Raw genomic sequence first — 121,997 nt, forward strand, 5'->3', positions numbered from 1 at the left:
TTCAAGATGTCCGTAAGTATCGTATTGTCAGTGTTTGGGAAGCTCCTTTGAAAGTATATATGCAAGGTACTGATTACTTCACACTGGAAGAAGTTGAACTACAGCAAAGCTACCCATAGGGAGAAATCCAGTTTGGTTAACTATAGCTACTTATAAAAAGCAGTTTAAAAAAAATATATATATATCAAATTAGCAATATACAACATTATAACAAAATATAATATAATAAAGTCAAATGCCTGCAAGAAATGCCACTCAATTGAATTTATTTAAAAAAGATTGCCCACTTGTTCAAAGGTCATACATAAACCAAAAAAGAAATACACTATAAAAAATATATATTTAACTTATAATTAAAGATGGGGCTGGTCAAATGGAGTTCAATTACAGTAGAGTAGCCATGGTAAAATAAAATAAATAAACTGCTTGAATCACTATGCCAGCAAGCTACTACAAAATGTAATAACTAGTTTAATTACATGTAATCCACTACTCCCCAACGCTGCGTATTGTGGCCAAAGCACCTTGACAGCCACATTGGGATTTCTGCCTCATTGTTTTCTACAACTGTCAATATTATTTTTTAATTGTGGAAGTAAAAGTCTGACAGCTGTTTTATTCTATACTGTAATGTTTGCCTTCAAACTGGCAAAAGCAGCAGCGAGTCTGTCAGCGGATATTTCTCTGAGTCAGGTTAGAGACTGAAGATGCTATATAGTCTGTCTCTTTGTTGGGTAATTGTAAACCACAGTGACAAAGCCTATTTGTTGTGCCCATCGGAGCTGTCTCGTGGGCCAGTTTCCCTGACAAGTGTGGTTTGAGGGGCCATAAAGCGGCTCAGCCACCATTCCTCAGTCCTGTCTATTACATATGAACGAATGGCTAAACTGACAGGCTTATTTGCACCAGGACGCGTGCAGCCTCGATGATACCATTGCTCCGATGCCAACACCGCTGGTTCACAAACAAATCTCATTGAGAAACTACTCTAAGTGAAAGCCAACAGAGAGAGACTAAAGAGGGAATACCAATATAAATTCACTAGTCATTTAGTGTGGATACACTTCCTTTACGGATAAGTGGATGAGACCTTTTTTCCTCTTGCTGCTCAATTACCCAAGCACCCATAAAAACCTGAAGTTCTGTCTCCGGAGTGAGATATTGTCGCGCTGCTCATAGCAATAAGAGCGAGATTTAGGATGAGCCTTTCCTCTGTGACAGAGACTCGGCAGAGGGACCCTCTTTGTCACCAGATATTGCGGTCCCCAGCCGCTCATTAAAGATGGAGCCATTACTTTACGGCTCCGGCTCGCTTCTCTCTGCTCCTCCTTCATCTGCCTTCACAGCCCCCTGGAAGTAAATAGACACAAATGAGCTGAGGAATATACAGAAAGCACATGAGCCGAACCTGTGAAAGGTGGCCATACAGCAACACTTACCAACTGCGTGGCTCATTAAATTCCTAATGCCACTTACCATATTTCTCATAACATCTCTTAGTGGTCGGATTAAGTTTACTTCTGAAGAAACTCCCCTGTGAACTATGCAGCGTAATGTTTATTGATCATAATGTGTGTGTGTGTTCCCCATTTCTACTGTGTTGTTTGCTTCACCAGCAGGGGAAGGACGGTCACAGAATTCCTTTATTAATTTTCACATGACATTTATTCACCTGATGCTTTAATCTTTTACAATAAGTGCATTCAAACCATGAAGATACAACACAAACGCTGTGAGAATCATTTCTGCTCGTGGGAAAAGTACAAGTTGAAGTCTCTGTGGAAGATTGATTGAATGCTCTTTAATATTCTTGTATACATTGTGTGTTTAGTTTATCAGAATCAACAGCATAACTCAACTTTTCATGGAATATCTTAATAGTGAGTTGACCTAAAGAAATGCAATTGAAAACTGTATGGTGTGTGTAAATTCACAAGAAGGTCAAATGTGCTACATGAGTAACATTTCACCTTTTACATTTCTCTATAAACATTAAACAGTGAAACGGATGCATATTAGTGTGGCAATTACAAATGATGTCGTAAGGCTTTTACCTGATCCTTAAACCTCTGGCAAAATAACCATATAAATGTCACATTAAAATATAAATTAGTGCTATCTATTGTGGAAACCTTTTTTTTTTTTTAAGTCTCTTTTGTCACTTCTTTAGGCCAGAGGCAAAACAAACACCTCAGTATCTAAGTAGACTTTGTCTCCTTTCACCAAACAAGCAAATGAACACACCTCTGTTCTCCCATCTGTTGGAGCTGCGTTCGTTCCTCTTAATGGGTCACTGTAATTGGAAGAGTCAGGAAGCGGGCGCTGCTCCATGCCATGTGGTTTAGTTACTGGAGTCCTGAGAGTGATGGAGCCATTGGCAGCTGTGGGCTCGAGGATGCTGCTGCTGCTGCTCATTGCAGGCCTCTGTTCATCTCCACTCCACCCCACACAGCTCTGCTCCACAGGGACAATGCTACTGGGACAAATGGTCACCTGGGAGCCAAGCACTTAATGAAGCACACCTTTTTTATTTATTTTTTATTTTTACTCCTCTTCTCAATCAACCCCTTTTTGTAACGCCAACAATCTCACATCTGGCATGGCAGCACAACAGATCTGTTGGGGAACTTAGGGAGTGAGGGAATTGCCTTTTGCAAAGTGTGTGTCTCACATGACCAGAGCCACAAAGCCTACATGCATGCAAACTCATGCCTTTTTATTTGCCCTCCCTGACAGTATAGCTATTAGCTGCCTGGTGGCGGTTTTCACTTGTCAAGCATTATGAGATATCCTTCAGAACTCATGGCCAGTTTACAAATTTCTCTGCTTTAGCGAGATGGGGTTTGTGAGGAGAGTGCAGCGCTCCTAATGAGTTCCTTCCATCTAACTTTTATCCTTCCTGTCGCCTTGGATCCATTCATATTTGGCACTTATGCAACTGGCTCTCAGAGTTTCTCTCCTGCTGAACTGGGACGCCACGCAGGCGGACAATTGCTTGTTACCACAATGTGAGGAGAGCATTTAAGCGATTGTCTCTTTGCAGTGCTTTTGTGGATGATTGACTCTGGTCTTGAGATGATGGCCTGGCACAACCATTTACCTTCTCAACTCACATCTAGTCATGAACTCTCACTTCTTTCCTCTTTTGCTCTTTGTTTATAGGCATTTATACTGCTGCGAGCTGATAGCTGTTCTTATCATAATGATTATGATGATAAAGCTAATGATTAATGACCTCCACACCAATCATGACTTTCGGCACTTTCTCTAAATGTAACACCCTGAACCTTTCGCTTACCATTCCCACTATTCACTCAGGAAGCTGAGGCCACTCAAATTAGCTGCGGCCATTCGGTGAGAGCCCAACCGCTACAGGACATGTTGCAGGACCGAGGCATAAATCATTCCCCAGAGCAGGAGCTGTGGCAGGCCGAGACGCACATCCACCACCCGAGATTTACGCTGCACATCGAAGCACAGCCCGGCAATCTGGATCCTCTCCACCAGGTCATCTTCAAATTGGTTATTGATCTTCAAATCACAAAATGAATCATACGTTGCCAACACTGTTTAGGTACTACGTTTACAGTAGCGTAGCTTGTGTTGCTGCTGATATGCAGCCTGGGGATGGATTATTGTTCAGAAACCATGACAAAAAACAAGTACCTGCGCTGAACGGGGAGTAAATAGGAAAAGAAATTAGAAGCGGTCCTCGAGATGAATAGGTGCCATGTTGTCACCTAGCAGAGCCTCATTATAACATATCAAAACAGCTGAAGAAACTCTTGACAGTCGCTGAAGTGAAGAGCTTGAAGTTGGTTATTCTGCTGTGGTGATATGCAACAATGTGTGATTATGGCTGCAGTCTTTTTAATATTTCATAGAGAATAATTGCAGTGCCTGTGATATTATTATACTGCAGTTCTTCAGAAAGTATAAACAATTCATGCTGTAGGCTAATTTGGCTTTTATTTTGTCTTTTTTATGCGATAGGAAAAAACTCTTCACACACCATTTCTGACTCTATTTAATAAAAAGCCATAATGGAGGCCTCTCAATCACAACCCTGTATGACACTGAAATGCACAGGATTCTGTCATAGCAGTATCATTACTTGTATCTACATCTAACTTAAAAGGGACAGGGTCAATGGACATATTTCCTTTCAGCTCTTGTCATATTCTATATTGAGGCGTATTATTTAATGGAGTTTCACTTCTTGCCCAATTAGGCTCCAAGATGGTATGTAAATGTAGCTTCTCTGCTGAGTGCAGTTTCTTCATAAATGCCACAGCGGCCATTATCAGAATTCCTTTGTGAGTGAAAACAGACAGCTATAATGTAGACTTCTGCCTTAATTGAAAGATTGTAAGAATGGCAGCAGTACTATCTTTGAGTTTCCTTCTTAAATGTCAATATCTAAAACACGAGACAATGGGACTTTTATTTCATGTACCATTTTTGAACGGAAAATGTTAAGCTAAGTTAAATTTTCCAAGATTTTTTAGCATCAACTAATATATTAATAATGTTGTGGAACACATTTGGATGACAGGATAAGTGAAATTAAGTCAGATTGTAATCTTGTAGTGGTTATTTTTCATTCATGTTCATTTACAGAGGCTCATTACGACTACATGGTGATAAGTGATTACAGTACATGACATGATTTGTGAGCGCTGACACACTCATGTATTGTGAACTTAAAATAAAAACAGTTGTCATTGATTTATAGTTACAGATCTTTGCTGTGTCCATATTTCATTTAATAGCAGTTCTAAATAAATACATCAAATAATGTTCTTGAAGTTCAGTGTCTCATTGCACGTCGGTGGATCTCTTTGTGACTCACCTTCCCCAGGCGTCCTACCTATTGAGGAGGAAGTTTCTATGTATGATACATAGACACTTTCCCCTGCTTTAGTGTCGTTCTCAGTAGAGGTAGAAATCCAGCCTCAGTGGCTTCATTTTTCTTGGACTCTGGCCGGCCCCTAAGCAAGGAGAAGGGAATTTGGATGGACAGCTCTGCTCCTCTCTGCTCCCCTCTCCAGTCGATAGCAGTCAGCAGGTAAGGCTCTGTCTCCGTTTGCAGCGTGGCAGACACTTATTAGAGGTAATGTACTCCCATCATCCATCTCCAGGTGGGCTTCCGCCATTGATCTCAACGCCTTGTCAGTAGCTGCTCCTCACACAGGGAAAACACTGGTTGTCGCCAGCTCTGGCTTTAGATGACCCATCCTAATGTTCTGTCAATAGACTCGCTGCTGGACAGCCGGTATTAGAGCTGTGTGGGGACTTGCACAGCCGTGTGAGATGTTTTCCTCACGGTGCTCTTCAATACCTAAATTCAGCCTGGACAAACAAAGTGAGGCACAGAGATTTATGAACATTTTTATATTATTCTCCTATAGTTATTATTATATTCATATGCCATCCCTCAATAGTAGCATTTACATATATATATTCTTTTATTTAGCATGGACTCCTGTAATACACTCCGACTGGACTTCCTGGATCATATTTCATGTCTTACCGGTACCTAAATAATGCAACTGTTTTTGGTCTGAATCCCTGCTAAGATAAGATGTATAGATTACTTTATAAAGTAAACTGCAGTAGCAAAACTTCTGTAAGATCTTTGTAATATTGCCCAAGAGCTATGGTGAGTCTGCTGATGGTACGGTTAATAAGTAATATCTAACAATGTTCCTGTATTCTCACAAGAGGCCTCGTCCATGCTGATCTTGGAAGTGGAGGAGAACTGCTGACTGCAAAACGGGACCATAGCCGTGGTGGTCAAAGGAACATTTTAAGAAACTCCTGAACCCAACTAAAACTCCCTCTGTGGAGGAGGCAGAGGCCGAAGACTCATGGAGAGCCTTGCCTGTTTCTCTGGCAGAGGTCACTGAGCTGAAAAGCTTCTCATTGGCGAGGCATCATTTGTAACGTAGATGATATTCCCCCTGAGATGTTGAAGACACTGGGTATTGTTTACTTAAAAAAAACCTTTAACTTCTTTGAGTTGGGAGTGCTTCGCTGCCCCGATGAAGGACGTCAAGTATCTCGGGTACCTGATTGTTGTTGTGCAGAGATGTACCAGTCCACCTGTGCTCAGAGCCTCACCTGAGCTTTGCGCAGTGACTGAGACATTGAGATTGCAGAAGCAAGTGGCTGATATGAGTTGCAATACTTCCAATATAATGGAAGTAGATCGTTTTCTGCTTGTAACCACTAACACACTGAACAGTTTCTTCAATCCATATGAGTCTGCATGTTTTATTATCATCCCAATTTGTATTCCAAATTTAATTGGACTAGTTCATGGAAGCTTGACTAAATGTTTAATGTTTTTCGGGCACTTGATCGACCTGGTTCAGTGATTTAACCAATGGAGAATTAAATGTGGGTCTTTCCCCGAAGACCTTATCATGATGCCAGTGAAAACGAGGCCATCTGTTGGGAGTGTGTGAGAGAAGTGGCCATGCTGCAAACAGACAACACAATACAAATGAGTCCAGTTGTTTCTCCAGTTCCAGTTGTACTTGATTTACAGTAGTTGTTATCTAATGTATTATTCATTTCAAATTGTTTTGGTAAATGCCAGGTATTTGGATCACCATTTAAAACAGAGAAGAAAGTTTTAAAGAAAAAAATGACTGAGCCTTTGATATGTACCATTTTATTGAGATGTTAAAGTCAAGCGAGCAAAATGTGTAATTGGATCGTCCTCAGCATCTGAATGTTGATACAAGACTAATTGTTGACACAATGTACACTAAGTTTGGATATCTAGGAGTTAATGGTGTGACACATAAGACTTCTGGACTATCATTTTGCTGCAGATAACTTATTGTATATTGTACAAGCTGTTTGAAGCTGCATCCCAATTCCATACTGCGTTGCAATTCTAACCAAGTGTAGAGTGTGTAGTGCGGTCATACTGAAACAGTGGCACAATTAAATAGAATTTAAATAAGTCAATATTGATTATAATTTATAGCAACATACAAGAGTGATTTGTATTAATTGTGGCAATACTAAATAATGTGGAGTTCAGAACTGTAATTGTTTGCTGAAACCCTCCAAATTGAACAAATTAAATAAACACCCGGACAACAACACAATATTTAATTTGTACCGCAATTGCTACATTTTTCTACAGCATTTATATCATACTGCGTCATCAAACTACTTTATAATAATATATTAAGGAAATTAACTACTCGGGACATCCAATTAAACAGAACACACTGACACTATTAGACATAATAGCATGATGTTCATTTTATTTCTTGAATGGAGTATCACTTTTATCACAACTTAAATTAGCAATGTCTTCTATCAATCAAATGTTTGTAGCCTAAAAAAATAAGTTAGCATTTTATTTTATTTTTTTATAATGATAAACATATTTTTTCACTGAACATTCATTGAATTTAAAATTACTTAATGAAACACTATATTCTTCCTGTCAATGACGTTTTACACATTTATTCACAAAAACGGTTATCATGGTGTAACATTGATTTATCACGCTATTTAAACACTGTGCCGTGGTTCAATAGATATAACAGCTGGATTTACTCACAGGGATTATAAATGACTTTTTATGAATGAGATAAAGGGAAACCCACTGAATACCACGTGACAAATATTACATTCTGTTACACACACCACTCAGATTAGACGTTTAACACCGAGTAGAAACTGTTCAAATGAAAACATTAAACAGTTATAGAATATGTGGAAGGAAAACAGTTTGCATCACTTTATTTAAGGCATTTTTCTTACGTTTGTGTACCCTTTAAGAGTATTTTACTATATCATTAAGCTTTTCATGTGGACATATAAAAATACAGTTAGTATGTAAGAATAAACATGCAACATGTGTCGCTTAAAATCTTTTCTTGATATGATTTTTGAAATCATCTACATGGTTCACATTCACTTTGGCTGATGATTGGTAGATACAGTTCAGTAAAGTAAAGTGTCTTCTGGATATAGGACAACACATATCCTCACAATTTGCACAGATAAAGACCATTATTTTTGATTTGTTGTAACATGAATCACCACAGATTGAAACACAATATGCATTTGTAGAAGAATCCAAGTAACACTTTGAACACTTTGAATGGACCATTTTGACCAAAGCAGCATGCATGATGTAGAGTTCCATAATTCATTTTAATCTCACAGATAATATCCAATATTTCTGAATATCAAAAATAATTCATTTAATGTTACATAAGCTCCATGCAACTAATGAGTTGACTTGCTAAATTGCACATATACCCTCACTGCACTTGCTACTGTGTTATTGCACTACAGTATAACAATACACCCCTCATGCTACCTCTTAAGTGCAAATAAAAAGCACCTTTTATACACGTGAACACAGTGGTTTGCCTCTATTACCACTGTATTGTATTTTACTTATAAAGTAGCACTGTTCAATAAACTCAACACTTACTAAATATTGCTATGAACACAGACATAAAGTACATCTAAAAGACTTCAAATGTGCCACTAAATCCACATAATGTTTTCTTCTGCACACATTATTCACATATATTCACACCAGTTCTCTATGTTTACAGTTATTCATTCATATCTTTTTATCAGTGCCTCATCAGACAGACTTCACGTATACACAACTTCTTTGGCAACCTCACGGCGTCGTCAATAGAATAAAAGAAATGTACGTAACTTTAGCACATTAAAATAGATCTAGTATTATCTCAAGTATAACTGATCCTGTGTGTTACAATGGCACACACAAAGTGAAACAGGGTCACATTTACAGGATGTAATGATTGTTATAAGTCACTTAAATATACTGTTTTTCTTTTTTGTACAGAATACTTTCATATATATTATATTCCTACTCTATGTGTGAAAGATATATATTGGGATCACTCGACTGATTCTCTCTTATAGAGGAGTTTCCCCTCTCATCAGTGCTACATAACGGGCATGGCTTCAGTTTCCTAAAGGCAGCAGACCAGTTAATCTCAGTCTGCCGAGTCAAACAGGGTCATTGTTGGACCCAAAATCATTATGATGTTTACACACATCCAAAAAAAAAGTATTTTATAACATATAAGTATGTTTTCATTCACATTTTTTAATATTTACATACTATATATGAACTTTAAGGCTTTGCATTTTGTTGTTTAACGAACACTATTGCACAGACAACGAAGACACACAAAGGCATCTCAACTACTGAGAATAACTTTAAGTCTGCGGTCGAATAGTCAAAACAAATTACGTTCTATGTCCTTTCCTAACCACTTGTCCTTGACCTCGATGGAAATCGTCATGAGGTCGAGGAAAGAGAATTTATAAGGACGTAGGAAAAGACGTGTGAAGAGAATCCGACTTTACGAACACTAGGCTTCGTAATCATGCGACGTCGGATGTTATTGACGTGGGTCTGCCGTCGCTTTAAATGTTGCTGCTGCAAGGAATTGTGGGACGCTATTATCTACTTTCCAGTGTACCATATGCTAAAGGGATAAGAAAAGAAGCATTCAAGCACATTTCCTTAGAATTTAGAGAATTCCACCAGCTCTTACTGAATCATGGCTGCCACTTAGACACTTCACTCAGTTAGGAACCTTCCTAAGCAAAAAAAGGACTATTCGACCGCAGCCTAAGATTGTTGAGAGGAGCAGCCGAGTGGGCGTGCTCTCTCAGTATGGCTTACTTCCCTGATTTACGAGGCAGGCCGGCTCCCTGGCTGCTCTCAGCCAGTTTGGTAGCCGCGGCGCTGCTACTATTGCACAGGTCCCTGATTTCCAGCAGGCCCTCTTTCAACGCTTTGACAAAAACGGCCGAGCTCGTCCCCGTGTTCTCCCAGAAACTAGACACACAGAAGAGGATGTGGTCTGACTGCGGGTTGTAACAGGCGCCGTAGCCGTTGGGCACCACCGGGCCGTAGCAACAGAACATTTCCACTGTGGTAGGGACCTGAATACATGAGGACACAGACCGGGTTAGACCAGTTTATTTTGTCAAGAGAATGAGTTGCTCAGTATTTGAATTAATCCTTTAGTGTATAAATAAATGATAAAAATATGCTCATCACAAGTTCTCAGAGCCCAAGGTGACATATTCAAACAGCTTATTTTGTCAAACCAACAGTAAAAAACACACAAATATTGAGTTTGCAATAGATAAAGCAACAACTTTAGGCTACAGTAGAATTCAGTGACTCTTTTACTGGATACGGACCTGGACTGTGTTTTCTCACCTTGAATTACCTGATTACAGGTGGCTTCGGGTGAATATCTTTCTCGACAAGTACAATTACAACAGTTTAAAACTCAGTGTGGACTTTCAAGTGCAAATGGTTGATCTCCACCTTCTTGTAATTCATGGTCAAGTCATAAAAGAAGCAGAGATGTTCCTGGGCTCCAAGAACTATATCTCCTTTTGCAACAAGGATCTAGTATATATCTGTTTCTGTTGCAGTGACGGCTGTGTCCCCATCACTGCACCTCTGCTCACACGCGATGGAAGTTAGGATGCATTTACGCAAAACATTATCGGCACCGATATTTCCTCAACTGTATCTCTGTGTTCTATATCTTCATCCAGAAGCAATCATTTCAAAGGGAAAAAACCTTATTGGTTTAGAATTGGATCACATGTTACCTGACTGGTAGAAAGGATGAACTGGTTACTGGCCAAATACGTCTCATCACAGAAGATCTCTGGCTTCTCCATGTTGAGCTCCTTTGCGATTTTCATAAGCCCGAGGAGATGATTGTCTATCGCCATTCCTGTAATAGCCTGAAAAATATTGTTTTGCTTAGTTTTAATGAAGTATTTAACTAAGATCTCATCTGATCACAGATTCTTTACCTTTGTACAGAATCGTTCTAGCTGTTTCCCTCTGCTTACATTTTAAATATTTAAATATTTGATACTCGAAAGATATTTTTTAATTATGTCTGTCACATTATTAAATTGACAAAAACTGGTTTAAAATACTTACTGCAATTGTATAGTTTGTCTGGGCATTAATTGCATCCCTCAAACGTCTATTTTTTTCTGAATCCTGTTGAAGAAGTAAAAGATTATTTTGGAGAAAAAATAAAACACAGGGCATTACTCACGTTGTACAAAGAGAGAGCAGTAATTTTTCACAGAGCAGTTAAATCTGCAGAGGGATCATCTGTTTGGATGGGGAAGCTGAGCTTTGCATGCCAGAGGTGGCTGGTCGCACCTGTTTAATTTAAGCAGGCATGATGAACAGTATTGTGGGAGTTACTCAGTAATTGGGGTCAAAGTGAGAAAAATGACTCACTGTGAAAGTGGCCCTCTCATCTGTCATGGACATCACAAAGGCCAGGGCCTCAGGTGTGGCAGAGCGAATGTTATCAACCCGACCTTCTTGGAAACGCCGAATGGACGCGCTTTCATAAGTGGACACAAGCTTTCTGTTGCATCTATATGATGAGACACGATCACGGCAACATCAGCATATTGGAGAAGGCATATTAATGGCCACATTAATGGATAGAGATCATAACTGTACTTTACTTGTAAAATGCAAGTTGTAAGGCAACTTGTATGAACGCATCCGGACTCATCTTCTGTTTTTTGATGAATTCTTTCCCGTAAACGTTGAACTTGAAAACATCCATGTCGAGATTATTCACCAGCCTGAAGGAGAAAGCTCAGAAGATATGACACAGGATGTCTAGAAATAATCATTTGTATGGCTAAGTGTGAGTAAGTTTGTGTTGGTCTTGCCTCTGCAGTCTGTCTCCAGACGCTGCTATGAGTCCTTGGAAGTGCGGGTTACATTTCCAAAGCAGCCTTCTTGGAGGGGGAAGTTCTCTGATGCTGGATGCTCTCGCCATCTTCGAGGGACTCCCTGTTCTGTTCAGGACAACAACATCACTTATGTCTCCTTCACTGTCGGCTTCAGCAGCATTCATTAAGACAGTGATAGTCAGTGTATGGGCTGACTTACATGTATTTCATCAAGTATTCAGAGCACTGCACCATAACTATTCCCTCGAATGGCGAATGATCACACACGACTCCACATACTCCGTCCATCCCTACAACAAACTGAAAGAAGGTGCATGAGCTAACAACCCAAACTCTACATTCATGGAGGATTGAAGTGCCTTGAACGTAGCCCTACCTGCATTGACTTATCATACCAGCGGTTTGCCCCATTCTTCTCGCGTCCGCCACCGTGCAACATCAGCAGGGCCCTGGTGGTATCTCTAGGCTCCAGGCCACTGGGCTCATCCAGACACACCACACACATACTGCTCTCGATCAGAGCCAGACAGTCCCTGTTGCTTTGATCTTGATGGAGGAGAGAAGGAGATGAGATGTATCTGTTTATTTGTCTGAAAAGAGTTTACAGTTGTTTAAAGCTTCTTGAAGTGATATAGATTAGAGAGACTTTTGAGACCTTTCGTCAGTGCCTCTCTGGCTTGTGCCCACTCTGTTCTCCCGTCAGATGTCAGGATACCAAAAGGAGGAAGTCTCTCTTTGGCGTTTTCTGACATTTTCATGATTTTCTCCAGTTGGGATAAGATCTCCGTCTCATTGAGCTGCTTGCCGTTTGCGACTACGTCCAACACGAAAAACTAGTGAGAAAAACAGATCATGTGTTTCTTAACTATTCCATAATGTACTGCATCACGTGATGCGAGTACTTATCCTTGCCTGCTAATAGTCATTTACATCTGAGCTTACTGTTACTATGGTACAATCTTTGAACAGCTAACGTAAATAGGACACAAGTAATTATGGTAAGGACCGAAAATGGCCAATTGCTACTTAAAATATGGCTCCTCTACTGCAATCAGTTAAGCACACGACTCAAGGAAGCTCTGGCAGATTAAATCAACACTAATTAAGTTAACCGTCTGTATCTCCATAGGGACGGGCCCTTATGTGCCACTGATTGATAGTTCCCAGAACCATTTCCAGGTGAGAGCTCCGCTTGTTTCTGTGGTCATTTAAAGGCACAATCCATGAGCTGCATGAAATCAAAATAGTGGACCTAAGACCTGTTAGCTATGGGATTTTATGCATTTATGAGAATCTCAATAGAAGATTATTGGAGTGGGCGTGGTCTTAAAGATGGTGGTCCTAAATGTGTATACACTCGATTAAAAAACACAAATTGTCTTTTTTGAATCTATAACTAGGACCGTGTATGTGACACTTACTCGTCTATATGTGAATCATATACGCCTACTGTAAGACAGCGTTAGGCTTCCTACCATGCTATACATTTTTGGAAAATGTCTCTTTTGAATAGAACATCTTCCAGTTCAAATTCACAGGGCCTTGAAAGAAGACTGCATCTAAGTATCTGTTATAACATTTCCTGTTTACTACTTCCTGCTCAGTCAGCCCAAGATCAACGTGTCTGTGAATGGTTGCGCTCTTTAGATATACAGACATGCATGCATACATACATACACAGACGTGATACACAAATTATTTGATATTCTGGTCAATTTCAATATTCAAAAAGACACTTTAACATCCCTAGATAGCGTTACACTTTGCAATTTTATAAAGGCACATTGTTGTATCCCTTCAGAAATGTAAATTATAGATAAAATCAGTTGAATGATTACCTGTTAATAGACAGCCATATTGTTTGGCCTGCCCTGTACACACATGTTGTGTAAGATGGTGAGGAGTAGGTTTGGCATAGTAACAGTTTGTAGTTAAGGTAAGTCTGTTGTGCTGTACTTTTTCTCCCCTTTTTTGCAAACTATATTTCAACATTTTGTTTGTTGTGATTAATTGCTTATTTATTTAATGTAGGCAAGCTCATCTTCTTTAAATTCCTTTGAGACATGTTTGTAATTAAGCGTTTTATGAATTTAATGTAAACTTTCCTGTTGCTTGTTACTGGAAAACAGACGTTGTTTAGGTGCAACATTTTGACTTTTTCTGTTGAATGCAAATTGTCATGCCCATATATTGGTAACACATTATTTTATGTGTTAAATAGTCCTATCCTTTTAAAATCTGATGAAAGAATAGCTTATTTGTAACAGGTAACATTGCTGCATGTAGTGGTAAATCCACCACATCATGGTGTTGAGAAAAAGGGCATTTAAACCACATAAAGTAATTGCCTATGTCTGATGTGACGTTCTGACTCTTCTCACCTTTCAGTATCTATCAATAAACTCTGAATATAATATTAAAACATCCTTACATTAACGTATAATCTTTCTCAAATGGACAGGACACTGTCTTCATTTAGAAGTGCGATGGAGTGTGAAAGGTTTCCTCAGAGGCCAGTGTACTGACCTGGTTTTTGCACGCTATGATGATGTGCTCCGGCGCTGAGGAGGCTGCGTTCATCTGGACCTTCAGCGTGTCTGTCTTTAGCCCCGGGTAGCGGTAGGAGTTAAAGAGGCAGTAGTACTGCTCCATGCATAGAGGCGTCCCAGCTAGCTGGCCTCGAGCAAAATCCACTGGCAGCGCTCTCCTGAGAGACAGTGTTACACACATCAAATTACCTCTCACTTTATCACTTATTATCGTACCTCATTTTATTTTCATCTTAAATTCACTGTGGAGATAACATAGATGCAGGTGTAAGGCATGCAGGTGGACACTGAGGGTGCAGGGTGACAGCTAATCCATTACTGGTTAAACTTACGCATCAATGAGAGCCTTATAGTCCAACACTCCTCCGATGAGACGAGCCACAAATCTTAAAAGAGTGAGAAGTTAAACATTTGAAAACCACTGAACTGGCTGAATCACATTTTGGTAAAATTACTAGGATACAGTGGACAGGCTGTGTGCGTTTATCTGTTTGAGGGAGAGAGGGAGCGAGTCTCTACGTGTGAGTGGGCGGTGTGGGCAAATAGGGAAAACGCAGAGCCCTGTCAGCTCTTATGTTGTATGTCATTTGTCTTGGTGTTATTATGTTCAAAGCCAGATCAATACAAAGGAGGCGGCTGCAGTGCACCACACCCCTAAATGAGGCCTGACTAGCAGTCTCTGTGGAGAGCTTGGCCCTGTCACTCCCAATCTAATAAGTGTCTGTGTCAGTAGATTACCAGCTTGGGGTGCTCTGGAAATATTCAGTTAGTACAGCGTGAGCTGACAAAAGCTAATGTTGAGTTACAGGCCTGGGTGGACTGGTGTAATGTCTGGTGGAGCACAGCTCATTTAATAATGAGCAGAGATGTGGCCAAGAGATGATGCCCGTGATTTTTTTTTTTCCATGTCTGTATTTCAGATCTCAATCTGAGTCTATGCCTGCTGGGAAAAACATGAACCCTGTCAGTGGCTGCAGAACTGAGTGATATACTGTGTACTTTGTATCGTCAGTGATGGCATTGCGTTGTGGTTGTGTTGACAAGTATCTTAGAACGTGACCCATCGGATTCTCTCAAGCAAACTGCCACCAACGATCTGTGACGTTCTGGGAGTTATGATGTGATATGAAGTCCTGAGATTTACTTTTGTGGTCCACTTATGTACTTCTGCTTAAGTTTGAAATTCCCTGTACTTCACAAAATGACTGTAAAGTTAGAACAAAGAGGGTTTCCAACAGAGCTGGAATAATTAATCGATCCACGGAACATTTATCTGCAACTATTTAGATAATTAGCCGTTCATAAATAGTTTGTCTATTATTCATTATATTTAGGTTTTGGGCTGTTACTTGGACAAAACTATCAACATAAAGACGTCACATTGGACACGTTGTCTTCATTGCATTTGGTTCTATTAGCTGCTTTCAAGAGAAATATTCTTCTTAAAGTTTACATGATTTAAAACAAAATGCTCTGTTGCAGATACATATTTTTCATATTGTCTTACACATTGTCACCTTATACTAACATGTTTAGGATAAGGTTTTCTTTTTGTAATTGCTCTTCTTATTGCCCTACACAGTTAGCAGTTAGTAGAGTCTGGTCTGAAACCCCTTTCATCTGAGTTCTGGTTACTCACAGCCAACGAAGAAAGTTCGATAATGTTTAAAAACTCAGCACATGCAAATGTTCTACATTTCCAGCACATACCTGAGGGCGTCTTTATGGTCTCTGAATGTCTGCTTGGGAAACACCATGACAGGACTGGAGTTGACTGGGAGGGCCAATCTGTTGTTCAGGTACATGTCCTCCAGCCAGTAGTCATAGACCTAAATAAAAACACAGTGCCGCTTTATAAGAAATGTGACTTTGTTAAGTATGTTGGACTCATGGTATTACTTTCAGAGTTTAGACGTGTGGGCAATAGAGTAAAAAACCATTACAGTGTATCACTGCCAGATGAAAAGAGGAGTGGGAGAGAGTATGTGCGAGAGTGGGAGCGTGATAGATGTCACTGAGCTGGATGAGTTGTGGACTGACCGCTGGTGGAGAGATTGAAGCAACACATAAATCTTCATTGTCAGGTGTTTCACTTTCTTTAACTATTTATGAACAGGTTATATATTATGTTTGAAAACATATGAGGTATGTTTAGACTAAATAGAGCAGAAGCAGAGTTTGATACCTTATTATTACAAATAAAACACGTTTAAAGCTTATGCTGATTACACTTTCTGTATTGTTAATACATTGGATTAGAATGATAATGGATGATGCAAAAAGTGCTTTGACTAAAGAAAAAGGACATAATGATTTTTGCAATGAGTTTAGTTTTACAAATGAAAGTTTGATGAATTACAGGCAGAGGACGGAGTCTTTTTTCAATTTCACATACACCTACAGCAAAGAGCGGCAGTGTTATTGATCTTGCAGATCTGAGAGTTTACCCAGTTGGTAGTCTTGTCCCTCCTCTCTGAAAGCTTCTTCTGGAGAACCTCTCCAACGCCTCCAGGAGCTCCGAACTTCTCCACGATGGCCTTTGTTTTCTTGAACTGCTCCTCCTTCACCAGGTGTTGAACACACTTCAAGTATGTGTCGAGGGTTTGTTTCAGTGGAGGCACAGGGACCTTTGGCAACACCTGATGTAATAAAAACAACAGATTGGTGTAAATACTCATAACAAGTAATCAAAGGACTGCAGCTGTTCAGCATTTTTATGTATTTCCTCTGATTCACTGATGGTTCATTAGCCAAAGGGGTAATTCTCTCACATCTTCTCTTTATGCTTTTATTATTAGACACTGTGTTAATAATTTATCTTAAATGCTGTGAGGCCCTATTTAAGAACACATTCGACAGCCCTAAGGGACTTGAAACACTCTTGTTTTTATAAGGATGGAAAATTGATTATCTTTTCTGTCAGATGTTTGATCATTTGCATAATGATACTGTCAGTAGCCCAATATGTTAATATTGACCAGTACATTGGGTTTGTAAAATAAGTTGTATAACTGTGGATTCCTGGAAATGAGGACTGTGTAGATTTTGTATCTTTAAAAAAAAAAAGTTTAGTAAGTCACATAAAGTGTTTTCCTGGAAGAACAAACCAAAAAACAAACACATTCAGAGGTAATTACACCACAGTATGCAAACTGCATTATAAAATGATCTACCTATGACTCAATGTGGATCAAACGACAGGGCAAAATAATACATGATTTACTCCCCAGAAAGGTAAAAGTCCTGCTATCCTTTTCTCCCCTAGCGGTCAGTTAGCGTAAGTGACGCTGCTGCTTTCCGTGGTGCTGAAAGTCAGGCCCATTTCTTTGCCAACTTCAGCACCATGGACAGTGACAGTCCTCAGTATTAAAACGTTGTTTAAAGTGAAAATAGTGAATGAGTGCTGATGTTTTCATACTTGGCTGACTCGGTCTCTGGCCGTCTCTTTCTCCATGATTGGCATTTTTGCGTTCCAGTCCAGTCAAGGTGAAATATTGTGGAAAGCCTCTAGAGACGATCTGAGGTCAGTCTTCCCTGCACGAAGCATGATAAGACATTTGAGAAAGAAAGCAGACAAGTAAAAATAAACAAATACAGTAAATAAAATTAGGACTACTGAGCAATGGGGCTACACAGTGCCGGCTGAAAGTGAACCATCAGGTTTTCATTCTTCGTCATTTGGCAACCTAATGCAATTTGCTGCATGTCCTTGAATCCCAGCTGAGCCTCATTGCTCACCACTGCAAAGAGATACGCATCTTAAAAGCCCATTTCATCTCTATGTCAGTCTTAAACAAATGAAAATTCAGCCAATAAAAGGAGAAATGGTGTACATATTTTCAGTGATGTTACTTGTTAATGGCATTTTATTAAAATAGTGCAAACAAAAATATATAAACAATTGCAGATCATTGTTTGTCATTGGATACAAGGTGGTTTGATTGAAGACAAGTTGAATGATTAAGAATTGGAAAACTTTTCAAAATTCATTCTCACAGCAAAGTAGACTTTGAAGTTAAATGAGTTTTTAAGATGCATAGTCTTACTCACTGTGCGCCAAAGAAGCTCATCCAGTGCATGATAAGTTTCTAATGAACACATATTACTTGGAAGAGAAGAAAAGTTAACTTACCTGATCGGTGCACCACTCCAAATGTCAGAGAAATGTGTGGAAGTTAACATTGCCTCCCACGTCCACGTTGTGAAATCCCATATTAGTGTAAAGCTCCGTTCTGGACTTCTCCCCCGTCCCCTCGCTTCGCCATAAGGCTGTGACTCCACATTAGAGCACGCCTCGAAAAAGATGCTGAAGGTGTTCGAGTCTACCTTCCCCCTTGGGGCAAGAAACTCCTCCCATCGAAATCTATTCGTGGAACATATTATCTGACAGCTCACTCCCCCTCCCCTGCCCACATCCGATAATAAATGTAATATAGAAAAAGGGAGTGGGGGCCGTTTTTGGTTTGTCATTCAAAGGTCCTGTGATGGTCCTGCGGATCGAGAGAGTTGTGATGATTTTAAGGTTCAGTTCGCTTTTTGTTGAGTTTTAGACAATAAAACTTGTGCGGAAAATTTGCAGCTGCAGCAAGATTTTCTAAACTATTGCCCACTTGTACCTGTTGATTTATGTTTTTTTTGTGTTTAAATTGTGGCTAGTGTCTGTCTGTACTTCCTGTGTGTGCGTGTTGTGTACCGTGAGAGAGGTGTACAATCAAAAGTCTCAATTCAATTTGAGGCATTGTTTTTTTCATTACTCACAAGAAGTTTCATACTTCTTCATCTTTTATACATAATGATATAAACAGGTGACTTGTCTTTTTAAACACTGTTGTGTTTTAATACTTCTTTAAGTATTTTATCATCTAAATTCGTGATATTTCTAACGAAATAAGTTCCACACTTATTTTGTTTGGATTCGTTTGAAGCTTGAAATAAGAATGAAATCACCAGTGTCACACAGATCCAAACAGAGATTTATTAAAACGACAATTGATAAATGAATACATATTTGTTCATCTGAAGGAGACTGACTTCATTGGCTACGTCTTGACAAAATGGTTCATACATACACGCGCGCGCACACACACGAACGCACACATACTTTGTAGAGGTCCACGTATGTTTTAACCATTTACATTGTGCATGTATCCACATATGTACAAAATCCATTTAATATGATACATTTAATTTCAAACAACCAAAACATTGAATGAAAAATAAATAACAAACAGGCCCACTTGTTACAAAATAAAAATTTACGATTTTTTTTTTCAACAACCAAAAAAGGAAAATTAGGCCTTTGATGTGCAAGTAAAAAAAGTTTCTTCAGAGACTAAAAATATAGGCTATTTTTTTGTAAGGTGGGGGGAAATGTGCTGTTTATAGTTGGTCCCATATAATCTTGTACGCACATTTATCTATTTATATCTTTTTACAATACTCAGTGATACACACAAATTCAACATTAGCTGATAGATCTCTCACAAAACTCCAGTTATACGTCCATGACAAACGCTACATAGACTTGTTCGACACAATGAAATCACAGTCAAAAAAGAAACGATAAACTCTGGAAAGCGGGTCACACCATCATGATTTTGGTGATTGGGTGTTTATATTGCACATCGGTACTTACATAAAAGTTTAAATTACTTGACTATAACTTCTCCAAATCTCTCCGTGGGGAATGTTACGGTGGGGGCGGTGAGAGTGTGGCCGAGCTAAGTGAACTCCGGACCGGACGACTCTTCTGACAAGGACCGCTGTGCTCTGAACGGGTCAAACCCATTTTCATCTACTGACAAAGAATTCCCTGCCGAACTGTAGCCCTTCTTTTTAGCTCTCCTCTCCTCCATCTTGATAGTATCGTACAGCCCCTGCGGAGCCTCCTCTAACAGGTTATCTCTCTCTGAGTGAGACGGTTTCATTTGGCACACGTTGCGCAGCAGCAGCAGTGCTGGCGCGTAAAGCACATTGACGAGGCCCATACCCAAATTAAGTTGTACAAACCCGAGATTGTGCACTATCTGGCCGGCCACTATAGGACCCATAGCATATGCAACAGAATAGGAAATATCTGCTATAGCGTAAACACTACCGTACACTGAAACATGACGCACGTCAACTAAAAACGCAAGAGTCGGCAGCAGGGCAGTGTCTACGAGTGCAATGCCAAAACAAATGCCGCACAACGGGGCGATGAGCTGCCCAAACGTTTTGCATGCAGGGACTGTGCAGGAGCTCGCCCCTATGATAACCATACCTAAAGCTCCGTAGAACCACTGTAATTGTGGATGCTTTGATGCCAATTTAACTGTTATGTAAACACCGAGAACATGAGGGAAGAAGGCCGGGAGCCAGGCGAGCCCCATTTCCCACTGAGTCGAGTGCATGGTGGTCTCCATATAGTTGGCTATGGTGGGCTCTAGAAAGGCCAGGGGGATGTTACACACTGTCAGCGCCCCGGCCACCACAGCTATGTACGGGTCAACCATGAGTTTGTATATGGGGGTGCCGACTGGCATGTTCTCTCTAGTCCTGTTGGAGAAGGGCTTGATCACAATCAGCACCAGAAAGCCGTCCGCCAGGCATATGCAGGCGAGCACGATGAAGGGCACTTTCTTGCCAGCAAACTCGTACAGGATGCCCCCGAAGGGAGGCGCAACCAGACTCCCGAAAGAGATAAACGCCAGAGCGATGCCCAGCGCCGTGCTCCTCTCGGACTCCTCTGTGTATTTGTCAGCTATCATCGCGATTCCAGAGGTGTCCGCAAAAGCAGACCCAAGACCCTGCAAACTTCTGGCCACAAAGAGAGTCGCATAGTTCTCCCCGATTGCAAATATGCATGTGGACACGAACATAACAGACAGTCCGATAAAAAGTGGAATGTCATATCCAACCCGGTCTATGAAAGTTCCCGAGAGCGGGTTAACTAACAGCTGCAGGATGGCTTTAGATGCGAAAAGTACTCCTATCTGGATATCTAAATTGTTCTTGTTGACTTTGTATTGGCTTGTGCTGTTGGCTGTAGAGTTGGGGTGTATCACTACGTGGACGTGCTCTGACTGCTCACTCTCCAGCTCAGCAAGATAGTCTGGAATAATTGGCACGATTACCATGTAGAGCATATTGTCCAGCAGGAGAGCCACGCAAACAATCACTAATATGATCCGTCTTTGCTGGTGAGGATCCTTTATCGCGGTGCCTAACTGCTTGGTTCTTTCACCCATCTCGGACAGTTTTACTGCGGCTGATTTGACCAGCCCGGATGATCCTCCTTCTCCATCCATGATGTGCTTTTTAAAAAATGATTTTCGATTGCAAATTGTAGTTGTGCTTCTCCCGTCTGCTGCCGATCTCTCAACACCTCGGATGACTCATTGGAGTTTTCTCTACATTGATGTGATGCTCTCCGTCCTCACCTTGCCTGTGCGTAAAGGGAGAGGCGAAGGGAAACTTGGCTGCCTCATCGGTGAAGATGTCTTTCCTCAGCTTCCTCAACGTGTCCTCGCCTCAGACACATCCGATGTTGTTTCATGATCTCCCGAGAAGTGACGTGGTGAAATCGTAGAATTTCTGCACCGTGCAGAGGTTTCGGTCGCTAATCTTACATGGCAAAGTTTGTTTAGAGCGACTTTTGGTTACTTATGTGCAACACATAGGATGCTCAAACTCTCTCATCTCCGTGTCCATACCTCCTATCACCTGTGGCACTTTTTCGTTCAGCTCTGAGACCACGAGTGACTTCGTGGCCATTGGTGCACATTAACCCGCAGGTTCGGCGCTATTTTAGTCCCTTTTTTTGTCTCCTCTTTTCACCAAGAGCTGTGACGCATCACCAGCTTGCCCCCAAGTGGATCCCTTCGCCGCTTGCCTCCTTTATGTTAATTTCCAACCATGGCAGCAATCACTTCAACCAATAAGAGCCAGTGAGCACCACCTCCTCACGAGTCCTCTACAAGAGCCTCGAAGAGAAAGAATCTTTCTTATTCGTGATGTCCAGTTTGTGAGGCTCCTAAATACATTCATAGACATATACGCACACTCACAGCTAAGATATATGCATTAATACATCTTTATAAATGCAAGGCAAGTGTATTTGCATAGCCCTTTTAAAAAACAAGGCAATTAAAAATGCTTTACACAAACAAATTAAAACCGATTATCAAAGCAAAATGTATCTGACATTAATCTCAAGATAATATACAAACACATAGCCTACAGTATACAGCTGCACGAGTGCACACCAGTAATGGTCTATAGCCGTTATACAAATCTGAAGAAGTCTTTAAACACCACAAACATAAATAAAACAATTTTGAACTCGCTACGGAGTCTTTATAAATATAGATGTCTTTGGAAATTAAAATAATAAAACTTCGACTCAGTACATTCATTTGCTGTTTAAAAGGAAATGTTTGTAGTTTACTATATTAGCTTTCTTAAATGTGTACCATACATGAACTCATAAACGACCCACTGCAGCATGAGCTGTAGAGATTTCAGCACCACGAGCCTGCAGACAGCTCCCGTCACCACAAACAAACATCAACGGCAAGTGGAGGAGTTTTTCACTTTGTGTTTGCACATGAAACTGTTCACTTCGTTAACATTTAGCCAAGGAACCAAAATATGGCACTAACAACAATAAAAAAAAAAAAAAAAAAAAAAAAAAAAATATATATATATATATATATATATATATATATATATATATATATATATATATATACATATATATTCATATATATATTGCACGCAGTTTTTATATCCTGGGACAGAATAGTTCTGGCCACACAGTACGGGATGTGGGGGACCCTTTTAGATTCAACACGAGACACCGGCGACACCTTGTGGTAAAAATCTACAAGTACACACAACACCCTTTAAAATCATCCCATAACAGTTCCTCTTCAGGTCTATGAAGTTAAATGATAAATAGTTTACATCATTACAACCACTGTGACATAATGTTGTCCCCAGTTATCGGTTTAGTCGGTTTATCATTCTTTCTGTCTCCTGTAGTTACATTCCTATTTTAGATTATTTAATATTTATTATGGGGGAAAAACAAAAACAAAAACAATATCATTTTTTTCATGCTAAAATTAGAAAAGCCTTTTTTATTATGTATTTATTTATTTCATTACTCAACTACAACTATTATTATTTGCCAGCAGAGGGCAGTGAAGACTTGCAAATAACAACATTAGGTAAACTAACCTCAGTGATCCAATATTAGATTTAAACGTAAACAAATAATGCTTTCTGGTGCTACAAAATTATATAAAACGTTTATTTAAATCAGAAATAGTTGTGAAAACAGCAATTTAGGAAATGTTTAACCTGTATGTCTGTATTTAAACTTGAACATTTAAATTTAAAATTTGGATATATACTTGTAATGTATATACTATACTATTATTTATAATGTTTGTCCCCATATAAAACAATAACAAATAATGTTTGGCAATTTAAAGTTAAGATAGGTCCTATTATCCAGATTGATCTAATTTCACTACCACAACTACCACTTATAACTCTTATCAAGATAACAATAATAATCTGATTATGTCCCCATGCTAATGTTTTGTACTTTATGTTGCCTTACTCTGTGTGACGTATGCTTTTTACTACCGAATGTGACTTGTGTTGCAGTACTTTTATTACAGGTGTGTTATTGTATGTGTAGGAGAGTATCTTTGTCTTTGGAGTTTTTGATATCAACACTTATGATGATTACTGTTATAAAACAGCATATTGTGTGATGAGGGGTGTTTCCTGTGTGTTCTGTGGATTAGTTGATGCAGAAAAGGCAACATTAATACACCAACAGGAAATAACTGCTCAATTTCACTAATGAGAGAGGGAAGCTTGGCACAGCAGCAGCCGTTATATAAACGCGCTACAGTTTGTTAAATACACAGAGTGTATACAAGCGATGTGACTACATAGATAATCACGTACTCATTCTGGTATCTTGTCAGGGTCTGCAGGAGTTCAGAGTGTCAGCTGTGTTGTCTGGGTTAACATATGGGCAGTGACCTGGCCTCTAATGTGAAGACGATATGAGACAGGTTTAAGAGCCCAAGAAAGGCTGTCTATAAAGGCTAGTGACGCAACTATCTAATCCAGATTATACTCTGGAAAGCAATCGTTTGAGAGGTATTTCAAGAAAAATGCACAGATGTGTCACTCCTTTCACACAATTTGTTGTTGCGTTAAAACACCAGTTGGTAAATGAGAAATCATAATGGTTAATGAACAGACACATGCAGTGTTATGCAAGATCTTTGTTTTTGTCATGTGACATGTCTCCTTCCTCTGTATCATCTAATCTGACCCATAGATTGTAATGTGTAATGTTTAATATAGGATTTACTCTGACCTTTGCTTTTTTCTCAAAGTAGCTCTCAGCCAAATTATAATTGAACATCAACCATTGTGCTTATCAGGCCAATACAAAGTTGATCATTAACTTGGGAGTTAATGCAAACAGTGTTTCCCTCAATTGACCTCTGAGCCTCAACTTTTACACAGTGAAGTCTGTTATGCTCTGTTTATTTAATTCCTAAATTGTAACTCCGTGGCGGATCTTGTGCACTTAACCAGATCATCAGTTGACGTAAAATAAAGTGCTCTTTAACCATAATCCTCCTTTTAAAAATCCTTGTGCTTTTTTCATTTTTGTAGAAAATCCAGCCTCAGTTAATATAATTGATATTTTACATTACGAAATGTATAACTTTAAGAGTTTCAGAATGGTAGAGGTAAGCTGGACTGACAGCATTTGTTGACGTTTTTTTATACTGTTTTGGAAATTTAAATCTTTTAGTTCTTGAAGGATTGGCACATTCTCAATATTGTTTCTTTGAATTTGGGTGATTTTCTTCAGGCACATTCTATTTTTTAAATGTGACTTTTTAAGGCTTGTTGCCCCTAAAGAGTGCACTGTTTAGATACAACTACGTGATTGATGATGCTTCAAATGTCACTTCAGAAAGTGTTTCTTTAGTTGTATATGTATGTGTACTGTAACATTTGTGGGGTAAGAAGAGAGGAGACTAATTAAGAAAACTGGCATTGATTTCTTAGTTTGTTGAAGTTGCATCAGGGGTACACATGACTTCAGCATTTCTAAATTTCTGGCTATGGCCCAGTTTTTCTGGTGCTCTTAAGGTCAAAATCTGACTCTGATTAACTAAATCTCTCTGAACATGTCACATGTGTGCACTGTGTCTGATGGGGTTGCTGTTTGTGCTGTGAAAGGTTTTGTGACATATGTTTTTCTTCCTTTTTTTTTTACACCATCTGTCTGTGACTAGCATTATATTCACCTAACTAAGGGGTACTATTCAAGTACAGTCAGGAACACCTTCACCTCAGCTTTGGGTGGATGGTAATCTAAATCCTGCCTCTACTCAATGAAAAAGGTTGTCCTGTAGTCAGATTTAGTTACTCGCACAATAAGCTCAATCTGTCTGTGTCACGGTGTTCTCTTTTCTTCCTGTGAGCTTGTTGCTATTTCTGCTGCTTCTATCTACAGCTCTGACTAAATTAGATCACTAGTCCATAAACGCTTGTCTTACACTCAGTCAATGGGACGACTGTTTCCAAGAATTTGATGCTAATCTGTTGAATGCCTTAGTCTTCCCTGATCAGCCCAGGTGAATGAAGAGCAGTAGAGTTTATGAGGAAGTACATAATATAAATTACATTTAATACCTGCTTGTGAGAAGAGTTTGTACTGCAATTACACTAATGGGTTGTCTGCATTACAGCCCTCCTGAGTCAGCGTATGACTGGTGGAGCCCTTTTTCCTTTTCTTTTCATTTTACAAATGTAACTTTCAATTTCCACTTACTATTAGCTTCTGTTTGTTTGACACACACTTAAAAAAAACACATTAAACCATAATGGCTTGTTGTAATGTCACAAGACTTAGTCTTCGGCCATACTAACAGCTCTGTGAAGCTGTACTGTAGGTACAGAGGTAAATGCTAACGTCAACATGCTAACATGCTAAGCAGGTATAATGTTGGCTATGTTTTGTTTAGCCTTTTAGCATGCTAGTGTTGCTTCATTCATTTTGCAGGTCTTGGGGTCATAAACCAAAGTATTGCACACATTAACACTTTAATCTGATGATGACAGGTCAGGGGATCAACAACAAATAATTAAATTCATCCCTAATGTGTTTCAGATTTTCAGAGCAATCCTTTCAATATTCCGTGAAACATTTCACTCAAACCCACAAATAGGAAAAGTAAGGGGATCTCCATAGTCAGTCAGATTTACCTCTCGGGACAATGAATGCCTGCACATTTCATGGTAATCCATTCGATAGTTGTTGGAAATATGTGTCTGGAAAAGAGTGGTGGATCAACTGACATTAGTTGATAAAAACTGGCTTTACATTGAAAGAAGAGTTACTTTATAGTTTTGCAGTTACATTGATTTAAAATTAATGACTTTGAGTCGAACTAGCATTGAGTTTAAATATTGATTCAAGTTTTCTGTCACATTTTTGTTATTTCCAGAACACAAAGATCACACATTTCAAACTGTGAAGATGCAGCTGTTTTCTCTTCTGGCCATGTGATCCCTTTATTTATAGACTGATCATGTTAAGTCCTACCTTCATTATTAGACTATGTTTCATGGCTGCCACATGCTGCTAATGCTGCAATTCAAGAGTTGAATATGTGTGAAATAAATGTGTTGTTTTTCTAATATAAGGAAGACAGGACTGTCTTTGTATGGCTCTGAACCTGCTAGACTGTTGCTCATCAGGGACGAATCAGCTCCGCCTCCGTTAAGACAGGCTGTCCATTGGCGGTGAGAGGATTTCACCTGCTGACGACCGCCTGGCAATAACGTCAGTGGCGCCTGAGGTTATTGCGACAGAGGCTTATTTTTGGAGTGCATGTATGTAGCAGCTCAGAGATCAGAGTGCTGTAGTCTTTTCTTCTCTGTGCCCTCGCTGACACTCTGTTTAGAAAACTCAGAATGGCATGCATGTAATCTCAAAACATTGTACTGCTGGTATTATTAATGTGGCTGCCATATAGTAGTAATAGTAATAGTAGAGTAGTTAGCGTCAGCAGAGATTGAATTCCTCAAATTGCTCAGTATCAGTCCAGCTTTCATAACTTCTCATGTCATTCAACTGATTGACCTCAGTTTAAATCTGGTCCTTTCGGTAAACAATGGTTTTATGCACATTGCCTTCTTTATTAATTTACACGGCCAGAGTCTGCGATTTGTCTCATTAAAAGGGCAGTGCATTTGTTTTTTAATAACTCAGCACAAAGTGTTTTCCAAGTTCCATTAGGGCAATGTGAGTAGCTCCAAAATAGCTCCAAGATAAGTCAATACGAGATCTACAACACTAGAATCGGCTACCTCCAAATGAGCTTAAGTTTACTTTACCTCAGGTGTTGACTATAGTATAATTGCATCATAGTCTTAACACAGTGCCTGCTTTTCTTCCCATATATAGAGGTTACATCACCTCAAACTGTCTTCCTAACAAAAACACAATTAAGCTGTTTAGTAAATGCTCGAGACCATCGTAAGAGTGTCTCTGTACGCTGGTCAATTATAGAAATTAGGCCTCCTACTTATAGCAGCTCAGCTATTCAGGTAAAATAAACAAAACACTTTAAAGTAGATGGAGCTTACAGTAAAAGAGCAGCAACACAATGTGTTTATTGTAAGTGGTGGAGCAGGTTAAAGACACATTGCTGTAGAAAGAATGTAGTAATTTGAAAGTGAATAAATTACATGAAACACATTTTGTAGATTTGCACAAATCCAGCATGAGGTTAAAAATGTAGAGAGTTTCAGCTGATGTGAAAATATAACAACTGTACAGACATCTAAATGACTCATTGATGTTTACAACCAGAACCTTCCCATAAAAGCAAATGATGGTTTGGGATTTTTGCCAGAAAATATTGAGTTTCCTTTTATTTTGACTTCTTAATAACCGGATCAACAATCTTCTGTCCGGTGAGGAAGTTCCACACGCCGCCTCGGTAGAACTCATTTCCAAACGAGTAGAGGAGAGCGTTGAAGATGGGATTTGTCTTTGCAAGAACCGGAAGCACCTGCAAGCACAAACAAGGATATTCTTCATGTAAGTACTTAAAGGACAGTTTGAGTTTATTACAACTTGGATCTCCTTTTTGCAGTCGTGGCCATCATGAAAACAAAGTTATGGCTGAACTTGGTAACATCACTACAAACAATCCTAACAGAGGAAGAAGCGAGTGGTCAAATTATCAGACAGGTTGTAAACAAGTAGACAGTTTAGCCAGATTAAATAAACCTTCTTTAAACTAAGCCATCAATAAAACGACTAATTTCCTTAATTTTTCATCATTTTGACTGTATTTTCCCCCAAACTGTGAGATTAAAATAAACTAAATAAGTGCTCACCATTCTTAGCTTGGGCGATATGACCTTCACGTTCTCGAAGCAGGCGTAGATACACATGAGGACGTAGGGGCCCCAGCACATCAGCATTACCCTCAAGGGCACATTGGTGTTAAACTGGAAAACAAAGTTCATTGTGTTACTGTTACTGCACACATACAATGAAGTGGAAATATAACTTTGATGGTTTAGTATATAAATGGTTTTATTTGACATAAACAGCCAATGTACAGATGTTAAGTGTAATAAGCTAGCTAGCAAGACGAGGTCACTGTAGACGGCAAAGAAATAGTTCCAGTGCGTAACTCCTTGAACAACATGACTTTGTTTTCTTCTGTTTGCACAGATTAAATATATGAGATACAACATATAAACTAGCTTTATGTGTTGGTAGATGTGTTTCTCTACCTCTGGACAGAGCCATGCTAGCTGTTTCCAGTCTCTGTGCTAAGCTAAGCTTATTACCTACTGGCTGTAGACGTGAGAGCGGTATCAAGCTTGCAATAAAGAGAATAACTGCATTTAACAAAATATTATTGCTTTTACGCTCAAGCTGCTTTTTGCCACTGATCACTGTTTAGTCTTTTGCAGATGTGTCAGGTAAGCAAAACACAATGCTGAGACCAACACAAACGTTAGCATGCTAACGTTTCAGTTGTTGTCCTCCTTGTTATTGTTTACAACTAGAGCACACTCAACTCCAGTAGCTGCTGACATGTTGGAGGCATCGTTGTGTGTCTAAATGATGGACACTGTGTACTACAGGGACAGCTAAAACAAGTCAGTTGAGGTTAATAACTAGAAAAGTTTCTTCTAAATCTGATGAAACATCAAAACAAAACAAAAACAGGTGAGTGTTCCTTTAAAAAAAAGATTTTGCACATTTACCCTGTGGTGATGGACCTTTTTGAAATGCTTGTAGATGGCGTCGTAACATGACAGCATGGTGTAAGCTGGGAACATCAGGTAGAGCAACACTAGAGTCAGCATGTAGGTCATATAGTCCCTGTTAAAAAGACACAAATAAGAGAATAATATGGTAAATATTTGTCAAAAATGCTATGGATAGCTGCATTTCTTATACCTAGTGTAGGTGTCACTTTTTGCTGACTCGAGACATTGCAATATGAATTTATAGTGAAACAAACTACAGCAAACTGACTATTATGTCCACATCAACGTTCCAGTTTTGGTTTCATTGATATATTTTACAACTCTACCTGTCCCCTCTGGTGTAGTCCAGCGTGCAGCAAGTCCTCATAGGCTCAAAGTCATAGACGCCCCATCCCATGAGAGGAACAGCAGCCCAGAAGATGGAAAGAATCCAGATGATGCTGGTCATCGTCACCGTAGTGCTCCAGAAGAGCTTCTGTCCTACAGAATAAAAGGATTTACTTTTGTTAAGTTTTATACTACACCGGTGCATTCATGGTGATATGTTGTACTCACTGGTGCAGTACTGGTGATATCGGTCCCAAGCGAGGGCAGCCATGAAACTGATAGACGCCAGGACCGCTATCATGCCCTGAAAACCGTGATAGGCACATCCATTTTGACCGAATGGCCAATATCTAGAAAAGACAACAAACTTGGATCATTCTCCAGCATTTAGATGCTGCCTACACCCAATATTAGTACAGTGTTATTATACACCCACATCAGGCTGTAAAGGCATGTTGGTTATATTTTTGAAAACACAGCAGTCACAACTATTTCAGTTTTGTTATGCTTACATGGTTCATTTTACTGAACACATTTGAGTATAATTCCTATACAATACATAAGGAGGGTCAATATAAATAAGTTGGGGTCAATAGAGGCCCCTAGTGGGTTAATCCGGGCCTGCTGAAACCCAGGTTGGGAACCATTAAATAAAATAAGAGGTTCAAACAGGACTTTACTTTATTTAAATGTTGCTATATTTCAATTAAGATCCTGTTAGAAAACTTCCAAAAGATCTGTCAAAAAATGTCAACTTTACTCACTGAATGAAGTGGATTGTGGATTATGAAACCCAAAGGTTTATTTAGTTTGTGCTGCCCAATACTAAGCCTTTTTTATTGCCAAAAAAAATCCCCACCATGACACAAAAGGGTCTGTGTATAAATAACTAATCTTTGATACCTGAGGTAGCTCGCATATGCAGCCGTCAGTCCATTAATATTCAAAAGGATGTCAGCCACAGCAAGATTAAAGACAAAGAAGTTGCTGGGAGTCTGCATCTCCTTCACCCTGAGGAAAGACACGATGCTGATGGCATTGAGGAAGAATCCAAGCATTCCTGAAAGTATATAAAGGAAGAAAAGTGTCCCTTTCATTTCTGGTATCTGGTTATCAGTCAAAATTGATCAGCACAGTTGTATGAATTTATCAATAGTTATAAGTAAGATTGCAACTCATAAAACTGCTCAATTTCAATCATCACAATGAGAAGAGAAAAATGCATGGTTGGGATTTTCATAACTTTAGATGCTTTTATCATATAAGCAAATTCAGAGTGAACTGTCCCTTTAATTCTTGCAAAAACATGTCTTCCGCTGTGCTCGGTGGTCCTCTCACTTACCCCCAACAAGAAGCGCTGAGCCGAATGTAAACATATCAAACTCCGTGAATCCCTCCGGCAATGTGTACGCTGCCATGTTGAAATACACAAAGTAAACGTTTGCACAAAAAGACAAGTCCTTCTCGTGTGTAGCACACCACTGTCTCCAGCAAAACGACGCCTTTTAAAGGCTCTTTCACGTGAAAAAGCACAAAGAGACTAATCTTAGTAAACCCCTTCTGAAATCCCCCGAAGAATGTCCTAACGAGCAGACTTCCTTCAAACTTTCTGCAACTTTACGATCGCCAACGTTTGCGCGTTTACTGCGCAACTCTTTGATGTGCAGTTTGTTGATTCAGAGCTCAGCTGTGATTGTTGTCAATTTGAGTAAATGTATGGCTACAGCAGGAAAGAGAGACCCCACCTCAACGACTTGAGCTGACGGTGTTTCTGTTGCTGTGGGTGAAAAACAATGGAAACATGGGAAATGTTGTTTTTCACCTAAGTTTATTGATAGGCTGATTTTTAACCAGGAGCTCACTCGAAGCAGATAACAGTGTTAACTCTAACATAATACTACACACAGGGTAAAATCACCACTCAGTGCTTATTTAGTTTTATTTTGTATTTGCTAAAAGACATGTTTGTCCCATGTCTGACGCACATTTGTGATTTGTGGCTATATTGACTTAACTTAAAAAGACTGCCCATGTTTCGGACATCTTTCTACCCTTAACCTAAGGGAGTAGACCAGTTGAAAGGTCACAGGGGCCCATTGTTGATCTCATGCTTTCAAAATATGGCTCTGATAGTTTAAAACATTTACAAGAATGGTGTAATGAATGTGGTGTTCCTGGCAGTAGGGTCGTTAAGTACGGCACAGATAGGGAAACTAGGCATGATTTCCAATGTTATTTTATACTATTTTAATGCTGCTATTTTATCTGCTATTTTAATTCTGTTATTTTATACTATTTTAATTCTGCTATTTTTATAATGGTACTTCAGACTCATTACATCAACACTGTGATTATTGTTCTGTAAATGCTCTTATTCTGTCTAATCTTGTACTCATTGTTATGCTTTTGCTGTGAAGCACTTTGGGCTGACATTCTTGTATGAAAGGTGCTATACAAATAAAGCTTATTAATATTATTACCAAATCATATTTTTATTATTGGACTTTATCTACTTTATTCATGAAATATCGTCTGACGCTGCAAATCTGACTCTAAATAATGTTTTTTTTTCATAATGCCTCCACAGTAAAGTTTGAAAATCACTTTTAAGGGATCTGAATGTGTGGGTTAAACATCTTTAGTTAACTTTTAATGAGGAAATCATTTTTAATCTTTTGACAAACATTTATGAGTTGGTTGCATGGATTAAACTGAAAAAACTAAAAAAATCCCTTTTTTTATTTGGAATCGAAAACGGGTGGTTCTCGCTTACTAGCCACATTTTGTGTATTACATTCGTTCGTCTGTTGAACAAAATAGCCCTAAAAAACGAGAGAATGCAGGAACGTGACCTTTGTTCTTGCGGCATTTAAAAATGAAACATTTGGGCAGAGTCTGATTGCATCACTAATCTGCCCACAGATTACCACAAACTCATTAACTATGAAGTAATGATGTGTCCCAATAGACTTCTAATACCCTTTTCTCAAACCGCCCATATTGTCCTGACTGAAAGCCCAGAGTCCCATCCAGTTACAGACTTCTTCACATTCAGAAAAGCAAAGCTGTAGAGCTTGATGTTGTTGATGGTTATCACTGCATCTGCTGCTCTAACACATGTGACTCAGTTTGTAGTTTACAGATAAAATAAACAATCTGGAGCATCTGATTTGTATATCAGAATGTTTTCCTGATGCTCCAAATCCCAACCGGAGGCCTATAAAAGTGTCAAAGTGTGAAGCCAGGCAGGAACACTGCCAGCAAAGTGCCCATGTCACAATGCAAAAGTTTTCAATAAAAGAATCTGTTAATCTTCTGCAGCTGAGTGTGAGGAAATCAAAGCCGGTCTCCAACATCACTGACAACGTGACTGTAGTGGATTGATCAACCGGTTATTGTAAGTTTTCTTTAGGAGGCTTGTTTTGTGTTTTTATGTCAACATTTGCAAATTGAAGCACTGTGCAAAAAATGTCCATTCTGTGTGTTGTAGACGAAAAAGTTATATCCTTTACAAAAGTCAGCACCATAAAGCTTTAATTTACTGAGAGAAATCAGGATCTCCTTTAATTTCTTAATTAATATCATCTTAGCGGGCCACAAATACAAATGTGGGAATAAAACCCACGATGAACTGAATACCCCGTGAGCACCCTTGCAGTGGTTACACATTGATGCATTGGCTAACAGTTAATTACTCGGTCATAATCTTCTGGTTTTGCAATGAAACAAAGGTTCACTGTTGAAATTGCATTCATACCGACAGACTCTAAAGGTCAGGAGTGAGTTGGAAAACAAAAATAAATGTTTTGGTTTATTCCTGTAAAAGCATCACGTGATAACATCAGAAAAGTCACTAAGTAACTCACATTTTACATTTAGTATGATATAGCTAAATGCTGTGATGGAAAGTAACTGAGCACATTGACAAAAGTACAATTTTGAGATACTTTTACTAGTGTATTTGTTTTTCATTTAATGTAACTTTATACTTCTGCTTACATCTCTACATTTCAAATATTTCTTTTACCAAACATTTACAAAAGATGCTTTACTATTAAACTAACCAGTAGTGTATAAAGTACATACACGTGGCTACACATTGACAAATTACAATTTTGGAATAATATCTAATAATACAATGTATTATTAATAAGATAACTGAAAGGAGTGTTTCTGTATAACGAGAACTTTTACTTTACTTTATGTACTTAAGTATATTTTGCTGACAATACTTCTCTTCTTTTTCTTAAGAAATATTTTGAATGTGGGACTTTTTGGAGTATTTTGAAGCGGTCTCTTAATACTAGTACGTATACAACTGCAGGAATGAAAAAACAACCATGTTTAGTTTTTGTTGACATAATGTAAAGTGATCTACAGAACATTTCTTAGATTAAAAATACACATTATGGGAGTTTTTATTTATTTTGTATCTCCAGTTATTTAAAAAAATCAAAATATGGGGATTTTTAATCATTTTACACTGACAAGGAGAACAGTTATTATTATTTTTTCTAGCCTGGGACAACCCTCCAGAAAGAAAATAGAACAAAGATGTATTAATAAGAGACTGAGGGATGACTGGATTAAAGGATTTGAAATCCCGTGGGACAGCCATGTCTATAAACCTCTGCACCTGCAAAAACCTTCAGAGACTGTGACAACACGTCTGTCATCCTCAGTGTGTCACATGCAACATGTGCATATGTTCTGCAGGATACTACTGCTAATGATAACTACATAAAACACTATAATAAATCACTAATAATTGGAGATTACTCACACATGATTCTTTGACTTCTTTGAATTTTTAAAAATGATTTTTTTTAATTTAATATTGAAACCCAGTGATCTGCTGCATGTGGTTACACAGTGTTGTCATATATCTGATTTGAAGTTTGGGACTAATAATAAGAGTGTGAGTGGTACATTACCATAAGTACCTGTAGCAACTCTGCTCTGCCATCTAGTGGTCATGCGTTGCTAGTTTTCTGAATGATGATTCAACCTACAGTCAATGTGTTAGACATTATCAATAGACTGCGTCAAATAACAACCATCATTTTAGGGCGAACATAACAACAATACACGGTTATGAAATGTTATGAAACTGTAGCACGTTCCTGTGCTTTCATAGTAGAGTTGTAATCTGTTTTTGGTGACTAATGTGAGGTGGGAGGCCCATCACTCTTACCGTGATTACTCCAATATTTGGCATTATATAAAAAAACAGAGACGAATAAAAAAAAGCATTAAATCTACAAAAATACATGTATATTTTATATCTCTCAAGTTATTTTAAAATTGTTCTACGTGACAAAAGTTGAATGTTTAAATTATTCATGATGGTTAATCATGTAGGTAGAGATTTATGTCCACCTGCAGCCTTCACTTCATTTAGGTGTAGTACAGTCCTTTGTGTCCATAATTAACCATCCAATCAACTAATGGAAAGTATTTCCCTGAGAATAAAAGTAAAAACGGTGCAGCCTATCAGCTTGCAGGAAGCAATAGCCTTATCGTGTGAATGAAAATAACCCAAGTCCCTCACTAATCCCTGCCTATCCTTTTTATCTCAGGATTCAGACCAGTCGGAGCAGTATGGAGCTGTGAGCCTGTACACCACCACGATGCATCCCATGCCCCGTTAAACGCGAGCTGTAGCGCCTTTTTTTTAATAGTAGTTTAGCTGCATAGCGTTTAGTAGCTTGCAGTAGAAAAAATGAGTCGACATTTTACTGCTGCTTTTTGTCTGGCTTTAGTTTTTCTTCCTTTGCTGAGCAGTTCATGTCCTGCACAATGCAGCTGCTTCTTCCACAAATTAAGCGACGGATCAAAAGCAAGGTAAATATGTCAATATATTCAATTCAATGTTATTGTTTGAATTTCTTTTCTCAGTAGGCCCTACATGTGTTTTATGTTTGTGTGCGTGCCAAAGTGATTTTCACTAGAACTTTCTTCTGTTCTGTCACTCTGTATAGTGGAGGATTAACTAGGAGTTGCCCTGTAATCTCCTATACTTGTTACCGAACAATAGTTTACAACGTTTTTCTAAAATAAATGCTAAACTGTGTAATTTGTTTACCTAAAATTGAGGCAGAGAATATTATTATTTTTATTATTAAACCCAATCCTACAAACCCATACAATTTGAAAGTAGCTTTAATATTGTTCTTCTTTACTGTCATATTATAAATGATCCCTTTTTCTTCTTCTTGCAGGAGTGTACTTTGCAATGATCCAGAGATCACTGTGGTTCCTCCAAATTTTCCCATTGACACATCGAAGCTGCGCATTGAAAAGACTGCAATCACACAGATTTCAAGCGATAACTTCCACTACCTCAACAACCTGGAGTTTCTGTGGATGTCTTTCAATTCACTGAATTCACTGAATGTTGACAGTTTCCGGGGTCTTTACAACCTGGACGAGCTCCGGCTGGACGGCAACTCCCTCACCTCCTTCCCCTGGGAGTCTCTGACTGATATGCCAAACTTGAGGCTCCTCGACTTACACAACAACAAGATCTCCACCATCCCTGCCGATGCCACTGTGTACATAAAGAATCTCACATATCTGGACTTATCCAGCAACACTTTGACAACCGTTCCTGCTGAAGTTCTCACAATGTGGCTGAGTGTGAAGCCATCCCAGGACACAGATTCTTCCAAACTAATTCTCGGTGAGGATCAAGCTGTGACATATTAGGATACCGTATTCTTTTTAAGCTGCCTTACATGGCGACCACTTCTTTGACACCAGAAGCAGGGATTAGTCTAATGAAAGTTAACGTGTGCCGAATGTCCTGTTGTCACACTAATTCTATTTGTTTTCACTCACAGCCACACGTACATGGCCTTAAAATGACTTGTCGGTGTTGTGTATAGGAACATGTACTGGATGGTGCTGACAGTAGTTAGTAAGAGGATGCTGAGTTTTTTCTTTTCACTGATGGCACTTTGTCACACTTGATTTCCACTGCAGGTCTCCATGACAACCCGTGGATTTGCGACTGCCGGCTGTACGATCTGGTCCAGTTTCAGAAATCTCCATCATCATCCGTTGCTCTCATCGACACCAGGCTGAGATGCGCTGATCCAGAAAGCTTGTCAGGGGTTCTTTTCACTGAGGCGGAGTTGCAGAGGTGCCAGGGCCCTCGTGTGCACACGGCCGTAGCTCGTGTACGAAGCTCACTGGGCAACAACGTCCTGCTGCGCTGTGGCACTGTTGGAGTCCCCATCCCCGAGCTGTCCTGGAGCCGCGCTGATGGCAAGAAAATGAACGGCACCAGTGAGTTCTGCTGAACTAATTCCAGATGATTTAGATCTAGATTAGAACAGTACCTATTTCTGTCCAAATTAAAAATCAGTGAGATTAAAGTTATTCTTTCTGTGCTAATCTGTTTACCTAATCTGTGGGTGTCTGTTTTTGTATTTTACAGTTCAGGAAGAGATTTCAAAGGAGGGCATCATTTGGTCGATTCTGAGCGTACCTGCAGTCGCCTACCGAGATTCTGGGAAGTATGTGTGCAAAGCAAGCAACTTTGTGGGCACCGCAGACGCCATTATCTCTTTGGTGATCACAGATTCCATTCAGTCAGAGGAAGCGAGTGCTGGTGTCTCTAAGAGAACCAGAGGGAAGAAACCTGGTGGTATTGGAAGGGCGGCATACCAGGAGAAACTTATTGCCAGATATGTTCCTCCACCAACCGCCATGGCTGCCCAGCCCATCATCGAACCTCTCAATGGCAAAGGCGTGACTGGAAAGTATGAGATTGAGAGCTACAGCATCTCTGCCGGTGCTTCCGATGGACGAGGCAAGGCGTCAGACCCTAAGAAACCGGTGGAGGTGGATGCTCTGAGCAATTTAGCAGCCAATGCCTCATCCTTACAGCAGGCTCCGGAGAAAAGGGTTGTGCGTTCCGTGAAGGTGATTGGTGATACCGACCATACTGTCTCTTTGAACTGGAGAGCCCCTACAGCCACAAACACCACAGAATTCAGTGTCCTCTATGCTGTTTTTGGTGAGAGAGACATGCGCCGGGTCAACGTAGGTGCCGGAAAGAACCGCATCACCATCGACAGCCTTGTGCCAAAGACGAAGTATATTGCTTGTGTTTGCGTCAAAGGTCTGATCCCAAAAAAGGAGCAGTGTGTAATCTTCTCAACAGATGAAGCGGCCAGTGCTAGTGGCACTCAGAAGCTCATTAATGTGGTGGTGATAACAGTGGCCTGCGTGATCGCTGTCCCCCTTACTCTGATTGTGTGCTGCGGTGCGTTAAAGAAGCGCTGCAAAAAGCTGCTGGGGCGGCAGTCCAAGGAAGTACAGGACTCGTACGTCACGTTTGAGACCCTGGGCCCCGGGACCAAAGCTAAAGGGATGGAGGGCGAGTATCTGACTAGGATGAATCCTGACGAATCCAACAGGTTGCTCTCAGCGAGGTCCAGTGTTGACTCGGGGGCCACAGCCAGGACTGAGGGGCCACCTAACGAGTACTTCTGCTAAAACCAAACGAATGCCTCAACCTTCAGATGATGCACTTTGTTTTCTAACGGCCTCTGATGTGAATAGATAACTGCTGTGCTCAGAGACTCAACGGACTAAGGACAGAGGACACTGATAGATCTGTCAGCATTTGATATATGAAGTTGTTTTACAGCCTTGTGGAAATAAAAACAACCATTCATTTGGCGGACGGCAAAAAAGGGAAAATATACACAGTGACACAGTTTCAATATTTACATGGTGTACATTACATGTGTAAAAACAACTTTTTTTATTTGTCATGCACTTTTAAAGGTTATGTTTTGCAGAGGAAACTACTGCCCTACACTGTCTAAAACCCAATCATTTGAAGTTATTCCGAGATGTAACCTCTACATTGTGTTAAAATCAGTTTTTAAAACATAAAGTATTTAGAGAAATGATGAACCAACAGATATTAGTTTATTTTGTATGTCAGTATGATGTTAATGTGCCAGCTTTACTGTTGGTTCAAAAAACCTAATATACTGTACATTTTATAATGTGTAAATATTTGTGACCTGAAATATATGTGTTTGTTTGAATGTACTGTATAAAAATAAATATTTTTCATATTGATATATGCTCTCACGCTTTTTTCTTGCATCTCTTATGATTTTTAAATAGATCAACATTCATCTCAACTGAAGCAGAAATTAGCTTGTGATGTGTATTAAAAAGTAAACATGTATGCAGATCGCTAATTCACTGAAAAATGAATGCGCATAGGCTATAAGGAAACATACAGCTAAGGCAACTTAGCATTTAGAGCTAATGTTTTTTAAAACCTGCTTGAAGTACTAGATGTGTGAGCTAGATCAAGATAATTACATGATATTTATTTTCCCTTGAAATCATAATTGTAGTGTTTATGGCTAAGTAGCAAATGTTAGCATGATAAGAAGCTAAACTAAGAGGGTAAACATTATACCCGCTAAACATGCATGTTAGCATTTTTTACAGAGCAGCTAGCTTCTTTGTTTAGTCTTGTTAATGCATAAAGTGAAGCATCGATGACACCAACGTTCTCTGATAAAAATGTACGACTCAATTCAACACTAGAGTCTAGAATACAAAGATATGTGGACTAATTCATCCTAAAATATTTCAGTTAATAAAAACGCTGAATCAACTTCTGGGAAGTTTGTTTTGTCCTTTCAGGAAAAATATGTTTAGTATCTAGGTAGACGAAACTAGCTAGATTAAGTCAACGTCTATTTATACCCTTAATTTAAAACTTTTATGATTACTGGGAGATTGCCTGATTAATCTATTTGCCAACTTGGATATTAAAGGAAACTAAAGGGCTGTAGATGTTGTCTGTTTTCACACTTGCATTATATTTAGATTTAACAACCTGAGAGACAACCAGTGTTGAGATTATGGAGGTCAGATTACAGTGCTCTTCAGACATCTGTCTCTCTGTCTCTGTGCAGCCCTCCCTCTCTGTGCTGCTAAGCCTGACGGGCTTTATACAGATGGCCCTCCCGTCAATGCCTGTCAACGGTGGTGGACAAATAAAAAAAATCAGTTTATTGTCATACCTGAAAGAACAAGAGCAATGCCAACACTGAATCTTCAGTCAACATTTGTGGGGTGTGTTTTCCCGCATTTGAGTAAATCTGACATTGTTTTCTAGACAAGGTGTACTAAGAGCTATAAATACACCTTTCCTGTCTCATGTGTGCCTCCCATGTCACTTTGTGTCTTAATTGTTACGTCAAGGAAGATTAAGGTAATAGGCTTTCTTCCACGCAGCCCTTGTCCTGCTCTCACAGGCCTATTTCACATGCTCGTCCGGGAATATGGACGCCTTTTGTGTCGCATTACGTATCACTTTGGTATTTTATCTCATCACTCCTGGATCGTCAATGTGTTTGACCGGTTGCTCCTGCACAGATGACAACTTGGGAAGGTAAGTGACCGCTGAAACTTTACAAACTCTCAAAAGTAGGTGTTAACCCTGTTGTTTTAAATGTAACCTGCTAACCCAATTGTTCTAAAACCTAAAAACACTACTCATACATTTGCACAAATCCATGTACATGAGTAGCTACAAAGTTAAAATATACACTTTTCTTATCTAAAAATACCTCGTCTTACCATTCTAGGTCTTTACTATGTATGGAAACCTCCATGGGACGAATCCCAGAGGACATCCCACATGATTTCACTAAAATCCGAATTGAAAACTGCCGCCTGACCGAGTTACCTCGGGGATCTTTCTCTAAAGTTGGTGCCTTGGAGTTCCTCTGGCTGAATTTCAATGAGATCACCCTGATGAACATCAAAAGCTTGGACGGGCTGGCCAACCTGACTGAGCTCAGGCTGCAAGGGAACAAGCTGACCTCAGTAACATGGACGGCGTTTCAGGACACTCCGAAACTGAAGATTTTGGACCTGAAGCACAATCGACTGGACGTCCTTCCTGAACACGCTCTGAGACACTTACCTGCCCTGACCTACTTGGATTTATCCTTCAATCGGCTTAGTGTCATATCAAAAGATGTCTTCATTAATTGGCCTCTTTACCAAACAGCAGAGAAAGCTTGGGAGAAAGAAGGGTTGGTCTCAAATGTGGTTCTGGCGCTGCATGACAACCCCTGGTTGTGCGATTGCCGCCTCAAAGGCTTTGTTGAATTCATCAGGGCGGTCAACCCTCCCATCATTCTCATGAACTCTTATTTGATGTGCTCGGGCCCCGCCACCAAAGTGGACAAGTTTTTCCACGAGATCCAGTTAAAAACATGCACGAAGCCGGTGGCTTCTGCCCCAGAGACGAACATCACTTTACCTCTGGGAGCAAATGCAACACTCACATGCTTAGTAAAGGCCAGGCCAGGTCCAACCATTAAGTGGATGTACAGTCTGAAGATTATAAGAGGATTTGTTGGTAAGATTTTTTTTATTATTACTACCATCCATTAAACTGTTGTGAAACTGCACCGGGAGCACTTAATGTTGTCTTTGTTGAACCTTTAGGCTGCATCTGCTTAATGAAAAGATACTTGACCAATGCCGTTTTTAGAGTTACCTTACTATGTCTAAATCAGATGTAAACAAGCCTCTGACGCTCTGGTTTCTCCTTGCAGCTACAGAGACCAACATAGACGAGGACACCATCACCTCCCAGCTGGTGATCCCCTCTCTTCACCTGGCAGACCGAGGACTCTACACCTGCATGGCCAGCAATTTCATTGGCAACTCTTCTGTCGGCATCACGGTTATCATCAGCTACTCCAATTTTTCCACTCCTCTCCCGCCACCTGTCCACATGGTGTTGTCCGATGAGAATGCCTTCATTGACATCCGCATCGCCAAGCAGACAGTTTACGGTATCACTCTGGAGTGGCACACAGCAGCAGACAACCTATCAGAAACCTGGTTCACCATCCATTTTGGCAAATACGATTCACCCAAAAAGGAGATGATCTACATCGGCCCCGGCATCAACAGCTACAGCGTCAGCGATCTGCTTCCTGTCACCAAATATGAAGTGTGCGTGACCCTGAAGAACAATCCGCCGAGGGAAGGCAAGTGCATCGTGTTCGTGACGGGAAGTGACATCAGTGAGCTAGAGCAAAGAGAGCGGCTCATCCACATTATCGTAATTGTGTGCGCCATGGTGCTAGCAGTGCCGGTCGGCATGTTCGCCTGCACCACGGAGGCCAGGTTCAGCTGCGTGGATCGTTGCGTGAATCTGTGGAAGAAGCGCAGGCTGCACGGTGGAGACCTGCAGGGGACGGAGAGGCAGGGTACCTTTGACAGCCTGCAGGCGGCCAGCGATGAAGGACTGTGCAGGGACTCAGAGGAAAAGCCGAAAAAGAGGCGGAAGTCTGAGGACAGGTGTAAAGGTGGAAGTGCAGCTCATCTCTACTAGCATCAAAGTCAAGAAATGTATATACATGTAAATAATGTCAGTGTGCTTCTCATGTATTATTGAGACATTGGAGGCACAGGGCTAAGCGCTTTTCCGAAAAAAACAACTACCTGGGATCTTAAAATTTAGCATTTAACAAATAATACTATTGTTCTAAAGATATTTCCAGAGTCTCTTTCAACCATCTGGATGAATAAATATTATATCTGCAGCATGAGGAAAAACTGTTTTAACCTGTTTCTCAAATTGCTGTTTCCTATCCAATAAGCCAGGAATATTTTTCAATTTTCGTCCAGATGGTCAGAAGAGTTTTTGAGGATTCTGCAAATGTAATTATCTTTTAGACTTTTAAAAGATCGCCGGGTATTTATTTTGAGTATATACTCATCCTGTAAATATTCATGTATAACTCAAGCTATCAGCTCAAAGTGGCGATGCCTTTCTTCCTTATTATAAGGATTATTATCTTTGTACATGTACAGAGAGAAGTTTTGATACTGAAAAAATCCTAAATTTAAAAAATGTAAATACTGAATATTTTGCATATTTCTTTATTGTCTTCACCATACTAAATGTGTAAGAGTGTGTGTTGGTTCAGGACATTTCTATCAGCTTTATGTACAAAATAAATTAATATTTATTTTTTTCATTGTTTTTTTTTTACAGACCCCAGATTTGCCGTCTTGTAATGGAATGAAATGCTGTTTGATGTGGATTAAAGGGAAGTCAGAGACGAATGCTGAGACATGCTCTGATTTTTTAGCACAATCACTCAGAGGATTTGTTACATAAGCAGTGTTTTCCCGTGCATTTATACATATACTCGTAAACAGATTAAAGTGATTTAATATCTGAATCCTAGTCAGCATGACATGATATTTCCATTTAATGACAGCTCCAAGCTCACTGTGCGGCTCAGCTGTAGGCAAATAGAGGCTATTACTACATTTTTTATTAGTTTTTGTTCAGTCTATATTTTAAAAATCATTTTTTATCTTGTAACATTTTTTCTTTTTATATTTAAACCAATATAAATAAATATGTTTTGTCACTTCACATCCATAATGGAATCACTGCATCTATTATGCATTTTTTATTTTTAACAAATACATTAAAAGTTGTTAATTATTGCATATACATATAAAATATGTAAGTATAATAAAAATGAAGTAATATTTTGAGCTGTGTTGGAAAAGTGCCAATACCACAATCTAAAAATAATTCAATACAAGTAAAAGTCCTGAATTTACTACTTATTAAGTATTATAATTATATAATTAATTATATAATTATAATACTACGTATTATCTGCAAAATGTGCTTTTTTTGTGAAACGTTGAATCATTTTAATTCTTTGGGCCTTGTATGAAACAGTCTGCCTCAACTACACTGCTACATTTTAACCTGTACAAAGCTAAACATTTGGGGAACCAATGGTTTCATATTTAAAAACTAATTCTATTTTAGAATTGTATTTTAATGTTTTTATGTAAACAATGAGTAAAGCTCCCGCTTCTCGCGTACTGGTGAAATATATCGATGTAGGTATTGATACCTGATGAGGGTCGGACATGACCGAAATGTTGTTCATAAATATCTAGCAGGATCTTATGTTTTATGTAAAATCTTAATCTACAAGGTGAAAGAATTACAAAATTTCCCCCTGAAATGTAGTGGAGTAAAAGAACAAAGTAACAAACTACATATACTCAAGTAGAGCACAGCTACCTCAAAATGAGTACAGTGCTTGAGTAAATGTACTTAGTTACTTTCCACCACATAGCACAGCACATTCATTAATATATATTTTACATATATTAATATTTATTAATAAATGGTGGATTTGTTTTACCATGTTGTTGCAAACATTGCACACCTTTACATGTCACCCATGTTTGAGATCCTTTTTTCCTGAAACTTTACATTAATAAAACAAACTAAAATACACTAAACTAAACTAACTTAAGGTGATATAGCCCCTGGACAAAATGAAACACAGACCAAAATATTTTCAAATATTTATTCAAAATCAAGACAGTACAAAGACAGTACAAATATGTTACTTTGAAGGACCAGGCAAGTTTTATTTGTAGTTATATAGATATTTACTGTAGTTTAACTCAACTTATTTAAGATAGTTATAAGTTAAGATACAGTCAGATACAAGGTATGGGTTACAGCTATTAAATGACTCTAATTGTATTTGCCTACATTTGAAGGCATGATGAGAAACATAGAAAGTAACACCTAAATGTTCAACACAGACTCTAACTTTCTATATCTATATATACAAAGAAAATGTCCAAGCAGCTTATATACATCGGGATCTCTGCTTAAAACTCTTAAGTGGAGTTAGATGGTTTCATTTGTACCGTATGTTATTTACTGCTGCAAGATAAAACAGGGGAAATGTTCATATCTTGTCACATATGCATATATACATTTGAAATGTTATTTATATAAAAGCATTTTTTCTAGAATGACACACTCAAATGAATAAAAGCAGCTCTGTAAGCTGGTTACTGTGAAAACCTACAGTGGCACATTGTAATCATACAAAAGAGCGACCTCTGATGTAACACAGTAAAAATAATAACACACAGGTCCTTTAGCACTTTATAAGAAGCAGTGTCGTTTTTCATGGCCGTGTCATTCAGCTGCACGCTCCGATGAGCAAGAAGACATTTTTTTGGGTGAAATCCTACATCTGTGTCAAAGACATTAAATTACACTTTTCAGGAAAGTTATGCAACTTATGTATACACAGTAAGTCTTAGTAATCCTCTCCCTGGTTCTTCTTACTGCTAAAATGATGTAATCTTCCTCAAGACGGCAGTGTGGTGAATTATCTCCCACTGCACCAGAGACAGATAGAGGTCCTCTCTTTACCAAAGCCAGGACAACTGAGGTTGTCCACCTGTTAAATACCTCGTCTTAAGACGTACATATCTGTAAATCTTCACATTACACCCCCTTTTACCATTTACTCATGAATAATCTACATGTAGGTTTAACCTACCGGATCATCTCATGCAGGTGAAAACTCTCGGACTGTAGTCGTCACAAAGAACCTTAGAGAAGAAGTTTGTACGACAGAGTTAATAGTAACCTTGGTTGTTCTCAATGATTTTCTGCTCAAGTCTCATTTTAAGCTCTGACACAAAAGCAGAGCTGACATTTCCCTCTTTGCGGCGATTAGATTTAGCTTTTTTGGAGCCTTTGGAGGCCAGCACGCCGGATATTGTCGGGACCACCCGAGGCCTCTCATTGGGCCGTGTGTTACATGGGGGCGGAGGAGCGTTGGGGGGTGGAGGCTTCGGTCGCATACAGCTGGTGGTTCTCTCTTGATCAACAATGAGGAACTTATCGGCAGGGTTGTTGAATTTGACAACGGGCATGTTGAAGCTCCAGGGCTGCTGGTCCTTGGGTCGCCTCTTAATGATGCGGCGTGTCGGCATGATCCTATTTGACTTTAAGTTGCGCATATACATAGCCGTAGAGATCAAGACAGTCAGCCCTACCAATAAGCTAATGATAACAATGACCATGCCTAGAGCTCTCATAGGATTGTCCCTACTTTTCATTAAAAAGGCCGCCATAGGCCCCTTGAGAGGAGTCTGTGGAAGAGCAAAATAAAAAATAGTAAATAAATCAAGTCCAAAATGACTGAATCTAAGCGGTAACTCAGCATTTGTCCAAAGCATGCAAACATGAGATGGATGCGCAAAGCACTGACAGAGGAGGCCCAAACAACATGTCTACCAACAATGTGACGCTCCCACACACACATTCAGTCATCCATCTTCCTCCTGATCTACAGTACAGGACTACTGGTGCAGAGCTAACAACTATACACAGCACTAGTTGTTGGGAATGCATCTGGCAGTGCAGTGCGTCAGGATTTCTCTTTGTCATGTGACTGATGAGGGCTTAACAAGAGCGATGACAGTTAATGAGATCAGAACGAAATGATGTTTGTGTGAGAAAAATGGAGATAAAGTGAAAAAATCCAGGTTTAAATCCAAAGGAAAAGGTTCAATCTTTGTCACTTTGACAGCCTCATAGTCTGAGTCACGCTCTAGAAAAAGTGTTTTAAATCATCAAAAAAGATTCAGTAGTGTAAATATTATATTTTCAAATTTTAATTCCATTTTAGAATATTTTCCAATAAAAAAATTAACTAATAAAAAAGTAAAATAGATAAAAAACTTTCACTATTTTTATTTGTTTCCTTTAAATGTGCTCCAGTACTCCTTTACAGACACAAGCTAACCGGTAAAAAAAAATAGATATCTTTTCAAGGGCGATGAATGAAGTACAGCTGTCAAATATCTCTCACTTGATTCTGCGCACCACTTTGATATAGTTACTTTCAGGGTTGATTCTGGACTTTTTCACTGACTCACAGTACAGGATTGTGGATATGCAGGTTGTTAGTACAATGAGGGACGTGACAATGCTGATAAAAATTCCAAAAACAGTCAGTGGACGCTTGCTGAGGCCCATGAAGTATGAAATAATTCGACCTTTGATCTGAAAAGCATGATACACAACACAGAAACAACACCAAAGACACCGAGTCATCTCAACATGTAGAGTGAAGGAACGAAAACATGGTGAAAACATACAGTAACATATGGGTTAACGTAAATGAATGAAAAAATGTAAAGGATAACGCTGATGTTATTTTAGATTTTGTATTTGTATCCTCAAATTTACTGAAGAAAACAAAAAAACTGTTTGAATTTATACAAAAATGTGAAAAATCCCTAAAAGTAGTTGTACAGTTTGACCTCTTTCTTGGACCAAAATCTAATTTATTAACACGTACAACTGCAGACTTCATAGATTAAAAAAACCTTATTAATGATGTATTAACATTTATAGCTGCAAACTACATAATTATTAGAAAGTGCTACTTCATTACAACTGTGTGTCAAGGGAACGTGTGGCCCATTGTAACAAACCCAGAGAATTAGCACCAACTCTGCAGCTCTATGGAGCTCTTTAGCCTCTTTTAGCTCATTGTTTTGGTTTTATGCAGCATGCAGCTGTTTTTATGTAAAAAGCTCTGATAAACCAAATGTACCAACAGACAGATACAGTTAGGAACTGGCTAGTGAAGGAAGAGGAAGAATATCTTTCACGTTAGTGGGATAAATTCATCGTTGGTTTTGGGACGTGTTCATGATTAAAGCCTAAAAATGACCGGCATTATCCTTTAAAGAATATGACATCAATGAAGTGTGACTGGCTTAAACAAGGATGCTGAATTAGCAGCTGCACAGCATGACAACAATGCATATTATCATATGTTAAACTGCTTGAATCTACAGCTCGTGTTGCCTAAAGCTTGGGATAGAAAGCGCTGCGCTGCGAGCATGCTGCGAGCTGCGAGTCAGGACTAAGCCTTACCGCCTCTGTGATGTCGATGTTGACCACAGCTGTTGTGCTGAAGGATGGAGAGCCTCTGTCCCTGGCTTGGACCACCAGAGACCACTTGCAGTCCTTCTGCTTGGTGATGTTCTGCACAATCTCCATGGACTTGATGTACGGCTTCAGCTTGATCTCCCCAGTCTTTGCGTTGATATCAAACGCGTTGTCGGGATCGGCCGTCATGATGGAGTACTCGATGACGTTGTTCGGAGACTCTGCATCTTCATCCACTGCCTGTAAAAAGTAGAAGAATATTATAATACGGTTGCATATTTTTGATCCTTTTTAATAAGCTGCACACTGGACTGCCACGTTTAAATCAATGTATTCAAATAAAAGCCTAATATGTGTTTTGGAAATCACAAAACAAGTCCACAAGAGTCATGGAGATTATGTATAGTGAAACGGATCAGGGTATATGCACCTTTTTTAAGACCCTTTCTGTACATTTTAAAACTTTAACTTACTTTGATGTGTAACTCCATGGACCACTGTGTCAAAGAGTCATGAAAAACAATCATAGTGCCATAAAAATATCATAAATAAATCATAGTATAGTATTCCATGAAAAAGAAAAATCAGGATCTTTGCTGATATCTGATATGCAGATATTTCTGAACTCATTTTGGTCGGTTGTCACTGCAGATACTGAAATACGCACATATTCTTTTCCACCAGAACGTAAAGTCTGTATTGGATAGCAAACTATAATTCAGATAAATACAAAAAAAGCCCAAAGAAAGCACCAGCAGACAAACACACCTGCAACCACATTACTGTTTTACTGAATTCTGGGGAAAAACAATGCCCAGGTTTGATTACTGTCAGCAGACATAACAACCATTGCCACATGCATATTTTCAAATTAAGTAATTTCCTAAAACAGCTGGTTTCCTAACAGAAGTTACTCAAACACAAAGGAATAAGCCACATTAGGCTTTAGATACGCTGGCAGCACTCGTCATACAGTCATTGTTGGTTTTGATCTTTTCGTGGGATTTGATGTTAATAAGATACAAATAGAATATCACGAGCTTCATCCTCTAGTTTTGGTTGTAATGATTCATTTTCAAACATTAGATTTTCTGAGAAATGCCAATTGAAATTTGGGATTTTGTCATTTCAATATTTGCTCACAATGTTTTCTAAATGTCAGTGTGATCACAAACAACTCGTGTTCGATCGTCAGTACACGGGAGAAATGCTTTGACATCATGTACCTCTACTCTGACAGGTGTACCAATTATCATGGTCTTCTCCAGGAGTGTCTCATCAAACGCCGGAGAGTGGTCGTTCATGTCGAGGACGGTGACAAAGACTTCAGACAGGCTGTACTTGCCCTCTGAATCTTCCGCCTTGACGTAGAAGTTGTACTTAGACCTGACCTCCGCGTCCAGGCTGGTCCAGGGCTGCGTGGAGATGAGGCCGGATGAAGGCTGGATGGAAAACCTGCAGGTTCAGAGAAGTGTAGCACGAGAGCGGTGTTAACTAAAGCAGCACATCGCATCCTGTGAACCTCGACATGACTCACATCAACAGTACGTTATAAAAAGCAGATTTCCATCCTTTATCGCAGGGAACGAATGTGCAACTTTTAATCTGTGACTTCATCAAGTCTTAGTTATAAATATAATGTGTCCCCGCCACTTATGTTGTGTTTTTCTGTCCAGAATATTTGTTTATTTGTTTGCCTGATCATTCTGATGTAATTCTATGCAATGTTATTTTTGTTTTTCTTAATGCATTTATATATATTTTTACTCTTGCATTTCATTTCATTATATTTTACTTGTCTTTTTATATTAATTATTTGTCTTTTTGGAGCCTCGTAACAAAACTATTTCACAAGATTGTACTTATATAAGCGGAGTGACAATAAACTTCATGAAACTTGAATCAACCTTTTTGAATTTAGGTTACTTTGTACATACTGTTGTGTGTTTATCTTTGCAGTATTTGTCTTTATCTAATAACTCAATTACTACTTCAGTGAAATTTGATACAAAGTTGGGATTTGGATCAAGTAGCACCAACATGTTGCCAATTGTAAAGCACTTTATATTTTAATTCACAACTCCTGAGATGTGAAATGTAGAGACAGTTTTTACATCTCCAGATTTGTTACAGAAAATATTTGGATTAGTCTGACAATTGTTTTTTTTAACATATATCAAATTTGAGATACACTTTCATAACTCTCTTCGATATACTGTCAATGATTCATGTCTATCATACCGACCTGGATCCACAACATTTCAAAAAAATGTATTTCAAAGATTTTTTGTGTAGAATTTGAGATTTTCTGACTTTCCCAGTGATTGTATTAAAAACAAGTTGCCACCAGAATAATGTTACATTTGTTATAACCACACATAATCGTCACATCAAGTATCTTACACATAACAAATTAATCTACATCACTAGGTTTGTGTTTTCCGTCCAGGCTTACTGCCATTTCTTTCAGCTGCCTTTTCTGTCTTGTTTTTCCACTGTGAAATCTCACAAGTTTCCTCGAAGCTGATAACTTTCACACAAATAACTCATGGCGCCTCCTGAAGATGAGCATAAATTCTCACTTTTCCTTCAATGCGTGCTGCCTTACTTCCCAAAAGCTGCCGTTTATTTAGCTCCAGCTGTCACATTACATGTTAATTGGCTCTCGCTATGTGAGACGGACCAGGCTGTCTATTTTTAACTCTCCAATCCAATTAGGAGATTAGCCAGCATCATGCAGCCATTTTAGAACGAGCTGTTTGTGCAGCAGAGGCGCCAATCAAACTGGTTTCCTGCTTACCTCTTCCATCAAAGCAACAAAGATGAATCAAGACCTGCTGGCTGAGTTCACCAAACACCCTGAGCCTCTGAGCAGTCTTGAGTCATATACAGTACATCGAAAAAATTACTTTTTTAGTCTATGAAATGTGCTTTTGTGGAAGTGCAAGAGTTAAATATCTGATCAGAGCAAAACCTAAACTGGCAGGAGTGAAAGGTTTTTACTTACAAATCTGATCCTGATCCATAAATCGTGTATTTGACTTCACCCCAGGGCCCTGAATCTGGATCATTCGCCTAGAGGACGGGACAGGACAGAGATTAAAAGACCAATATTCATAGCACATGTAGAATATAGAATGAAACATGTACTCTTTATAAACAAGAGTGTTTACCAATCTGATACAAATGTATTCAATATAGTTACACTGGGGGCAAAAAACTCAACCAAGGTGACTGAAGGTTGTCCCTTTAGATGTTATTTTAATGCCGCTGGCTGAGGATAACCAGCCAGGGTCTTAAACTCATGTGGGTGGGGCGGGTTATAAATCTCTCCCTGTGGTGAGCGGGGATCAAGGTACAGGTCAGCATGATTAACCTTGAGGCAAAATTAAGCTTTTTACTCTACTCTGCTGCGTAGCTTGCAAATATTGCCTGTTTGCAGGATATGTACAGTATAATGGAAATGTGCTAATATGTCTCACAATGAATCGCCTGCCTGAGATATAACATAAAGTGCCAGAGTGTCACATGGACACTTGAAGTTCATATCTAGGACCAACAAAAACAAAGACGGGGAGCAGCAAGCTTTTTTTTTTGTGTGCAGCGGCAACCTGCTTTCATCTAATGAACTGCACTGAGTAATATGCATTTATTGGAGGAGTGATGGATTATATAATCCCTTTGGTCAGGTTAAAGCAGAGTTTAATGGTGATTGACTCACTGTTACAGACACAACGCTGGAGCCTCCGGGAGAGTTCTCAGGGACTCGGGCGATGTAATACTCAGACGTGAATTTGGGGACGTTGTCGTTGGTGTCCATCAGGTTGATCACTATGTCAGCTGTCGCACTGAACCTCTCAGGAGTGTCGATCTCCACCGCCAGCAGCTGCGGAGCGACACATGTAAAGTGTGATTAAATCAGCGCTGAAATGTTTTTAATCAATAACTTTATCGACAAACAACACTCACAGCTCTTTGAGGATGTAGTGCTTATTGTAAACCAGGGGTGGGGAACCTCCGCCTCCAGGCCGTATATATATATATATATATATATATATATATATATATATATATATATATAGATACGGCCCGCGAGACCATTTGATCCGGCCCTCGAGGTAATTCATAAACACACGCAAAAAAATCCACTAGAAAAAAACCCAAAAAACTCTAGACAGCAATAGTATAAAACAGGCGACTGACTGTTTTCCCTGGCCAAAGGTCAGGGTCCTTGAACACAACACGAGCGGAACGTGTCATCACGTGGTCACGTCATGTCAAACTTCAATATTAAACAAGACGGTCATTGACATCAGTGAGCGCAGCGTGGCGAGTGTAAAACAGAGAAAGCTGGATGCGGAATGTCTTATTTTCCAGGAGAAATGGACGAACGATTATTTCTTTGTGGAAGTAAAAGGCCAGTGTGTCTAGTTTGTGCTGACGTACATGCGGTGATGAAAAATAATCTCGAGCGTCATTACACCACGAAACATGGCGAACTGCACGAGTTGAAAGGACGAGTGCGTTTGGATAAAGTTAACGCTCTTCGGTGGAGTTTGGCCCAACAAGCAGCTCTCTGCAGAGCAGAACATACAAACATGGACAGATAGAGAGGTAGACCACCACACCAAGAACAGACTATTCCACCACTGCTGTGCAATTATCACTGCCATTTACAACACTCACTTTATTTTCTATCAACCACTTGGTACTTATATTATTTTTTATTCTATTTAATTATTGTTTATTGCCTTTTTACTTCATATGTTCTTTGACAAGATACATTTCTCCATTGTGGGACTAATAAAGGATTGTTGATTTCTGATAAAACAGAAAGAAACATGGATCAAAAAGTTGCTTTTTTACACTTTAGCATTAAAGAAAGGTGAAATGAATGGGCTGCGTCTTAAAAACATTTGCAGAAGTTATGAGTTCAATAATTAGTACGGCCCTCAAAGGATGTTGTAAAAGATAAAATGGCCCTTGATAGGAAAAAGGTTCCCCCCCCTGGTGTAAACCTTAATTGATACCTGAGGGTGATGTCAAAATAATAGCTTGTTTAATGTTTAGAAATGTTATATGCTGTCATTCAAGTTATTGCAAGATGAATTATTATTGTTTGTGTGTTATGATAAAATTAATACATACATTTTTTTAATTAATTTTAGTGGGTTAACATTTGCTAACATGCAAAGCAGCACAGCTGAGGCGAATGTCATTAGTTTAAACTTATATATATAGTTTAAAGTATATAAAGTAATAAATCGTTTTGAGCTGATGAAGGCGCTGAATGGAAAATTAAGAGATCCCCAAAGTTCACAAAGACCAAGCAGAATTTCATGACGATCCATCCAATAACATATTATATATATATTTCAAAACCAAAAGTAGTGGACAGACAGATCTCCTGTGAGCCATGCCGATAGTGTTGCTAAAGATTAATGGCCAATAAAAGCAGAAAGAAAAGGCAAATATTTGCTAGTTCCAGCATATCAAATGTGAGAATTTGGTACCTATAAAACTGTAAACTATAAAATCATCAACTAATAATTTAATAATGAGTTGCAGCCCCAGATTAAATACTGGAGTCATTTCAATAATAATAATAATAATAACACTTCTCTAATAATAAAGTGATATATGAAGTCAAACCTTGAAAGAAAGGGTTGGTCCCTTTTCATAGTCGATGCCAGATGTGTCTTCCACAATAATGGTCACCTGAGCTTCATTGAGAACCGTCTGGGGAACCACTCGCAGCACACGACTCGGCCCGACGAGTCTCAGCTTAAATTTAGCGTTTGCTCCCTGCAAAGAAAATCAGCGTTTACCTCTCTCAATCCCAATATGCCTGGAGAAAAGTACGCGTAGGGTACATTTGGGAATAAATGTACCTGGTCGGAGTCATTGACGGTGATCTTAAAGCCTCGGAGGATCTCCCCTGCAGGAGGATGCTCGTACATGGTGACCTCAAACTTGATCTGTGGTCCGTTCTCTCCGTAAAAGGTCGGAGGATGGTTGTTGAGATCCACCACCCGGACCGTCACCGTGGTAACTTCGGAGTCCAGCAGCTGATCGTTTGGTCCTACCTCAGACGCCTGGGTTCAAAAACCATCAATGTATTCAGTAGAAATAATAATACATGACATGTATAATAACTGCGAGGAGACAACGACATTACCTTGACTATAATTTCATATAATTCATTTGTCAGCAGAATTGGATAAGTTGTCAGGGTGATGCATCCACTGGTGCTGTTTATGTCAAAGACACCGCCACTACCTGGAAGATGAGAACAGACGTGCAGTTAGATGTGTCTGATAAAAAAAAGGTAAACACCTGTTTTCTTGATGTGTTGTTCTTACCGTTCATAATGGAATAATGTATTGAGTTAGGGTTGCCTTGATCTCCATCTTTAGCGTACACAGTGAATATTTCAGAACCCTGGAAGAAGAAATATATCATTATTATAGTTGCGCATGTTTACTGCACTAAATCACCTTCACTGGTGCATGAAGAATGAGAGGAGGACTTACGGGAAGTGAGACTTCATAGACGTAGCCAAAGTAAGGGGTTCCTATGAAGGACGGAGGCATGTCCTGGGCATCCAGTACATTGATGGTCATGGTGGCTGTGGAGGACAGAACCTGGTGCTTCCCTTTGTTCTTTCCACCTCCATCCTGAGAAGACAAACAGGGAGGCAGCACATTGTACAATGTTTGTAGTAGACTGTGGATTAACGATGGACAATGATGATAAAACAGTCTTAAAATAAAATGTAAAGTCTTGGTACAGGGGCTTTTATTTTACATTTTGTAGTTATTGGACACACTCAATGTAAGATTCAAGGTTTGTGTAATCTGTGTACAGGCTGCCCCCCCCTTCATCAAGTAATATCTGCAGTATTGATGTATTTTTGAAATCATTACATAAAGAGATTTTATTTGACTATAAGTGCATTCCAACTAAAATGATAAGATTAGAGGCCTCCCATTGGCCGCAAGTAACTAGATGTCCAGCTTGAAATGATTGAATGAGTTTCTGTTAACTACAAAATGAAATAAAATACGAGCGCTACATAATTGCAAAATGCACCTTATTTGTTAGATGTCTGTTTAAAACTGGTTTAAACTATTTATCCAGACTTTGCATGTCACATTCAATACAACTGTGGACAGTGGAGTATGTCATTTCATTAGGATGGCTACGTTAATTATATTATGTTTCAGAGATCAGCCAAAGATGCAGAGACATGTAAACAAAATGCCACAGTTTAGTATTAGTCTAATTAAGTTAAACTGATTATATTAATGAAACTGGTTGCATCACAGATCTTATACATTCATATATTCCATCATATAGTCTCAGTATCTGATTTGTTATTTACCAAACGTCATTAAAAAAGAAGCAGTGTGTTATTGACACACAGAGAAGCTTCGGCTGGAAAAACAAGCATCATATTGTTACTGACGGAAGGATTACACTTCAGGTTACTCACGCTGGAAGCAACACTTTAAACACTTCACCAGGCTGAGAATGTGGAAATTCAGCAAAGTGTTTGGTGTTCAGAAAGTTACAACGTGACTGCAACTCTCACAACTTTTTCTTGCTTTGATTTGATTATTGCTGATGTCGAAAACTGCAAGACCACAACATCGATGAATCTGAAAACACTTGGTGTCGTCGGAGAAACCTGCAAACCAAGCTGCTGCTCACGATGAGAATATGTGTTAAGGGGCACCTAGGAAGACAAACGTAAAGGGCGTCATGTGCGACGTCTCACCTTTGCAACCACCGTCACAAAGTGAGTGGGCGTGTTTTCGTAGTCCAAAGTCTCACCAGGTTTGACTCGGATGATCCCGCTGTGCCCATCGATGGCAAACTTGGCGAACGGTGAGGTCTGATGAAGTATAACGCCACACAGTTAGCAGCGGACACACATGTTATTTTTTACTTATAGAAATTTCAAACATGTTAACTCTTGACCTACCGTGACATTTTTCGACACACTTGTCTCAAAGGTGACACATGAAGTCTAACAGCTACTGTGCTTTCAGCTGTTGGCACCGACCAAACCTAAGCCCCTATTAAGCCCTCAGTGCCTTGCTCAAATGTAATTGAAATTTAATCCACTAGTAAAACCATTTCCAGACTGCTCTCTGGTATGAGATTAATCTTTCCCTCCACACACACACACAACACACCGCTCCATCACTCCAATGCCCTTTTCCTCACTCCACATGGCAGCACAGCTCTCATGATGTCAGCTTGTGATACTAAAATGTTTTTTTTATGGATTACAAATTGGAAAGGGAATTACACAATAGAAAAGCATGAATAAATCAAATATAGTCAAATAAAATAAGTATGTGTGTAAGAAATTGTAAACAGAAATGCTTGCTCTTGCTTTCAAATAAGGATTTGGGAACTGAGAGGATAAACTTGTTGGCAGACTTCAGGGTGATGATGGCTGGAGGCCATTGGTCACTTTTCAAACAATGTGTTACTGTAAACAAAAAGTAACAAAAAGTTCCGCCTTATAAAAAGATAGATGTAATAGTCTCAACAAAATAAAAGCATGAATTACATTTTAGGAAATATTTGGATGAATTTCTCTTCACCTGAGTCAAAATAACGATCTAGTGCTTCAATGTCAACACTAGGCCTCCAGTGTGTTCCTGGAAATGTAGACTTTAGCAAACAAAGCAGCCTTGTTTTAATTCATTTGTAAAATTTTCAAATCCAGCACTTAATTTTAGCAAGGAACCCGGGTCACAACTGTGCATCTCTGACATAACAACAAATTACCTGGAGATAATATGAGACGCTGCCTCCTGAGCCCATATCTCTGTCCACTGCTTGGACTTTGTAGACGCTACTTCCCGGAGCAGTATCCTGGTGAGACATTTTATAAAACACACTTTATTCTCAATTATATGTTTGACTCAATTGGCAGATTTAGATAATATGTATGTATGTAATACAGGGGTGTCAAACATGCGGCCCGCGGGCCAAAACCGGCCCGCCAGAGGGTCCAATCAGGCCGGCGGGATGACTTTGCAAAGTGTAAAAATTTGTTGTTTTGATCATAAAGTAAAATACTGTTCCTAAATTTCCCTCGGAATCTATCGATCTAGATACCTGTGACAAAATGTTTTGTGCCTTTGTAGACACATTGCGATCTGTAAGTTGTAATGCACATGTGTAAATGATAAACTGAAGAATAATATTGTTAAAATTGCACTTTCGGGTTGTTCATAATGTTTTGTAAAAAGATAGTTAATTAAATTTGAACATTTTCAGAATGTACTTTTCTGCACTAAAACGAAGGGAACAATTTTGAGTTGTGGTTATTTATAAATTATTATGCTGTTATGTTACTGGTCCGGCCCACTTGAGATCAAATTGGCCTCTATGCGGCCCTGAACTAAATGAGTTTGACACCCCTGATGTAATATGTATGTATTCGATATATACTGTACCTCTGGGATTGCAATAATGAAAGGCAGGTTTTGAAATTCCGGTGGTTCATCATTGGCATCAGTGACAAAAACTCTAACTGTCTCAACAACCTGAGAAGTAATAAGGAAACAAATAATCACAAATAAAAACAACTACACTAATTGGTGTTTAGTATTTTTTTGCAAGGCTGTAACATTTTTCAGAGATAAATAATGAATCTAAAGTGAAAAAGATCATTATTTTCTAAAACACAGACTGTAAGCATGTTAAGTTTCCTTGTGTTTGCATTCACAACAGCACATTGTATGATCATGTAGCTTTTTCACAGATCTATCTATCTCTTTTTCTTTCTTTCTTTCTCTCACATACAGAGTGTGTGTTGTAATCTCAATGGTGTGATTAATGGTAGTGAATTGATGACAATTATATTATATCACAAAAACAGTAAAAACTTACTTTATTGCGACCGTCTGTTATGCTCACGAGCACTGAGATCTCATCTTGTTTCTACAAAGAAAAGGTGAACAACACTTTGAGCCACAGTGGTGACAGATTTACATCAGGTTCCTTCAAAACAAGAGTCTCGTCGACGGGCTCACCTCTCTGTCCAGCTCCTGAATCAGAGTCACGTTTCCTGACTTGGACTCCACCCTAAAATATTCTTTGGAGCCCTTTTCAAAAGTCAGACCAAAGCGCACCGGATCCCCCTCCAGATCTGTACCATTAAGAATGTATATCTGTGTCCCTATGTGGTGAACATGACAAAGAAACAATAATAATAATATATAATAAAACACGGCATTTCTACGTTCATTAAAATCATGCAAACCCTTTGTTTCAATTCTTGTTTCTTATTCAGTGTAAATAACAAGTGTAATAATCAGGCCACTAATATTTCTTGTTTGCTTCTGTAAGTCTTGTTGTACGTCACAATCCAAAAGGTATTACGGTGATTATCTGGCACCTCAATAGCAATGTGATAATTTCATCTTTACACCTACGCATAGCATAAAAATAAATGAAGCAGATCTGTGATAGTTAAAATGAGACTTACCAACTGGTGTATCCTCAGAGATGCTGAACAAGGCCATGTTCCCATGTGTACTGCTGGGCCCATTATCATAAAAATATGGAGCATAGTCTGATTGCCCTTTAAAAAAAAAAAAAAAAAAAGCATGTTATTTGAGCCAAAGTGACTCCATATACTGTATAGAGCTGAAGGAAATGTATGTAAACCATATAGATTTGTCTATATTGTGTTCTATTTCTAATGGAAATGCTTATGTAATTAAGTGATAACTGTTGCACTCACTTGCTACAAAGGGCAGGAACCGAAAGCAGGGAGGATGAGGAGGATGGAGATGATTTATAAAATATATTTGGATTCTAAATTACCATTATCACAACACGAACATACTATCACACATTTAGATGAGACTTACAGGCAGCATGAGCAGTCTACACTAAGATGGACATGCCCTCTTTGCGTTAGAGGATTAACCAGATAAGAGCACGGCAAGAAGTCTTAACCGCACACAAAGAACACACACAAAAAAAAGAGCCTTACCCAAGGTGAAGTGAAGCAGGAGGAGAAGCAGTAAAGCATGCATTTTCTTTTCTTTCTTCATCCTGGTGGGGAGGCAAGGCTTGGCTGGCTCATGTGGAAGGCTTGGTTGGAGGGAAAGCGAGCAGCGAGCGAGCAGTCGTGCCCTTTCTGGAGGCGTCTCAGCAGCTCAGGAGGAAAAGGCTGGGGCAGATTCTCAGGCACTAATCCAGTGACGCATCCTTCCCTCCGCAGACATCTTCCACCACAGTGCTCTCGCTCAGATTTCACCTGAACAACTACACATCGGGGGGAGAGAGATCAGGCTTCACACAATATGGTGCGATTGTCACACCTCTGCATGGTGTGACAATGTACACAAGGCACTGCATCTCTTCTTACTGTTAAATCAAGGACTTTATGATAGAACATACTAAGACTTCTGCTGTGTTTGAATTATGTTAAGTTTACTCAAGCTTACACACTGGGAACCTCAAACAGACATCCTTTCTGTCATGTGCTGCACATTTGATTCTTGTTTGTTGATCAGTACGGACACATGACACATTTGGCTCCTCTGCCTGTTGTTTAAAAGGGTTTCAACAAACTTAGTCCCGCTGGCCTGAGGTTCCCCGTGGTTGTTCTCCTTGGCAGCTTGATGACAAACACAAGCCTCAGCTGCACTTCTGGATCTGTGATGCACTTATAGCCCAAGAGGCTTTCTTTGGCCTTTTGCAGTCCTCTTTCCCTGAGAAGCCCAGTGGCCTGGCCTTAAGACACAAAGCAAGGCTTTTACAAATAGTCAATGTTGTCAGTCAGAATTGTTTTTAGTCCCGCTTAATATAAGTATGTCATGTTACAGAAGATGTTTACCACTGTCTAAAATGGTCAGAAATCCTCCTGGTATGAATCACTTGCAGCTTAAGAAGGTCCAAACCTAAAGGTGTTCTCAAACGGAGACATACAGCCCAAATAAAATAAACAGCTCATCGGATAACAAAAAAGGGCTAAATTAAAAAAACAGTGAGGTTTTAATGTTACAATCGTATCTGATGACATTCCAGAGCTCCACACGTCACATTTATTTTACAACACCCTGGGAGATTTTTGCACCATATATAAATATAATCAGACCTTGACACTTCAGCCAGGTGTGTTAACTGTAGTGACTTACTCACATAGAGGTGCAGACTGGAGCACGTTCTACTTTCACAGGTTTAAATTAGTGTCTGACGTTCAACGGTACACGCTGCATCTTACAGCCAATGACAACTCTGTTCACTAAAATGAACAAAGAACAGTTCACACACAATAATTAATGCTGCTGAATATTAAAGATTTTAGGAAGATCTATGCAGACATAAAATGTCCTAATTTCAAGTAGAAGTTGCATTTAAAATATTATTTAAGTAAACGTAAAGAAGTATTTTCAGCAAACTGTACTAATGTATTAATATTACGAGTACACTTTAAGCCGGATGTCTCCTTTAAGATTGTGATAATATATATTCTATAATTAGAATATTATTACTACTTTTATACTGTTGGGTGCTTTTGTTTATAACAATAAATCATATTTTATAAGATGATATTTACACAGAAAATCAGAATCTGCAAAATAACTATAAACTGTAGCTGGCGGATGAATGTAATAGAATAAAAAGTACAAATTCCTCCTGAAATGTAATTGAGTAGTTTATTAAAAAATATATATATTTAGTAGCATTAGGAAAGGACACTTAAAAATGTGCTTAAAAACTTTAATAATGTACTTATATACAGTATATATATATTGTATATATCCTGTTTAAAGCAGGTATAAGGTTAACCACGTGCACCATCTTAGTTTAGTTCGTGAGAACTGTGGGTCTGTAGGTATTTAGTGGTTAAAGAGAAGAAACAGGATGGAGATGCAAAACTTCCTTAAGCAGCTTTGGCAGATTTATTACAACTGTTTTAAATTTGCTGCTGAAAATATTGAAATATTTGTAAGTATGTCAATAACTGTGAAAACAACTACAATTCATAGCATCTCTTCTTAGCCGTGACTGTGTGTGTGTACAAAGTACACCTGAGGCTAATGGGAATGTTATTAGTTTACAAATATTTAGTCATAAATTTAAGATTTGGACAGATCTGACGATGGTGCTCGAGGCACGATCAGCGGATCACTAAAGTCTGTAGGATTAATCCTCTGGGGACCATGAATGTTCTACAAAATGTTGGTCCAATCCATCTAAGTAGACGAGATATTTCACAGTGAAGACGTTCACCATGAATGTCATAACTAAAACTGGTATCTAATATCAACTGAACTTGTTTATCCCTCTCTCTCTCTCACACATACACCCAACATCAAGCAAGCAGTAAAAAAACAAAACATGGACCCTAACCAAATATTGATCATCAATCTAAAATGACTGCCATAGAGCAACTTTCATCCCCAGTAATGCCAGACCTCCACATGCTGAAAAGCTTTCCCCAATCTCATCCATTATTGCCCTCTTTATCCCTCCATCTGCAGGGTTTTTTCAATACTCAGTTTACATGAATCATACGTGTTCTAAACGTGAATATGATCTAAGAGATTTAAACAGCCCGTGGCAGATGTGTGCTCCACGTGTACAGTATGTGCTTTAATAAAGCACCTGCTTATTTACAGATGTTAGCATCTGTTGCAAGTGCCCTGGTTTGGAGATTTAATTTTAGAGGAGCAGCCAGATGGTTGACAAGAGGATTACTGCGCTAAGCTTTTGTCATCTGCTGCTACAGACTTACTGTTTATAGGCAAATACAAGGTGGACCTCCACCGGCCCCTCGTTGTGTGGTCAAAGCTGCGGAGAGTGTGGATAACAAATGATAAAATACTTTTTATGGCATACTATACCAATGCCCGTTTTTATGATGTCTGTCTCTATCACACTATGCTATGACACTTTTAATTTACGTTTTTATGACATACTATGCTATGACATTTTTTGACATATTATACCGTGACTTTTTTATTATGTTTGTTATGATTTCTTTATGGCATATTTTACTATAAACTAGTTTGATTGCTTTTATGACACACTATACTAAGACATTTTTATGTATACTTTCATACACTTTTTGTGACTTTTTTATGGCGTACTGACAGTTTTGATTGCTTTTATGACATTCTATACTTTACCGTTTTTGTGGCATGTGTAATGTTAATGAAAGGTTTAGCCAAAACATTTCTTATAATATGCACCTAAAACTCTAAAATAAAATTAGACATTTTTCAACAAATCGAGAGGATTTAGCAAAGCATTACAAATAACAAAGTAGATAATGTGTTCGACCAAGATGCATGCAAATATCTGGCATTATTCTATTATAATTATGTTTATCATGTGGCTTTATCGATTTAACTTATTAGACAGGCCATAATATGATTTATTACTATGTATTTGAATGACAGTGAATCAAGTCAGCTATCATGTCATAGTTATCAACATCCGGCAAACAAACAATCACTTTTGACTTATTTATTGAATGATTCCAGTCGAAATACTGTACATCTTATATATGACCTAGTGCCAACCTCTTTAACCAATCACAGAAGTGCAATATCAGTGTGTACTGGAGCAAGTTCATACAGCAAAGTCATTTATTGTACTGTGAGTCGGGACCCGTCTATCTGTCACATTTCTGTTGCATATACCAGACATTCTCAAACTTTCATTCTTATTAGAAACAGAAACACCATCAAGTTAAAATAAATACAAAACATACACAATACAAAAGGACATCTGAGGCAGGCGAAATGATGCTGACAGACAGATTTAACCCATTTGTAACCCCCAGGATAAACCCCATACTTCCACAATCAAGGTAAGAGCTCTCAGTGTGTTATCAACGTACAACGATTTATCTTCTTTGCACCAGAGTACAATCCTCTTCTTCACACTCTTGCAAAGCATGGCTGTATATTTACCAGTTAGATAAGACGTGTCACTAAGAGATAACACCCGGTGTATGCTGCTAGAAATAAAATATGATTTTGTTGGGCGATAAAACGGAAGCTAAAGTCAGAATGCTGGTGTTTACTTCTTACGGCCACCGTTAGACAGAATCATCACCAGCCTCATGAAGATGTTCAGTGTGTCCATGTAGATCCCCATACACCTGTAAGAGTAAAAATAATATGACATCGATGCTTTATTGCGAGTACATATCTAACATTATTTTTCTGAAAACTGCTTTTAAAGTGTACTTGAATGGTTTCTGTAAGGACTTACGCATTAATGGGGTCAAATCTCTGCACGCCATAAAGCGGGTGTGTCTCCGCCCTCTTGATGACCTTCTGAGTGTCATAGAGGAGGAACATGCTGAACAGGACGAGGCCTCCATAGATGGCAATTGAGTACAGGCCTGCTCCGAACGCTGAGGTGGGCGGCAGGAACATGGATCCTGAAGAAGACAAGGAGAGATTCATTGTGAGACAGTTCAGATGCAAGGTGATGGTACACAGACATAAATTATTAATTAGCCGATTATATAATCAGAATATGTTTGTATGTAGCTGATCGATTTGCACCTTTCCTACAGTTTCTATAAAAACTAATGACATGTTTAGTTGCCTGGCATCACACTTAATTAAACTAAATTATTAACACACATGTATATATGCATATGAACATGAGAACTACAAATTGTTTTTATTTATCTGACAGCATCATAATTGGTAGATGTCCGACACCGACTGTGTTCAGAAATTTAGCCATCATAGAAATGGTACTCGGCCAGATGTCTGTCCACAGCTGCAGCTTTTACATTTATAAAAAGGAGAAGATTGTCCCTACGCTGAATTTTGCCAGCTCCCGTTTTTTGTCCTGCACTTGTACCCAACTGGGGAGGAGATGTTTCCTATTACATTGACGTTACTAGAAGTCAAGCCTGTATAATAGTATGCGCCATGATCATAATAATATTAAGCTTTTTACCCGCCCCCCCCCCCCCCCCCCATCTTTTTTTGTTGCACTATTCTTGTAGTTCATGCAAATTAAATCATAAATACCAAATATATTCATCAACAAAATTGCTTTCCACAAATAAAGTGGATTGTTTAAAAACTAACACTTTAGGTGTGATTTAATTATCAGATTTGTAAATAATGAAGTTTCTCATGTGGCACTTCAGGAACAGAATCATGGTAAAAACATGTAATACCTTGAGTTTAATACTTGGATATAGTCTTTAATCAAGTGTTCAATGGAATACCACATTATGCTATTTCACAAAGATACTAACCATTCTATAACTTTACTTTCAACTTAATGCCCCTTTTAGTCAGAAAGCCCCAAAACTAGCATTCAGTACAGTCTGTAGTGCACCCGAGGCAGGGTTTATGAGGAGAAACTGTATTATACTAACCAATTGAAGAAGCGAACACCACTCCAAAGCCAATAGCCAATGGCCCGCCCATGTTGAGGAACTTCTCACTTGGGGCACACATGGCCACAGTGGACAGACCTCCCACGATTCCTGCAGTGTACCAGGCGGCCCTCATCATCAGAGGTCCTCCCAGGAGAGTCATGGGCGCGATGACAGCACCCATCACACCTTATCAATAAAGACAAATGAATACCACGTTCAAAACAAACGACAAAGCAGATCAGTGCCAGCTGTCTCCTGTAAATGTTTTAAATAACATGACTGCCCTCTAGAGTTTAACTGAGGCAACTACATAATAGAAATAACAGCTGAGAGGGACAGAACACAGAATAATACACTTCCATTAGACATCGTCTTACAAACCTGCATGTAACATCCAAGCGAGGTGTTTGGGCATCGGGCTGTGCTCATATGAAATGGACCTGACCAGCATGCCGGCACCAATCATAGCCGCAAAGGTTGCTCCAATAGCCTGGGTTAGAACAAACATGGCATAGGCATTCATATTAATAACCTGTAAATAGGGCTGGACCGGAGAGTCGGAAGCTTCATTCATAAAAATCGACATTTTTTTCTGCATGTTTCTGCTGCATTTTATTAAAGGATGAAGTTGCCAAGCAGGAAAAAAACAAACATTTGTTTTGTTTATTTTTTTCAAAGGTGCTCCCAGGTCCACAATCGTGCAGCATATGTTTAAAAAATACTTTATTTTAAAAAAAATGCATTTTTATCGAACAGTATAAATCTTTGATCCATATTCGTTGGCATTTGGCCTTTAAAAAACATGATTTTCACTGTGGTCAACAAAATGTTTTGCTCTCTCAAAAAGGGAGGCACGGGGCGAGGTCTAGCAGCAATCTAACGAAACTGCCGAGTTATATTTATTAAAGAAATGTTATTTAATAAAAGCTTTTGAAGCTTCATTCAAAAACCTCAATAGACATTCAGTACACCCCACTCTCTAAATACACCTAAAATGCTAAAAACTAGGTCAATATAGGAAAGCACAGACATTACTAAATCAACTCCATGTGTGTTAGCCTTCAACTGTCAAGATAAATGTTGCAATGCAGTGAGGACGTATGTTGGATCTACTTCAGTTATAAAGCTTACCAGCCAGGATCCTCTCATCATCAGGCCCATAAGAGCCGGGGTCCTGCTCACTGCTACAGCTGACAAAGCAGTCAGTCCAATACTGCCTGCAAAATACATGTAGGTGGAGTGGATCCTGTCCTTCACATACTGAGGCCAGATCCTGCACAGAGAGTGGAGAGCCAGTTGAAAATGGAGACGGTAACAAACACTTTCTAATAATCTGTGTTTAAAAAAAAAAAGAAAAGTAGTAAGAATGTCCCGTACAAAAAGCTGTTACTCACACTGCTTTCTCTATGGCACCGATTTCATTGGACATGCCAAGTCCATAGTAACACAGAGCTCCAAGGCCAACTGCTGCACCTCCAGCCAGGATCATTCTTCCCATGCTGTCAACTGTGGACACAAAAAATAATTATTTCAGACCACCTTAAAAAGGTGTGACATTGTACTATGTAATTAACCTAAATACTCAAAACATTAAACAGATAAACACGGGGATTGGCACAGGAAAAAGGTTTGATTTGTGCTTCAGGAGTACATTTTGGCATTATAGACATTTTGATAGCCATCAAAGAAGGCTCCAAACCTATGTGCATGTTATAATAAAGAGAGCAGATAGTAAATAATTCCGGTTATGTAATACGTAATAGTATATTTAACTAGTATATGTAATATTGCTTACTTTTAATCGCGGTATCTGTTGCTGGTTCAAAAGCTGCATCTTTGAGCTGGCCTCTGGTTGTCTTCCCACTTCGGAAACCAAATCTGGCCTTAGAGGAAAAACCCTGGTGAAAGAAAAACAAACTTTACACAAAACGACCGTTGTTGATTTAGTGGACTAGGATTTACCACCCAGTCAAAACCAAAACCAATCACAGAGTAGTGTGGACACACCATTTTACACCAAATATGTTTAAATCCAATTAAAAGGGGAACTGATAGGACAAGACGGCTGCTGCATGTTACTCTACTGCTTATCACTTTGCCTCTACCCCACGACCCTGTTAGAAGCAATCAGTCAAATCTGAGACAAAATACTTGTTTCAAATAAAAGCAAAGATACCAAACCAACTGTTTTATCTCGTCAGTGTTCCAATATCTGATATTGTCACCCACTGCAACATAACAGTTTCTTCTAACCTAGTCTAATCTGAGTAGGAGCGGTACAAAGTATTAGTAGTTGTATGTGTGTGGTGATCACGGAAAGTTAAAGAAGCAATCAGAAAGCTTAGCGAAGTGTTAGTGAGCCATGGATGTCATCCTGTTGGTGTTAGCTTGGCAGTACCTGCTGGGGTCTGAGCAGAGGTGGACAGGCCTTCAGAGTGGGTGTTCTCAGGGCTGGGGAGCCCTGTGACAGTACAGGACGGAGCCCGAATAGAGGAAGACTCCTCAGGCACGTCAGCCTCGCCACCAACATGGTTACAATGTTTTATGCTGCATCAGCCCGAGAGATAAACAGAGCATCATGTAAGTTACAGTAACTGAGAGACAGTAGGGTGACATAATGTTTGAACACATTGTTTTACACAGTTAGTAAACTCAGTTAGGCAACACAGTTAAAGTACTGTAGCAATAACACTGACCAGTCAGTGAAGAATATAAAACTTTGATATCATAACATTTCACTTTAGTTGGGTAAGCTAGCTAACGCTAGCTGACATGCTAGCTGCGTAACGTGACCAATTTCACTACATTTAGCGTCCCTGTCTTTAGGAACTTCCGGTATTGCTGTGTATAGGCTGGCCAAATAGATAAACTGTTACCACAAATAAATAATGTTCTGATATATGATGGTTAATAAGCAGAAATATAGATGTTACATACCGAGAGAGCAACCTACGTAGTTCACCTTTCCAGAAACAAGTGCGCAACCTTCTGACGCAATTGATTTGCAACCTTTCGCGAAACTGCTCCGTTGGCGCGTCATAATCAAGCGACAGGTTTGTTGGGAATTGTAGTTCGTCGTGCAGCATGTTATAAAACTATAATAATGTACTCAATGGTTAAATAAGTATTCAGATCCGAGCAAATAGCAGCATCATAATGTAAACATACTCCTTTATAAACAAGTTCTGTATTTAATATATTACTTAACTGATCTTGTGTTATATGCAAAATCTTAATCTGCAAAGTAACAAGTTACGGCTGTCAAATAAATATAGAGTAGTAAGAAGTATATTTCTTCTTGAAATGTAAATGTCAAAATGTAAATTACAATTAATCACGTTATAGACAGCAGCTGCAAGTACATACAGGTCAATGTATAGGTCAAAACGCACATTGTAGTTTTTCCACTAGGTGGAGTGCTTGCCTCTTTGTTTTAAGCGACTACAAGCAAAACTACTAAAAACATAAAATAGGCCACAATAACATCAAAATATAACAGAATCAGGCCCCTAGCATTGTTTATCATGTGTTTTATATGCATAAAGTGTGTTTGGTATATTATCACAGACTATAAACAGGAGGTCTGTGAGGGGTGGTGGTGCGCCTCCTGTCTGAAGCTCCGCTCCTTTGGACTAAACTTTCCCCATGTGATTTAGTGAGTCGCAACTGTTGCAAATACTTGTCATTCAGTTCACCGGGCAGCCTGACCTGCAGCCTCCTCAAACATGAGTCTATCTAATCAAAAGGTTTCACTTACTAAAACTATTCGAGCTACTTATTCTTTTGCATTGGATTGTTTTTTGTCACACAAGTAAAGTATTGCTGGGAAGTAATGGAATTAATTTATATCCGGAGTCGCTCGTTGAGGAAAGGCTGATCCACTTCACGCATGAACCGACGCGGGACGCCTTCAGACACCGCAGCTCATCATGATGGTGGGTATGGACAGCGGAAAAACGGTATACCTTTGGAATAAGGCTACTTTATTAATAACTAAAAGCTATAAACTAATACTATCACATGGGAAGTACTGATAAGCTGTAATGACAAACCGGGGGGGGAATTAAAAACAACATAAAACAGACATGAAATCACCATAACACTGTTGTTGATCTCTGACATAAAAGTTGAAGGAAAGTGCCTTATCTATAACGGTCTTCTTATTTAGAAAGCATGACTTCAGTTTTACCGATTTGTCCTTTTGACCTTTGAATGCAGCGCATGCTCCCCAGAGACCCTAATGCTGTTGCATTAAAGAAGTCCGATTGTTTCCCCCATTCAAGGTTTCTGTTCAACCTGTTTATAAATGAACAGCGAAGTTGCTCGCTAAATCACTGCTCTGGATTTACAGTAATATCATGCATGCATACTTGTTTTGGCTTGTTCTGCATGGCTATTCTCTCCAAGGGCGAAATCACAACATTGTCGCAAACATATTCTATCGAGCATGAATCTATATACTATAATTTATGATCATCTCTAACAGAGATTTGACCACAACCTCTTTTTGATGTTACCAGATAGCCTAATAAGTCTCACTGAAACTGACCAAGAACAAACGTTCAAAACAAGTTGATCATGGTTGAACACAGCCCACCTTGTTATTCTTTGGTAAGTAGTTATGGTGCACATATCATACACTCAATATTAAATATTAAATAATGCACTCTATCACAGTAGTTATATGTCATTTTGTATCGTGATATTGATGTATCTACCGTATATCATGATTGTAAATTGCACATTTTCTGGAAAGTAAATTAGGAAATATATGTTTGAGATAAAAAAAAGAAGAAATACCTAAAGTAACAATGCAACTTAATTTTAATATGTTTATGTGTTTTGTATTTATTATTTGTTTTGTATGTACAATCTTAATTTGCAAAGTCACTAAAGCTATGAAATGAATGCAATGGAGAACAATGTGTCCTTCATGGCCCACAATCAGAAATATTACAAAAGATACCAAGGTAAAGAAACATGACTGTTCTAATATCTGATGATGATATACAGTATATGTGGCATATTGCATATCAAGACACCATCCTGTAATTATCACGCCTACATACTATATTTCAGAGAGGATCTAAAAACAAATCCCCTTACCTATTGTAATGGGATATTCCGTGTTTGGCTGGGTGGTGTTTAATTTGTCTTCACATGAGATTTACATTAAATAAGAGGCAGCTATTAAAAGCATTTGTAGCAAGATGATAAATGGTGCAGTGGCGGTTTAGTTATGAGTAGATGATCAAAAGTGTCATATGCCTCAGTGGTTTGTGAATATTCAACAATGTCAGCTCATGTGTTTTCTTTTTTTTTTTTTACTTTACACAGCAGATGCAGTAAGCTGAGATAATTGGTGTATATCTAATTTATCAAATAAATGACAAAACCTCAAACCACTTATGCTCTTGATGAATTGTTGGTGTGGCTTTCTTCAGTTCATTTAAAAGCATATATGGAGATAACTACAACTGCTTAAATACGTACTGTACATTTATGTCAAATCAACTTTTGAAAGAACAGTTCACTCATGTCTTATTCATCAAGCCAAATCCTTTTAAGTGTTTGTCTTAATTTGTCCAGTTTATTGCTTCACACACACTATGACTGTATGTGTGCAAAGTTAAATGACCACTGAAGACTTAAGGACTTAATTTGCTGTGGTGCAGCTGACTAACTGACATGTACCACATAACTTGTGGTACATCAGGGGGTTAGTCACTGACCCTGTGACGTGTGAGTGACCTGGGCGTTTATGTTCTGCCATCTCAGCCCGAAGGAGGTTTAGAGTCACTCCTGTGTAAAGAGACCTTTGTGGTTGTGGCATGCGGCAGGGTGGTGCAAGACAGAGCTGATTTTTCCTCCCGGTGAAAACGTGTCTCAGTACACAAGCTGTTCACCTTTTCATTACACGCTGTTCTACGTCAACAGTGCTCTATTGGAGCTGTAAACGTTTCATTCCCTCTCTGAGAATTTCGCAGGCGGTGTCCAACCATTCCCTGTGTTTAGACTGCACTCATTTGCACTGAGCTCAAAACTGTGCCCGGGACTGAGGTCGCAACGGGATGTGAGAACTGGACCCCCAGATGTGTTGAACAGAAACTCAAAAGAGGCTCATCAGAAAAATGATGCTGCTGTATCGGGCTTCTTACACAGTTCTGCTTGTTTCGTGTCAAACACAACTACCTTGCTGCAGTGAGGGAAAAGGCTGGTCTGTTGGCTTATGGCTCTGCTGATTAATAGCAGCAGTTTCACTAATGTGTCGGCCCCGAGGCTAGACCGGCAATCGTTTTACAGTGATCCATAAGAAATCCCAGACACACCCGGGAGTCTGTGCATAGCACCTGAAGGATCCAATAAACAAATGTTTTCACAAACCCAGACGTCTGATTCGGGATTTAAAAAGACTGACTGTACACCCTCTGTGTGCTTACTTATATGCTTCTAAATTTCGAACCTTGACATTTTTGTGGGCACACATCAAACTGACACATTGCCAATTTCCTCAGGGTGGAGACTGTCTCATTTACCCTCGCCGTGTTATTGACCCTTTCACTGGCAGACGAGGTAAAGCAGGATTATGCTAAAATCCGAAGATTAGTCAGGGATCCGAGCCAAGTTTCCATCATCTCAAAATATCAATCTTTCAGGAATGTGCAAGACATTCTCAAATACACATAGGCATCATTAAATCCACTCTTATCTTCATTTGACGACCCACTGCCGGTACTACAGAGTAACACAAGTACTGAACAGCCTGCAGGCTCAGAGCACTACCACTAAATTATGGCGCCACAACAAGCAGGTTTTCCCCTACAATTTAAAGCACTGTGCAGTTATACCTCTGAGTGTTGGGACATGTGTGCCCCCACAGTGTCAGTCAGTGTTTTAGAAGCACAAAGGCATATTATGGGGAAGCAGCAAGTCATTAGCCCACCACCAGATGTTCTACTGTACCGGTTGCCCACGTCACTGAGGGCCTCTATTGAAAATATCTCCTCCCAGTGTTGACATGGAGCAGCAGCTGGTAGTTTGGGCCACAGGCTGCTCTGCTACCTATCAGTGAGAGGTAGGATTATCACTCTAACCCAGACAACTCTTGAATTTTTAAGCAAGCAGCTTTGCAGTTGGGGAATAACAGTTTAATTACACAATTGAGCTTGATTGCGGTCTCTCACTCATATTTCATTTGTGCCTTCACGGTTGTTTTCTCCCATTTTCTTCAACAAAACTTCTACGAAGACTCATAAATACAGCTTCTCTGTGCACCAGCCTTCAGTCTTGCAGGGTGGGTGGGCATGTCCACGATATGCACTGGTGCACTTAAAGATAACAAGGACTTCCTCGTGGTAAGAACTGGCTTAGATTCCAGTCTAACACACTCAGCTATTTTCTATTCTTACCTTCTCAAGATATGATATTTTTGTCTCTGAGTAAATGCCTCTGTTGTTGGTTTTGCTGAACATAGTAGGCTGCGCTTCAATAAAAGACAGCGGAAGAAACAAAGCATGGGAAGGAGAAGCACTCTGTACAACCACAACTCCGACTCAGCATCACAGTGCAGTATTACAAACGCAACAAGAGGACGTCAACTTCCTCATTTCCTCCGCCCAAAAAAAACTAAAACCTTGATGTGTTTCGACAGAAAGAATTGAGACTAAAGTACTTACTCACCGCTGTGTTCAAATGTGCAAAATGTGTAACTGACAGGTTGATGTTCATTTCATTTACAGGATGAAACATAGCTTACAACGGGGAATACAAATAACTGGAAGGCTCTTTAAGAAGGCGACTGGAGACTTGCAAGATTGGCAGAACCCATTAAGAAGCAGTCTGTAAAAGCATATCCAGGCACAGCTACATCCAAGAATGAGGATCAAATACACAATATCCCTCGTCTTTTTTGTGGCACTTGTTATCATTGAGAAGGAAAACAACATTATCTCAAGGTAAGCCCATTTCAGTGATAAATGGAGTGCTTTAGTGATTCCCAGCAGGTTCGTGTGTGTTTATCTCGTTCAAGCCTTAAACAGATATTTTACACAAACACCTTCAGAGTGAACAATTCATTGAAATTTCATCAAAATCGTCTGCTGCAATTTTAAATTTGTAGCAGGCGCAACATCTGTGAAAATGTTTGTCGAAATATCATTCTGAATGAGGTATTTTGTTGCTGCAAAGATGTAAATTGAATTCTACTAATCTAAGAAATGTTTGTTTGGTACAGATCCCACCATAATCATTCTTTTTATGTGTTTCAATGAAAACAGGAATAATGATGTAGAAATGATCATCCCTTCTATTATTCCAATTGCAACATCAGTCACACCAAAGTGCTGCAAATGTCAAGTTAAATAACCACGGCTACGACTTCTTCCTGTGAAAGATAACGTAACTCTGTGATTCCTCTCGCACTTTCAGGGTGTCAGATAAACTCGCCTTAAAGCAGACACCCCAGACCCCTCTACAGCCCAGTGGTCTCTCCCACATACTGCTGAAGCACAATGCTTCCTTTACAACACTCAGCAAGATGGACTCTGCCTTCACGCTGATGAAGCGGCGCCTGGAGAACTACAGCCAGCACCAGGAAGTGATGACGAAGGGCAGGAAGCACATCCTCCTGTTAGCCACCACCAGGACGGGCTCCTCGTTTGTGGGCGAGTTTTTCAACCAGCAGGGCGACAACATGTTCTACCTGTTTGAGCCGTTGTGGCACGTGGAGAAGATGTTGACGCTGGATACTGGCGGCACCAACGCCACAGCGTCAGCCAAGGCGTACCGCAACGTGCTCCAGCAGCTCTTCCTGTGTGACTTCTCCCTGCTGGAGAGCTTCATCGACCCCCTCCCCGTGGACCACATCACCACCGACCTCTTCCGCAGGGAGTCCAGCAGCTCTCTGTGTGAGAAGTCGGTCTGCAGCGCCGCCATCAAAGGGGTCTTTGAGCGTTATCGCTGCAGGAGCAGACGCTGTGGGCCCCTGAACCTGACCATGGCGTCCGAGTCCTGCCTCCAAAAGGAGCACAGGGCCATCAAGTCAGTGAGGGTGCGCCAGCTGGAGAACCTGCGTCCTCTGGCGGAGGACCCACGCCTTGACATGAGGTTCATTCAGTTGGTTCGGGACCCTCGGGCCGTACTAGCCTCCCGCATGGTGGCCTTTGCAGCCAAATACAAGAACTGGAAGCAGTGGGCTATAGATGGGGATGTGCCGATTGATGATGATGAAGTCAGAAAGCTGAAAGGGAACTGCGATAACATCAGGATGTCGGCGGAGATCGGCCTCAGACAGCCACCCTGGCTGCGTAGGCGTTACATGCTGGTGCGGTACGAGGACATCGCTCGGTTTCCCATGAAGAAGGCGACGGAGATGTACAGGTTTACTGGAATCCCGTTCACTCCTCAAGTGAAATCCTGGATCTTGAAAAACACCCAGGCCTCCAAGGAGACCAGCGGTGTTTACTCCACACAGAAAAACTCTTCGGAACAAGTGGAGAAGTGGAGGTTCAGTTTACCGTTCAAACTAGCCCAGGTGGTACAGAAGGTTTGTGGCCCAACGCTGAAGCTTTTTGGGTATAAATTTGTAAGCAGTGAAGAAATGCTAACAGACAAGTCTATCAGTTTGATTGAGGACAAAGTGTTCAACTTTTTATAGACTTTGACGGACATGACCTCTGAACCCTGATGCAGGAAAGAACGGCTCTGGAACGGCTGATATTTATCAGGGTAGTGTATCCTGATACAGAGAGCTTTATATTTTCTGATAGCGTGCTATTTAAAGTTTTTTTTTACTATTTAAAATAGTTTGATGAAGAAAATGTATTGTTGGGCAGAAAATGCATATAAAGCTTTTAACTATTGAAGCAAGGGTATATATTGATACTTCACATATGGGCATAGCATGTTGAAAATAGGAACGCCATCTTTGTTTTTGCACTCCGGACTATTTTCTCTGTCCAAACTGTATCGTTGGCTTGTCCAGCAAGTCTGTCCACATTTAACCCTTTCAGATATAGGAAAGTCCTGAGGGAGATAGCTGTGGGTTTGTGAATAAGAACAAACTGTTTTAAAGACTTCCAGGAACCTCTGTTAGTTATTTTTGTTCAGCAACTTCTGAGTTAACAACACACAGTAGGCTGCTTTTACACCAAAGAAACTTGAAATGAAATGTTTATGCAACGCCAAAAATAAATTGCTTTGTATAGCAATGCTCATGGCAGGAAGAGGAAATACCAAAGTTTTTGCCAGGTCATTTCTACGCATGCGATTTAGAAGTAATGTCCCATGCTATTTTATTTATTTCTTCTCTTTGCTTTAAGTCATAATGACTCCAGCTCTGAATGTGCTCCACAGGTTCTCTTCCCCTCTGCAGGGGTACTTTTCTTGCACACGAATACTGTAGTTTATGTACATGCATGTTTGTAATTGGCCAAAAGGTTGTTTGAAGTTGTCCTCGGCATTGAAAGTACGTATTCTTTTAAAAACAGATGTTTACACTTCTACTGTATGCAAACATGCCAACTGCAGCTGGTTTGCAGGATTGTGTGAGGTTTGTCGGCAGGTTTGTCTGTTGACACAAGTCTCTTTGGCTGGTGATAGAAAAAAGAAAAAGAAAAGGCCATGATACTCCGGCCTGCCAGACTGTTTGCTGATGTTCCAGTCTGTTCTTTTTGCATTTTGTTTGTTGCAATAAACCTTCTTTTACAATAACTGTAAAACATCTCACTTTTGACATGAAAATACTGCATCCATAACTGTTGCAAAACCGTTCTTTTAGTTAACGCGTCTTGAGTTTCACTTTCAACTGACATGAGCAAACCTTCCCCATTTTGCCATCTTTGTCCGTTATTTTTTTTTAATCATCAAAGTGGTTAAGCAAAGACAGCATGCACGGGAGCAGAAGTGGCAGATCAATGCATAAAGATACTCGTGTGGGGTAAAATAAAAGGGACACTTGACAATACACAAGTAAAGAGCTCAACTGCAATAAATACTACCTTCTAATGGAGTATCCACTTCAATCAGTGCGGTTCTGCAGTAGACTCACAAACACTGAAAGACCCTTCACACAATATTTGTTTAACAACACTACAAACTCAGGACTCATGAAAGTCTGCAGCCACGCTAGCATCTCTGTGAGGCTGTACTTAGGCACAGTGGTGCTTTGAGCTAAAAGCTGTAGGTGGGTGATTTCAACATTTGACCTGGAGAAGCATACATTGCTAAGAACATAAAACCCTTTCAAAAGGTCTCATTAATGTGTCTTCCCTAACATGCTCACACTTTTGACCTAATGTACTACTATTTCATGGCAAACATGTCCCTCAAAACCAGAAATGTCAACCTTGAAAATGCAGGGGATAACCAAAGTCTGTAGGATTCATCCTCAAGGGATCATGAATAGCTTTACCAAATGTCATGGCAATTCCAATAGTCGTGCAGACTTTATAGACTGGACAGCAAACATTACACAATTCACAAAGGTAGCTTTTGTTGCAGGGTCGTTTTCTTGCATTGCTTTGGACTCTAAGGAAGGGTATAAATAACGACCACATTGGAAATCAAAAGCTGTGCCACCAAATCCAAAGTGAAAGGTAAGGGTATAGGGTTTCTGAAGATCAGAGTGATAAACAGTATAAAGGCACCGTAAGCTCTTCCTGTTAATTGGTCAGTAAGACTTCCCGTTGCAGGCTTCACACTTATTTGAATGCATTTAAGAGTTTTTTTGAGCCGTTTTCATTTTTATAGTTTTAGTTGTAAAACACAGCTGATTCCAAAGCCTCTTTTGTTTCTGTTTGAGTGGTTCATTTATGTGTCTCTGACTTTCTTTTGGTTCTATTTAAACCAAATATTTAAGCTTTCTGAACATCGTCTAGTTTGTCTCCGCGGAGGCATGAAGGAAGGGTAGTGGAGGCAGCTGCGTTGACTTCCAGTGTGTTTACCGCTGTGGGCCCGGCTATTTAAATCTCCAAACCTAGTAATTACCAACTTTACATATAATGTGGTCCAAGTCATTTTCGTCCACCTGACCCCACCCACTTACAGAAATGCAACAAGGCAGCCTCTCTGCCTCAGTCACTCTTTGTCACACAAAGAAAAGTGATATATATAAATAATATTAATTCACTCATCTGCGCTCTTACACATTGCTAAGCAAAGCCACATCAGAGCACTTGAAGAACAGTCACTCAAACCAACAGATCATTATCTGGTTAGTTCGGGCTGGTTGTTCTATTTTAATAAAAAGTGTTGCCAGGTCTGCAGCTTCTAAAGAGTATAAAGCTAATGAGAAGATGGTTGAACATTCATAAACTCTTATATTGGAGTGGCTTTATGTGGGACGTGTGGAGGGTGGAGTAACTGTATGGTTGGAGCAAAAATAGAATAACCACTTTCCACCGAGTTGAAGCCTTCTCACCCCCCCTCTGCAGTGAAATGAGGGCATTTAGGTAACCCCACCCTCCTGCTCTGTAATAGTGTGCCCTGCCACATCAACCGCGAGGGGTTTAAAATATGCAAATCAGCCCGAGCAGAGGATCTAAATGATACCTTGCTGTAAGATCTGCGATAAACAGACACAACATTGACGTGTCTCAGAACTACGCATGAAACTGGTGCTGTTGCAGGCGATAATGATGGTTGAGGAGACAACATTAATCTTAATACACAGTAAATGATCTCACACTGAGGAATGCAATTCATAAAACTCAGGTTGTTGCATGTGATAATGAGTGACTGTGGCAGGGGTGGCCATGCATGCAAACTCACTGCATACAACTGATGAGTGATGAGGAGACACATTTGAAGTTTTCATCTGTCATATAAAACTGGTGTATTGGAAATGTCACTTTTCTCTCGTCTTTTGACTTTTCCCAACTATACATAGAATCCATACGGGCAGTTTTCCAGTGCATCAGCATAAGTTGCCTAAAGCTTTGTGGCAAACTTTGCATAGGAAGCACTTCTTGTCCAATATCATGCTGCTTCATGTAAAAAGCTGGCAATAAAAGCTGTTTTGTTTCGCAGGCATTTATTGACACCGGATCAAATGTCACAGACAGTTTTCTAATTTTGAGCTTGAACAGGAAATGGTAACCTGGAGATTTATGAGTGCTATAATTTTTTTTATTCACATACAACCCACTGACAGACATCAAAGATCTGATGTGGTTTGGTTTCTCTGCCACAGCTGCCCTCATGTTTCCTGTATACACACTTTATAACAGCAGTGTAGAAATGAGTATGAGCATTAGTTTCTCTTACAACCTACATCCTCTGCCATCTTTTTTTTTTTTTTATCTTTATCTATGACTTTTGAAATCACAATATGGAAACTGTGCCCTGAACATATGAATGCATTCATATCATGACTCACTCACTGGACTATGGAGTGACATTTTTGTATTTCTCTGTGACATGACATATACCGTTCTTCATTGTGGCTGACCACAACAAAATAAAGCTTTTGCCAGAATGGAAATGGATGCCCACTTTACTCTGGATTTAGATTCAGCAAAACATGTGAAAAGAGCCGTCGAGATGCGGACAAAGGCTCGAACCATTCCAGCCACTAAAATGTATAACAGACACAACATAACAATAATTGTGATGACTGGTAGCTTGTCTCTTACGAAGAAAGTGACAACTTAATTTGCATTTATGTTTCAAATACTTTGGATACTTTGGGATAGTTTGAAGGTCACTCTGTCCCTAGTACTAGAGGACATGTGACGTGATACACACCAGGGACCTTCTACCCAAATACAGTGTAATCATTCACTTCCCTACTTGGGTTTCTCTTGCTTTGCATGTTTTCACTGTAACACCCTTTATCATTTTCATTATGAGCTCAGTGTTTATGTACAGTACTGCCAACTCCTCTACCCAGTCCCACAGGAAAACATTAAGCATTACTCCCACTCTAAATTTAGATATCTATTCAAGTTTGAAATAACACGGACGTTTCACGGTTTTAGAAATCTAGCATGACATTTAGTTTCGTGTGAGCCGAACAACGGCTTTGTGGGTGAGGGGAGAGCTTAAGTAAATACTCGGGGTGAGGTCAGCAGGTGGTGCAGAGAACCAAGACGACAAAGTGCCGCTCCGATCCTCAGTGAATAGGTGTCGTTCCCATATTTACTTTACGGTTCTTTTTCTTCAATGTGGAAGTACAGTCAACAGGTTTCAAACCCAGAGTGACATTCTTTCCTGAGACAATTCAAAAAACACATAATTAACCTCCGCCATGCCAGAAAACAGATTTACGATGTTTTCTTTTTACATTCTTGTGATTTTCGCTTCTTCTCTTCGTTTCTTTTCTTGAACATCACAACACGGCTGTGTAGGGAAACGTACATTACAGTGTGAACGGCTCACAACCAGAAATGGGATGAAAAATTTAGTTTTGTATTTGTCAGCCTTCAAAATCTTCCTAAATATCAACATCACTTAGAAACAGCATAATTTCTTTAATGTTGTGTTACTAAAGTACTGCATAGCTCACTTAAAATAGGCTTAGGAGTACACGATGTGCCACCGTTTGCATTTTGAATTGAGGATTGTGAAAGGGCTGTTCCTTCAGCCAGTTCTGGTGGGCATAACACAAGGCTTCAGTCTTTCCTCACATCAATACCTCCTTTTGTGTCAGCACCAAGCCAGAGCTAAGAGGTCTTTTAAATTTTTTTTAGAACTACTGAATGGGGTTGCTCCATTTGTCCCACTCTGCTGGCTTTGCTCCAAATACAGAGTAAGTGCCTTTCTAGTGCCACTATTATTCACAATAAAACAGGCATTACAGTTTAGGGCTAAACAGAGTCAGAAGGAGCAGGGGTGGCTAATGGGAAACATTAAGCATCAATAGAGAACGTTTTCATTTCCCATAAGATGTGGTGCTGATGCATTCATCAATTATAGATTAATCTGCAGCCTCAACATCGTAATGGAAGGCCTTCTCCTTTTTGACGCAACAGATGCCATGTGAGCATCAACCATGTGATGCTTCTGCATGGTTGCCGCAAAGGATCCAACAAAGATTCAGGAATATGTTTTGTACAGCAGACCAGGGTGACCACCGGAAGCAGACAGCGACAATCCATTTTTACATGGAGGAAATGATGAGGGGGGGGGGGGGGGAAACTGAACCGCAGACGTTCAAACAAATACAAATTGTGGGCTTTCATTCCCACCTTTCTGTTTTCTTCTTAAAGGAGAAGCTGCAGAAACAAAGAATCATTTGTGTTACTCAAAGAGCATCAGGCACCACTGACCGAGGAACGCTGTCCGTTTATTTTGAGTATGAGTTGAAGAATAATTACAGACTGTGGCGTCCTGCTGTGGGATTTAGAATTTGGAGTTGTCATAGCAAACATTAAATATATTTTTTTCTATTTATTATACTATGATCATTTTAATATGGGTCAGTGACAAAAATAGTATTAATGATACACTTATGTCTACATTTAACCCTAACCCCATAAACCACACTTCTAAAGTAACGCACCCCAGTCCAGTGTGCCACACCACAGCAGGCCAGAATGTAACTCATGAATAAACAAAATGAGAATCATATGGTTATTTATCAAGTTTAATGTCACTAACATTCACTTAAAATGCCATTTAAATAGTGGTAATGACAAATAGAGATGTACAACAGACGGACAGTGGTTTCCTTTTGTCCTATTCTATCTCTGCCTCCTCTAAATATACACTGTACATAACTGTGTCACAGTGACCGCTCACTCTCTTTGATTGGGGCAGGAGGGAGGAGACATTTTCATATCTTTGCCCCGGCCGTTTCTCGAACACAAAGCTGTTCTATTTCTGGCGCACGGGGCTGTGGTCTTATATGGTTATTGGGTGCTGATAAATGACTGGTAAAATTCCCCTTGGAGAAAAACATATTATATAAAAAGGCCAATGCGTCTAACAAGATCAAATGTAATCGTTTCTTATCTAAAAAAAATGAGGTCCACTCTCAAAAGGGCACCTATAATACGTACCCACATTGTTCCCCTCCCAAGAAGCAGTTCTGTCGTTCAAGCTGGTGCACAGTATAAATACAGAATTCTTTACATATAAAACACACATATTAAACATATATAATAGCACTCAGAGAGCGTGGACGCCAAGGCCATGCCCTATCTTGCACTGTTAACGAATGTGAAAAGTAATTTGTGTATCCGCCCCTTGATTTGGATCCGCTCCAAAATTGAGTTTCATTAAATTGGGCAGGTAGTTTTTCCTTATTCCTGCTGACAAACAGTGAAACAAACCAACAAACAAACAAACAGAGCGGAAAACCTCCTTGTCGGAGTAAAGAGACAAAGATGCATCCTCAGAATCCTTCAGAGAAGCCACAGATGCCATGTTGTATCTTTCTATGTCCATACTGCTCTACAAAGGCAAAGTAAAAAGCAGTTTTTTTTGTTGCCGTGCACCTGGGCGTCTTGGAAAGGACGGATTCAGGTGTGCATACTTTTAAACAAAGAACAGAGAACACTTACTGTATATTATCATTAGCGGCAGGGTAAACAGCACATACCACACAGGACAACAACCGCTGGCCTCAGAGCGACGTCTCCTGCAGCGACAGAAACATCTGTGTGGCACTAGAATATGCAGAACAGGTGGTAAGGCCAAGACCCTTCATTAATGCCAGATGACAGACGAGCACCAGTTGATTGGACTGAAAGTGCTTCTCTCCTTATGACTCACGATGAAGGTTTTTGTATGTGCTATAAACAGTTAAGGACATATACATTTTGGATTCAAGAGCTGCCAGGTTATTGGTTCATTTGGGGTTCGACAAAAAAGAGAATAATTCAAATTCTGTTAAATGACATCTACCTGTTATCATCGTATGTATTTATTTCTACATGTTGCATTACAATCATTTAGCTTTTATCTTAAGAGAATTACAACTCCCCCCCCACGTATACACACTAATCCAGAGCAATTTGTGGTTTCGTTTCTTGTTCAAGGACACATGCGGACAGATGAAGCAAGGCATCAAAGCAAAATGTCGCTCTACCACCTGAGCCACAGCTGCCTCTACTCTCCTTTCTCCTCTTTCAACCACCTTGATACTTTGTTAGTTTGTGCAGGAAGGAGGCCCCTCCGAGGGGGGAGGAAGCCCCTCTCTTTACTTTTCCAAGGGCAGGAGTTGAACACTTACAGTAGTGTCTTGTGTTTAGGATTCGGGAACTTTGGTACAGTTGATCTGTAGACGTACAAACACTGACTTAAGAGTCACCTTCATCTGGGTTTTACGTAAACAAGGTTACTTTGAAATGTCAAATAATAATCTTCAAAAAAGATTTGCTGTGACATTTATAGATGCAATTGATTTGGAAAATTGTTGTTAAACAGCATGATGCAAAATCCCCCAAAAAAAGGGCCAGTCAGTAGCCACAGGCAACGTGGGCCACATGCCTCGTAAATGAACGGTTGCTCACACGCAGATAAGTCCGTTCCCATGCTCGCCCTTGACTTTTCTCTTTCACAGTTGCTGCTAAATCAAATCTCCGGCCGACGCGACATGTAGCCCAGCGGCCGATAATCCGATGGCAGCAGCTTGAAGTGGAGGGAGCAGTGACTGTGGCTCCGGGGCCCCTCCATCTGGGTCACATAGCTGATGTTTGACTAAAAGGAAGATAACATAACACATGATCGCAGTGATTGAAGCAATGTTTGATTTCCATGCATAAACACAAGTCAATTATTTACTGACCTAAAACCTTTACTGTTGTTGTGGTTTCACATCTGCACTGTGCTGATCCAACAGGGTGTAAATATACTGTATCAAGGCACATTCACAATCAGTACATCTAGGTGTACGCTGAGAGCAAGCGGGATGATATTACAGTACCGACCATTTTTATTCCTGAATTAATTGCACAGATTTTGTGGGGTTGAAACTCTCCATCAGAAATGACATTTACACAACAGAATCATCACTTTAGTGTGGATTCATCGCGTCTAGCTTTCTCAATCATCAAGTTAAACATGCTCTCTCACAGCCTCACGGTCTGTTTTATATTTGCTGTGCTGCTGAAATAATTATTTCCATTTGAATTTGACTTCAAATGTAATTTACTTTCATACAAATACGAGCCATAATTAAGAAAAACAAAAACAAAGTAGTATGTAATGAACATAATATCCCATATACGGTGCATATATATATATATACATACAGTATAGGTACATATACATACTCATACCTAGATTTAATATAATATAATGTAGTGGTAAGTATGGACAAAGAACACTTGTGCTGGTTTATGTATGAAAACAAGTTACCAATAAAAAACAGTTAATAACAATTTGAATATATTCTGCTGTATAAACATTTACGTGTTGTTTTGTAAAGGGTTATCTTGGCTACATCTCTTTTCTAAGTTACTTTATAAGCGTTAAGATTTCGTTTTCGGGAAGCACACCGCTGAATAACCACCAGAAGATACAAAGACTGATGCGATATTGATCTACATTAACACATTAAGACGGCATGAGAAAACAAACATATTGTGTGCGAAGTGACTCCCTTCACACGCTCCTTACTGGGAGAAACCAAAGCGAAGTCTTTAAAGGCAGAATTGCACCTTATAAAAGAGATAATTCACATGTTTGTGTTTTTGACGTCAAACTTACTGGAGTAAACACCCACCGTGAGAGCCACAGCACAACTACAGCTCTTAAAACTCTCAGTTTACGTGCAAACTTTCAATCCAAGCGATATCTCCAACCTTTAATTTAGCTTTGCAAGTAAAAAAAAAAACCAAGTGGCCTCTGGTTTTTACAAAGTCAGTGATTTAAAATACAGAAACAGCTCTGTAAGAGTGAACAAACCCCCGGTGCTATATACAACACTGTACGGTTGGCCGGGACAACATGCTAACAATTTACCAGAGACCACCGGAGAGAAACGTGTAAACCCTGCTGCTGTACGGTCCACACTTTTTAAAAGGTGTTTTAACTCGGGAATCACGCTGAGGAATTATGTCAAATTAAAACATAATACACAGACGACTTTCCCTTTTTGTTTTGTTAATGTCAGCCAAAATCTCTCAAAGGAGATATTAGTCTAGAAACCTTTTGTCCCTGTAGAGGTCAGTGTGCTCCAACATACAGCACTAATAACTTCCCCTTTTTCTTTTTACAGCCGCAGTACAATGATGCCCAGTCATCACTGTCACTAACGTATATTGTTAACTTCTCAGAGCCTCTCTATGTGACATGTTGATGATCTCCCCTCCAACAACTTTTATAGTCTCACAGCCTTGCACATGCTCGGATATATAGTGTTGACAGATATATGGGAAACTGTGAAACGACTGCGCTGGGTTACAAAAGCTTGTAAACACTGTTTACAATAAAAACAAAACTAAAAAAACAAACATTTACTCTCACTGTTACTCTCCCCCCCCCCCCCCCCCCCGTACAGTTTTAAGCATGATTGCGTGAGAGATCGCAATCTGATGTCCTGTTGAATTTTCTGAAGTTTTCACAATGGCAGCGGCTGCTCCAAGTCTTAATTGTGACTGGAGAAAAAAAATGGTCACGGGCTTCTCTGTCTGGACCATCTGCATAGTTTCTTCTATGATTGCTTCCTGATTTTCTATAGCAAGGAAGTGTGAGGAATTACCTCTTCAAAGGGATGTGTGCCCCACCAGCACTAATCCCCAGTTAATGGCCAGTAGAAGCAACAGACCCCAACAGCCTCACATCCTGCGGAGGTTTCATGTACATAATTCCTTAGCCATTAAAAAAAGTGATTCCTGAATTGGGAAAAATACATCAGCAATCATCATTGTAGGAAGGAAACGAAGGGTCCGAATCTGTCTCCTCTCCTCCATGAGGACATTTCTCAGATGATTGTTACAAAATAGCTCTTTTACTGTGCCTATACGTCAACAAAGCCACTAAAAAAGTGTCGTAGTAATTAGTGATAACTTTCCCTCATGGCAGTGCTGAGGCTGTTGGACTGGTTTGTTCCATTGACTCTGAGAAACAAGCACAGCTCTCCCTGGTGGCCTCGAGCTGAACCAGCAGAGCGTAATTGGACTCACAACCCTCCAATTTACAGAATTAGGGAGAGTCACCAGTCTGTCTTATTCTGCTGATTTGTGCTCAGGACAAACACTACTTAGAAAGAAGACTACAACACCGGCGAAAAAGTACAAATGATATTCTGAAATGTAGGATGCAAGTTCAAAATCATTGATATTAAATGAGAAGTATTTCCCATTCATTGACTCACATTTTGCTGTGGAATATTAACGCAAAGGGACCCCTAATTAACGCTTTAGCGCTTCAAAGTCAAATATTTACTCTAATACAAGCACAATTAATTGGTGAAACATGCATGTTGCTGCTGCACACACGTAGAACAGATGCCACTGAGCCTTGGGGAAGCGCAAACACTTCACTTTCACGTCGCTGATCTCTCTCTGGCTGCTTTGCGATGATTTAGCATTTGTTCTAATTATTCAGACATCACAGTTTGTGCCATGTGACCTGTCAGCGCTCGTTACGGAGCGGGTAAGGCTGAAGGAGTGTGACACGCCGAGGCGACCGTTTGCGTTTGGATGGTTTGAAACTGGTTTTTGTGCAAATTCAAGGTGAAACTATTTCATGTCAAATAATTTAAAATCCCCATGATTCAATGCTTTCCAATGGGTTATTTATTTATTAATGTATATAGATGAAGATTGCGCTGTTGATTTTATTCATCCTACAGACAGTCATTTATCTCTGGGGTGCAAACACCTTGATTATTTGTACTCCTCTTCCAATATTTATGCCCTCCGTAATGGATATCAAGACATATTTCAGCTAATGGTTGAAGATATCTCCACCCGAGCTAAACGAGGAGACCGTCTATTGGTCGAACCGTAAAATGTTGAATCCTTAATCGCCTCACCTTTTGGCTAATTCATAATTTAGTGAACTGAGGGTGAAGCGTTTAGCTTTTCCTGGCTATGGCCCGCTAAGTGAAATGGTGTGGAAAGTGCGAGGTCATTAACCTGCTACAGGTATGTTCTCTCCTAATATTGGGGATAATGTATTCCACCCGAGTGTGACAAGAAGGAGGGAGAACTCGTTCGCTGGTATTCGTTTTTTTTTTTTTTTTGAAAACTTCATTTGAGAACATTAGGTTATGAAAAGTTAATATGGTTTTTGATCAGGAGAGATATCCCTTCATATGTGGGGGAGACTGATAGAGGAAGAGCACACGATAATTTCCCATCATCCTCCTGTTGCAGATGTCCATTTATAGCACTGCATTCTTAACCTAACCACTATGTATTTGCCATTGTCACTTAAAGTTTCAGCTAAAGATTAAGATTGCAAGATTTGTATTCACGTTTCGTCTTTGCCTATTAATGAAAATTCCTTTTGATACTAATGTGTACAGTGCATGGTTTAGTTTGTTATGGGTGATTATTTAATATTATCGTTTCTTGACTTGTTTTGTGATGATATGATGGAAGGTGTTGAAGTTCTCTTAGATTTGTCAGAAGCAGTGGAACTGGATTACATGTTAGTTTGATTATTTTATATTGATAGTGGAAAAATCTTCATATTTATATTAATTTTAAACATATTGCCCTTCAGTTGTAATTGAAGCATCTCTAATTTCTAAGAGTTTTTTTAGAATTTTCTTTTTTTAAGATCTATCATCATATTTTACAGAAATATTAATTTCCCCTTTATTACCTGAGCAGTGATTCTGTTAATATTTCAGCCTCATGTTTCAACTTTCAAATACAGTAACGGAAACGCAACATATTGTATATTCAATGCAACTTGGCGTTAAGTCCTTTTTTACTCCACTACTCAGTTTGTTATTCATTTGACTTTCGTTAGTGTTTATTATTTGGCTTTTTAAATGTATTTTGGGTTTTACCGGCAAAACGTTTATTTATTTAGTAGCTTATGTGACCTGGCTGCTGTAACACCACAGTTGTCTTTTTGTATTAATAAATAACTATCTATATATCAATTATAGTTTGATATTTGGCAGACAATGCAGATATGTTTGCATTATATCATATTCTTTTGCTTCTAATCTTTGACTTAACTCCAGCATACATTTCAATACACTTAATGTTTCCTGACGCTCTGTTTGACTCGCTGCAGACGACGCCATAACTCCTTGATGTTTTTATCGATCCTTCAGCCTCTGTTGAATTTATTTCTACAAGTCTATACAAATCTGTTTCTGTGCAGCCTATTGTACCAGAGGGGTTAATGTATTATACAAAGTGTTCAGATCAGGGATTAGATTTTCCCCCAATTCCATCAGTCAATTCTCGGTGCTCTCCAGGGCATTCATCATTTTGACAGTTGCAGATAAGGCAATTATTTTCCTCGAGCAACTACAAAATGTAGACAAGTGCTTCTGTGACAGTGTGTCTGTTTGAGGGGGGAACACAAATATTATTCCACCAGTCACTGATGGCACATATTGCTTGCTACAAAGCGATATCCTCTGTAACACAAAGGAAACAGATGTTATGAGCATTTGTGTGTCCTAATGCACCTTAGCGTTTCATCTTTACACAGTGAGGCTTCACACTGCGATTCAATAAGACGTCTTTACACATGGTTTGCTGTTCAGGCCTTGTTTTCTGCAGCTGGAGAACATATTTACTCAGTAATATATGCCATGATTGTTTTTTATGGAGCTACACGGATGTTCTAATTGTCATTTAAATACCAATGTGATTTATTTTCCTGACTGAGGAGCCCCAAGAAAACACAATCAATGTTTAAATGATTGCATTATGTGCATTATTGTTCCTTGTAACATCAGAAATAGAATAAGATATTTTAAAATGTAAACAGAACATCTGAATACTAACTGTGCATACCTCAGGCTACTGAATTAATATATTTTCACAGATATTAAAAGAAACAAATATGTAGTAGCAGTTAGTTTTACATTGTTTTGAGCATGACATTCACATAAAGCGCACAATGCACACCCTACCGTCCTGAGACGTGTTCCCTCAGCATGAGCGCACATACGTTTAAGCTGTATCTCACAAACGAGAGAGCTGCTGTCTGCAGGACTGCCTGTGATCTCCTCTACTAAACCCCTGGGGGGCAGCAGAAGACCTCCATTTCTACACCGGTGCAGCTGCTTACGGCTGACTTACACCACTGTCACCTACTGCTGACGCTCAAGCCAGCACACGATTCCGGCTGCTGATAAATCCTTAAAAAAGCAAACAATAAAGTTTGCTTTGACTAACAAAACGAGATTTTATGAAACTTCTCTCTTTCTTATTCTGCCAGTTGGTCTTTGTCAGATGTCAAGAAACATAAGCAAAGTCAGACTAATGGAAAAAGATTCTTTAGTGAAAATATTCAGAACTTTATCTTTATTATAAACTAAATCAATTTAATAAATCAGTTTAATTTATAAATGACAACCTGATAATAAGAGCATACGAAGAGATCACCGTGAGGCTGCCAAAAAGATCTGTTGGCATTCATTGTGCAGACAGACATTAATGAGTGTGATTGTTAGATGTCAAATACTAAATAAAAGCATCTTAATGTATAATGACACGATTACTATTAAGAGGTATAGAGGAAAAACACATCACGTTTTTTCTATTTTGCTAAACTGTTCCCAAAACAAATTTGTATGTGAAGCAAAATAAAGCAGCACAGTTCTTAAGTGCACTCTGGGTGGATTATGCTCCTTATACGCCATAATACCTTTCATATGAGTATTATAAGTGGCAGATTTTGAGTGGAAGGCGTTGTTGTCTGAACCTGAGAGTTAATAAATGTGAGAGAGCGGAGGCAGCACAGGAGGATGACGTGAGGCTGAGCTCATGTCTGTCATCGGATCAAAGTGGGAACTTGCTCTCCCATCGCTGTCAGCACATTTTAATGATTGTTGAGCCGGGCCAAGTTGTACCTCCCTAAAACTTTCCCATACCAAGTGTCTGATAGATTCATGGCTTAATCATTAACTTGCACATAATTCGTCTGGTGCAACATTAAACTCAAATTACAAGGGGATTTTGGCAAAGGTGGGTTTTATATAGCAGCTGACAGGAATACATTATAAACAAAACTCACTGCGTAATCACAGAAAATAAATAATTGCAAAGAAAATGGATTTTGTTTTAACATTTATATTGATAGATTGAATAAATTAGCCCATGTTAACCGAATGTGCGACCGTACAAACTTATTTTACTGTAATGAAACATAACAAACCCTAAAAAGTACAAAGAGCAGATGTTGAAGACTAAAGGAGGATGTGCCTACGTAAAATAAGATTGGAAGCAAAGTGAATCACACCCTTTGAATGTCAGCCATCTACAATAATTAGATAATTGTTAAAAATATATATATATATTAGAGTCCATGTCTTCAACATTATGGGCTATATTATATCCAGCAGTATGTCAGACTAACAGTTTTATCTTGTACACTGAACGCAATGTACAGACCTCCTTCAGCATGACAACTCACTTTGTGATCTGAATAATCGTAAAATACAGAAAAGCAAAGCTACCATTAATGCACTTTTCTTGATTACATCGCCTCAAACGACAGTACTTTCCTTAGTTAGGTAAAAAGATAAATATATATAGCGGTATATAGAAGTAGAAACGGTGCAGAAATATATAGAGAAACAGTTAAAGGATGGCAAAAATGATTAAAATAACAAAAACAGTGTCATTTGTGGACTGACAAAGGTTTCATAAGTCCGTCGGAGCTGAGCTGCTGTGACAATAAATCAAACACAGAAAGAAGGCCGAGGCCTTTATGGGGTGTGCCACCCATATATTGACTGCACATCATAGCAGCCCTCCTGTTGTAGGCTGGATTATAAATCCCATTTCGAGAAGATATATGGGACTTCTGATGCGTCAGACCGGCCTTTTCTTCAGTCTAACCACATGTTTGATTTTTTTCCGCCCACATTTAAACTCCCATAATTCCCAAAACTGTTTCAAAGTCGACTTTAAAGTCACTGAAAAGTGCTTTACGTGTACGGTAATTAGACATTAGATCCAATTGTTCAACACAAAGCCAATAACATTGCTATTTCCTATTTGGATAAGTGTAGTGTTAGTAATACAGCGAGTAGACCAATACAATATGTGCACTTTAAATTAGCTTACCCCGTTTTGTGTGAAAGCGTCCTGCCGGCCTATACGTCTGACTGGACGCATGGTGCATGTAATGAGTGAGATGGCCGGCCTCTATAGGGCTGAAAAGTTGTTTCAAGAGAGAGAGAGAGAGAGAGAGAAGAAAAAAAGATCAGCCAACAGATGAGGAGAGGAGAATCCAAGCTGAACCGGGGATCAGCCCCTTCAAACTGTCCCAAAAGCGACCTCTGTCCCAGCAGAAACTCTCATCGCTCGGCCCCGCCAGAGACGTAGATCTACCACGTTAACCTTTATTTTAAGTACAGACCAAATGCACCTATAGCACCGCGTAGCAATAACTGGAGACAGAAACTTTCAAGTGTGGAAAGTTGGTGTTGAATGCTCTGTCAGATTCGTAGTTTGGCGTACTGATTCTTTGCCTGACTTGAATTTGAATTTAGCTCATTTTATTTAGAAACCGTGTGCAGCCTCTACAACACAAAATAATCCAGAACTCACTGTGCTAAAAGAAAAAAAAGTGTTTTGTTTAAAAGATGTGCTTATATTCTTGCTTATAAGTATGTGTGGCATTAATCATGTCATACGATCCTAGCCCCGACGACACAGCATCACGTTTTAGTCCTTTGGTATTTTTTCCTGGAAATTCACGATGGTTTACATTTTACAATTACAACTTTTTTGTCTATTGAGCTCTGACTGTTGACTATATCTGGACTGTGAGCAAAATATAAAGTCAAATGTGCCCACCACAAGTTCACTCCTTGCAGATGGCTCTTTATAAACAGCACTTCAAAAGATGCTCAGCGTAAAGAATAAACTAAATATTAAATCAATCAATCAAATGTGAAACAAGTGTAATTTAATATTCTGGTTCTGGGGGCCTGTTGTGTTAGAAGATCTCCACATTTAGAAAAAACGTGCATCCTGCAATTCCTTCTACAGCTTCTCACCACTAAACTCTTGGGCAGCGGTACACATTTATTCTTTCAGACAGGAATACCGTGTGACACTTAATGCCTCGACATTGTCTCTGCATAAAGAAAAATATTTACATTTCCATGCATGGATTTTGCTGAAACTATTACTGTGTCTAGAGTGACTTATGGTAAGTTTGCGCTTTAGAGCACAAACAGATATACACACATATACACAGAGCTAAACACAAACACATGCACGCGTGCACATGGCCGTGCACACACAAACGGACCCACACGCCATCCTTCAGAGCCATTGATTCTGTTTTGAATAGTGTGTTTTCTCCTCAGTCTAGATAGTCTTGCCACTGCCCATGCTGTTAGTGCGCCAGGCATTTTCAAACTCTTTACATCCATTACATTCCACTAGGTAAATACCTAATGCTGGAAACATTTGTCAATGTGTGCGCCTGGCTGAACAGAATAGATTATTGGGGGCTGAGTAAAATACACCGCATTTCCAAACAGCACTATGCCTGTGACATATTAAAAAACTTCACACAAGACCCTGTGCAGTCTCCGCCTGCACCGAGGATATGTAATATTTCAAGGAAATAAAGCTTGCAAACAATAGTAAACATTCTTGGCAAAGAAAGGGAATGTCAGTATTTCTAATAACAGGAGCAGCCAGGCCATTTCTGCCCCTTCAGCAACAATATAGAGAATACAGCGCTCTTACAACTCTCTTTATGTTCACTGTTAACGAAAGGGATAATTAACAATACCCAATTTATTTAAATGGCGAGCACTGTTTACCGCGAGATCATCACCTGGATGTAATTTGCAACCATTTATCCCATACAGTGTAATGCGAGTGCCTGGCTTACTTACGATAATGCTCAAGACTTTTCTGTTTGCCACTGCATCTTATTAAATTACATTTGGTACTTTTCATTCAAATCACTGCGCAGAAATGCTTGTTCTCCTGTTTAATCGCTTTTAGCTTTTCTTTTTTTCTCTATTTAATTTGACTCTTTTTAAACCTATTAATGTGTCTTTTTATATTGCTGTGTGTTTCATTGATGTATTGTATTAACGCCTTTTATGTCCTATGTAAAGCACTTTGAAATGCTTTGTTGTTGAAAGGTGATTTATAAAATAAACTTGCCTTTCCTTATTAATGTCTCCAAACAGTCACTGACTGTCAAGTGTTTGTTGTTTACACGTTGGGGGGAAATGACCTAAAACTCTAGATTGCAGCAGGAGGTGATTTATTCCATTAAAAGCAGGTCAGAGCAGAAATAAACCATTTTGTAGAGATAAACATCGCATCCCCATCGTCTATTTAAATGGAACCTGTTGCAGAAACAGTTCAAGCTCATTCCTTCAATTAGCAGGAGATTCAAAGAGGGAAAACTGACTCATCGTGGAGCCTGAACGCACCTAAATAGTAATGGGAAAGGACCTAGTTTGAGTCTCATTAATTGGATTAACATCTCTCCAAAATGGCTGGTAATGATATGCATGGAGCTGTGGGAAGTCTGTGAAATGTGAGTTACAGAAAACAGCGTTGACTTTTTTTTAACTCAAGTAATTACAATCAGTTATTCTGTCACACCTAAATATAGAAAAGTGTTCATTAAAGTGAGAAAGTAAAGTTGTGTCTCTCGTTGGGTGGAAACACACCTTATACTATCCACTAAAGAGACTGTGTTTGTGCCTCTCCTCTTAGTTACTGGGATATCTCAAATACTTTGTGACAGATAACGGCGTACGGTTAGGCAATGGTCCAAGGAACCAGTCATTTGTTTTTGGTGCATGTCAGGACAGTTTATAAAGTATTTTTAAGATTGTGAGATGCAACATTTTGGCTATTTTGTAATGTGAAATCTTGCAGATGTAGTCTATTGTTGTGTTTTATTTTTAATCAATATGTGTACTTTGATACGGACAAGATGCAGAGTAAAAACCTTTTATACTGCTGTAAAAATAACACATTTAGAGGATAGTGCAGCCTTGGGGATAGCCTCTAAACATAGCACTACAGTTCTAGTTCTTATTTGTGTGTGACTAAACATATAATCATAAGAAAATAAGTCTCGGATGGTATAAAAACTCAATAACACATTTCTTTACGTCAGCATGCCTCTTCTCTATGCCTCTTTGATCTTCAGTAATTGATAGAGAATGGGACTCCTGTGGCAGACCCTCTTCAACAAAGATAAACAATAAAGAGCAGGGACTAAGAGTGGACAGGGGTGATGCCGGGTCTCTTATTTGGGTGCGTTTCCATTCATTCCTTCAATATTCCATTCCTGGTTCTGCTTCATAGGTTTGTCTATTGTGGAGCGCTGAATGGGAGAGCGCAGGAGCGTCTCTGCTTCCGTTAATTAGAGCTTTTTGCAGCATCCGCTCCTTGAGGAGTCAAAGTTTAAGCGGCGGAGAGAAAAAAAAAGAGCGCCTCTGTGCTGCTCCAACCTCAGTCCTCCATTGTGGCTTCAAAGACATGAAAAGGTATAGTTTACCACTGGTTGGGCTGTAGAGGAGGAGTCTAGGATAAAACAGTGAAAAGTGAGATTTTTCACCCCAGAGGGTATTATGATATACTTCAGAGCTATGTGTTGGTAGTGTTAGAAGCATTATTGCCATTTAAGTAGCTAGTTGGGTGCCACAGCTTGAGTTTAGAGTATTTCTTAGAGAGCTGTGGAGATGGTGAAGAGCTGCACATCTGATTGTGAGGTTCATACGGAGTTAAAAGCGATACATTCCAAGGACTATTATATGCATACTGATTGTGCAGGAACCCTCACTTGTCTTTACACATGAAATGACCAATTGTTCGTGCAGGCTTAAGTGATGCACGAGGAAAAAGAGAAAAAAAAAAAAAGGTCCTGGGGTCTGTAATGACATGTGGCTATGGGTGTCCTTTTATACCTTGAGAATCCCTTTGCCTCATTAGTTAACACACTTTCTTAGTTTTGAACAATACCTTAGCTTGAGTTCTCCCAGCAGAAATCCCCCCGCTCAGTCGATATTTCCAGGGCCTGCAGCAGAGTTTCAGAGAGAGGGCCCTTTCCCCCCCTGTCCTAACAGCTTTAATACTTGTAATTATCTCTTGCTGGGGGAGGCTGGAAATTGGATTAGGGTGGTGAGTCTCAGCTGAATGAATTACCTCCATCTCCCCACTTGGTGGGCCACACACTGATAAAGTGCGGAAAAACGGATTTGGATTCAGCCTTAGCATTCAAGGCTTCCTTGTGGAAAAATGAAATTTTCCAACAGAAGGGGCCGGTGTGCCAGCAGTATCTGTCCACAGCATGTTTCATCTGCTCCTGCTCTTCTGGAAATGCAATTACCTGCGTTATCGGGGCCTAAATGGTGACAGTTTGGCAGGGGAGCAGTTCCACCTGCCAAAGGCATCATTCGACAGTGTTTTTGCCGCATTCAGTATTCTTTCAGATATAAATTATTCCTCTTTATTTCCACCTGTCAAGAGTGAAACAATCTGCTGATTTGCTTACAGGTAGGATGATATTGTTGGGGAGAGACAGTAAAACATTTTTGATGTAAAACCCTCAACTTTAGTATTTGAATGATGTTTATACGGCCAATTCCGTTCATGTTATTCATCCCTCACTCACAGACATGACATTCTAATACATAGAAAAACTCTGGTGTCGTCAAATATTTAGGACAGCTGCACTATTACCTAAAGAGCAACGATTTAAAGCGGAGAGTCGTAGCAGAAGTACAGAACAACGAAGCAGAGAAAAGAAACTAATTGAACAGCCAATAACGATGTTTAATTTCTGTACTGTACCTCAGCCTTGACTTGAATGACTGCACATACAGTACGGGGTTGGTACTAAATAATTCAACAACACCAATTCAGCTGATGTTCTACATGTGTTGTTTCTCTCACAGGAGAAAAAGCGAAGCTCCTTCAGAAGGTCTATTAAATCAATATGTGGGAAGGCTTGCCACTGTGGATAACTCAGCTCCGATGCATCACACAAAAAGTGACGAGAGTAATTAAACTGCTGGATTTTACACTTCAAACCGCCAAAAGTCAGCGCAGAATTCATGTCCTGTGCACTGTTTCCAGATATATTTGCAAGATAAATGGTTTGAAATTGGGATTTCATTACAAATCATCCAACACTTTCCTAAATGTTGTGTCTAAATGAAGCGAAATTTACCTTAGACAAAGCTGAACTAAAGAGATAATGCTCCGAGGAGAAGTTAGACTTTCACTTAATTTGGAATGGAGCGAACTTTGTTTCCCCGTCGTTCATTAAGTAGTGGTTTTAATTCGGTTTCATATTTAATTTCCCGCTGTGTCATTGTAAGGAATCAGATCAAACAGAGGACAAACTAGCCCTACATACCCAGCGCTCGCTATCAGACGCCCCCCTCGTCTTTTCCACTTCCCATTCTTTTAACCCCCCACTGAGGACAATCCTTGAAGGTAGATAAAAAGAACAACAAAAGATAATTAAATCTAAAAAAGGAGGGAAAAATCTCTGCTTTCTCCCTCTAACAGTTGGGGATAGATTTCAGCACAGTAAGGGTTTGGCTAATTTATACAAAGGCCTGATGGGAGTCCTTCAACATTTACACTCTGCCTGGGACATGGATGGGTAAAGAGAAATTATATTTGCCTCTAATTGTTATATTCCTATTTTTACTGTCTAACCTTATCACACATCCCAGCACAAATAAAGCACTCTTTATTTGCATTTGTCCGATTGCAAGACCACCAAAAGCCAAATTCAAAATAATTTATGATGAGATTATCAATTTACAGCTGTGCCGTTATCAGAGGAGCAAAGATTGCTTTGACGTGCCTTGTTGTTCCAACTCAAACCTGCATCCCATCGGTGACAAATCTAAAATTATAATACAGTAATGCTTCACATAGACCCAGCTATTTAGGCGTGAATTTAATATTCATTGCTTTTGCAGCTTGGTTGGTTTTAAGGTGCTATCACCCTTATCCACCCTCCTCCCAACCCCACCCACTCCCCAACATCGCTGCCACCAATACTCCTATATCCACCAAACAGGGGCAAATGGCAGTCACTGGGACAGACGCGCACACACACACACACACACACACACACACACACACATCCAGCCGTCTCTTTGTCCCTCCCTCCTTCACTCATTTCCCCCCATTCTCTTTCTCCGGCTGCCTCTCTCTGTCCCCCATCACTCTCCCTGTCCTTGTTTTTGATCTTCAAACGCTGGTAGGGATAATGACTACAAATCAGGGATGAAGGTGAGTGATCACAATGTGGCCCACCCATCCCAGCTGGCCTTTTTACTCCCCTCATATGATGCATCTTCCTGACTCTTTCTGAGAACCCGCTGAACTGCACCGTGAGGGTTTCATATGGAGTTCACAGGGGGCTGAATACAGTTGGATGGACTCCGTGTTTTAAGCTTCCAAAGCAGTTTGATTCACCATAGCATGCATAGCAGCATGGAAACAATTTACTACGTGTGTGAAAATAAGACATAACATATGGTTAGTGTAAAAACACAAGGTACAATTCTTGGTCAATTGTTTTATTTCTACTTATCGACCTTTTCACGGGAAACAGTACAGCACTACTGCACCTTTAGTAAGGGGTTGACATGAGGTAACCACAAAAGCAGAAAGGTTTTTCAACAAGTCCTGAATTTAATTATATCGTCTTAACAATTTGTTTACATTTAGCTTTTACTTTGAAACATTATTGACCAAACTGTGCAGACCTAATTGAGTTTTCAGCTCAATTTCGTTATCGTACTTGTGTTTTTGTACAAATGTGCCAAACTTCATGTACCGTCACCTTGGTTTTCACTCTCAAATTCATTCAGATATGGACATGTTTATAATATTCCTTTGTGCTTGTGTGGCTGCCCTGTGCGATTAGTTGTAGAGTTGCGTCTTTAAGTGACTTTCAATCCACCTGTTCTTATGCACATTTTCAATTTGAGCATAAAAAAAACAACAAGTTTGAAAATGATGAAAGATTGTAAAAAGGTTTTTACGCTTGGCTGAGATGGAAAAGCAACAAAAACCGACTTAGCGAATAAAGCCTGACGTACATGAAGCCTGTGACTTAAACGTCCACTGCAGAGACTAAAAATAGATGCAGACAAAATGATCAGATCTGTCTGGAGTGACTGTAACGTTCCTCAAATGAATACATGAAACAAACATGAATGCCATATTTCCTTCATGTTTTCTACTGTTTGAGGTTTGACTGAATTGTGGAGTTCGACCGTTAAACAGTTTTTCATAATTTCTGTGTTCAGGATGTTTTGGGCGTGCCTGAAATGATGGCTCAATGACGCACTGGAGCCATCCTTAACATCAGCCCTCCCCTAACACTATATAAAGACAAGAACGAGGAGTATCATTGGTTCTCTTGCTTGCGAGTTACAACACTTACTTCCCACAGTCGGTGGTGTACTGACCATGTGGCAAAGCGGGACAAATCCCGGAGGGCCGCCTCATCGGTGGTGCCGGCGAACCGTCCAAAAGTCCATAAAGTTTTTATCGGTCGTCCGTCCCTGTCTGTTTCTTTACCGACTGTGTGCATGTACTTGTGCTTACATCATAGGCTCTGCCGTAGCCTGCTCTGTCGCTACAGGCGCTACCATTGCGGCTATAAAGCGGTGGATACATTGTTTTGAGCGTCACAACCCCCTCAAAATGACTCGTTTTCTTATCCGAATGTGGTCCGACAACATTCCCCATTCAAGTTAGCATAGGGCTAAACCGGAAGTAGCCGGCTCGGCCGGGGGAAGTTTCCGGTGCGCACTCATGCTGACATTCTGCAAGCAGCACGCATCAGTGAGAGGCCTTAAGATGAGACGCCCCCAGCGTTTCAGAGCAAAGAATAATAATAATCATTCAAATTTGGCAGGGTGATTAATAACACATCTTTCTGTGGTGTGACACACATATTTATTTTTTCTTTACCCGGACTTTAAACAAAAATGCAGCAACTTCAAGATCTCCGTTTTGTTTGGACGTCAAATTAAAAAGTGTCCTATTACCAGGAGTCCTATCCTTTCACATCATAAGTTTCTAATGGGCAGTATAGATGATTCATGCCAATCAAACATCTGTTCAGCATTCCCCTTGTCAAGAAGAGCACCTGTTGACCTCTACCTGACCTCCGCCGGTAAGCAATGTGATGGGAGAGAGGGACTACGGTTTCCTGTTTCAGGCAGGAGGACAGAGAGGACCAGGAAGAGTTAGTTTTATGACCACTGTTTACCTTGGTGGAGGCCTGCCTCTTTCCCCCTTTTTTTTATTTCCTAATGTGCCCGGCAAAAAAATGTTTCACTAGGGAGCAGGAGGTGAAATTTTTCTCATCCAAATGGATGGCAATTTCCCACCATTTAGCACCTGAAGGTAATTAGCTTGAAGAGATTGCGGAGTGAGAAACACGTTCATGGAACATTAACTCTCGTACATTCTCCAGTTGCAGGGAATTAATAGGAAAGATTAAAGTTTAAAGAGAGCAAATGCCATTACCACACAAACCACCTCTCTGTGGCACCATCTTGGGCTAACTTTTCCCCCTCTTTATAATAAGTCTGTATTTCACGATGGCATCGAGGTCTGGATTACAATAGCAGGTAATAAGTGGTGCAAATGACACAGTTCCGCAGGTTTGCGACGCGGTTGTAGATGAGACAGTGAAGAGCCTCGATAGCCTGCAGCTTCATTTTTCTCCATAACAGCTTCCTGCCTGCTTTCTCTTCCCTCTCATGCGATATGCTAATGACCAACTCTGCATCCTCTCTCAACAGCATGTTAAGCAAATGTAAATGCAAACCTCAATTTGATTGAGATCGTAATAATTAATAATTAATAATTACCTCAACTAGCATATATTGCTAATTAACCAGCTTTTTAAAGTGTAGCTCTGTAAGAAGAACAATGTCTGAAAACAAGCTTTTATGTGTTCAGGCTGTAACACACACACTTGTGTTTATTCTTCCTGGAAATAGCGAAGTCGGCTACAGTGAACGGTGTATTTTAAAGATGATCGAAACCACACGATAAATCACACCTTCAGATTTAAGAGCTGAGAGAAATTAAATTGAGACATGGTGGAATTTATTGCCCAGAAAATCCCATTCTACTATCTGATTTGAAAAGTCCAGTCCTCCAAGCTCTCGAAAATCTATTTTCCACATTTTAATACCCTGCATAACAGTCCTCATAATTCATTCGAGTGTGTTAAGCACAGTTTTATTAGATCTGAAACAAATTTTGGTGGGGGATCCTATAGGCCATTAACCATGGAGTAATTTTATCCTTGTTTCCTTAATGATGCCATAATGGCGAGTGAATTTCTTAACTAAAGACCAAAGAACATTTTGAAGGTCAGCTTCATCTGCAGACTCCTTCATGCGCTTCTCTGAGAGATTGGAAAAGTCGGAGATCTTTGAAGAGTCATTAATAACGCTAAAGCTGAAGGCCTATTTGCGTTCTCGCCTTCTACCTTTTAATGTTACATTTCTTCCTGCTCTTTCTCTCCTTTTCCTTGCTTCCCTCTGTTTTGCAGTTTCTCTCATGCATAAAGAATGGAGTGCTGAATGAGAGGGTAAAAATGGCAGCGCAGTGACATACAGATCCCAGATGTGGTGCCTCAATAATTTAAATTTTATGCCTTTGTTATCACTTTAATCATTTTCTTTATTCGTTTTGTCTCAGCGATCGGAGAAACAGTTGATAGGCCAAAATGCCATGGGAACAATTTTTATTTGGTGTGTGGTGCAAAGTCTAATTAGAATTAGAATTTTGCTGAGCCTTGAAATGGTTGGTACTTTATCCTGATCGCCTTAGATATTGTTCGAAGTCAGTCATTTGTCATAGCAGAGCATGCTGGGAAGGTTGCTGCTAATCAAGGCTCCAACTCCTCCACTCCTTTTATGCTGCCATTGCACCTCTGTCCAAATAAATGCTGTTCGGTAAGGATGAATGCAGTCTTGGCTCTGACACTGAATCTTATGGGATCTTAAGCGATGCAGCTCTCATGTTAAACCCGACTACAACATTCAAAGAAAGAGTCAACTTTAAATTTGTTTAGGAACATCTCTTACTTCTCTAACTATTTCAAGTAATTGGATTAACCTCTCTGCTGACTTCCACTGTAGATGTTGGATCGGAGAGGAATTACAGGTGATATACAGCTGTGGGAACTTTTCTTTTTTGGGGAAAAGACGTGTCCCTTGATCATCCTTGTTTATGTGATTTCAAGCTAAGACAAATCTTGTGTGCTAATTGAAACGAATCGTGCGATTATGGCAATGTCTGTGCAAGGTCAATGATCCTTCCGGTGGGTCCCCCTGTAAAATGACACACCTCTGAGCACGGCCGCTCCACCCCCTGAAGATTAGCCACATAAATAAATTAGACCCAGGGACAAAGGAGCACTTGCTCCCATGTGAAACCTCAGCGCCAGTGGCGAAGCCTCAAGCAGTGGCGTTTTTGTCATTGTCTGTCAGGGACAGAGGAGTAGTCCCCCAGAGCAGCACAGGCATTTTATCCCCCCTGTGAGCAGAGGGTCTTTAAAGAAAACTGAAGCTGACAACCGTTAACATTTAGAAATGTACCAATAAATGGCTTTTATGCAGACATATCCCAATGCCTTGGTGGTGCACACTGTCACGGCCAGAGCCGCTCTTCAGGAGTGTCAGGTTGAGTGAAGCTGTCAGAGCAGTTAAACCTAAATAAGCCCCTCTCGAGACCTAAAGCATCTATCAGTCCTTTGGTGAAACCACAGCGCTGCTTCATTGTGTGCAGACAAACTGGAATCATTACATTTATTTACGCACTTTATGTATTTATACACCAGCTGCACCTTCCGTCAAAGGGGAAAGTTTCCTTTGTTACTTTCTGCTGCAAACTAATAGCTAGAAAATCATTACTGAAATCCTCTAATTGTTTTTATACCTTTTAAAATATACAAGAGGGATCCATTTGAACATCTTATATGCTGCAAATACTACAAATGTAACAATTATAATTATAACGTCGAAGTGACATCCACACAACAAGTGCAGGAAATGATTTCCGTGTTGTTCAAGTGCCGGTTAAGAAGATCCAAACAAATGATTTGAGGCCATGCACATACATTAGTAGACGTCCAGTGCCAACTTCAAAAAGGCCGGCTTTGTTCAGATCAGCGCTATGTGAAGAATTGCCTTTGAGCCACAGCCTCCCTTGGGCTCCTTTCTTCCAAATGTTCAGAAATTACCTTTGGTGGAAAAAGACCTAACATGGCAAAATGTGCCTTTAATAGCCAGAGACATTTTCTTTTTCAGCAACAAGTTTAATTGGAAAGAAGTAGAATTCACTTTGAACGGGCAGAAAAAAATAAATCGGTGTGACAAGATGATCGATTACCTGTAACTCTACCTGACACAGAAATTAGGGTTTTTTAATGATGGGCTGCCTCTTCTTGGACATGAAATTCAAATGCTCTCCCAAAGTCTACCTTCAGCCATCACTTGTCTCTTGCGCTTGTACGCTCCAAACGCAGGCACTTTGTCTTTGTCACCGGAGAAAGGACATTGTTATTACCGACATGCCTTTGTATTAACCAATTTCATTCCTCTACAAGTAACATCTCATTGGTTTTACCTATGCTGCTGGATCACATTTATTCCCAGCACACGTGTGCATAAGATTGTATTTTTTATGAATTTTGTTCAAAAAATATTTTTATATCTGTGTATCTTGGCTTGTTATTCTAAAATATTCTGAAGAAGAAATGGATCTGATGGGATGGGAAGTAAGTGTAAGATAAACAAGTGCAGTGCAGTGCTGACTGTATGGAATCAGTGATCAGGTACAGCCTTTCCTTCCTATGTATTTAATATATTTTGACACTAAAATAACCATCCATGAAGGGGCACTCATTTACAGTTCATAAAATCCACATATTTCTCATTTATGACCCTAAGATCTTCTTAATGTGACACTTTTCTTGATCAAATTATAAGATGACGTGTGTCAGAGGAGTTGTGAAGCTCACAGTCTCGGCAGGAGGACGGGAGGTGGAAGGGGGGGTGGAAGGGGGGGATGGGGTAGGTGTTTGGAACTCGGTCGCCTGTGAGAGTAGTGATGCAGCTCCCAGCCGGCTGTCCACATGGCTGGAGGTATTGATCCAGTTATCATTGCTAGATCATCACTATATAGACTCAGCAGCACGGTGAGGTGGGACACTCACTGGCTAAACTGGTGGGAATCTCACTGACTGAGTGACTGCCTGGAAGAAGAAAAAGCCAAGATGCTGTGCTGTGGTTTGGACAAACATGAGAAGTATCCAGGCCAGGCCCGGGCACAGCTTTGTTAGGGGCCCTAAACAGGGATTTACCACCGGCAGCAGGCTAACCACCATCCCTATCCTCATTATCACAATTTATTACACGCCCTGATTTTGTTAGAGTTCCCTCAAATCACTAAATTTGATACAGCATAAAGAAAATCTGTAAATTGTTCAAATCTAAAAAACAATATATTCCTTATAATTTTATACTTATAACTCCACAAAAACCCCAAACATGTAAGGGTGTAGGGCCTCTAAATCCCAAAATATAATTGTTATAATAGCAAAACCCAAATAAACCCACATTTGGTGGAGCAACTACAGACTCCTTTTTTCTTTGTTAATGTTTTATTTTTCATAGTATGATATCTCTTAATGTGTTTTGAACATGTTTTAGCATCCTCTACATTTTTATAGCATCTGCAAAATTTCTTATAACCCATACATTTGTAAGAATGGCTCCAAGTCTCCAAATGAAGCATTGCATCTCCAAAATAATTCACCAAGTATGTTATAGGAACCCAAAATTATACTCGTGTGCAATATGTCGCACTACAGCAAAATGAGGTGGTGTATCTCTAAACAAACAGAAGAATACACAAAAGCAACAGAAAGGAAAGTTCAAATTCCTATTTGCTGGCGGCTGAGGGATCCGAAGCAGCTTCTTACGTCTTGGACCAGCTGAGGAAGATAAACTTTATATTGCAGCTGTCTAGTCGACTAACTCGCCACTCAGGTGAAAAAAAATAGTTTTACAACGTATGAGATATTTTACGCTAGAAGGTAGGAATGCATCCAACACCATAACCTATAAACAAATTAATCCGATCTTTATTTTTTACCGTCTTCAAGCATCAAAACAACATTATCAAGCTCTCAAACATGCAACGCTCACATTGCCAAACCCTCTCAGAGTAAAGACAGAACATGCAATATGAGAAGCAAATTGCCCAGGACATGCAAGGTATGGCTCCCCTAGAGCAAGGGCTATAAAGCTCACCTCACCTCACTGAGTTATATGCTAAAGCCCAGATATTTCATTTGCTTGATCACTTTGCCTCATCATAATCACTTTTATACAGATTTATTGCAGGGTGGGTCACAGTGCAGTGGAGGTGCTGCATTCTCCAGCTGTTTATGCCTCCTGAGAGCTTTCTGCTCACCCGGCTCACATGGTCTTTGTCTTATTTAGAACGGAGAAAATGTGAAATATGACAGGCGATAGTGCCCTCATTTGTTCTGTAGATTGCCTCACACACACCTCCCCACATGTCGGTGCCAGTCTCGGTCTACCAGCAACTCCTATTTCTCCCCCCCCCCCCCCCCCCCCCCCCGTCACTTCCACCCCACGCACCGCTACCCCCACTGCTCCCCGACTCTCCCAAGTGTTGTGTGTCGTCCCAGGCCTCCACAGTGAGGAGGAGGTGGGCACGGGGCCGTGGAGCACAGCCGCCACCACCAGCATCGCCTCTGAAGGATAATGCTGTTTATTGCATTTGTCAGGCGAGCGCTGCAATACTTTGTAAGTCTATTGCCCACTTACTGCCATGTACTTTAAGCCGGTACTGATGTGCCTCTTTTGTGTGGTTCTGCTTGTGTTATTTGGCAAATTGACTCATGGCTGAAGGTTGGAAACAGTCCTCGAAGAATTATAACGTGTTACATTCTCCCGCTCTTTGTCCCTTTCTGTCTCTGTTTCAGCCTTTTTCTTTCTTTTAATCCCAACAAATCTTTTCCCTCTCTCCATTTAGACTCGACTTTTTCCCTGTTTCATTCGGCGAGCTAAAGACAAGGCTAGGACTGATGATTCAAAATAAGTAATTCCATTAAATGTTTTTTTTTTTTTAAGCCACTGGAGCCCTAGCATGTGAGCCCTAGTGTACCATTATTGATGATATCATTATTATGTATAGGATCCCTCAGTGAATAATAACCCATTATCTTTCATTTTTCCTGTTTTTGTCACTGGATGTTGGAAAGGTTAGGCAATTTATTTTAATGTTAAAACTGTCAGGCACTTACACAGCCATGTCTTGGTTCCCAATACATTCGGCACTTGGGGCCATGATTGGTTTTAAACTAGGCTACATCTTTGAACAAGCTATTCCCACAAATCTCAATGCAATTCTTTTTTGCTTGGGTTTTTATTGAATTGACTTCACGTCACATTGAGCAAAAGTACACCGGCCCTAATAGGTTAGCTTACTTTAAATAATTCGACCCATGTTAAATACAACAAGAACATTGTGTTGTTGAAGACTTCATATTTAATTCTGCAAGTGTTATAAAAAAAAACAAGGCAGCTTGATAGTGATACACATATACTCCCACCCATAGACAAAGGAAGAGGAAAAAAATGCTCTGAACGCTTCAGTGCATTTAAATTTATACAAACTCTCCCCTTGACAGTGATGAATGTTACACTGTATTCTACAATATGTTTAATGCATAGGTCTGTTAAGTTAAGTTTTCTATCCCAGTGCTGTTCAGCGGAGTCACCTCTATAGTGTACAATATTACCAGTGCCACAACAAGAATACATCAGTCAATATCTGCAAGGGTGTTTTCATCTTCTAAGTTATGTTTTCTTTTTTTATATTCTAAATATTCACCAAATGACAGAGATTACTGAGCAGCTGGAGGATTCACAAGATACACTGTTAACAGGAACTATGAAAATAATCAGGATGGAGTTGTTTTATGATATCTGGGATTCAATGTGGGGTAAAATCATCCAAAACATTATGAATAAAAAAGCTGTTTGCCAGAAAGATAATCTTTTAATCAAAAATGCCAACAAACTTCCAGCCGCTCAAATCTGAATGTGTTTCATTTATATTATTGGGCTTTTGACTGTTGACTTGAACTCTGGGAACTTCTGATGGCTATTTTACACTATTTTCTGACATTTTAAAGGCAGTTTGAGTTTTGTATTAGTCGACAAAGTCAAAATAACGTAACAATAGCGTTTTAACGTTGATAAACAAACGTTAAAACGCACACTATAGTCTGCAGTAATTGAAAGTTATTAAGTGTTGTACTAAAACTTTGAATTGCTTTTACTTTACTTGTGTTTTTCTGTACTACTACTTTATATTTCTACTCCACTACATTTCAGGACCAAGTCAAAACATGGTCGAACACTGATACTATGTATAAATATTACAATCACGATATTATATATACAAAAGTAAAACACAGGTAAAAGAAAATTTATCTTCCTTATTTATTTTTGCAATTGAGTTGTTTTTTAAAACCCCGATTACTACATTCTTGATATAAAGGCAGGGTTAGGATTAGGCAAACTACTCCAACAAGACACGGTGTTTTTTCAATGATTTGGTTGACGTAGCGTAATGTGGCCTTCCTCCCCTGCCTTGTTTTCATAACCACCATGGCTTTCTTATCATATCATATATTAGTATAATGCATTTTTGTATGTTGAAGCAAAAGTCAGGACAGAAATCTCTGGCAGCTTAACACAAAAGGCCCTATGGGGTTCACTTGAGTGATAACGCAATTCTTTAACGAAAAAGAATAAATTGTGCAACATTTTTTGACAGTTTCATCTGCATCACAGCGGCAACGTGGCAAAACTGAAATGTGGTTGTTGTAACACATTGTTGGTGTGTTTGCTCAGGTACCATGCATGCGCCATCAGCAATGAATGTTTGTATAGAGGAGAGAGAGAGAGAGAGAGAGAGAGAGAGAGAGAGAGAGAGAGAGAGAGAGAGAGAGAGAGAGAGAGAGAGAGAGAGAGAGAGAGAGAGAGAGAGAGAGTTATCTGTTCACACAATACATAGTCACTCAGGCAAGGCTTATAGATTCAGGGAAATGGATTCCATGTCAGGATATCACACTTACCAAACCTTTAGAGTGTGGCACCTTGTATTCAGGCCTGACTTGACGTTGACACAAATACTCTCTGGCCCATAGAAAAGCACCTCCACAGACAGTGTTCCACAGGCGACCCGTGACAACAAAAGAGCATAAGAGAGGTCAATTAATTAGATCCTGCGTAATAAAATCAGCTGGATGATAGTCGTGAGCAACACGTCTGGAAGTCCAAGTTAACAACCAAGCTTTATGACCTTGCTACTGATCCAATATAACTCCACATTGGTAATGTAAATACAATTAAATATGGATGTGCGATTAAGTTAAACCTTTAAAAGTGTTTTGATTTGGGTGTCGTGAAAGGAGGGGGAATATACTGCAAAGTTTGGGTGATTGCAAACTTGAAGGTGACAGCAATAAGTAATGTTTTACAAGATTACACAGATGCAATTTATTGCATTTCAAAATGAGTAGGCTATCGTAAATGCAGGAGGCAGGCGTGCAGTGACCTCTTGATGAGCGGATGGAGTGGTAACGGCAACAAACGAAGCCTGACTTGTTTTTTTCCTCCGTGTCTTATCGCAGCTGAGTGTGGTAATTTGCCAAGGCACTGCTTTCAAATTGCACCCCAGTAACAGCCTTTAAATGGTTACCCATTGAGATACAGTACTGCAGTTGTGCAATAATGTAATTCAAACACAGTGATCAGAGTGCAAAGGTAGGATGTACTGCTGCTCTCTGCCCGCGAGTTTACCTGCTCGGTTTAATGCAGGTGACTGTGAGAAGTAGTTCTTGTGGAATCTTTTTTTAATGACTGTTTTGGTGTACAACAGCACACACCAACGTTAAAGAAAAAAGGAATCCTGTAAGTTAACCTCGAAATGAAATGTGAAGTGGTAGATTTATTTTCTTCAGGGTAAAATCTGTTCTTTTTATTTATTTTTGTATTTTATTTATCTGGGAAGTATATCAACAGATGATTCCATGTAAACTAGAGCTGCTACGATTAGTCGATTAGTTATTTTACATGAAAAACTGCTCGCAACTGCTGTTTCCGCCTCTCAAATGTGGAGATTTCCTGCTTTTCTCTGTTTTATATATTTTTAAAATGAATATCTCTGGGTTGTGGACTGCAAAGCAAGACATTTAAAGACATCACCTTGGACTTTGACAACTTGGGAGGGACATGTTTCACTATTGTCTGACATTTATGCACCAAACGATTAACCGATTAATCTAGAAAGATTATCGGCGGATTAATCGATACTGAAAATAACCGTTAGTTGGAGCCCTACTAATCTCACACTGACTATGAGGCCACAACACACTGTTGAAGCAGCAAGCCACACCAGCGGTATGTTCCTTCTTTAGTTTTATGAGCCCTACACAGAGACAGGGAGATGTAAGGGCTGCTGAACCCTTCAGACTAGAGTAAAGAGTGTAATATGTAAACAAAGCTGCTCATAGGCACACTGATTTACAGTGCTCCCTCCCAGCCTAAGAGCACAAGTCTTGCTCCCTGCTGAATTGGTTGCGCCGCTTTAGCGACAGTATGAGCTCTGATGCATTTTACCCCTCACCAGTTTTTATGGCAACTTTGCAACTTCTGACTCGCTGCAAAATATGGCAAAACGCAGACCTTCACCCCTCCCCGACAGGAAAACCACTTCTGTTGTCAGAGATCAAGCATATCCTCAGACTCTTGATATGCCATCTGTATCTTCCCCCCTTCTTGAGATTAAGTAAGGTGGGGTAACCAAGCCGCGAAAGGTTTTTAACATCTGTGCTGGGCTGCTGTAAGTGATACTGAGGAGTTATAATTAAAGGTTCCGACTGAGGGAACAGTGTTTAATGTGGAGCACCCCTCTGCTATCCATCTGAAGTAATGGGGTGCAATGCAAGCACCCGACTGCCACTCCCCAGGCCCCGTCTCACTCTCTCATCTTTACCCCACCTCTGATGGATGGGGAGGACCGGGGGCCAACTCTACAACGACTTCGACTGATAGCGTACCAGAGATCTCGCTCTCTCTCGCTCTCTCTCGCTCTCTCTCGCTTTTGGCTTTCTCGTCATTTAGCCTGCATTGTGCGGCGTGTACTGTAATGTGAACGATAGTTGGAGGAATGACTGATTCCACGTTGCACTGTGACTTAATTGAGAAGCGCGCGAATGTGATGAGGATTAAAAAAAAAAAAAAAACGGATGACAAATACCGCAGGAGTCGTCTTTCAGCAGCTTGACCTTTTCCGATGATAGTGAAAGAAAAACAAACGCCATAATGCTGGATAAATCAAGCGCAGATCATTTGCGTTAACATAAAGATGTGCTCTTGGGGTTTGATGGAGCCTGGAGATGAAGTCTGTGATAAACATGAGCTCCTTATATGAACATAATGCACTCCAATGATGCACACGCTAACCTGCATGCTATGGTAATAGGCTGATGTGTGATTACAATGAAGCATTTGCTGGCATTACAACAGCTGTAGCATTCAGGCTTTGTTTAAAGTATTTTTGAGCTTTTACATGGATATATAATGTAATACAAGCAAGTATTAAAGACATTTTAAATCCTTAATGCTACTTTCATCTGTTTCTGTTCCACAGAGCAGGGCGAGTTCATTCAATTGCTTCTAGCAGTGTCCCTCATTTTTCATGTCTGTGCCAGAAAATCAGTTGTGACAGGTAAATTCTGACAGTACAGAAAATCTAGCCTCAGTCATTAGAGTTAATATTATGTTTCTTTGGCAATCCCTCATCATTTTTGGGCCTCATTGACTATTTTTCTTTATAAGATATTAAGTATTCAAACCTCATTTACATCCTTATTTTTCAATTTGCTGCCGCAGTAGTTTAATTTATTCCATATAATTTCTTTTTCTGAGAGGGACATTAATCATTGCCTGTTCCTTTTAGTGCCTCTGGGATTTTTTTTTTTTTTTTTTTTAAATCAATAAAATAAAGGCTCTTCCTTTGCTGAATTTGATAAAACATTTTGCCAAGGGATATCAGTGTCCTAGCCAGCCTGTTTCCTCCTTCTTGTTTTATTCATTTTATATTCTGAGCTTGTTTATTTATCTTTGGGCCTAATGCATGTGCTTGTCATACACACAAACAGTACACAGAGGGAGAGGTCGGTTCATTCAGCGAGAAGAAAAAAAACAGGGGTGAAAGTGCAGCCAGTCGTTTTATCATTCCCAGCGAGTGGCCTTCCCCTTGATCATCTTCATAAGACGCCACGTGATTTTTTTTCCCTTTTCATTTTTAATAGCTGATGTGGGATAGTCAAGTGTGAAGAAGGGGGAGGTTGTTATAGAAATTTAACTATCCTTTACAAATTGATTCACACTTCACCAGCGCACAAGGTCCAGTAGGTAAATTACCAGGAGGACACAATCTTAATTCTCTGCCTCTGTGGCATTACTGCTCTGTCCGGAGATGATCACGGCATTAGTGGTTGTAGATAGTTGTAGGAAGATAAGAGTGCCATGAATAATGTGAAAATGTGTGTGACTCCATCTTTGAAATGGAAACTGAATGTATGTTTGAGTGTACTCATGACTCCATGGTTGAATCGGTGTTATACCGCCAGCTGTTATCTTTTGTTTATTCTTTAGTGAAATGTACAGTTGATTCAAAATCAATCTCATCTGTCACTCAACAAAAATAACTTAAGTGATAGATCATAAAAAAAAGTTTTCAAAGTGTACAGCTAAATTAATGTTGGGGTCTTACTTTAAATAGCCCCCCCCCCCCCCCTCATAGCCAAACTGCTCATTACTATGGGGCGTTAATCTATATTAAATCATTATAAAAATGGTCGTCCAAAAGAGTTCAAGTCAGCGTTTTCCAAACATCCACTCCTAATGACATCATTCTTCTGCTGTCATTAAGGATATTAAAAATTCATTAAGAAGAAAAGTACTGCTGAGTGGTAACAAATCAGTGAGCATCCCCCCTTCAAGACTAAAGACTAAAGAGTGTGGCAAAGTTTGAGGTGTATTTTTAAATGACACCATGGGGCTCAGTTTTAATGCCACCAAGGTTGTCAAACATGGTTGTCAAATGGAACATAATTCCACTTGTTAATGCAAAAAAAAAACTTTCCCAGATATGCCTGACTGTTATACTGCACAGCACACAAAGATGGGTCTGGCAAAGACTTTCAAGTAAAAGCACAGATTTGATAAGACCTGATAAAATAAGATTACACTCAAACCTCAGAAATAAATAAAGAGACCGGCAGCGAAAGTTTGCTACAGTTAAGAATGTGTGTTACTGTGTAATAACTGGATTTCTTTCCCTGTTAATGTGTATAATTATGAGCTGTCCTTCATTAGGTTAGTCTACACTTTTTTCAGAAAACAATGCTAAACCCTGATATTAAGTGGGGTGAGCTACAGCGGTGCAAAGTCTGCTCACATTCTTCTCTGCTTTGCGGTGTTTTATAAGCTAATACCTGCCCATAATGTGTTTGTACTTTACATCTCGCAGTACTTAACATTTGCACTCCATTTTGTCGGTCAGGGCCCAGTGAGTATGTACAACAATTTCATTTATGCTATAGGGTTCTCTCAGCATTTTAATGGTTTCAACTGAATACACATCTCGTTGGATATATACTGTATACACAGTGCGTTGCATTTTATCGATGTAAGCCTATGTTCAGTGCCACCACGGCCCATTGCTCTACCAAGTTTTCTATCAAGATGCTGAAGCCTCGGCGCTTCTAGTAGCCTGTCCAATTCATCTGAGTAAAACAAGTGAAGTCTTCGACCCCCTCAGTCTCTCAGCCAATACCAAACACATTACACCCGACCACTTTCTTATTTTGGTGTAATATGTGCATGTCATTACTTACTTCACTATCGCTACGGAGCACTAAATATGTGCGAACTTAGAAAGAAAAAACCTTAAGTTTTATATCACATCACCACATCTTTGACACCTCAATGGATTGAATAGCATGAGATTTATGTATAAGATTCCTTTTTATTAGCAACAAACGATTATTCTGTTGTTTTCTTAATTAATGGTTTAATCATTTTGTCCATGAAATGTCAGAAAATAGATTAAAGTGTGCAGAGTCCAAGTTGACGTCTTTAAATGTCTTGTTTCGTCCGATCAAATTTCTAAAATTCACTTTACTATGACACAAAACGAGAGGAAAGCAGTTGAGAAGCTGGAACCAATAATTGCTTGAAAAATTATTTAAACGATTTAACAATTACCATTATTTAACTAACCGTTTCAACAATTAGCTCCACTTCCAACTCTGAGCAATAGTGTCATCTTGACGGCATGTGCCTATAGGGGGCGCTACAGCAACATGACTCTCTTGGAAGTTTTTACACCAACTTTTTCTTCTGCAAAGCAGGTAGAATTTATTGCAAGACTGTTGTTTAGACTGCAATCTGCAAATTCTTCTGGGAGTTTTCTAATCATGAAGTGGTGCTCTTATATTAGCCTGCCATGATATTCCAAACAAACTCCTGGAAACATAAAACATAACACTTCCCGGGGTAGACCTGCACACCAGCTGTTCTCCACAACAACTGTATTAAATAGAGGAGGGCAATACCTTGAATAATGTTGTATCTGTCTGAGTGACAAAAAAAGACAAACAGATATTAGAAAATGGTTATTTCATGCCACCCCCTGCCCACCTCCTTCAAACTGATCAACATTAGTTTAAGCCGTATAAAATGAGAGTGGTAATGACAGAACGTGATGGCAGAGGCCTGCCTTGCTCGGTAGGACACACATGGACAGTGGGAGAGAGGTGGCTGGGAGCAGGAGTAATAACGCTGATGAGATCTTAGCAGGGCGATCTGATTCCGATGTGAATTAGAGTTAAAGAGAGCTCCATGCCGGGCTCATACTTAGGACAATCTCCCACACTACCAGACATTCATTGTTAATATGACATTCTTGGCTAATAACACTCTCAGAGGGTGGGGTCTTTTATGGCTGTAAGAAGAAGAAGAAGAAAAAAACAGCTATTCTGCCTTTTGCTTAATGTTTATCTCTCGGGAATTGCACAGTGGCGTGGCACACAGCGGTACAATCTCTTTTAATTCTCTTTCTGGTCTGTTTACACTCAGAGGAAGGGATAAGAAATAAGGAGGGGGGGGGGGGGGGGCTCTTCAGCAGACACACTCAGCCACGTCCATCCTACAGCAGCTAATGCTTCAAGGCCATTATATTCTGATTGAAAATCTAATAAACAAATCATCGATCTTAATGCGAGTCTACACCAAACATTAGGGGGCTGAGAGCCACTTGCGTTTCAAATCTGACACAACTACACATACAGAAGACAATGACCAGCTCTGACTTACTGGAGTCTCTGCTGTGATCTTCTGGCATCCTCCCTATTCTGGCAAGTTCTAATTAAGGCCTCTGGGTTGCTCAGAGATTTTCCCATTTCTTTCTCTTCACAATTTCAGTAAATATATTATTGAATCACATTATCCATTTTTGCTTTGGTCCCATTACTCACAGAGAACAATCTGTAATGATAGTCTATCATCAACGTGGTGGGTCATGTTGCACCATTGATTATAATCCTCCAAACAGCTTTTATGTTTATGAGAAATCACCCTAAGAGCAGTCTGCATCGTATTTCCCCTTATCTACTTCATGCAATTATATATTTTGGTGAGATTGCAGATACAATTTTACTATTGATCAAGGTGTGCTGCCCACACACACAGAGACCTGCATGGCTGTCTCCTTAGCTTTCTATTGTCTGTAGTGGGACAAACAAAACGGCAGAGTTGAAAATCCATCAGAGTTGACAGGTCCATTACACACAAACATCAAACTGCTTTTGGTGGTATGAACCCTTTTGTCCACTATGTCCAACTTGAAGTATTACATGCGACTTGAAATCGTACAGAGAACTATTTGTTCGTGGCAAACAGAGCAGAGTTTGAATTTCTGATTTGTGTTGGACATGAATGTATTGGTGGAGACAAGAAATAATAATAACTGCGATGGATTTAAAGTGGGAGCGACTTTTTACAATTATTTATTCAATTTGTTATAATGAGTCGTATTAAGAACCCTTCATCACAAATACTGTAAAGCAGCTGAATTATAATTTACAATTAGGAATACCCAAGACGTTCATTATGAGAGTTTGTTATTGTTGCATAAGGGAGAGAGCCACTAAATCAGCTCCCACAGGACCATTGCTTCACCAGGTCGCACTCTGCTCTGCTTACCCTTTGATATGTCTGCCTATAAATTCTGAGTGCCGCTCATCTGCTCGTGGTGAGACAGTCTGCTTAAATACAGGATTGGACATTTAAATGATTTCACTTGTGACAGGCCTGCTGTGACAGAATAACAGATTCTGCTGAACAAATATGCCGTGGAGGCTGCCGGGGTCCCAGGAGTCAGCCCCGAGCCCTCAGGCTCTGTTTTGTAAAGGGACTTGTTTCAGTATGGCAGCACTTCTGGAAACATATTGGGCCTTGTTACATTGAATGAAATGCTAATTCTCACAGACTGTGTGGATTGATGGTCTTTGTCTGCGTGTGTGTGTGTGGTCACACACGTTGCACATGTGCGTAGGAATAGAATTGACTTAGTTATATAAAAAAAAATAAGCCACAAATTAAATATTTTGAATGTTTTACATTTTAAAATCTGGGCAGAATGTATTTAAGATGGTATCTGCTTCTATAGCAACATTTAACAAAATAAGTAATTAAGATTTCTATCTGAGCTCTAAATGTATTCACTTCATGCTGGCCTTGGATTAAATGACATGCTTTATTCTAAGAGTGTGAGTGGTGCTGCTTGTCCTTTGAAAGCCTGCATAGGTGGGAGTCCCTGAAGGCATTATAAGTTTATGATGGCATGATGAGGAGTAGGCCAGCAAGCATCTGTTTAAAAAAGCCAACCCAAGCTCTTTCTGAGCTTACCTTTCTTTGTGTGGGGAATTGGACAAAAGCCATAGTTCCCTCTGGTCTGTCAAAGCTATTCTATAATCAACCAACCGTGGCCCTCCCCTTAAAGAATAGGAAGACATTATTCAGCTTCCTCCTTCTGATCTTGGGGCCACAACAAACCATGTAAGCCATGGCTGACTGGTTAAAGCGGAAAAAAAAGAGGAACACAATGTCCCCCTGTCAGCGACTGCAGATACAGAGGCCTATGAGCCGGGCACCACGTGATCCTCGGACCACCGTCTCAACCACGGTGGCCACACCACTGAGCACTGCCACACACAGAGAGGCCTTGAACCCAAACGCTCTCAAGTCTTCCACAGGGTCAGATGTCAAAAAGAAGGAGTCTGGTTATTTCAAACTGCAACTACACATCAAAGATGTTTCTTCATCAAAGCTATGACCGCATATTTAAGAGTCCAGTGAATGAAGTGAACAAGTAAATGCCATCCACACAGCGGGTAATCAGAAGTATTCGGCCGTTCTGCCTGCCAGTTGTCATTTAAGGCAGAATTTGTAGTGTGAGAAAGGTAAAATGAAGGGCTTATTGTGTATAGTGATCGGCAGATTGAAGCTACCACAACACTAGGTGCTTGAGCTCATTTCCCCGGCTGAATGAAATGTAGAGACTTAACACTCACCCAGAACATTTACTGGCTGGATGGTCTCAGTTTGCCAAACTGCAAAAGGGGATTTTAAATTAAAGAGGAGGCAAACTCTCAATGCTGCTATTCTCATGGGGACAGCCATATCGGGAAGAAAAAAAAAGAAAAAAGGGAAAATGAATGTGAATTCTGTAATATTTTCACTTAGCAGTAGATAATCCAGCACAGGCTCTTTATTATGAAGACACTTGAAAAAGCATTTACTGTAGTCGAGACTTTTTTTTTTCCAGGAGTTGGACAAGTCCTTAAACAAACCACAGGGCTCTAAACTAAAAATGTTCATGAAGATAATGCAATGCAGGAATTTTACAGGAGTTTTACAAACGACAAGCAATAAACAATTATTGTAATTTACAAGCAAGAATACAGTTAGGAAATAAAACAACTGCTCGTATGTGGTGTAACACAGCAATGTGTGATAACAGATATTGTTTTCCAATTGTACCAAACAAAATCCCATTGTTTGTCCTGCCTGCGAGCTTAACTGAAGCTACTTCAAAAACTGTTATTATTCCACTGAGCAACGTTGATTTTATAAGTGTACTGCCGATGATCACAGAGTGAGGCACTGAATGTTAAATAGGTAAAGAGCCCCGTGGCAGAGGCATTGGCCCCCTGTTACCACTTAGCCCTATTTGGCTGGCCTCACTCACACTTATAATTAAGACCCCCTACTGTGAATATAAATGGCCCCTCAATCAATAGTGATAGAGAGAAATAAAGAGACAGAGACATGAAGACCATGGGCATATCTCAGGGGCAAACATGATAGCATTATGAAAGGAGCAGCTTGGAAGCGGCTTTTACTCTGACAAGCGAGCTAACGTTGTAATTGTCCCTCGGGGGACCAGAAGCTCTTGTTATTAGAAAACAATTTCTCCCTCTAGGCCACTTCTTCTTCAGCCTGAGGGCACAGCGACGCCACGTTTCACTCCTCCATCCTGATATGGAGCTGCACTCCCACGTACGATGAATAAAGGAGGCTAAAAAGTTAGAAAGTAGTGATCCTCAGTTCTAATGAGAAATGAAAAGCAGCGGTTAACTAATAATCCGCAAAGATGTTCCTTGACACTGTGACGAAACAGTGATTTAAGATAAAGTTATATGGTATATGTGTGCTAAACAGCCTGGTTGAAGATTGAGTAGCTTTGCACTGCTCTGTTTCTGGCTTCCTTTGTTCTGGTGGCACCTTTATGTAATGTCACTGTCCTGTGCTAAGCATATATCATTTCACATATTTACCTCATTCCCCGGCTAATTTCAAAGGTTTATTTCCTGAAATGAATCCCCTTTGTCAAATCCATTGATCCTTGCAAATCTAGAGCAATATTACTGTTTGTATAATAAATTGACCTGTAATGTAGATTAAGTTAGGGGGGGGGGGGGAATAAAATAAAAAAAAGAAGTGAAAAATGCCCATTAACATTTTGCCTTGTGAGTTTGTGTGGTTAATTTAAAACATTTAAGGCTGGAAATGAGCTTCTCCATCAAATGTCCCACTCCCATTTACATTTCTTGCATACAAGTCAATTTGTGGCTGCCCCACACCATAAATCATTGCCACCGGAATGCTGTGTCGGTACCTCTAGACATTACCCTGGCGCATGGTACTTAAAAAAAGCAATTTAGAACTCCATTTGCTCAAAAAACAGTGTGCTTTCAGCAGACTCACACTTCTCCAAGCAAAATGAAGATTAAACAGCATTGCCTTCAAGAGTTTTATTGTATATGAATGTCTTGCAATTGTTCTAGTTGTCTTTTTTGTGTGTGTGTGTGATGTATGTGTATATACATGGGTTGAATAAACAGGTATTAGTGTGTTATTACTGCAGATGGAGGCATTTGTCGTACAGAAATTATGATATTTTAGTATTTAGGGTTACAAGTAACAATTATTTGTATTCATTATCTATTAATCTGCTAATCATTTTCTCTCGATTGATCGATTTATCATTTTGTCTTAAAATGTCAGACACTATTGAAATATGTCTATGTTAATTAGAGTGAAAGGGGCATCCTCAAATGTCTTCTTTATGTCCGACCAACAGACCAAAACTCAAATATATTCAATTAACAGTCATATATGATAAAGAACAACACATTCCTCACATTTGAAAAGCTGGAACCAGTGAAATCTCCGCTAGAAAGATAATTAATATATTTTTTTTAAATCACCTAATCAATGAATGAACTAATCGTTTCCGCTTTAAATTATTTGTGCAATAGGACAAAGAAATTGTTACATTTATACGTGATGACTGTAACGCTTTTGTGAGTTTTGGTATCTTTTTCATCCTCTGTGTTATTGACCTCACTCAGCACCCTGGCAGAGAGAAAGTAGAAATAAACCCACAGGTCTGTTTACTGTGCTTCCATTCACCATCAATAATGGGCTGATAAAAGAGATGCTATCTGACCAACCAGAAAGCAGTGGTCAGTAAAATAGGTACAATATTGTGTCACGTATCAGGAAATAATTGATGACCCCCTTCACAGGGATCTCAAACGGGGCATTGGGAAATCATTTTCAATCTATGGCTTAGCAGATGAAACAAATGCTCCCGGCTTGCTTTGTCAATTCTCACTCCTTAGGGTCAAACAAACAGCTTTTCCAGGGCCGGCTCAAAGGCTAGTGTACAGGCAGCCAAGCTTAAAATGTCCCTTGTCCTCCACAAAATGATACAACGGAGCATTTCATATACCAACAGTTTGTTATTTGTCATTGACAAAGTTATAATAAGAGGGGCCTTCATATTCATTGACCAGGTGACCCTTACATTCCCAAAGCCTCCAGCACCATGCAGACAAACTCCCTGGTCCATGTCTCCACTGTGCTCTCATTAATGTCCTGGCCAACGGTTTATTAAGACACAAAGAAGGAAGGACGGACAAAAGAAGAAGAACAAAAAGAGAGTGGGCTTGCGGTAAACAAAACCAAAAAACATATAAGCACAAATGCATGTTTTGAGTGCAAATAAGTGCTTTTCACTTTTTTTGTATTTAACCAATCAATGAATGAACTAGTGGATTGATTAATCATTAAAGTCAATTTTAAGTTTAAAAAAAAAACACGAACAGTTAATGTCTACAGCTTCAGTTTTGTCCCAAATGTGAATTTGTTCTTAATCTTCTACAAAAATAAACTATTTTTGAATTTTAGACTTATAGCAGGCAAACAATGATCAAATGACTAATAGAGAAAGAATTCATCAGATCCATACAAAAAAATAGTTAGTTGCAGCTCGACAAGTGTACTGCCAAGTGTAGGCTGATAAAGCAGCTAAAATGTGACAGTACTCGGGTAAGGCCAGTTAGAGTTTTAATGGTCGTTGTATTTTGCGCGAGGGTGGTTGTTGTCTACTCAGCAACTCCTTGACTGATTAGTTTAGCTTCAGTGCTACCAGGGGCCAGACAATGGTAGCTATGGAGGGAATATTCACACAGCCAACACAAAGCATGCAGCTACAGTGATGCTTTACTGCTGCGCCAACAGCTAATGAATCAATAAATTAAAAATATCTACAACTATTTGTTGATGGAGATTGCTTTAATTATTTGTTGATGGAGTCTGTCTAAAAGCACAAATCAAATTAATGTAAATAGATGCAGAGTTGACACGTTGCTGTGTTTTATTTTTTTACATTGTTATCAATGCAACATTCATGGCTGCCTTAATTGATTGACTCTGAATTTCAAAACTGGATCTGAAATGTGTGTGACAGGGAGTGGGGTTTAAAGTACTTCAAAAACAAGTGACAATAGGAGGGGTCACCAATGTAATCCATCCAAAACAACAATAGACTAGGAACTCGGCACATTCAGTCCTGGTGCACTTTCCTCTGTTTCTATTCACACGCCGAGAAAATACCTCTGCAAACTTTTCCAACACGTCCTGCTGGGGAGCAGAATTCCTCCTCCACTGCTCAGAGGACGCTTTTCATTTCTCCAGCTGGCTTGTCGCAGGCCGTGGGGTGGAATCGACCGGCCACGCGCATGGGAGCTCCACATCTTACACACTTCTGTGTCCACGGGCCTCCTGCTCGCCTCTGTGAAACCAACAGTTCATTCTCTACCAGCAGGCCCCGGAGCATGCTCTGGAGGGGGGCGCATTGTACGGCATTACCAAGACAATGGGGCCATATGGGGAACAGAAGGATCTCCCGCTCGCCTTTTCAGCGCACAACAAACGGTGTAGCATATTATGCGTGGCAGCGGTCACTTTAGGGTTACAGTTTTTAGCATAACAACTGATGAAAAAGGGAAAGTCATTTTATCCCCATTTAGGGCTATTATAGGCACGACGTAAGGGGGTGAGATTTATGGGTTTTGAACAATACCCTTCTTGGTCAACATACTGACGAAGGCCCGGGGAGAGATAATGGTACCACATCATGTTCATCAAATCAACATCATGTCAAAGGCGTCTGCTCTGTTGATTTGTGTATGTTGACTCCTGGGCCACATGAGGTCTGATTATTCCTTTCTTTGTACTTCTGAAAACGCATATTTTGACACACCTAAAATAATCGGAGTAAGAAAACACGTGTCGATTTATCTTGTTGTCAAATCCAAGAGAAACAAATGTGAGCGTGTGCAAACACAAACAGGGCAGCCGTGACGTCACATGCAGGGAGCTGCAAAATGATGCAATTGTAAATGTCTGAACATCTTGTGTGTTGATTGGAGCATCGCAGATCTTGTGATGGTAGACTGCAGATCCAATCCATTCCCGGTGTATGGCATCTTCACACACAGTCAGCAAAGCACGAAAAGTCATATGGTGAAGTGTTGCTTGATCTACGACAAGCGTATCAATGCCAAGAGACTCTTTTTTTTTCTGAGAGGATGCTTTAAATATCCTCTTCAGTGAACGCCCAGATTCTCCTGAGACTTTGTGAAAACTTTAATGAATTCAGCTCAAGACGTTTCATTTATTCAAAACAGTACTTGCGCTTCTCTTTGGGTTTTTAAAAATAATTTAAAAGTTGCAAAAGGGATGCTCTTGAAATTATTATTGGTACATATGGTGTCAATAATTATTGGCCTATCTGCATGTAATGAATTGACTATCCTCATAATCTGGCTCGTAATGGATTTAGGACACCAAAGGGTCCTCTAAAGAAGATGAGAGCCTATTGATCCACAAGATAAATGCTCTTTAGGATGTTAATAGTCTAATTTGCTTTAATGATTTCTCCTAGCACTTCCCCAGTCAAGGACAGGATAATATACACTTAAAAAGGCATTCCAAGCAGAAGCATAGCAACTGGACGCTTCCTGCATAAAAATGTAGGGCATTTGAGTCGAATGTTTGAAATTGATGATCAACCCCACCATTAGTTTGTCTTTATTTGCTTCCTTCCAAGGTAATTATCATGGATTAATGCTTTTCTGGAGTGTCATGCGAAATAACATTAGCGGTATCCATTCCCAGAATAACCTGCCCAGGTCTAATAAGCAGAATAATAATGCTTGGAGGTTTTTCTTTGATGTGACACTAAAGCGCACATTGAACACATGGTCTGCGGGATGGATGGTTGATGCATTATTTAATTAATTAGCTGTCAATTATCAAACACAAATTATCCTGGAGATGTTAGTGACATGTATTGTAATTGTTAATTATTTGTGTGAGCAGATCGCCGTTTTCTGTTCATCTGAACAGGAACAGCTCTTTAGTGTAATTTAAAAATATTCAATAATGCACATTTTAATGTGTCTTTCTGTTTTTCTCCTTTCAACATATTCTGTAAGTAAATCTTTTGCTCTATGGCTATAAGTGACATTTTAGGATTTTAGTCCATCACCAGAGCAAATTTTAATCTCAGACAAAGGCAGTGTAGTATGACACACCAGAGACAAGATGAGCTATTGCTTTAGCAGTTTCAGGCATAAATGACATTGACTTCTGGGAGATGGAACTCTTTAACATGCTCTGCACCAACTGAGTCACATCTGCCGTTGACAAACAGCTAAGGAGTAACCTGAGTCTATGTTCTCTTTACTGGCAATTTTTACATTTTATCATTGAAGTCAATGAGCCAATCTGCAATTTACGCCGTGGAGAGCGGGATGAGTGTATTCAGAACCCGGTCACACACCCAATCTCCTACTAAAGAGCAGCGATAATGTAATAATGCCTCACTGATGTGCCAGGCAGTAATGGTGCTGAACATCTCCCATTCATCCAACACTACCTGATCATTGCTTTAACGGAATAATACATTACGGCTCGAAATAGCTGTAAACCTCCAACTTTATCTTGGGAATGTGCACTCCTTTTTACCTCAGGAAACGTTCCTGTCCCTCGGTAATAAAAGGCAGAGCTATCAGGATGAAATGGAAAAGAGATTGAAACCCCTCTGTCTCTGACAGGCAATGCACAGATACACAGAGTATGGCCTTTTTCTTATTGTGTAGCCTACAGGCTGTTTGTATTATTATGAAAATAGGTATTATGATCTTCCGCTTCCTCCCAGAAAGAAGAAAATGAAACCCTGGAGATGTCCGCTTTTTTTTCTCTCTCCTTATGACTGTAAAGTAGGTTCTGATTGACCGTTACTTCACTCGGTTTCTTAGCCCTGTCAATTATTCCTTCATTGACAAATGACACTTAGCCGTCTGTCAATAATGGCCCACGTAAATGTGCTTAAATGGGCCAGGGCACACCAATGTTATGGCTGTTCATCCTATTTAAATTACTTTCTGCCTTACATAATTACAGAAACCTAGTATAAGAGGGTAGTTCAAGCACAGAGGCAGTGTAATGTATAGAGGTGAAGGCAGAGGTGCATACAGTATGAGGCCATGTTACTTTAAGATATAGCAACATAAATGGCACACTAAACAAAGCTTCATGATAATTGAGAAAAGACAGAGGCGCAAGAAGGTTACATCAGCCATTAACCTTATATCAGGCCATTTTGTAAATCAATGTCACTCACATTTAATAACAAGTGTAATCAAAGGAATTATGCAAATTTAATTTGATGCCTCTTGCATTATGCAAATCACAGCCAAATATAATGAATCCTGACACCTGACCAGTGCAGTATACAGCATGGGTGGTTCTCATTGTAAAAGGAGTGACTGCTGGAAAAAGACAGAGGTGAAAGGGGAAAAATGCACAAGAGATCATCAATTATATAGCTAGCGACTATAATGAGTCACTGATGTATGTTTCTGTTTTGTGTTCTTTTTCTGGCTGCTATAATAAAGACATTTAGATTGCTATGAGTCCCTGCTCAAGCTACACTGGATGCTATTAAAAGGTCTGTTTGTGTAAATTTGTCTAGTGATTCAGAAAATGTTCCTGTAATGGACTGAAATACAAGAATGAAAACAAACGACAAATCTCTGCCGCAGAAGCAATTTTCTGCGTGTTGTATTAGTGACCAACATGTCTGCCTGACCCACCGACTCACCAACAACCCCACAGACACACCGTTACAAGTGGTTCATAATAACAAGGGGACTCCTCGCATCGGATGCAGTCAGCTGGTTCACTACAACCAAATGTTACGGAGTAAAACAGCATGTCATGCTGCCATTTGACACGGTGAAATAAGATTAGATGAGATCCATTTCAAAGTGCAGGAGGTGCAGAGGCTGGCCTATTCCAGCATACAATCTGCAACATACAAATACCAAGCAGTGGGAGGCGTACTGAGGCATGAACGTTGACACACTTACAGAATAATCCGCTTTTGAAGGATGCTGACACATTTAGCCTCCAATCAATTGGAAATCAGCTTTGTATAAAACAATATGTCGGAAGTTATTTTACTTTAATTAATTAATTCTGTTTAGGAGGGCCACTGAGGGCCCTTAATTTCCCTCGGGATTAATAAAGTATCTATCTATCTATCTATCTATCTATCTATCTATCTATCTATCT

The 121,997-nt window shown here is 39.6% G+C and overlaps 8 protein-coding genes across 13 annotated transcripts; 3 read left to right on the top strand and 5 right to left on the bottom strand.

Annotated features, from left to right (window-relative positions):
• Window positions 1–7,270: 7,270 nt before the first annotated feature.
• chatb (choline O-acetyltransferase b) lies at window positions 7,271–18,611 on the bottom strand. The gene is made up of 15 exons (XM_029455538.1): window positions 18,472–18,611; window positions 17,758–17,873; window positions 16,787–16,978; window positions 16,050–16,168; window positions 14,672–14,725; window positions 14,317–14,497; window positions 12,446–12,623; window positions 12,167–12,336; window positions 11,990–12,090; window positions 11,767–11,895; window positions 11,554–11,676; window positions 11,318–11,459; window positions 11,006–11,068; window positions 10,663–10,800; window positions 7,271–9,975 (listed from the first exon to the last, which is right to left on the bottom strand). Exons 2-15 carry the CDS (start codon window positions 17,800–17,802, stop codon window positions 9,709–9,711), a joined length of 1,902 nt encoding a protein of 633 aa, XP_029311398.1. The 5' UTR covers window positions 17,803–17,873; window positions 18,472–18,611; the 3' UTR covers window positions 7,271–9,708.
• Window positions 18,612–19,300: 689 nt separating this feature from the next.
• Window positions 19,301–22,153, bottom strand: slc18a3b (solute carrier family 18 member 3b). The gene has a single exon (XM_029455565.1). It carries the CDS (start codon window positions 21,626–21,628, stop codon window positions 20,060–20,062), a length of 1,569 nt encoding a protein of 522 aa, XP_029311425.1. The 5' UTR covers window positions 21,629–22,153; the 3' UTR covers window positions 19,301–20,059.
• Window positions 22,154–27,938: 5,785 nt separating this feature from the next.
• Window positions 27,939–31,769, bottom strand: rgrb (retinal G protein coupled receptor b). Its single transcript, XM_029456485.1, has 7 exons — window positions 31,342–31,769; window positions 30,903–31,059; window positions 30,228–30,349; window positions 29,999–30,152; window positions 29,667–29,784; window positions 28,782–28,895; window positions 27,939–28,450 (listed from the first exon to the last, which is right to left on the bottom strand). Exons 1-7 carry the CDS (start codon window positions 31,415–31,417, stop codon window positions 28,310–28,312), a joined length of 882 nt encoding a protein of 293 aa, XP_029312345.1. The 5' UTR covers window positions 31,418–31,769; the 3' UTR covers window positions 27,939–28,309.
• A 3,740-nt stretch (window positions 31,770–35,509) lies between these two features.
• On the top strand, window positions 35,510–39,103 carry lrit1b (leucine-rich repeat, immunoglobulin-like and transmembrane domains 1b). The gene is made up of 4 exons (XM_029456466.1): window positions 35,510–35,843; window positions 36,221–36,681; window positions 36,984–37,289; window positions 37,441–39,103. Exons 1-4 carry the CDS (start codon window positions 35,722–35,724, stop codon window positions 38,502–38,504), a joined length of 1,953 nt encoding a protein of 650 aa, XP_029312326.1. The 5' UTR covers window positions 35,510–35,721; the 3' UTR covers window positions 38,505–39,103.
• Window positions 39,104–40,402: 1,299 nt separating this feature from the next.
• On the top strand, window positions 40,403–42,402 carry LOC115024949 (leucine-rich repeat, immunoglobulin-like domain and transmembrane domain-containing protein 2). The gene is made up of 3 exons (XM_029456859.1): window positions 40,403–40,437; window positions 40,634–41,415; window positions 41,615–42,402. Exons 2-3 carry the CDS (start codon window positions 40,647–40,649, stop codon window positions 42,400–42,402), a joined length of 1,557 nt encoding a protein of 518 aa, XP_029312719.1. The 5' UTR covers window positions 40,403–40,437; window positions 40,634–40,646.
• Window positions 42,403–44,417: 2,015 nt separating this feature from the next.
• On the bottom strand, window positions 44,418–59,016 carry LOC115024197 (cadherin-related family member 1). The gene is made up of 17 exons (XM_029455552.1): window positions 58,859–59,016; window positions 58,346–58,441; window positions 57,891–58,036; window positions 57,748–57,798; window positions 57,312–57,401; window positions 56,638–56,724; window positions 55,613–55,729; window positions 54,366–54,509; window positions 54,195–54,273; window positions 54,011–54,111; window positions 53,724–53,927; window positions 53,485–53,637; window positions 51,554–51,718; window positions 50,840–50,907; window positions 49,059–49,287; window positions 47,818–48,072; window positions 44,418–46,019 (listed from the first exon to the last, which is right to left on the bottom strand). The coding sequence occupies exons 1-17, from the start codon at window positions 58,917–58,919 to the stop codon at window positions 45,501–45,503; spliced, it is 2,565 nt and encodes an 854-aa protein (XP_029311412.1). The 5' UTR covers window positions 58,920–59,016; the 3' UTR covers window positions 44,418–45,500.
• Window positions 59,017–62,331: 3,315 nt separating this feature from the next.
• Window positions 62,332–67,291, bottom strand: ghitm (growth hormone inducible transmembrane protein). The gene is made up of 9 exons (XM_029456867.1): window positions 67,175–67,291; window positions 66,636–66,784; window positions 66,033–66,135; window positions 65,632–65,743; window positions 65,369–65,510; window positions 64,619–64,727; window positions 64,235–64,423; window positions 63,100–63,271; window positions 62,332–62,986 (listed from the first exon to the last, which is right to left on the bottom strand). Exons 2-9 carry the CDS (start codon window positions 66,765–66,767, stop codon window positions 62,905–62,907), a joined length of 1,041 nt encoding a protein of 346 aa, XP_029312727.1. The 5' UTR covers window positions 66,768–66,784; window positions 67,175–67,291; the 3' UTR covers window positions 62,332–62,904.
• chst3b (carbohydrate (chondroitin 6) sulfotransferase 3b) lies at window positions 66,605–74,941 on the top strand. Of its 6 annotated transcripts, none has more exons than XM_029456862.1 (4): window positions 67,931–68,196; window positions 68,758–68,848; window positions 71,977–72,192; window positions 72,665–74,941. In XM_029456862.1, exons 3-4 carry the CDS (start codon window positions 72,113–72,115, stop codon window positions 73,890–73,892), a joined length of 1,308 nt encoding a protein of 435 aa, XP_029312722.1. In that variant the 5' UTR covers window positions 67,931–68,196; window positions 68,758–68,848; window positions 71,977–72,112; the 3' UTR covers window positions 73,893–74,941. The 6 variants fall into 6 exon arrangements, with proteins under 6 accessions (XP_029312725.1, XP_029312722.1, XP_029312721.1 ...); XM_029456861.1 differs by having other exon boundaries at window positions 67,931–68,172; XM_029456865.1 differs by lacking the exons at window positions 67,931–68,196; window positions 68,758–68,848 and adding an exon at window positions 66,605–66,817.
• The last annotated feature ends 47,056 nt before the right edge of the window (window positions 74,942–121,997 follow it).

The sequence above is a fragment of the Cottoperca gobio genome, chromosome 19 (assembly GCF_900634415.1).
Source record: "Cottoperca gobio chromosome 19, fCotGob3.1, whole genome shotgun sequence".
NCBI lineage: Eukaryota > Metazoa > Chordata > Actinopteri > Perciformes > Bovichtidae > Cottoperca > Cottoperca gobio.

What these genes read in the sequence shown, in the direction of transcription:
- LOC115024949 (XM_029456859.1), top strand. Translation starts at nt 40,647, where the DNA reads ATGGAAACCTCCATGGGACGAATCCCAGAGGACATCCCACATGATTTC. An exon ending in GATTATAAGAGGATTTGTTG is followed by an intron (nt 41,416 to 41,614) that starts GTAAGATTTTTT and finishes TTCTCCTTGCAG; the next exon opens with CTACAGAGACCAACATAGAC.
- ghitm (XM_029456867.1), bottom strand. Translation starts at nt 66,767, where the DNA reads ATGTTGGTGGCGAGGCTGACGTGCCTGAGGAGTCTTCCTCTATTCGGG. An exon ending in CTCTGCTCAGACCCCAGCAG is followed by an intron (nt 66,136 to 66,635) that starts GTACTGCCAAGC and finishes TTCTTTCACCAG; the next exon opens with GGTTTTTCCTCTAAGGCCAG. An exon ending in AACAGATACCGCGATTAAAA is followed by an intron (nt 65,744 to 66,032) that starts GTAAGCAATATT and finishes TTGTGTCCACAG; the next exon opens with TTGACAGCATGGGAAGAATG.
- slc18a3b (XM_029455565.1), bottom strand. Translation starts at nt 21,628, where the DNA reads ATGGATGGAGAAGGAGGATCATCCGGGCTGGTCAAATCAGCCGCAGTA.
- rgrb (XM_029456485.1), bottom strand. Translation starts at nt 31,417, where the DNA reads ATGGCAGCGTACACATTGCCGGAGGGATTCACGGAGTTTGATATGTTT. An exon ending in GCATATGCGAGCTACCTCAG is followed by an intron (nt 30,350 to 30,902) that starts GTATCAAAGATT and finishes TGTCTTTTCTAG; the next exon opens with ATATTGGCCATTCGGTCAAA. An exon ending in GACTACACCAGAGGGGACAG is followed by an intron (nt 29,785 to 29,998) that starts GTAGAGTTGTAA and finishes TCTTTTTAACAG; the next exon opens with GGACTATATGACCTACATGC.
- LOC115024197 (XM_029455552.1), bottom strand. Translation starts at nt 58,919, where the DNA reads ATGAAGAAAGAAAAGAAAATGCATGCTTTACTGCTTCTCCTCCTGCTT. An exon ending in CTCTGAGGATACACCAGTTG is followed by an intron (nt 58,037 to 58,345) that starts GTAAGTCTCATT and finishes TTCACCACATAG; the next exon opens with GGACACAGATATACATTCTT. An exon ending in TTCAGGAGCTGGACAGAGAG is followed by an intron (nt 57,799 to 57,890) that starts GTGAGCCCGTCG and finishes TTTTCTTTGTAG; the next exon opens with AAACAAGATGAGATCTCAGT.
- lrit1b (XM_029456466.1), top strand. Translation starts at nt 35,722, where the DNA reads ATGAGTCGACATTTTACTGCTGCTTTTTGTCTGGCTTTAGTTTTTCTT. An exon ending in AGCGACGGATCAAAAGCAAG is followed by an intron (nt 35,844 to 36,220) that starts GTAAATATGTCA and finishes TTCTTCTTGCAG; the next exon opens with GAGTGTACTTTGCAATGATC. An exon ending in CAAGAAAATGAACGGCACCA is followed by an intron (nt 37,290 to 37,440) that starts GTGAGTTCTGCT and finishes TGTATTTTACAG; the next exon opens with TTCAGGAAGAGATTTCAAAG.
- chatb (XM_029455538.1), bottom strand. Translation starts at nt 17,802, where the DNA reads ATGCCAATCATGGAGAAAGAGACGGCCAGAGACCGAGTCAGCCAA. An exon ending in CCAGAGACCGAGTCAGCCAA is followed by an intron (nt 16,979 to 17,757) that starts GTATGAAAACAT and finishes TTATTACATCAG; the next exon opens with GTGTTGCCAAAGGTCCCTGT. An exon ending in TCATCCTTTCTACCAGTCAG is followed by an intron (nt 9,976 to 10,662) that starts GTAACATGTGAT and finishes TCATGTATTCAG; the next exon opens with GTCCCTACCACAGTGGAAAT.
- chst3b (XM_029456865.1), top strand. Translation starts at nt 72,113, where the DNA reads ATGAGGATCAAATACACAATATCCCTCGTCTTTTTTGTGGCACTTGTT. An exon ending in GAAAACAACATTATCTCAAG is followed by an intron (nt 72,193 to 72,664) that starts GTAAGCCCATTT and finishes TCGCACTTTCAG; the next exon opens with GGTGTCAGATAAACTCGCCT.